We start from the raw sequence: 121896 nt of genomic DNA, 5'->3' as shown, positions 1-121896 counted from the left end.
GTGCAGTCACAAGACAAAAGAGCAAGAAATGCTACTACTGTTTGTTATGGGAGGGGAGCGGGCATAATGCATAGGCTGAAAAGCTGATGGCAGAGGATGTCCCATTCATGTCCTACACATACACACAGAGAGGCAAGCTAGCATCCAGAGGCTTGAACTTAGATTCAGCATTTGTTTCACTCATTGATGAAAAAAAAAAAGAGCTGGATTTAACTTTTCTTAACCATCAGTTTTACCACCAGTATACAGCAAGAAATAATACTGATAAAGCTTTCGGTTCTCATGCGAAATGCGCTGAAGTTATTAATGACAATTGAGTAAAACTAGTTATACTTCAGGTAGAGCTACTGTTGTAAGCCTTTTTTTCATGTGCTTCAATTTTTCAAGCTCATCTTCTTGAAATAAGTATGCCCATTCTTAGCTGTTAATCTGAAGTATTAATTAAAAAAAAAAAAAAAAACCACTGTTCTCCATAATGAAGAAACAAACCTTGAGCAGAAGTGGCTACTTTAATCTGCTTCATATGTCAATTACGCAAATGCTTTTCAGAGGTCATAATGCAAAATATGGCAAAAGAATGGTGGTCAAAAAATAGCAATTCAGTCTTGTCCCACATCTTAAATATTGACGAGATGAAGGAAACAAGACTTCTTCAAGTTGGAGGATATTTGGTTAATGACTTCTACAGTTATGAATGTTAGAGTGTTCACAATGTTGGTCAAGTAGTGCACACAGTGAACAGGAAATCTCTTTCCATTTCCTTTAATCTGTCTTCATTTTTTAGACAGCCTGAGCTTAACAGTGGTCTGTATTCTCAAGTGGTTCCAGATTCTGTGCTCTTCCTCTTCTCAAATGTCCCGAAGAACAGAGCACCTGAATGTTAAAATGGTATTGTTGGCCATTCTGAAATTCTGTTCAATAATGGGTGAGATTTGAATTTTGAAAAGTTGTAATTAGAGGAAAGTTTGAATCACTAACAGTTTTATGACATCTTGAGTGATAGCTTGATGTTCAGTGAAGCTGAGTACCGGAAATCTTGAAGTTTTCCGAACACATTGTTATCACAGCCTGAGAAGGTGTAAATTCAAATGGATTTACCTGTTGTGTTTTTTTCTTTTTTTCTTTAATAACAGTAAACCCAGGAAAAATTTGCCTTAAATGTCCTTCCTAGATCAATTGTTCTAGCAAAGTGCGGGTAATTTTTCTGAAGCTGGCTTATTATGTTACTGGGGAAAATCACAGGTCAGAACTGTTGTGGGAGTCTATTACAGGCCACCAGATCAGGGTGAGGAAGTTGATGAGGCCTTCTACGGGCAGCTGAGCGTGGCCTCACAGTCACAGGCTCTGGTTGTTATGGGGGATTTTAACTACCCTGATGTTTGCTGGAAGGACTACTCAGCCAGCCAGCCTCAGTCTAGGAGGTTCCTCCAGTGCATTGACGATAACTTTCTGATGCAAATGGTGGAGGAGCCAACTAGGAGAGGTGCGCTGCTGGATCTCATCCTCACTAACAAGGAGGGTCTGGTTGAAGCAGTAAAGGTGGGGGGCTGCCTTGGTTGCAGTGACCATGAGATGGTGGAGTTCAGAATCTCCTGTGGTGGGAGCAGAATACCGAGCAGAATTGCAAACCTGGACTTCAGCAGGGCCGACTTTGGCCTGTTCAAACAATTGCTGAAGGAAATCCCGTGGGCAAGGCTGCTTGAAGGTAAAGGGGCCCAAGATAGTTGGTTAACATTCAGGGACTGCTTCTACCAAGCTCAAGATCAGTGCATCCCGACGCGCAGGAAGTCAAGGAGGGGAGCCAGGAGACCTGCGTGGTTAAACAGGGAACTGCTGGGCAAACTCAAGTGGAAGAGGAGGGTTTACAAATCATGGAAGGAGGGGCTGGCCACTTGGGAAGAATATAAGGCTGTTGTCAGAGGATGTAGGGAGGCAACTAGGAAAGCTAAGGCCTCCTTAGAGTTAAACCTGGCAAGAGGGGTCAAGGACAACAGAAAGAGCTTCTTCAAATACATGGCAGATAAAACTAACACCAGAGGCAATGTAGGCCCACTGATGAATGGGGTGGGTGCCCTGGTGGCAGAAGATACAGAGAAGGCAGAGTTACTGAATGCCTTCTTTGTCTCTGTCTACTCTGCCGGAGACTGTCCTGAGGAGCCCCGTACCCCTGAGGCCCCAGAGGAAGGCAGGGCAATGGAGGAGTTTGCCTCAGTTGATGAGGACTGGGTTAGGGACCAGTTAAGCAATCTGGACATCCATAAATCCATGGGTCCAGATGGAATGCACCTGCGGGTGCTGAGGGAGCTGGCTGAAGTCATTGCTGGACCACTCTCCATCATCTTTGCCAAGTCTTGGGAAACGGGAGAGGTGCCTGAGGACTGGAGGAAAGCAAATGTCCCTCCGGTCTTCAAAAAGGGCAAGAAGGAGGACCCGGGCAACTATAGACCGGTCAGCCTCACCTCCATCCCTGGGAAAGTGATGGAACACCTTATCCTTGGTGCCATCTTAAGACATATCAAGGATAAGAGGGTCATCAGGGGCAGTCAACATGGCTTCACCAAGGGGAAGTCGTGTTTGACCAACCTCATAGCCTTTTATGAAGACGTAACAAGGTGGATTGACGATGGCAGAGCAGTGGATGTGGTCTACCTTGACTTCAGCAAAGCATTTGACACCGTCTCCCACAGCACCCTCACGGCAAAACTGAGGAAGTGTGGACTGGATGATCGGGTAGTGAGGTGGACTGCAAACTGGCTGAAGGAGAGAACCAGAAAGTCGTGGTCAATGGGGCGGAGTCTGGTTGGAGGCCTGTATCTAGTGGAGTGCCTCAAGGGTCAGTTCTGGGACCAATACTATTCAATATATTCATCAATGACTTGGATGAGGGAATTGAGTGTACTATCAGCAAGTTTGCTGATGACACCAAGCTGGGAGGAGTGGCTGACACGCCAGAGGGCTGTGCTGCCATCCAGCGGGATCTGGACAGGCTAGAGAGTTGGGCGGGGAAAAATTTAATGAAATATAACAAGGGAAAATGTAGAGTCTGACATCTGGGCAGGAACAACCCCAGGTTCCAGTATAGGTTGGGGAATGACCTATTAGAGAGCAGTGTAGGGGAAAGGGACCTGGGGGTCCTGGTGGACAGCAGGATGACCATGAGCCAGCACTGTGCCCTTGTGGCCAAGAAGGCCAATGGCATCCTGGGGTGTATTAGAAGGGGGGTGGTTAGTAGGTCGAGAGAGGTTCTCCTTCCCCTCTACTCTGCCCTGGTGAGACCTCATCTGGAATATTGTGTCCAGTTCTGGGCCCCTCAGTTCAAGAAGGACAGGGAACTGCTGGAGAGAGTCCAGCGCAGGGCCACAAAGGGAGTGGAGCATCTCCCTTATGAGGAAAGGCTGAGGGAGCTGGGTCTCTTTAGCTTGGAGAAGAGGAGACTGAGGGGTGACCTCATCAATGTTTATAAATATAAAAATAAAGGGTGGGTGTCACGAGGATGGAGCCAGGCTCTTCTCGGTGACAACCAACAGTAAGACAAGGGATAATGGGTTCAAGCTGGAACACAAGAGGTTCCACTTAAATTTGAGAAGAAACTTCTTCTCAGTCGGGGTGACGGAACACTGGAACAGGCTGCCCCGGGAGGTTGTGGATTCTCCTTCTCTGGAGACATTCAAAACCCACCTGGACGCCTTCCTGTGTAACCTCACCTAGGTGTTCCTGCCCTGGCAGGGGGATTGGACTAGATGATTTTTCGAGGTCCCTTCCAATCCCTAACATTCTGTGATTCTGTGATTCTGTGTGAATAGGCACCACAGAGAGGAGAGTTTGAATGCATGTCTGCCTCCGGTTTGCCTCCAGTCTGCCTCCAGTCTGATCTGGGCATGCCATACAAAATGAATCTGAGTATTAGACAGGCTGTGGGGAAAAATCCAGCTGTGAAGGTTCATGTAGGATTGGATAAAAATGTTATTCTGTTAATAAACCAGAACTCCATGAAGTACGACTTCTTCCTGGCCAGATCAGGTATCAGTTTGCAGGGACTTCTCCCGTCTTCACTTTTCAATTTCACGAATTAAAAAACCAAACCAAACCAAACCAAAACCAACCAAAACTACACTTTTTAAACAAGTTCATAAATTCCCAGCACTTCTTTCATCATCAGAACAACCAGGGGAAAAAAATATTATATAAAGAGCATTGAATTACAATTATGATCTGGTCCTAAGACTATGCTTCAAAATTAGGTGGTTCTCAGTTTTTTGACCAACACTGTAGGAATAATTTGAGACATAAAGGGAGTATCATTTTACAACATTCCAAACCAGTATTTCAGCTGGAAGATGAATGGTACCTGTAGATGCTAAAGTAAAGACAGGCGATCCAGCTATGAAAGAGCTCCTCATTTCCTATCCCAGACAGCTGAAATGAAACAGATGTCACACCAAAAAAAAAAAAAAAAAAAAAAAAATTAATCAAAATCTAAAAAATGTCACTGAAAAAACAGTTCAGACAACAACAGTGATGGAAAGTCATAGACTCATACAAATTCCTTGTTAAAGACTCATGTTTTCTCCCTCCTGAAAAAATATGATGGAGGAAAAATAGGTAAATTATAATAGAAGCATGAACATTTTGTTAAATATTATAAACTTTTCATTAAATATCATACTGCCTTAGGCAGTTAACAGTGGTTCCTAACACAAATCTTGTGTTGTTGCTGCTTTCAACTCCTTGACAATGGTGTAATTTCTAGGTACACATTATTTATGCTGTCCTAATCTTATATTAGCATCACTTAGATAAAGAGAAGCACGCAGGTTATTTAAGGAGGGTGCAAAGAATGCTGAAGAGGGGGACGATGCAGAGATGGAGATGGAGCTCAATCTAAGTGTTTGGAAATGTCTGGTTTGCAATATCTTGGTGTTTAGCCTGAAAAATTGGAAAAAAAGAATAGCCTGGGGAGGCAAAAACAACTCTGAAGAGCTTTAAGAAGAAGGTTATGCTATCTCTTGTAGTGTTGAAAAATAAATTGAAAAAACAAAACTATTTCTAATGAAGACACGTTCATCTATAATTTCATCGATAATGGTGCACACTAATTAGCATTAATACTAAAATTAGGACAAAAGGGACTACAGACTACAAACCTTAGGTAATTTGTTTTAAACATTGCATATATAATACCGTTGTGGGTTAACCCCACCTGGCAAATAAGCACCACACAGCCACTCACTCTTCTCCCCCAGTGGGATGGAGAGGAGAATCAGAAGAGTAAAAGTGAGAAAACTTGTGGGTTGAGATAAAGACAGTTTAATAGATAAAGCAAAAGCCACGCATACAAGCAAAGCAAAACAAGGAATTCATTCTCTCCTTCCCATGGACAGGCAGGTTTTCAGCCATCTCCAGGGAAGCAAGGCCCTATCAATTGTAATGGTTATTTGGGAAGACAAACACCATCACTCTGAACATTCCACCCTCCCTTCTTCCTCCCCAGCCTTTATACTGAGGATGATGTCATATGGTATGGAATATCCCTGTGGTCAGTTGGAGTCAGCCATCCCAGCTGTGTCTCCTCCCAACTTTTTTGTGCATCCCCAGCCCACTCACTAGTGGGGTGGTGTGAGAAGCAGAAAGGGCCTTTACTCTGTGTAAGGACTGCTCAGCAATAGCTAAAACATCGCTGCATTACCAACATTCTTCTCCTACTAAATCCAAACCACAGCACTATATCAGCTACTAGGAAGAAAATTAACTCTATCACAGCCAAAACCAGGTCAAATACTAAAAAATCACGGGATCTTCAAAAGGCATAAAGTTCCTGATGGATCTCAGAGACAGAGGATGAGACCCTGCTTCCTATCCATTTCTCAGTAGAAGTAATAAACTCAAAGACCGAGTGTGGATTGTATAGAGTTACCCTGACTGTTCCTGCTCCTCAAAGTAGAACCAAGTACATATGATCAGACCCACCTCATTTTAAAATCTCCATAATTTCACTCTAAGAATCGTATAGACAAAATGATTACCAGCAATAGCTACAGTGGGTTTGTCAAAATAAGCCTAAAATTAGGATTGTTTGAGTGACATCAGAATTTACTCTGCAAAAGAAGATATCTTCTCCTGTGTTCTACCCCCTTCTAATTCATGATGTGCAGAAGGAACCACTGAAGTGAAGAATGTGCTGGAGGACAAAACAAAAGAAAACAACATGTAATGTAAGTATGGCTATTTTCTTAAGTCTTTCCAACTATACTGGCAGTTCCAAGAGTTAAAAATGTGAAAAAACAAGAGACAGGCTCCAAACTTAAAAAATTTACATGTAGTATATATTATGACATATAAGTTTATGTTATAGAGTTTTACACATATTGTGAACATTTTTATTAACTTTGGATTTTTAAACAGCCTTTTAACATTTGTATTCCAAACTTTTCCCGTAAAAAAGCGGGAGTAGAAGAATCAGGAATTTCTCACCATTTTTTCCTTGTTCACTTTTTGCTTTTGAAAAATGCAAGTCTCATGCAATCACATAACACTGGGAAACGGATCTTTGGGGAAGATTTCATATCATTTAGTAAGAAATGTTAGCATTGCCCATATTAGTCCCCATACTTTGACATCAGTATAAAATCTTTAATGTGAATGTTAAAGGGTTTTAATGCATTCATTTTTTTTCTTTAATAACAGCTACTCCGGGTCTAGGTCTGTGAATGATGATGCCATGTTTTGTTAAACTCCTGAGCATGAAAACCTAGATCAAACTGACGTTGAAGCTAACAGCATCCCACAGGAGTTTCCATCAAAGGTGTATTATGCTTTATGAGGGCCACGCAACTGGCTCAAATCTCAAGCAAGAAATTGCCAGTAAGTTAAGAACAGATGTACCTAATTTTGTTCTTAAGGGGGAAAAATCATGGCCATTACATTAAGTAATGAGGCATTGTACATGCACAGGTCATAGCTGTTCATCTTCCAGTTCTTATGTTTCTAACAACAGACCTTTACGTTGGTCTATCATTATGTGTGTGTGTTTATATCTATGCATTATGTATCTCCTAAATTACCCATTTGCCATAGTTATTTCTAAAAATGGTAGCAGGGAAAGGGTACTACTTAATCTTAACACAATTTGACTTTTTATATTATTCTCTGGTGAAAATAGCTAGCTAGCAAGCTATCACCTGAAAAGCTTTGCAACCCTATCATCCTTGGGAACGACAATTTTTAGGGCCCGAAGTTGATTGTGTCCTACTTTATGGATCAGTTACTGTTACTTCAACAACTGTCAGTCTCAGCGCAGGCTACTAGCTGAAGTGAAGAAAAAACCCTCCTTTGGTACATGCAAGCTTGTCCTGCAACCATTGAAAGAGTGAGTTGTTGAGCTCAACTGTGGACTAAGGTTAAGCCAATGAAGTCTTGGAAAAGCCAGTTATAAAGGAGTCTTGGTAATGCTATTTCTGAACATGTTTGATAATTACTTGTCAATATTATATTCTCAGTGTTCCTTTTCTTGCTTGATCTCACTAAAATTCATAATCAAGGATTTAGCTGTCTGTTCTGCACTTGCACTGGAGGAGAACATCTCATCATTTGATTGCGCATAAGGGAAACTTGTCAAAACCACTTATATTTGTCTTTAAATATGAAGCTTAGCATCATTATAATTACATAGGTGAACCCTCTAAAAATTGATGAACAAATCAATTTTAAAAGTAAGGGAACATTTTGACAAGTGGAATTTCTTCTTTGTTCATATATTCAGCTCAGAGCTGTGCTGGTTGCATCATACTGTGGCTACAGGGAACATCTTAATGGTTGTTCCCCACAATAGTAGTAACTAATTCTTAAGGAAATATATTTGGAAATATTTCTTTTAATTATATAAACAGCATTAGAATGAAAGGTAGTGATTATGTATTTCAAAATGCGGTTGCCATAGTTTTGCTTTTAAATGGAAAATGGTTGTGTGTTACCATTCAGTTCATAGGCAAAGGATCAGAATGCTTTTCATTTCCCAATAATTTGCCTGCTGTGTGGTAAGTGCCCCTAATTTGTTATCACTGCCTCATCACTGAGAATAAAATTGACCATTTCAGTTCAGTGCCTAGGAGAAATTTATTTAGTACTACAACTGATATGAGCTGACTGTCTTAACAAAGATTTATAAATATGATCTTCTCTACTTCTAAAGCCAGTTCTTTCACTGAGTAGTCAGGCATGTGGGTATAGTGCCTTGAGAAAATATAGGTGTTAGCAAATCAAGTTCTTCCTGAAAGAAACCAAAAAGGAAATTTGCATTCTATTTGTTCAGTAATTTTCTGCCAAAAGTTTGAAACCAAATAAAAATGTCAATTTTATTTCTTTTGTTTCAATGGAAGAACACTTTGTTTCTGCATTTTGCTTTGATTTTTACACAGAAATACAGAGTGACAAAAAAAACTCTGAAAAAAGAACAAAAATGGTAGCCATTACTCACCCCTTCAAAATAAAATGCCATTTTATTTTGGTTTATACTTCACTTCAAGCTGTAAAACTGGAGTGAAATGAACATCCTTATTTATATAGGAAAAAAGAGTGATAGTGTAGTCAAAGCAGCAATTTTTTTTTACCATAGCTAAGACTTTTTTTTTTAATGCAATAGACTTCAAATATTGGATACGTAAGACTTCCATTCCCAGGACTGCCAGTACAAAAGAAGAAAATAGTGAGAGAAGCCAACATATGAGTGGCAGTCTTTTAAATGCTGGAGATCTGGAAAGGCCTGCTGTGTCGCATTATATTTCTGGATTTCAAACTGCAACATGCAGATGTATGCACATGAATAATATTGAGCACAAGAGCTTTAATCCCCTTGTAGAAAATAGAAGCAGTCAAATGTGTAAAGTTACAACATGTATTCACGGTTTGGTGACTGAAGTCTAAGACCAAGTTCTGGGACACTGGCTTTGTTTTCAGATATCTGAAGTTTTTAGCATATGTGCATGAAAAGATAGCAATTCTGGGTTCACACTCTCTGTTTGCCTTCTTCCACATACATCTGGGAAATCTGATTTTCTACATCCTGGATTACTTTAATAGTAGAGGGTGAGGTATGAATTAATATTTTTGAAGGCCATGGATTTTTCTACTCTAATTATAGGATTTATAGTCTCTGTGATAGTGTGCCTGCCATTGTGCAGACTTGAAAGATGGAGTGAGAAGGTACACAGCTCAGAAGTAGTTGATTTCAATCTTCGATGCATTCACTAAATAATTCAGTATCGCTAATGGAAATCTGATCTTAGTGCAGGAGCACAGGGCACTCAGTTGCCAGGGTTTGGCAGCTCAATAGCCTGGGAACAACAAAGGAGCAAAAGATGAAAAAATCTTTAAACTATTGTCGAGTTCTCCTCATTGCTTTCCTGGAATCACGTTATGTCTTCCTGGAGCTGCTGTTGCTGCTGGCTAGGGAGGGTGAGAGAAAGAAATTTATAGTTACAGCGTATCTGGAAGAAGGTAAGCTCAACCCAAACCAACCTTTTAACTGGTGTGCAAGAGGTGATGTCTGCTTTTTGAAAAGTATGGCCTCATTCTACTCAGCAGTGGGACCAAAAACAGTGAAGCACTTCTTGGGAGCAAACTAGAGAAAGCCTTGTCCTCTGATTTTGTAGTCTGAGCCTTAGAGTAAGAAATTTTCAAGGGCATCTTTGGAAAAAAAAGCAAACTCCTGTTAGAAGCTGATGAGATCCAAGTAACTATCTCCTTCAGGTGGCTTGTGAAATGATTACCTAAAAGCACTGAAAAACCCAGCTTCAAAGGGAAAATTTGGTGTTTGGGTCTTTTCAGAGGAAAAAAAAAATAACACCTCATTGACAGGAAATTTATTATGGGTGGCTTTCTACATTTTGGCATGTACCACATCTAATGCTGGGAGCTTCTTTCCCCAAAATTGCCTTGAAGATGTACTGATTGAATTTGAATTCTAATTGGGATCTAATATTTTTGGATTGTTTAGGAGAGCATTTGAATGTGGTATCTATCAGAAGTCCTTTTGTAAATTCTTATAGCACTAACCCACTTCCTTTTAAAAGAAAATTCAGCCCTGTCTCTCTCTTCCATTAAGTTGCAAATTTTTGGTTTGGGTAGCTAAGAGAGGGTACATGAAAGTAGAAATTGGACTTGTAGAGCTGCCAGTTCATTCCTCACCTCTATTTTTTGATCAGAGTGGAACCAGCAGCTGGAAACAAATGTTGAGGATTTTGAGAGAAGTATCACTGGCAATATGCAAGCATATTCTCCTTTCTAGGTTATCCATGTGTGCAGACTAGAAAAGTAGTAGCCAAAGTATTTTTTTTTTCAGTATGGATTTTTCTATATGACACAAGAAATGTAGATTAGGCTGTAGTTCCAGAGACCATGTAGGAGATAAAGCATTGGCTGGAAAACAAAGTCAGGAGAGACAAAACAGCAGAAAAGTTCTTGAGATGAGCCTCTCCATCTTCACAGTTCTTTTAATAAGGAAAATATCCCTTAGCAAGTAAATAGTCATAGTCTATCTCCCCGCAATCTCTTTTCTCCATGCTGTCCTGTTCTTTCTGCCAGGGAACCAGCAAAATAGGCACCTCTGAGGCTGTGATTAACATATTGTTGGTGACATTTTTGGCAAAACGAGTCATGTTGGTCCTCCCAAGATTGCTGTAATCACCATCTCACCTCCTTCTACGTCTTTACAAGTTCTATCTCAATAGCAAAGGTTCAGTCAAGAAATTAAATTGTTATACTCCATTAATATCAAAGGCATCAAACACAGTGGTCAATCTGGGGCAAAGAAGATCTGTATTTGTACAGTGCTTATTGCAATGGAAACCTCAGCTAAGCCTCAAGGTGCCATTGAGACAGAAATAACATTAACATTAAAACTCATTTACTTTTTGTCAATCAAAAACTGAGTTATTTTCTCTTTCAGACCATAATTTGTCCTCTGAGCAGCTGTGTTAACCTCCTCTGCAGTTTTGGTTTGGACTTTCTGAATCAAAACCCAAGCTGTATTGCACAAAACTAGTTTCCGTGCATGTAAACTCATTTTCAGGAAATTAATTTCTGAGCTATGGAAACTAGGTATGGAGAAAAACTGTGAGCAAATTTGGTCAAAGGTTGTCTATTGACATTGCTTCTAAAATTTAGTGGACAAAGGAGGCTTCTAGTATCATGCACATCTTTGTGAAAAGCAGTTGCTTTCTGCAGAGAGTTTCCATTGCTTTCTGAAAAGCTGAAAAGGTCAAGTTTTCAGTGTTCTAGCTACGACTTAGATTTCTGTAAGGAAAGGAAGAAATCTCTTGACCCACTTTGATGCAACCTGTTTTGGTTTTAATCAAGGCGACCTTACAGATCAGCCTTTGTTCTCTTTCTGACTTTCTCTTTGTTACTTAGACATGATTGACCATCTGAAATGCATTATTGTGGTTGTATGGAGGAATTCTGTGAGCTTAAAGTGTCGATCACTTCCAGGTGGTTTTTGGTGGAAAGTGTCTTGCTCTAGATGTTTGTGGTGTTTAGCACTGTGATGCCAGGATTTCATTGAGAAGCCCTCGGGAAGTTACAAGCTAGCCATTAAAGATCCATTCAACATCGCATAGTCTGAAACGCAAAGATGAAGGGTACTGTTGAGTGCTCATTTCCACTCATCCAGCTGCTAGAAAGAGTATTCTCTCCATCTGAACCCACTATTTTACATTGCAAATCAAAGTTGTTGTTTTAAATTACATCACTGTCACTAAAGCCGCCAGTAGTGCAAATCCTGAACAGCCATGCCAGGACTAAGCACATAACTCTGTGATGAAAAGACGATGCCAAGGTGTGGATGGAAGGGAATAGTTTACTTTACTAGGAAAGACTCCAGGTGGGTGCAATTGCCCACGCTGGGACTAGCTGCACAGTGCTTTTCATTGTCACAGATGGTAGGTGTTAGATGATGCAATGTGTATGGTGCCAGACAAATTACTTTTTTAGCTCATTCCTCTGGAAACAGGAGAAGAATCTGAACTGGATTTCTGTGCAAACCTGGAGCAGGAGCTGCAAGCTGCAAACCCCAGCAGAGACCCAAGCAGTCAATGGGCTCAGTCTTTCAAATCAGGGCAGTCACTTGCTCTGGGGAATCAGGAATTACATAGAAATTGCCTGAAGTTTGGAACAAGTCCATTTAGTTTTAAATTAAGCTGTGGACTGGGGAACACTCTTATTCAATGGATGTAATGAACCTAAAAGCTGGAAAAGCCTGCTTCTAAATGAAAGCCTTGGTATAACTCCAGCAACCACTACAACCAGAAGTGTTGAAACGCTGTGGCAAAAGTTGTTCTCATGGCACTTTCAGCCCAAGCTGAAATTAGAAGTTGTATGTTTAAAGCTGGATGTTTTGTTGTTGTTGTTTTGGTTTGGTTTGTTTGTTTTTATTCTGTGTTCCCACCACCCCTTTCCCCAGCAGTATTTCCAGTCCAACCCTGCCACGGTCTAAATGCCAAGCTGGAAGTCAGAGACGCTGAAGTTAAAGCTCCCCATACCCAAACAGTCAAAGGCTACCTGGGCAAAAGCTGTGCATGTTTGTGCCTGGAAAGGTAGATGAAGCCCTGGCGAGACCCCGCATCGGCCGGGGGGTACCGTGAGGTGCTCCCCCGCCTCAGCAGCCGGGGGTGCCGTGAAGAAGAAGAGGGGGAACTTGCTTGGGCTTATCCCCACCGGGCTCTCCCGCGGCGGCGGGCGCAGTGGGAGCTGCCGCCGATCCCCGCTCGCCGCGGAGCACACCCGTCCCGCCCCCTCCCCACCCTTCCACCGTCCCACCCCCCGCGACGGCGGGGGCGCGGCTGCCCCGCGGCTGACCCGCCCGGCGGGCGCGGCCCCCACCGCATCATACGAGGGGGCAGCGCGACCGCTTTGCTCTGCCCCGGTGCCCGCCTGCTTCCCTCCTCTCGCAACCTCGCCGCAGCCGGGGCTCTGTTGAGTCAAAGCGCGGATCAGGTTCCCTGCCTCCGCTATAAAAATCTCGGCGAGAAATCTCCGGCGGGAGAGTGAGACGGGGCGCGGGAGGAGCGGGGCGGGAGGCGGCAGCCGGCGAGCCCGTTCGTGGAGAAGCGAAGGGACCCGCTGCGGCGGTAGCAGCAGCAGCAGCCGCTGCTCACCGGGGACGCCCGCGGCTCGCCCCTCTCAGCTGCGGGAGAAGAACCTTTCGCCGCCCAAAGTAAGTCCGAGGGGGCGGCGGGGGCTTTTAGGGGTCGCCCGAGGCTTGGTGCCCCCCGCACTCCCTCCCCCAGGGGGAGGGTAGGAAGCGCTTCTCTCCCCTCTATCCCGGCTCCAGGGGACTTGTCCCAGCGGGGCTCCATAGCCCCGGTCCCACCTCGCCTCCTCTCGCCGCCCGGCGGGTGCCGGGGAGAGAGTCCATGGGCTTGGGTGGGAGCCCGGACCCAGCGGGGTGGTGGGGACCACCTGCGGCCCCAGAGACACCTGCTCGAGGGGCAGGCGGGCGCCGAGGATCCGGGGGAGCAGGACCAGGGTGCCTCGGTCCCCGCCGGGCTTTGCCGTGACGGGGAACGCTGCGGCCGCTGTCCGCCTGACGGCCGCTGCGCTCGGGGTGGCGGCGGTGGGCCGGTGTACGGGAGCGTTAAAAAGCCAAGGCAGGGTGAGAAGGAGAGAGGTGGCGGTGGAGGACGTGACCCAGCGGGGAAGGGAGGCGGGAGTCCACGGGCTGGTACGTTTCGAGAGGACAAAAGGGCAGCGGAGTGACCCCAGAGCGGCAAACCCCCTGCAGGTCTCAGTTGCCCTGTGCCAGGAATGTCCCGGCTGAGATTGGGGATAATGAGGTTAAACTGTACCCTCAGACCAAGCACTCTGATATTTTTCCTTGGGACTTTGCCTTTTTATCTCTAGTTTACTTCTGGTGGAACAACTGAATCTAGCAAGTGCTGATAGATCTATTTAAAACAGCCATCGTTAGTTTATGCCTTCCATTTACTTATGAGGGATGGGTTGGGAGAAAAGCTGAGTTAACGGTGAAAACACAGTTTCCTCCTGTTGAGCACACACGTTATTCTGCAAATGTGTTATGGTCTCCAATACCTATGCTTCCAACTCGTTACCCTCTTTCATCCTCTCTTTTGTAAAGGTAGAGCTTCTAATACAGGAGAGGTAGTCTTCATTCTTCGGGAGCTCATCTGCTCCTTTTATATGTCCCAGTTGGCTGTCACACACCTCTCTTCCACACTGCAAGTGCTTGCCTTGGCGGTGAATGTCTACTGTGCATTATCTTAGTGATACATGCTGAAGCTGGTAAACCCTAGAGACTAGTTGGTTCTTGGGAGCATTGTGGAAATATTTGCGACATGCATTAAATCTTTCTCTGCGAGATATACCTGCAGCTATGGATAGTGGTAGGTATTTTAACTAGATCCTTTTTGCTCTAAATGACTTGTATTACAGTGGAAGAGTGCTTTACCCGTAGCTCATCAGCTCTTGAACTCTCTGCCCTTTCCTTGTTTTCCCTTTGCGCCTTGATTTTGTTGAACTTTTAGCAAAGTTCAACTTTTTGGATAAGAAGTAGCCTGAGTGTGTAACTTCTTGCATTCGGGGGAAGGAGGGAAGGGACAGAGAGAAAGAGAGGGAAGGGAAAAATACGGGAAAAGTTCTTGTAAAGAAATAAATGCCTTTTACATTTTCTGGACAGTGTGCATTAGCTGATTTACAAAGCAATTTTTTTCCTGTGTATTTCTGTTTCCTCCCTGCAAATAAATAAGAATTAAAAAAAAATAAAACCAACAAGAACAAAAAAGTCTGACCTTTTAATCAGAAGTGATCCAGAGGGAAAAAGGAATCTTCATATTTGTGACAAAATTTTTTAATTTGCTGTAGTAATGAAAATTTGGAAGTGAATGGAGAGGGCACTTCATTGGAGAGGATAAACAAAGAAACAAAGGCAGCAACAAAAAAAATTTGCTGAATAATTTAGTGACTCTTCCTAAAGAGAAGGAAAGCTGGGGTTTAATATACTACTGTCTCCAGAGTAAGCCAAACTATTTGGTGATTTGCTACTTATGAAGCTTTGGATGAAACTGAAGGAGAGAAACTTACTGACTTCAGTGTGCTCCAGATTAAGCTCTTGGGTAGAAAAAAGAGAATCCAGCAACAAATCTTTCTTTTACAAATAGTAAGTCTTTGTTTACAGCGTAGAAGCTGCCTAGGAAAACCAGACTTTTTGCAATTATCCAGATGTCTATCACCAGTTACTTGATACATGGCCTGTGGCTGATACATCCTTGGAGCACAAGTTTGGTCTTACTATAGTATTACAAAACATAGTGCTGCTATCCCAGTGCCATATGCCTGTATTCCTCTACGCCCGTACTGGTACTGAGGACACTTTGGAGGCTTATCTTATTCCTGACACAGCTGTACTGATGGATGTTTTTTGTAGATTCATCTTTCCATCGCTAATGTGAGTATTATTACTTAGCTGACTTCCAGCACTCGTGACTCCAGCAAGGGTACTTCCCTGACATGTCCCTTGTTTTTCGAGATCATTCTAGGAATGGCTGTTCCTGAGTCCTCAGATAACAGTTAAAAATAATCCTTTACAGGAGCTCAGAAAATGCACTCCTTTAACTCGTACTCTATTTTATTTTAGTGTATTTTTCTGGCAGGAAAGGTATGATTTATCAAGTGTTACAGTGTAACAAATGTTTTAGTGTAACCCTAGGGCAGTGGGGATGGAGCTGGCATTCCTCAAGGAACCTCCTGCTTGGTTCAAGCCCCCTCATTACCTACACTCCCAACCGTGATGTTTTCTGTGGGAACTGGTCTTTAACAATGTACACTTTGCTTTGGTATTTACAGCCTCTTGCTGATCAGTGTATCAAAAGCATTTTCATTTTGAGGATTCATTTCAGGACTTTAATTGAGGAAATCTCTTTGTTTCAAGACTCTATAATAAACCATTCAAAATGCTGTCTTTGAACGAACTAGGTCACTGTAACACGCAGACACACAGAGTAATTCTCATCTGCTTAGGGTAGCCTGCATTCGGTCGACCCATATCCCTAGTGAGCTTGTCCCTGATTTATCCTTCTTGGACTAGCTTGTTCACAGGGAGCTTATGCTGAAAACTCACTGCTGGAGGTCATTCTCCATTCTTGTCATCTCTGGCAGCCTTAAATTGCAGCCTCATTTTCTACCCAATCAATACCACTCTTATGTCGCTGAGTTTCCATGGTGCCCCCAATCTTCTGTCTACATATTGATGTCTGACAGCAGGAATAGCATTCTGCGTTGCTATATATACTTACTAAACCTGTCAAAACTATTTAGAGTCTGTCACACTAATTTATATCCATATCCTGATATTATTTGTATCTGTCGAGCTTTGACTGGTGGAACTTGCTACACTAAGGAATCAACCCCAACAATGCACTCCAGGGATGACTTGAGGGATGGATGTTTTTGAGAAAGGGAGAAAGACTCTCTTCTAGAGTAGCTGGGGTAGTCTAGAATCCTGTGAGCACAATAGAGTCATTTTGAAAACATCCAAGTCTCAATGGCTCCAAGTTAATGCTTTGGAAATCATTCTCCATTGTGCTGCTCTGAATGCATAGAGGGTCCTCTCTGGTGGAGCATGGAGAGGAAAACAGAAAAGTGGCCATTGTCAAGTGTTCAATGTGCATTTGAGGAGAGTTGGGGGAAATTTGAATCAGTTGTCTCACAGCAATTTCTTCAGCAGAAGCACTGTGGAAAAATGAAATTAAAGGAGTGAGCAATGTCTTGTGGATGTTTGTTTTTTGCTATAATAATCCACAAAGCATTGCAGTTGTGTAAGAAGTGGTATGGCTGCATGTCTGTGGATCAGCACAGCAGTAACTAAACAAGATAAGAAAAGGCACATCTGTGTGTCATTACCTTCCAAAGGACTGGTACCTGTTATTTCTGCCAAGAGTAATAGACACTAAATAAAGACCAGTAGATTTTTTTTTAATGATTATTTGAATATGCTTTGCAAACTGTTGATCTTGTGTCAAACAGAGGTGGTCATCAGCTGGAGAAACTCTTTAATCCCACTACATTAGCTTGATCCAGCCCATGGAAATAAGAGTTGGCACTCAGCATGGAATTTGCTGCTTAAAATTCCTACAGTCTTTTCACTAGTGAAAAGTAAGGACCCTTAAGATTTAAAAGGCCCTGCCACTGGTGGTGTTTGACATACTGATATTGAAGTAGTTCAGTTTGTTACGTTTTCAGCAATGTCTTACCCTATCATGGTAGAAAGGGTCAGTGAGACCTACCAAACTAGACACTCTGTTGGCCAATATGCCTCACTTCATTTTATTCCAAGGAATAGAATCACTGAAAAATTTAAAATATCTGGCTCTACCTCCTGCAGTGGCACCATGATGATTTTTGACTTTTTTTTTTTTAAACTTTTCTCTTTTCCTTGCTTGCTTACATATGTGGGAGTGACTTTTTAGAAACTGTAATCATCTTGCAGACTGCTTTTTAATGTCTTTCAGATCGAAGGTTGAGAGAACACAGCTGTAGGCAGTTTCATGGGAGATGAGAAGGGGGAATGTGAGTATAATAAAGACCTAGATGTGTTACTGGTGCAACCAGGTGATTTCCACCCGCTCTGTCCCTTCTCTCAAATAGCCTCTGCCCTTCCTTGCCTTATCAGAATAGCAGATTTTGGTTTCAATGTGGATAACCTCTGGAGGTGAGGAGTAGAGCTGACTGTGTCTGAGGCAAAATCCAGTTCCGTTACATTACAAAAAATGCATTAATATGTTAATTTGGACCCTAGGAGCACATTGCTTGGCAAATGCCATTGATTGCGTGGCAGCTGCAACAGAGGGGTAAAGACTTCTAGAGCAGAAGTACATTACAGGAGTTGGAGTTTTTATGATAAAAATAGTCTCTGAAAATAAATAGTGCTTTGGGGCTCCAGTCCGCTGCCATTTAGTAAACTGCAAAGTTCAATTGTAAACTAGACCTTTCTCCTCTGAGGCCTGCCAGCACTATTTCAGAGCTCATTAAATGTTTCATGAGAGCATTATAAAAATCTTCCTTCCTCATTAGTTTCTGCCGAGTTCCAGTGTGGCTTGGACCTTGTAAACATCCCCTATTTAGTTGTAGATGGTACCATCGTCAAGTGCCTGTGGGGAGGGAAGAGATAGAGGAGAAATAGTTCTCTAATACCTCAGTCCAAATGCTTGTTTTGGTACTAGTCCATAGCCAGCTAACAGTGTAAATGAAATAGACTATTTGCCGTCTTCAAACAATATTTTGGGAGGAACTCACTATCTGTACAAGTTCTCCTCCCAGGAGTAAAACCAGATGGAGACTGGATGGGTTCTTCTTTCCTTCAGCAAACCTCTCTCTAGACACCTGGGCTGATGTTCTGTTGTCTTAGTGGGGCTGGTCCAGCTGGCAGTGGAGACAGGTACAGCACTGGGGATGCTGGCAATGAGGTGGAGGTAGCCTGTTTCTCAGGCTTGAGTGCAAAGCTGGTCTTGATCTTCTGAGCTCATTAAGGTAGACCGCTCTGGTGTTGTTTTCACCCTGTGACTTTGCTACCTGCATCCGCCTGCTGCCTTATACCATACCTAGGGATTAGAAAGGTAAAAAGCGGATAATCGTGCTCTGTGGATATACAAGACAGGAGCAATTCCCTGTGTGTTGACACAAGCAGTAAATATATAGCTATCTGTGGAAGTCAGAATGTCCCTATCTGATTGCAAGCAATGAAAATGACTGAACTGGCTTCTCAAATTCAGTCACTGGATACCAGGCACAAAACCTGTTTTGTTCTTGGGTTTTGCTTCTCAGAGCCATACAAACAACGGCATTAGTTTCATAACCAACTAAAGATGCTCTGACTATTGCGTTTAAGGCTTCCTTGTCTTGATGGATCACTAGTACAACAGATTTATTTATGTATTTATTTTTTTAGCTATGCTTCTCACACATGTATCTCAAAGTGCAAAAGAGCCTTAGTAGTGCAATGCAAATGCATGTGCCCATCTGTAGCCAGCAACAGAAGGCTCACAGTCTGGAGCATCTTTGCCTACGTGACAGGAGCATCCAAAATCTGCTTAATACTTTGTGTAGATAGTTCTTATATCAAAAACTTTGTATTTAAAAATAACTATTATACAGGTGCTTTGTCGTCTTGTTGTTGGTTTTCTTTTTAAACAGGTTTACAGCATGCAAGCAACAATGGGAAGAGTGTCATTGGCTCAATATCCCTATTTTAACATTTCTGTTATTCTCTTCTAGGCACTTTTTTTAGACAGTAATGGATGAATCTCCTAAGAAAGATCTGCTGTCTTTGAAAGTGATATAGGAAGGAACTTAGAAATAACCTTGGTAGAAAGATGGCACTTCTAATACAGTGCTGTCTCTGTAGCATTATGGCACTGCAAGGTCACAGTTTGCTTTTGGACAACTGAACTTCTTCTATTTCCATACTGAGATCTTTTTCAGTTCCCAAAGAATCATATTCTTCCTGTCAAGCAGAGATTAATACTAAACCAGGCACACCTCCTCCAACCATTATTCAGGCAAAGCTGATGCTTCAGCAAGAGCTTCATCAGAATAAGGACTGTAGAATTCAACCTAAGATTCATCCCTTTGTTTTGGTGACAAATTCTTCAAAATAAGACACAAATGAGTTATAATGCTAGTAAATGGTTGTGAGTCTTCCTACACTTCTTGCAGCAGAATCTCATCGCTTTCATTGAAAGTGCCTTTGGAATGAAGCACCTTTTGGTAAATTAAAGATAAAGGAAGAGGCTATTCTGATATTCTGCTTTAATTCTGATAGGAAAACACTTTGTTCCTCTAGTTTGAACTACAAAAATTATGTGTTCAAAAGTAGCCTCCACACCCCCACCATGTTAAACAGAAATAGTGTGAATTTCTTGTTCTATCTACCTAGGGCTGTTTCTCCTGGAAACGTAGTCTTCTATGGTTGTGGCCTAGCTTTCCTTCTGGTGCTGCGGAAAGGCCTCTGAGATGCAGTGATTGCTTCCCAATAGCATGTGCCACCTGACTGCCTTCTTGTTTGTTTGGATTGCTGCCTTCCCAGAGGTCACAAAGATGTTATTGTTTGCACGAGAGTCACTTGCTTTTATTAGAAGCCTGCCTCGGTGCAGCTGATACGCAGTAGGGACAGAGGGATGGAAAAAATTTACTAGCTTTCCCTCTAAGGCCAATAGATAGAATTTTCAGCAATCTTCCAGAAACACTGCAAGCTTTGATTCAGGAACTTCATGTCATTTCGCTTATTAAATCCTCACTTTCCTAAGCTGTCCCCTCAGCCCATGTTTCTTGTCTGATTTGCACGTTGTCAGATGCTTTTGCTAATCTCTGTAGTTGATGTTTGCTTAAGTGATTATTTGGCAGAAGCGTGTGAGCGGGTGCGCGTGTGATTGCCGTTGGCATGGCAGTCAGTATGATATGGCATTAGCATACTTGCTCTGTGCTGCAGGCCTCCTCCTCTTTTCTAGGCTTACTTATGCAGCAGGATAAAAAAGCAAACAGAAAGCCATGGGGAAGCCAGTTACGGTATGGTGATCCTCTGGTCAGTTTGACCAAAGATCTACAGAGTTCAGAAGAGCCTAAAGGCTGCTCTTGTTTTCCTTCTGTTAATAATCATGAATAGATAAGCCACCAGCAGAGGATTTATAAAGAGTTGTAGGGATTGTGGTCTGCCTAAATAGGGTTATTTACATTGAATCTAATTTTCAGGGATTTCCTTACACTTCAAAAATAGCATGGGAACCATGTATATACGGTGATAAAGAAGTGAAGGCAAGCTCTGTTCCCTTCATGTTTGTTATCTCCAGAACCTGTCTTTAAATGGGACATGGAGTTTAGTTTCTGTTTTGGACTCATTAATAGTGAGTGGACGTTGGGATTTTAGGTGGGCGCTTTAACAGGTGTCAGTCTCTTCTCTCCATCACCTGTAATTTGAGGTATAGTCTTTTCATGTCTGTCGCATTGGAACAGTTTTATGGGCTATGAGTTACCTCACTGACAATAGTGGAATTTACTTAGACAATGTAAATGTGAAAGTGCAGGTGACACTTTTGCTTGATCAGTGCCTTGATTTATAAGATTAACACAGTTAGCAGACATAAAAATCTCTGGTAGTACAGTATGTCTTCAGGTGCATGCCATTAGTAAGTGTGGGGGGATGAAATCTCTTGTGATAAGTTTTATAGCAATATATTTACCATGGGGGTCTTTGGCACCTTCACTTGGTATTTTTCTGGATATCTGTTTAAGCATGAGCTGCTCCTGTATTTTTTGGTAAAATAGAAACTATTGGTGAGCTGGTTTTCTCCTCCGCTTTCTGATGTAAACATCTTCTGTTGGTCCATGTTAATAACTGTGCCTTTCCAAGGTACGGGGTGGGCTGGGCATAACCCTTTGCCAAAACCTGTCCCCGTACAACCATCTGGTGCTGTGAAGGTTCTGACTTTATCCTGATGAGAGGTGGAGGCTGCTATCTTCCCTCTGGGATCAGCTCTTGGTTTTACCTCTTAAGGGAGAAAACCTCTGGGCTTAACATCTGAAACGGTTTTGTAAAGCTGCCTGGAATCGGTAACGTAGGAAAGTGGGCAACTCTTTCTCTCACTGTCCCTAACTACCTGCAAAATTGCCAAGTTTTCATGATGAAAAAATCTGAAGTTCAGAAAGGGTTGAGAATAGGAGGAAAAGTGGGTGAACTCTTTGCTCTTAAGCATAACTTTGATCTAGAAAAGTTATTTTGAGGCTGCTTTCAAAAAATATTTATAGAACCTTTCAGTATTTTGCAACTGTGATAAATATTTACAAACACCTCTTCTTATTCAGTAGCATAATGTACTACATGGTCCTGGCTTTCCTTTGGCTGCTTCTCTGTGCCCAAATACAGCTTCTCTGTGCTAATTTTCACAAAGGGTGAGAGCTCTTGAGAATGGCTGGAGATTGAATGCTGCTGTACAAGGAAAGGACTGAAAAACAAAGGTGGAACATTACAGCACGTACTTTGTTCATTTAATTGCTATGTACTATAGTTTAGTTTGAATTATTTATGACTATATCTACAAGGAAGTAGTCCTTTAATTAAGAACCCCTCTTTCTTGTGCTAACCACAACTGTAGGTTGAGTGGATATGGAGACAGTGCATTTTTATATAGAAAAAAAGAGATGTGTGGATACTTTGCCCCAACATTCTACTTTACACACGCGTATCGAAAGTGAGTCTCCATTTGGAGAAACTTTCCAAACTGTAGGGATATGTAGCAAAAATGTGTTATCTAACTTTAAAATTTCCAATTGCACAACACATACTAGAAATGACAAGTTTGCATCTTTCTGTATTGACACTTTCAGCATGTGCAATAAGGCTCTAATTCTACTTGGGATTTTACCAACTGATGTTTCTCAAGTAATTGTAGGTGGGAATTTCTTGTCTTATTTCAATAGAAAATTCTGAAACTGACAAAAAGCCCAAAGCAGAAATCTGTGATGTGCAAATTATGTGTCTAAGTCAAGAAAGATTGAGGCTGAAGTATTTCACATGAGGCTTATTGAAATGGAAATTCTTGAGTTACTGAATCCAAGTTTTCTGTTCCAAGTCAATGAAATGCTAGTGTGCACCTGAACACTTGTAGCACTTAATGAGAACTGAGGGAATGGAAACAAGAGCTTGAACCTCCATATGAGAGATACATTAGCTACAGTAAAATCTTCATGATGCCCTGTGATGCACAGCTGATACTGTTCACTATGGCATTTTTATGATCACAATATCTCACAAAAAGAGTAGTATAGTATAGAGCAATGGGGAATGAGGAACTTTTTCTCAAATTTATCCTTTCCTGACCATTATTTTTTCCAAAGTATATCTTTGAAAATCAGAATATAATTTATATGTACAATTTTAACTGTACATATAATTGTAATAATTGTAAACATTTGTAAACAATTACACATGGTTACAAAAGTATTTGTATTACAAAATAGGTTCTTTACAAAATATTTGTAAACAATTGTAATAATTTATAATTGTTATTTACAGTTATTACTACTATAATTATAAAATTGAATTAAAATGGAATTTCAGTTCCATTTTTTCCAAAGACTTGTGCATGTTCTTTTGAATTGATCCACAGGACATGGTGCTTGGGATTTTTTTTCCGTATATAATCATAGCTTCTGTTGCAAAATACATTTTAGCCTTTGTTCAGTGTTAACTAGACCCTTAGCCTAGAATACGTATAGTTTTCACTGCCTGATGCAGTGTGCGATTTTTGTGAAATGAAAGGGATTTTTTTTTTTTTAAATCTCATTTATATGTCTTCTATTCTTCCAGGTTTAAAAAAGTATTCCAGGCCTAAAAACTTTTTGAAGTAGCAAAACTTCCAAGCTGCAACGGCTGATCCCAAGCGATCTGCCCACTTTGAGCAGCCTCGCCTACTTTTCTAGTTTCCTTGCTCAGATTCCTGTCTGGTCCCAGTTTTTCTGCCTTGCAAAGCTAAACCACTGAAGGTTGCTGCTGCTTCTATAGCAGAAGCTGTATGGGGCTGTGAAATAGCTCTGGATTTTTCTAAGACATGGAACATGCCCTGTGAGTAGCAGTCCAATTGTACAAGATACGAAAGTGGATGGAAGAGCACGGATCAGGGTCTACAAAACCATGGTTATGTGGATGGCTTAAAACTCTTTGCGAGTTGACGCGAGGGTACGGACTTCACGACACGATCAATATGATCATCATGAGCCATTTATTGTTAGTCACACAGAAATATTTATACTTCTTCTACATATTATTTTTAGGTTACAACTTACAAGGTTATATAATACATCTATTTTTCTATTTGAACAAGAAAACACCATTACTTAGTTATTATTATTATCAGTCATGAGAAAGCAGAATCTATCTATTTGGCAAAAGCAAGCAGTAGAGGTCTTATCCATTTGGCAGAAGCAAATGGTTCAGGATGCGACTTGCAGTTACGTAATTGTGATTATAGAGAACTGGGTGCTTTCCTCCCCGCACCTGCGTGAGGGAGTTTCTCTCCACCTGCTGTTTCCCACACGCCTGGCTTACAGTACACAATGACTATTTTTGAAACACTGGATTGTTCACATTCAGATGACCAAGGTCCTGTAAAAACTCAGCAACATCGAGTAGCATTCATCTTCCTTAGCTTTAAATGTGCATGGATCTGAAAGGGATTTTTCCCCAAACAGATAAATGATACCCAAGCTGTTTTGGTTTTGAAGGTATATTTCCATAACTGAATAGCTGATGTGTCCTTAATTCTGAATTCTCGTCTCTAATGTCCTTGTTTTCATAACCCACACTTCTCTTTGTTTTAACCTCTCTTCTATTTAAGTAGCATAGTAGGTCACCCTACATAAATATTACATTCTCTCATGTTTCTCGTTTTCAGTGGCCTTCTACATCCCCACACCTAGTTCTAAATCAGCAAAATGTTTCAGTGTGTTTATTTCTAAGTATGCTCACAATTCATGCCCTTATTTTAGTGAGTACATTTACTTAAAGTTTAATCTGGCATTCTATAACTGCATTCTAATTTCTGTAGTTCAATGTTTTTTCATACTACAGTTTAAATTTTTAGAAGCTCTATTCTAAGTTTTTGTCTAGTCTGGAATGACTTTTCTGCTAAGGACAGAGATATGACATTCTTGTCTCCAGAACTTTTTTGATGTCTAGAAGTTAATTCAGTATATTGGTATTTAGTGGTATGTAAGCATATATATTTTTTTGTTCTATTAGACTTCAATGTGTCTGTGGTGAAATTTATCTGATATTTGTATTGCTCAGTTGCCTGGGTAGTTGTGAAGACAAGGACCTCCATACTGTTGACTAATACAATTTTATATGGGCAGTATATTTGGTTGCCTTGTTTTTTATTCTTTCCAATGATTTGTGAATGCACTTGACAACACTAATGCTAGGCTGAACATTGGGTGCTACAACCGCACCTTTCATATGAAGAACTAATTATTGTTCTTACCCTTGGTTTGTCAGTTCCTTGACTAATAATTAAATACTGAAAGGACCTTACCTTTTATCCCAAGATTACCAAGCTCTCCTGATAGTTTTGTTTGTTTTTTGTTTTTTTGTTTTTCTGCGAAGTCTTTGAAAATCCAAACAATTTACATCTAATGAAAAATAGCCAGGATAAGTTCTTCAATGCTTCTTGTAGATTAGCAAGGCATGATTTATCATTGTGAAAAATATGCTTTTTTAAGCTTTTCTAGTTTGCGGGGCTCCTATTTCAAGCTAGCTGCTTTACACTTGCCTTTAACTGATTTTTCTCAGCTCTGGAAATGCAGTTTACTGCAACTGAAGCTCTCAAGTTGGTTGCGTGTGGTGTTTTTGTGGTGTGGGTTGTTTGTTTGTGGTGGTGGTTGTTGTTATTTTGGTTTTGTTTTATTTCTATTTTTATTTCTCCTAACTCTGTCTAGCAGTTTTGCCTCAAGTTCTTTACTTGTGTAACCCTAGGACATGCATCGCTCTTCCCTACTTTGAAGTGAAAACTGAAGCAGAGGAGCCATTTAACTTCCGTCCAATCTCTTTTCCAGCCCTTGTTGGCTTCTTTGCATTAGAGTAATCTGCAGGACCCACTGGTTCTTCTGGAATTCCACTTTCCTGTGTGCTTAAGGACTGCCTTATTACTTGCCACTATATATATGCCTCCTTGTTCCTCAGCCTTGCTCTTGGACCTCTTAATCTGTATTTTGCATCTCACCTGCTGAAGTTGTTCTCTCCTACTAGCTTCACTTGTGCTGGATTTCTGTTTTGTTTCTCTTAAGGACATTCTGTGAGTCGATAAATTCTTAAACTATGTTTAAGAATCAGGTTTGTGTGTGTTTTATGTGGTGTGGTGTGTGTTTTTTGTGTGGTGGTTTTTTTTTTTTTTTTTTTTTTTTTTCCTTTCTGAGTGGCCAGGAGTATCATCAGTGATTGCACTTTGGCATTCTTTCAGAATGTGCTCATTCCTTGCATGCTTTATTAAAGGAAGGTTCGCAGGGAACAGAAAAAGTGACTCCCAAATACCATGCTTCTTGAAGTCTGGTTATCTTAGGGCTGGTAACAACCTCTGAATCGTAGTATCCACCATAATAATAACTTTGGGGTGAAGTTTTCAAGGATTGTGAGGCATTTCCATAGGATGTAAACATAGAATTCTATCTGAACTGTGCAATTCTTCCTTTGGAAATTAGTCTAGAAACATAGCCTTGTCTAATTCCTAAATCAATTATATTCCATTGTTTGGGACAAATTATTTGTAGCTTTTCCTTTTGCAAGCTCCAAACCAGCTGTCACCATATGAATTGTTTACACTGAAAATAAATAATTTATAAAAATTATCACATTTCTAGAAAATGGTAATATCATCATCATTTGATCACCAAGTATTTTGCATTGATCATCTCTGGTCTGAATTGGAGGGTTGTCTTCTATCATCCTCAGGACTGTAGCTCAGAGTTTGTAGTTGGAAACACTCCCCTAGTATACCTTCCTGCAAGCAAATGCTCATTGAAGGGAGCCTGAAAAGTCAGATTTGTACTTCTGACTTCTTACTCTTTCTTGCTTGGTACGTGTGCAAGTATAGCTCGAGATTGTATGTTTTATCCTTTTAGAAGAATCCCCTCAAGGCATGTTAGCTAAAGGCCTGATCTAAAGTCCACCAATGTATATGTAAAAATAAATGTGTATATGTACATAGGCTTGTGGTTTAGATTGGCTGTGTAATGTGTCATAAACGCTTTTTTTGTTACCGCCTTTTTTTTTTTTCCTGACTAACCCTTGAGCAAACTGCGTTCCAGGAAGGTGTTTGTGATATCAGAAATGGAGGCTGATTGCACTCTCGTACATCTAATTTGACACCCTGATGTTTTCTAGCTGTGGTAAATGGACAGCTATTTGAAAACAAGTATGTCTTTAGAGTTGGAATATCCTTTGAAAACTACTCATTTTCTCTTGAGTTTGCCTATGTTCAATTAATCTGATGCTGACTTAGTTTCCCTGGATGTCACAGAGAACATTTTTAATATTAACTTCTCATAGTAACACTTGTACTTCTAAAATGCCTTTTATTTAACTCCTAGAATTATTCATATTGTGGTCAAAACTGATGCTTCCCCTCTTCCTCCCCAATTTCTATTACAGAAAATCAAGACTTAGCAAATTGAGGTTACAGGTACTTTTAGGTTATTACCTTTTAAGTAATGAATCCCAGTGTAATATTTTGTTGCATCCATCATTTTGGAGCTATCCTGCATGCTTGGTGGTGGTCGGCAGGACAGGAGAGGCATCCACTTATGTGCTTGCTCCTCAGCAGAAGGTCAGGAATGAGCCCTTCCTCAGGTTGCATCTCTGCACAGGTGGAGTGAGGGAGACAGGGACAGTAGTGTGTTATCACCAACTGATGTCACAACAAACAATCCCAAAGCCTCTGTGCATCTTTTTTTTTTTTTCTGTTTTGATGCATCCTGTCATCTCTTTAGCAGAACCAAATCAACTTATGCAAACATATGCCAAGAGCAGGAAGGGAAGGCTAATTGAGCAGGAAGACCGAAATGGGCTTCTGTATTTAACAGGATTTTTTTTTTTATCCTAGTGGAACAAGATTTATAATAATGATTACTAATCACGAAGATCATTCAAGGCCTTCTTAAATTCATAGCTTTAGAGAAAAGCATTTGTAAAATAATATATGGAGAGGAAAGAGGCAGTTATGAACCCAAGCTAGGCAGTGCATACAAGTTCTTCCTTAACTTTTAGCAAACTAGTGCTTGCAAGTTAGGTGCATTGCCATTTGTAAGCCCTGTCTCTCAGCATTTCAAGATAAGCCTGTTAACTGGATTGGGCTGGACTTAAGAAAGAGCTCATTCCTATTCTTGATGAGCTCAAGTGGCTTTTATGTAGGGTGCTGTGAATAGGCATAAGGGCTTAGTGCTCCTTGCCATGATGCAAGCCACTAAATGCATTGCAGCTTTTGCCATGACACACGCAGCATCAGCAGTAGCAGAAGCTGACCAGGGTTTCAGTTCACCTCCTGCTTCTGTTAATGGTGCTTTTAGATCACTTGCCTACGATGCCTCAGAGTGTGGCAAATGAAGGGGTGACGAGTGGCTTTTGTTTAAAGTAAATCATTGTTTAGCTGAAATGAGAAGAGCAACGTGTCTGGTTTTAATGGTACTCCACTGGGCATAGGCTTTGGAAACGACATGACCTTTCTTAACAGCACACCTGCGTTTCACATCCAGCTGCTCTTGCCACTGGACTGAACTGCGCAGTTAGGGGATTTGGTGGGTGAGAGGAGAGGAGAGAAGAGAAGAGAATAACTTAGTGTGCTTGTCAGAGCTCAGTGGAAACATTTTTGTCATATGACAAGTAGAAAGACTGACCACTGGCTTCCTGGGACTGACATGAGCCTTCAGCTTGGTATGGTGGGTCTGTGAGATTTGACAGCTCTGTTAACACAGCAGTGTCATATTAGTACACCAGTAATGCTAGTGTATTCTGCTGCTCTGTTGAATCCTGCGTGAGCCGGCAGAGAACATGACATTGTCTTATGGCGTCTGTTTCCATATGTGCAGTTTGCAGGCTGCCAGCAACTGTGTGGGGTCCTGGTGTAGTCTGCCATTAATCCCATTCTCCTCCTTCCCTGTTTGCATGGTGGAGCAGAAAGCACACATGTAGAACTTGGAAATCACAGCAACAGGAGTCACAAGCACAGTAGAAGTTGAAGTGATCCTGACAGATTGGATGGTTTCTCTGCAACTGAGAGCGCTTTTCCACAGAGAAATGAAACATGCTGCCCTTTGTGGTCAATAAAATGTACGCACATAAAATCTGGGAACATGGTTGTAGGACAGCAGGAGAAAGTCTGACAGAGTTTTCTGTGAGCTGCTGAGGATGCTGGATGTTCATGTGCTAACTTCTTCACTCCAGGACAGCTGAGCTCTAGTTGTGGTTTGTATGGGTCACTAATAACTTTGCACAGGGTCTAATCTACCTACTGGATACTTTCAGTCATTACACATTTTAGCCTCAGAATTTGTATCTCCAGCTGAAAATCAAGTGTAGTGGCTGTGTTTGACCCCATTTGGTACTACTTCAGCGTGTGCTCCTTTGGAGGCTGGGTTTTTCAGGCAGAGATCTCTCACAGTGTTTGGGTTCAACATTTGTGATTCCTGCAACATCTGCCATAACTATTGGCGCAGATGAAGATGTTGTTCAAGGAAGGACGAAAGAGGATCACAAGGTGCTCTAAACCTGAGGGCACAGAACTTCTACGATGAGTTTTGACAAAGCAAGTCAGGACATGCTGAGAAGCTCTTCTGCCTGATGTTCATTGTAAAACCAACTGCACTGTTGGGCTCTTGCACCCTTTTCCCAGGGCTAGGCCTGGAATGACAGGTGGAGTGATGGGGCTGGGATGGAGGACTCTCACCCTGTGGGGAGCAGTGGGTGCTGCAGCTAGCTGTTAAGAATTGCTGGCAGTGTGCTGGTGGGGAGTACAGTGACACAGATGGCAATGCATAATTTTTTTTTTTCTTTCTCTCCGTGGCTTTAACAGGACTGTGAATGCACAGGAGGTGCTGTAGGATAAGACACACAGTTTTGTGGAAGGCCAGGGCAAGAGAAATGAAATGGTGCAGACACAGTGTGAAACGCATTTGCAGAGTTGTGCGTGGGAAGGTTGCATTTCGTTTGCCTGCAGCCAGCTTGGTGTAACTAATTGTATTTAATGCTCTGTTGTTTGTTTGTTTGTGGGTTTTTCCCCCCTTTTAAGCAGTGTATTTACCTCATAAAGAAAAAAAAGAAATCTTATTCATATATGTAGTACCTTCCTGGGAACTAGGAAGAGCACAGGGCAGTTTGCGGTTGACACAAACAGATTTATTCCTGGCTGAATGAGCTGTTCCTGAGATGCTGTGGGCCTGTTCCTAAGCAGGCGTGTGATCGGGCTTCCATGGAAATCTGGCTTTCTGTGTCATACTGTCAATTCAAAAGATTTCGGGAGCTTTTTAAAAGCTGGTCATGATCTGGGCCCATTTCTGGTGGTTCTCTCCCCTTCCCTTGGCCATTCTAATAACTTCTTTTAATTTACAGTGCCTGAGGCTTGAGAACAAATCCCATCACAAATCTACCTGGAGTCTCTGGATTCTTTACTGTTCAGGCTTTCTTCTGCTCTCCATGGAGAAAAAGAAGGAAAAAAAAAACTGTTACTGAGAGCAAATTGGGTTAAAAAGGCAAGAGATGAAATAAATACACCTTATGATCCTTTGGATGTAAGGACAAGTGGGTGGGGTGTCAGACTGCAAGGGAGATCAGAGAGCTCCTTCAAAGGTGATTCTACAGGCAGTTGAGGAGCTGGCTGATCTGACGGCAGAGAGTTTGCAGACTGTTTGAAGAGGTTGGTGTTAGGGTGCTCTTCAGAAGCCTGGGTGTTAAACAGCATCTCTTTCCCATTTTCCTGGTCACAGGACTGCATAAGAGAAAAGATTCATCGAGCTCCTAGACCTTGGACTGGCCTTGCAAAATCCAGCCAGCTATTGTGAGAGGGGGTTAATTCACACCATCACCACAGAAGAGAAAATAGATCTTTGAAACAAATGTGATGGTGGGGGTAAACCCATCAATCATGTGAATACTGCTTTACAGTAATTCACAACTGCAGCTCTTTTCTTAAGCAAGGGCTGGCCGAGTCCGATCAATCCCTTGGCTCCCAAACAGGTCTCAGCAGGCAGTAGCTTACTCCTTGTGGGTTTGTATGTACATGAAAGCCCACTTTATATTAACTCTGTGGAATAGTATTTTTTTTCCTCCCTCTAAACCCCTTAGCGCTAATTCAGTGTAATTATACTCACTGAATACAGTACTGACAGCCTCACTCCTCCCCCTTTCCTGTCAGGATATTGGCCTAAAAATCACTAGATGAAGAAAATCCAAAACAATGTTGGGATTCTTTGTTCTGGCCCTCTACATAGGTTTTTATTATTTTAATGTAACCCATTGGACACACTTCCAAGTATTTTCTTTAAAGCTAAAAACTGAAAATTCATTTTTATTTTCTTTCTTTTAAAAATGAATGAAGAATCAGACTTTAATCTTTAAGGAAAATGCTAAATATTGCAAAACTCATTACAAACTGAGCATTGGCATCATTATTAACAGCCTGAGGCTGCTGAGGACCTCTTTCTACCTTTTTGGAAATGGGGAGAGGTGCCAGAAAAAGGCAGGGAGCCTCTTTCCACCTGTTCCTTCTTGTGTCTATGACTGTGTCTTAGGGATGGGTGATATTTTCCCTGTCGTGTTTTCAGGGCTGAAAATAAAGATACAGGTGTCTTAGCACAGCATGTTTTAGTCTTTTCTAGCTCCATATGTATGAATGAAACTCCTATATTGGGAAATATCTGGAAATCAGTGATTAAAAAGGATTTTAGGGGTCATAGGAGGTAGGCATTGGCAGATGAGTTCTGAATATAGTGCTGTAGAGAAACGTCTAAAACCAGTTCTTAGGCATATACATGAGAGGGCCAGACTAGGGCAATGGTGCTGATGAGAGAGATACCAGGATAAGGCATTGTGTGTTGGTATCAACACTTTCAAAAGGTGCAAAAAAGAAAAAAAGAAAGGAAAAGCTTTCCAACAAACTAATGGCAGGAGAAAGTTTGCTCTGCGGCTTAAAGAGCTTAGTCTGCCTGACAGACTCAAGAAGAACAGATAACCACGTTATAAATATCTTTTAGGGAAGAAAAATAACAAGTACTGAAGGCCTTTGTAACTTAGTGGGGAAAGCCATGATAAGAAAAATTCAATTACAAACTAATTTACTATTTTACAGCGTTGATGGTGGGAGGCAGGATGATAATTTCACAAAAGCTTTCATAGAAGGCAGTGGATCCCTCATCTTATGAAGCATAGATGGCCAATATGGAGTCATGGATTTCAGAAGATTTATACAAGAAGCTAACTTGGGGCTTTTGCACAAGGCCATTCATTTGATCTTGATGGAAGAGTTTTTCTCAGCTGCTCAGAGGTGAAATATGGGAAGGTCAGTGAAGCAGAAATCTGTGTTTTAAAAGATAGCAAATGTGTCCTGCTTTAACAAGTAATGGAGTTCTCTTTTTAACTGTAACACAAATACTGTAATTTAGATGCCAATTTGCTTCCTACAAAGGCTGTAACATGTTGCAAGTCACACCTCTTGTGTTGCCCTTTGTCATATAAAATTGTCACACAGCTGCTGTAAACCTAGTAAAACAAAGCCAAACATCATGTGAAAAACAAGAGTGAACAGGGAAATGTGCATTATAGAAACTAAAGGGGCCATGCTGGGAGGGCATTTATCATCAAAGTATGGAGTTGCTTACTCGTTCCTTTCTAAGTGTGTCGGGTAGAGTGTGGTGTGTGTGCGTGTGATTGGTTTTGTTTTGTTTTATTTTTTCCTGCTTACCTTGTCTTAGTGGAATGGTAGCTAAGTGTGTGCTTTTCTTTCTAATCAAGAATGATTTTCTTGATAGCAGACGGGCAGGCCACAGCCGTTATGCCTGAAACCCTGGTCCTTTATCACAAAATGTCTCCATCCAAGCATTGTCTTACTGTCTTTAGTTCTTGCCCTGTATAAAGACTCTTGGGAAAGTAAATCTGAATGAAGAAAAACATGCATTTGTGAAATAGGTAGATCGTGTCAAATTTTTAATATAAACAAAGCTCTTTAGAATGAAATAAACTAGATCAAACTTAAGTATTGCCAGTTCAGAGAAGAGTATCCATGCCATTGTGTGCTATTTCTTGCCCATTTCTAGCTGGGGAATGCACAAGCTGTGTGGGGGTAACGAGGTCTTCTGGATTTTCAAGACTAGGGAAACAGAGGCATTAGAGAGGAGGAGGGTGTCAGTTTTTTTGTCTTTCTTTGCTTGTGGGATTGAGGGACCATATTTATGGCTATAGTTATAATAAACTGCTGGCTTTACTTAGGAAGATTCTGAAAGATCAAATCCCAAATAGGATTTTCCCAAATGGGAAAAACTTGTTTCTTCCTCTCTCTGAGAATATGGAACTGTTCCACAAAGTACAGTTCCTTAAATTGCATTTTCATGTGTAATGAACTTGGGTGGGGAGGACACGGGGCAATAAGCAGAAGTTGTTATTCTGTGATGTGGAAAGTGGTTATAGCCAACAGCAGTTCCCCAGACCTTAGAGCAGCATCTGTTTGCTCTCCTGTTTTGTTTTATGCAAAGGTCATGCTTCCCCAGTGACCATTAGGACCCATTACCTTTTGTTTTATCTCTGTGATTAATGTTTCCTAATTTAATGATGACGTTTATTTAGGGGAACCATCTGGTGATTTAACTTCAAAAGCCCGAAGTTCTGGGTTGAAAACTTTTGATAGAACTGCTAGCACTGGGCCAACTTGTCTCCTGTGGAGCTAGAGGGAAAGTCGTTCTGGTTTTCTAAAGCTGATGAGATATTTATTCTGTAGCTTTATGCAAGTAGCTCCTCCTATTGCTACAAAAACTGTTTTCAACATGTTTTGTTGTCTAGGTGAAGGCATGCTAATTTTGAACTTTCTTCTGTGAGTAGTGGCCTAGATAACAAACCTTCTAGCACAACAGAGAATTTTGTTTAAACAACACAGACAATAAGTTTTACCAGAGCCAGATAACTGCAGGTAAGCAGGCATCTTGATGAGATTAAAAGCACAGCAGTAGATACAACAAAAGCATATATATATTATGAGCTATTCTGATTAGCTCCTAATCCTTAAGCAGACTTTACTGACCTCTGCCTGGTTGAATTGTTCTCTCTTGAGACACTGTGGTGTGTGGTTTTTTTTTTTTTTTTAATTTGTGTTGCTGACACAGAAGATCCATCTATGCTACCTTTGGGTAATTGTGAGCTGCCAAGGCTGAGAGTTCAAACCCTGGAGCGCACTGAATTGGGGAACAGCAGCCAGGAGCTGGTGCTCCTGCTGAACAGATGGTGACCCAGAAAGCTGTATGCTCAGCATTAAGTACTTAATGACATGCAGGTGTCCTTCATGATCTGGAGCACTGAAGTTTTTAAATTTACTGTAGGAAGCAGGTTACTTTGAAGACCAAATGAAGCTTCCCACCTCTGTGGAGCCATTTATGGCATGATTTACTGCTACCAAAATCTATCTAGTTAACATTAACAGATGTGCAGCACAGGACTGACCTGAACTTCCCTACAGTGAGAATTAAGCAGGGATCAACCAGAGACATCTTCATTGAAGGCAATTTAAAGCCTTAGCCTGTGGGCCACCAGGGAGAAGAACCATTTAGATGGTAATTCCTCACTGAGATAATACTGTTATCTGTTTTTAGCCCTAAAAAAGTTGGTTTAGACCAGAGCTTTGTGGAATAGCATCTTCCTGTTAACTATTGCCACGCCCTGAATAGATAGTTGGTTTTGATAACTACCAAAACCTTTCCTAAGTGATCCCTTTCCTTCTGTTTGCAAGCTAGCTTTTGAAGAGGCAAAGCTAGAGGTCCATGAAGGTGGGGAGAGAGGAAGAGGTCTGCAGGCCAGAGCAGTGGGAAGGATGAGGCAGGGTGTGAGGAGCAGTACTACGAGGTTTCTTAGGCTATTTCCACTCCCTCTCTGCCGTGTTGCAGTGCTCTCCCTTCTGTCCTCAGTCTATAAGCCTGCAGCATTACCCCTGGCTCTCCTACAGCTGCAGAATGGGTTCTCATGAAGGATGAGGCAGAAAGTGGTAGCAGTGATTCTGCATTGTGCCTCCAGTGCTGACATCCTTCTGCAGTGAAATACGCTTCACAAGCTTTAACAGGTGATACCTGTGGCCTTAGCGAGCCTTTGGATATTTGGAGGGAATGATTCCCCAATAATAGGAAATGAGCAAGAGGTAAAACTTCAACAGCAGGCATTCAGCAAGTGAAAAGGAGTGTTATCAGTGTCTGCTTCCATTTCTGATAGGCACATTCTGATAGCTGTGCAAGAGAGACTTGGGAGCAATGGAGAATGCCAGCTTTAGTTTCAGTTCATTTGTATACAAGTTGTCACTTCTATTTTTCTTTTTTTCAAAAGGCTTTATGAATATACCGGGTCCCTCTTACTGTGACTCACAGGTTGGGTATACTATATATACTGAAGCGAATGTTTCTCCTTTTGTGCCTGAACTCCCCTCCCTTGGGAATCCACGGCATGGCTCAGGCTAGACTATGAGCCACCATGGAGGGTAATACAGGTTATCAAAAAGCTGAAGCTTAAGTATGAGCTCTAGGTCTGAGCTCACTGGCTGGTGGAGGTGCTAGTGCCACTCCCAGGAAGCTTGGCTTGGCAACTTGTTCACTGAATTAACAATGAATGAAGTTTAATGATTCCTGCTTCTCGAGTGATATCTTTTCACTAGGCCACTAAAAAAGGAATTAAATTGTGGCAAAGGGATTGGGGGAATGAAAGGGAATCATGCCTGATTAGCTTTCCGAAGGAGGAAAAAAAATCTCGTGGTTCAGAATGGTAATTGCTCTGCAAGGGGCAACTATCTCCTGGAGTTATCACTTAATCTCTGGGTAGGCTCTCTTCTGAGTTGTACTTAATGGGTAAGCTTTGGACTGGCCTTCAGTGAAAAGGAGAACTGCATTACCATTTCTCTGTCAGGATAAGGCAGGAAGGCATTCTTCGGTAACAATTTTGCCTCTTGCTGAGATCTGCCCTTTACAGCTTTTCTCCCATAAGCATCCCAGAATGCCCTGCTGGCCTCTGCCTAATTTTTGCTGTGTTTGAGATGAGTTTTGACTGGTTATTCTGGGAAGTAATCAGTGATATAAATATCCCAGTATAATCTATGACACTCTTATCTAATACCTTCACAAAAGTTTCAGGGTTTAGGGAGTCACTTGCCACTGCTTCTTGCCTTCTTTCTGTCCTGCTTATCTCTTTTTCAAGTGCTGTAGGTAAGTAAGCTCTTTGGATCTGCTTCATCTCAGACTTTCCTTTCTCTCCCTCTCTATCACTAGCATCAGCAAGCTCCCTCAGCTCTGTAGGATGGCATGCAGTAGCACATTTTCCTTCATCTGACATTGGGATACATGGTGTCATTTAACTTTTTTCTTTTACTGGGCATCTCTTTCAGATGCCCTGAAAGAAGGAGCTGTTTGCCAATGCAGTTGTAGTGAGGTTGTGAGAAATGGGGATATTAGAGGAACACACTAGAAAACTGGTGCTATGTCTGAGTGAATAAGCTATTGCCTCTTATGTGCCTTTGCTCCCTAGTGCTAAAAATTGCCTTGATATTTGATTAATATCACATAGCAAGACAAATCAAACTATGTGATGCAGAGATGACATGGAGGAAAGGCAAGTATATGCATTAGGGGCAAAATAACTCTAAAGTGGGAGATTCAATGAAGGGAATTTCAACACTACTCACACAGCTTTGTTTCTAGTTATATTTTTGCCTTGCAATGAGTTGCCTGTGCTTTAGGCACTCACTGCAATTTCTTTTCAGGCATTTCTCCCTTCTCCCCTTCAATTTCCATCCTTTCCTGGTAATCAGACAAGAAAATCTATCTGGGGAAGAGGCTGAGGAAATAACGCCTCCTTCCCAAATAACAGCATCTTTCTTGGCGGAATCTGCAGTTTTTGCAAGTGGACTATGTTCCCTCACACCTCCTGTGCTTTTCTTTTTCAAATCACATAACTTCCTGCATGAGGTAACCTTTTCTATCTCAGTCTGTCTCTCTCCCTTGCTTGCTCTCCCTCTGGCTTGCTTTTCAGTCAGCGTTGCTCTCTAGGTCCCTTGCTCAGTGATGAATGAGTTTCATTCATCTTTCTTTTGGGGGCTCTGTGAAAAGCTTTAGACTTTGCCTGCTCCCATTTTTTCGCTTGGCTATTCATTTCCATGGTGATGGAGAAAGGAGGGGGGTGGCAGAGTGGGTGGCAGTGGGGCCAGAGGTCAAGAGTGGCCACTTTCTGAATTAAAGCTTTGAATTCCATTAAAGGTGACACGTTGTAACCTGGAGTAACTCTCCAAGAACTTGGCTGTCAAAGTCATCAAAGCAAAGGGAGAGGGAGGCAGGAGAAAGAGAGAGATCAGAGGAGGAGGAACCCAAGTGCTTGGAGTTGCTGTCAGGATTACATCTGGTGACTTAATATAGGGGTAGTTCATTTGTGTTGCCATACACTGGGCTTCAGTGAGGCCATGCTCCAAAATCTGCATGCAGATAGGGTGTGAAAAGTAGAGAGGATTCCCCTCATCCTTTGATCAACAAATGTAATCTTCTGTTTAAGTAAACAACCCTTCGTCTCCAAGAAATGGGAGGGGGGAATTGAGTATACATAAGTATCCTGGCCAGTTTGGGATTTCATTATTTTATTTTTTCATTTCTTTCACAGAGATGCCAGGAAGACTCGGCCAACAAAGATGAGAGATGTTTTCTTAGCATTGTACAAATAGTCATTGAGAGAAAGTTTATGTCCCAGAAGACAGCATGTGAAGTAGAGCAAAGTGTATCAAGCTATTTCCAAACATCTAAAATTTAGGGGTGTTGAAACCACTAAATTTGGAAACATGCCAATCCCTGTATTAAAAAAAAAAGGTCTAAACTAAAAGAAAATCTGTTGGACTTCGTCATTTGCAGAAGTTACTTCTCTGAAGGTCGATTACATGGGGGAGGAATTGGAAGGAGGCACCAGGACTTCGTGCCCCATGTGCATCATATATTCTGAATTAACATCTACTCTTTGAATTGTCTCATCATGGTGGTAATCAGGGTCTGTGTTAAAACTCTCCTTTCTCACTCGTGCCATCTGATGAGTCAGTAGTTCAAAGCAGAACTTGCTGTTACTTCCTAAGTGCGTGATCTTTCTTGTGACGCTATTGAGTTGTAGTACTTGTTATCCTTCTCTCCTGAAGGTGATCCAGTTCTTCTTTTATGATGTCTTGATCCTAATATATATGAGCAGGAAAACCTGCTAATTTTGTAGTATATAAAGCTTTTTACCATCGGTTTCATCTGTTTTCTGTTTTAAAAGAAAATGCACAAGTCTGGTACCAAACTCCTCATGGATCTCGCTTTGAAACCTCACCCAGACATAATATTTCTTAAATAGCTAAATCTGTTCAGATTTTGCTGGACAATACTCTTCCTGCCAATCCTGAGGATGTCGCTGTCAAAAACTGTGCTGTGCGCTCAGCAGCCAAGGTTTATAAAAGTCTCTCTGTACTCTGAATCACATTTGATACAAAGCCTTCATCATCCAGTTCAAGTTGGCATGTCTGGAAAGACTCGTTTTCTCCTCTCTCAGGGTACTTGACACCTCTTAGCTATGTCTTTTTCATCATTATGATGCCTCTGCCTGTCCTACCATTCACTAGCATCCTTGAGCTTCCTTGTGGCCCTGTACCAAATGGGTTAAGATGTTTGAGATGGAGGAGGATTCTGGGTTTTTACTATGGCTAGAAAATTGCGGCTTTTATTACTGGAGGCCATTTGGGTTCTTTGCTGAAAGTAAACTGTGACAGACTCTTGCCTGTGTTTTGCTATTGTGTTTTTCATTACTATTTAATTAATATCAAAAATTATTTCCAGAATATTTTAAAATAACAATCTTAAACCCATATTTTTGTGGGTATTTCCTCCCTCTGTGTGGTATGTAAGACAGTAGTAGCCAGTAATTGGTCTAGTAAGATATTTTTTTCTCTTTGGCATTTCTTCACTTTCTTAACTAGCGATAAACAGGGACTCAAACCATAAGGAACACTGGATTTTTCAGACTAAATTGCACAAATCCTGCATCTTTGTGATGCAGTAAAAATAAGAACTGAGACTGTGAATAGTGACCATAGGAGATGAAAATGATGAATTACGAAAGTTATTAGAAAAGTTTGACATCCATATGCCTTTTTTTTTTTTTTTCGGGGGGAGCATGATTGGAGAAGATAGGGAAGGAATAGTTTGATGTGCCAGAAAAACTGAGAAGCAAAGGAGGAATAGATGCTTATATTACTGAATTAATGAGAACTCTGTCAGTCATATGTAACTCTAAAGATGTTAAAAGTCCTCTAATTAGGGAGAGCATCAGCCGTAATGTGTATTAGTCAATGCTAAAAGAGAGACTGCTGAGAGAAACAGCTCTAACTTTGGAGACGTGCTGCAGCTAATAATGGCAACTAAACCAGCCAGGGAAAGGATCAAAACTGTAACAGCAGCCACTGGTTCAGAGGTATGCAAACTCAGGCCGAAGGGACCTCAGAAATAGGGCAGAGACAAAGTGAATGGAGAATAAAAGCATCGTAGGTCTTTTTACATGAGAGGTAGAAGGAAGCAGTGCAGGAGCTAAGGCAGGGGAGTTTCTTTCTTAATGAAGATACTGGCCTGTTTTAGTAGACTCAGACTCTCTGTCTGCCAGCACCAGAATAAGAGGGAGCTGTTGTCATTTCAGCTCTCTTATTTGTTATTATAGCATTTGATTGGCAGTTTCTCTGTATCTGCATGATGGTGATGCTCAATGCAGCATGTTCTCAATGCAAGGGCACTGTGAACTGCTCCAATAGCAGCTCTTGTACCAAGTGTACTGGCCCATGAACCAGGGCCATTGTCTTTTCCCCCTTGAGAGATTTGGCTCCTTTTTTTAATCTGCTTTTGCTGGTGAGATGCTTGTTTGATATAAATCTGCTCCAACAGGACTTTCAGTTCTGTTAGTCCTCTAGTCCTTTCACCTGAAACAGAATAAACAAGAAATGAAGACAATGGGGAGGAAGCACAGAGATTTGATTTAGTTCAGAGACTTGATTTACCTGTTCTGCTGTGCTCAATCCTGCTTTTCCACATATACTTTCTTTCCTTCATGAGACAGTCCTGTAGTTTCACCCACTGGGATGTTGCCTTGCTTACTCTTCCTACATTTCTATTTATTTTCATACCTGGTTGTAATACCTTCTTCCTCTCTCTGTAGCAAACCCACCTGTTAATGTTGATTCTGCTTAAAAAAGCCAGTACCAGGAGTAATCACAAAGCTGACCTCATTGCTAATCTGTGTGTTATCTGAGGAGTGGGAGTACTCTGCCTTGCAGAGGCTGTAATAGGATCAACTGGGTAAAGCACAAGTAGTTTTCCTTCCTCTGTCAAGCCATTCTGAGAATTAAAATGCAGAAATACAGCATTACGTAAGCTATAATAATTATGCCTTCTATTTAGAGATGTATCTTGCTGAAAAGCAGACATGACAAAACATTAAATCACAGGACTTGTGCCTCCCTAGCTGGTTTGGTCTATAGTGTAAAACTGGCACATGCTAGCGTGATGCCACACAGTGATGTGGATGCTCCAGGGTTGGGAGAAGCAAAACCCAACATCACACCAAGGGAGTTTGACCAGGTCTGTGAGTGTCCAGCATTGTACAAAACCAGGCCTGCTTGTGGTGTCAGGCATAAGGGAGATGGTGGGGCTCTTCCTGGCTGAGAACAGCACTGACAGAGCACTGAACAGAACTCACAGACTGAGCACTGACACAGGTTGCCCAGAGAGGTGTTGGAGTCTACACCCTTGGAGATATTTGAATGGCATTTGGACATGTTCCTGGGTAACTGGCTCTAGGTGGCCCTGCTTAAGCAGGGGGGTGGATAAGATGACCCCCAGAAGTTCCTTCCAACCTCAACCATTCTGTGATTCTTATACAGACTAATTCTGTGACTCTCGAGCAATTGTCTTGTTCAGGCTTGCACCCCACCTCTCCCCTTCTGCTGGTCGATTTCTATGTTACAGAATAGCAGTGTATGCTAGTAGAGCTGAAATGAAGGGCATGCTCCTGTGTATTATGTTAAAAGAGAAGGTGACAGATTATACTAAATTAACTTTTTACTTGGAGGAACTAAGATAAGAAATGTTGCCATTTTAACTACTGTTCTAGTCATGTGCACAGACTGACATCCTGATAAAGTTTTGTGTTTGAAGGGACAATGTTCTTATTCATTCAAAGAGACTTAATTGTGGTGTATGACAGCCTGGAGCTGCAGGGAAATTAGTCTTATGTTGTGGTTTACACTGATGCACTTAAGACTGCAATACTTTCTAGGCATCCTCTGTGTTGTCTTTCACTGTGGAGCAGGGAAGCCAACATAGCCAGGAGCTAGGTTTGGTGGGAAGCCATCTAAATCAGAATTGTCTTTACTTTGGAGGAAAGGCCAAACCTCCAGTATATACAGAAGAACAATTGGATGTTTTGTGCAGTCTGGGTGGTGTGTAGAAGTCCCGATTGCATGAAGCGTTTAAATATGGCTTTCCTGAAACACATGAGGATAAATTGCTGATAGAAAAAACTGATAAGAGTGAGGATGGGTTACTGTCAGCTGGGCACTGGGATGGCTTCAACTCCTCGCTCCTTCCTGTCCCCAGTCTCCTTTGTTACTAAGAGCTCTGCTTTTTCTAGCCAAAGTTATTTCTGGATCATTAAGGAGGACAATAAAATCCGTGAGCCTCGTGAGTTAGTTAGCTTAATCATCCAACCTTCTTCTGGCAGAAAGCTTCTTACAACCAGCCTCTCCTCTGGCAGTGGCAGCAGGGGGTGGGGAGGAAATGGGGTGGGGTAGCCTAGATCACAGCTCTGGAAATAGGTACTGGAACTCCCATCCTTAAATCCCTCACCGCCTTTGATTTACGTAAATGTTTATACAAGGGGGAGTCAAATTACTCTGACCTTCTAGCAGTTGGAAACCTGACATCTACCTGTAACTGTTTTCAGTTAAATTCTGTAGGGTTTAATCGTAATATCTATTAAATTCTATGTTTCCATCATTTGAAATCTTACAGGGTGCTTTTCTTTAAAGTCTAGCCCTTAATAAGTTCCAGCGTAATTAAGTTATCGTCATCTTGGATTGAGAAGAGAATCTTCTGAAGTATTTATTTTCCTCCTTTTTCTTCACCCAGTTTCTAAAAATGTCAGAACACAGAAACTAGTTGCGTCCTCTTAGGATGTTTGAGCAACTGCCTCAGCACCTGTGTCCTCAGCACAGCTGGGCTGAGCTTCATATGCAGGTACTTTCTGTATCAGCCTTCCTCTGTAATGCATAGCCCACTTGTTGCTGTGTCTCCTGGCCCATTCCATTCCTGATCATCATCTTCCAAGTCCATTTAATCTCATCTGTTTTAGGTCGTTGCCGCCTGTAATACAGTCCTCTACCCTGAGACTCTTTTCCTTCAGTGACAGAGTTGGGACTGATTGTTTCTTTGTTCAGTGTATTTAACATACAGACAGCTTTTGTCCCATCCCTGGCAGCTTTTGGAGACTGTTTCACATGTCTGCATAACATATATATGCAACATCTGTAAAAGTGGAGCCTGATTTTTTTTTTTTTTTTTTTTTTTTTCTTTCCCCCTCTTGGGAACCTCTGAGCTGTAGTAGAGAGACATCATTGTGTATTCCCTGCACCATTTGAGCTCGGCTCACTCCTTTGGGGTGGCTGTAGCATAGACCCTGCGTGTCACTGAAGCAAGGGCCCTGTTGCTCTCCCTCTGTTGCAGATGTCTGCAGTAATGCAAGTATGGGGCATAAGATGAAGAAAGGGACATGGCACAAGGCTGCCTCTTGGAATTGTATCCCTGGGAGAGAAGGACCAGTCCGATGCCCAGCTGAACTGAGCCTGTCTTTGCACCCAGGTGCAGTCAGTCAGCAAGGTGGCATTCACTGGGAAATGGGTGCAGGTCTAGGGGCTCAAGGGATGGGAATAAGGTTATAAAGCATTGCAGCTGACCTGTGTGAGATCCAGCCCTGGCTCTGGGAGGACTTTTGGAGGAAATCAACTCTTGAATCTCATGCTTCATATATGACACTTAGGAGAAATCTGTAAAAATAGGCTGTGGGGCTTCTTGCATGGTCACTTTGTTCAGGTTCCAGGTGTAGACCTTGTAGGTGTAAACTGTGCAGTACTTTCTACATGCTTGCTTTTTTTCCCATTTATGTAACTTTTGAATGAAGTGCCTTTTTTTTGCAGGTGAGGTGTGTGTGCTGAGACTTTACCTTGTAATAACATCTTCAGCAATGAATAAGACCTCAAGTGACAGGTCACGTAGAAAAAGTGTTATATTATATTTGCCTTTTTTTTTTTTTTTTTAAAGGATTAGTAGACAAGGGATACAGACAAATTTGAATCCACGTTCCTGTCCTCTTCTCACTGTGTTTGTTGTGACTGGATCATGACTTTTCTCTTTTTCTGGAAAACTGCAAACCAGGCAAATGTTGACTCTGAAAAGATCAAGCGAATAATTTCTCCTCTTCTTTGGTTTGTACTGTTGCAGCATGGGGGCAGATCAATGAAGTGAATTAGAAGTCGAATATCTGCCCCGATCTGTAAGGAAACATGGTCCTTTGGGTGGAGCGAGATGCTGATAGGAGACACACTGTCTTTATTCCCATCCATTCCAAGGGCAGACTGTTGTGAAGGCCAGTCCTGGTATGGTAGTAAGAATGTATTGCATGTCCCTGTGCATTAGAGCATCACAGTAACTAGCAGTGCTGCTCTAGGGATCCAGGAAGAGCATAAGACTAGTTACTCTACTGAAGCTCTAATTTGCTCATCACTTTTGGCTGATGTGATTAGCAGTCACGGCTAATTACTTGCAGGAATGGTCCCTCTTGCCACCCTGAATCCACACATGAGAAAGCTGGTGTTATGATCCTTGGCAATATAAGCTGTTCTTCCTTCTTTGTGTCATAGAAGAAGATACAAATATGAATGAAATGGAGACAGGGGAATGCTTCAGGATCAAATATCCTCTTTCCTCAGCTCTTCTTTCTGTGTTCTGCTTTATGTGGTTTTGTTTCTCCTATTGCTAGAACAAAGAATGGCAGAAATAGTCTCAGAAGCAATTTCATACATGTACACCCATTATGCAAACAGATATAGGTATGCTCTGCGCCAGCACTTATTTCTGTTGGTGAAGAAAAGAGTGAAAGTAACTGGTAAACAGATATACAGTATGTTTAATTCCTTGTAAGTAAATGTAATGCAGTGGCCCAAGGAGGGGGTGGTAGAGAAGGAAGTTAATTGAAATGGTCTGGAGTTTCAAGCAAGTCTGGATTTAACCCTGCCTTCCTGCATGCATGTGTGCCAACTGCTCTTTATTAGAGAGGGAGACAGTCTTACCCAAGAGCTGAACTTCTCTTTTCTTAGCAAAAAGTAAAAATAGAAAAGAGCCAACAGGCTTCAGTCTACCCTGTGCATCACAAAATATCCAGAAAGGAAAAAAAAACCAACCTTATCTGGTTAAGCTAGATTTGAGGTTTGATTCCCGTGTGGGCATACATCATAGAAGGTGTATTCAGCCTTGTTGAGTTAATTGTTTAGGGGTGGAATCAAGAGTTATTAAGATTGATGTACAGGGAGAATTTAGAGTGTATGACTGGAATCCATAAAGGCCCGAGTGGTAGCTTGGGTGCTGAAGATTGTGTGACTATGGTATACAAAAAGATAATGAGGTAAGTTAGCTTATAATGAACCATACGAAGCAGGAGATTTCCAGTATTCTAGCTATTCAGGATAAAGCTGAGCTACAGTTATATTTAGCTATATTTAAACTGCACTGCCATCTGAGACATTATCAGCACTAGCTGAGCACTGAGCAGAGGTACAAAAGATCCACATTTTGTGAATCTTAGATATCTCACATGCCAGTAAGGTCCTGACTCCCTTGGAACTGAATATCCAAGCACTTGCCTGGTTAATCCGATCAGCACAGCAAGCTACCAGAAAAAAATCATGAAAAAATCACAGTTTTGGAGTTCTCCACCCTCATTCATTAAAAGCAGCAAGTTGACTTAATGTAGGTTTTTACTTTCTAAAGCATGCAGCCTTATGGAAATGAATATGTGAACCCATGGTTTTGTATGGAAGAGAAGATCCAATGCTTGGGTCCATTGATTGTTTGGGGGTTTGTTTTGTTCTGGGTTGGGGGTTTCTAATTATTATTTTTCTTTTTGCAGAAGTTGAGGTGGAAAGGAAATATGTTTGCATGAAATTGGCCAGTACTTTAGGTTTTGTTTGTAAGCAAAGCACCTTTCGGCTCTGCTTTCTCTTGGCATGTAATGAGCAATAACAAACAGCATAATTTTCAGAAAGTTTCCACAGTGAGAGGTTGTTCCTTGCCCTTCTATCAGCATTGCTCTTCTGTCTTTCAGATTTAAGAGTCATGGTGCCAAGAGATCTGAGGGCATGTAAGTCAGTCAAAGGGTTTTACTGTTTGAGCTTGGACTCATGCCTTATTGCAAGGTGAAACTTGAACTCAAACCTCATAGGTATTTTCTCTGACGGGGACTAAAAGATGGTCTCAGAAAAGCTTAAATACCACTGTTTCTTTCAGGCAAATTCACATGAGACTTTTTCTACCTGCTTGCTGGCAATCATTTCCAAATTCAGTTTTATGGTATAGCTATAAAGAGAACAAACTATTTTCCCCCACCTTCCCTATTGGCAACATTTAACTCAAAAGGGGGCTGCACGTTGCCAGAGTCCTCCCACTCCAGTCCTGGCCTCCAGGGACTCTGCAAACCGCTTTGGAATGTGCCGAGGCCTTTGAGACACCCACACCCTGGGAGAGAAAAGACAGTTTGATAGCTTTCTTGTATTGGCTTTCTGGCATTGCTATTAAAGAGGTATCAGGGATATATTGTTACTCTTCTGTTTGTGGCCACCTATGGCCTTGCAAAGTCTTTTTTTTTTTTTTTCCTCTGTGGTTGTTTACCTGCAGATAGGTTCAAGACAGGACAGTGTCACATGGAGATTTTTCACATTCTGATATGTCATCATCACGAAGCATTTTCCAATTTAAAAAATGGATAGCTAACGTTGTAGAAAATATGGGCTATAATATAATCAGTCATGATGTATGGTGTATCCAGTGTTCAAGAATATAGTCTTAAATAAAGTTTGTCTTTGCAACTTACATTTTAATTTTTTTTTTCGTTTGAATAGTTGTGCTTTAAAATGTAAAGTTAGGGAATGCACTTGAGTGTGACATGTCGAGAATTTTATATAATCCCTTGTATCTCTGACTGCTTTGCTGAACCATTTGCATTAGGACTTATTCCCTCAGTCTCAATCTGGAGAGATCACCTGTATCACTGGCCATAGTGACTGCTGATAATTCCCACGCAATTGATAATTGGTACTATTTTGGAATTACTGCATGTTTAGGTTTCTGACACCATTACAAGATCCATTTTATGGCTTTCCATTTTGTTCAGTCATTGGTTCAAGGGCAGTATAAAATGTTAATGGATCATTTTGCCCACCCATTTGCACAAGTATGTGTAACTAGATAAAGCACAAGGCAGTGAAAAATTGGGCTGATGCTGTAAATTGTGTTCTTTAATGCCTGCCTACTCCATAAAACTCTCTTTCGGCATCTACGTAAACTTTGTACTTAAGAGTTGGGTTCTGGATAATATGAACCTTATCACCATTCTTTTTTTTTCTTCCGAAGTGTATAATTCTTATCTTTTATCTGTCAGCAATTCAGTACATTCTTCATATTTTCATGTCTGAGTGCTTTCATATGTAGTGACACAGACCTTTTATTACATTTAAATTTCCTACTTTCCACAGTTTGTAAGCTGAAGTTGCTAGATTATCAAATCTTCTTGACTTCTCCTGCTAACTTCTTTCAACAGATCAAACAATGTGGGATTTGTGTTTTATTTTCGTTGCACGTGACTGGGGTTGATAATTTTCATATTAGACTCCAGCCATTGGTCTCAGCTTGACAGTACAGGGGAAAAGAAAAAACAAGCAGGAAAAGGGCGAAGTGCTGTTTGGTACTTTGGAAATACAGCTAATGAAATGGTGAAATGTTATGGTGGCAAAATTTAATTAGCTGTAACATAAGAGAAAACAAATCATCACACTTATTTTTAGGAAGAAGCCTCCCCCAGAGAGCTGCAGAATACCTTGCAGGGAGGAGCAGACCAGAGGGAGCTTTTTAGAGTACAGATATTCTCATCAAGCAACAAAGCAAAAAAGTATCTTTAGAAACTGAGTTGTTTATTATTATTATTGTTGTTGTTGTAATTACTATTAACAACACCACCCACCAAGAAGAGTGAGTTGCTCACACAGCAACTGGTACAGAACAGGTACAGAACAGAGTTGGAATCCTAAGAAAAGCAGGGTTATAAGCAGCTACTTTTGCGGATTAGCTATTTTTGGTGGAAGAGGGAAAATGAGTAAAACATTAAAATGAGATTAGAATGGGAGAATAACGTAGAGACTGAAAGAGAGAAAGAATGGTAGGAAAAGCAAAATTGAAAGAAACCCAATAAAGGACGATTTAAGAAGTGCAAGGGTAGACCGTGGGTTGGAAATTAGTATAAATAGAAAAGGGCTTTCTTTTAGTACTTTTTTCTGAAGTAGTATTTTGCTAACTCTCACTTTCCCATATATTAGTCTGAATTAGCATATGTCCCGATTCACTGGATGTGGTCCCATTTTGCACAGCATCAAGCTACAGGATACAAAATGCCCTGCTGCTTTTTTTTACATGATCAGCAAGAATAATAGCTGAAGAAGTACAGAAATGGAATTTGTTGCCTTAATCTAGATCATATGGTATAATTAACCCATCACAGGCAGCTGTGTTCAAATGTATTTACACATATAGGCATACGTATACACCTGTATCTGTGTGTGCATTTGGTTAGTTATAGCAAATGTCAACGAGCCAGGGAAGAGTCAGCAAATGATAGGTGCTGAACAACAAGAACAGACAAAAAGATTTGCCTTACATTTCAGTGCTGCATCCAGTTCGCCCGTCCTCGTTCTTGGCGTACTCATCATCCATTAGTCTACACTGAGGTAGTCTTCATATTTGTACCTATGATGAGATTGGAAATAGCGCTTGACTTTTCATAAGGAGGTACCCAGAAAGGTGTTGGTGGCAACAGGCTTCTGCCTGTTGGTAATGCTGTGTGCTGGGAAACAGCCAATTGGATGTGACAGTCATGCAAGATGGACCATTCTTGTACGTACCAGAACTGTGGCATGGATTTAGGCAGAGTTCACCTAAAATTCAGCCTCTGCCTATTTAGATGTTGTGTATCTGATTGTGCACTGATTCTGTTCAGTGTTTGGATTCTGGGAATGCATAATAGTTTGTGACTGTTGCTGGACCAGGCAAGGGCTGAATGAGACAACACTGTCCCTGTCTGAAGCAATGCTAGTCCTGTGGAAAAAGAAAAGCATAGGAATAAGCATTAATTCACTGTTTCATTCCTTATTTGGTGGCGGGATATTCTCTTATGTTAATTAGCACAGTGCTTGTTTAAAAAAAAAATCATCCTTTATAGCTCAGCCAGAGGCAACTTCTGCATGAGTAGGCAGCTTAAAATCCAGCAGAGGGCAATGCTGTATTGCACCTATACAGATATTACAACTGAGTCTACCTTCAGGGCCTTTGAATTGTCTTCCCTGATGAGTAATCATGCCTTTAATTCATGACAGATTATACTAACTTTGTGGCTGGGGTTTTGCAATAAAGTCCTGGTGTGTTTCTGAGGAAATCGCTCCTATTGGTGGTAGGTGTGTTGCAGATACAAGAATGGACTGATTGCATTATGTGTTTGAGCTGCACAGAAATAAAACAATCATGACTTGTCCTAACTTTCCGCCAAAACTATAAAGAGTTAACATCCCCTACTTTTTCTTTTTTCTCAACCCCACCTCTCCCCAGTACTTGCCTGGTAACTTCAGTTATTGCACTTTTATTAAAGCCTTTTTCACCCATCGTTTCTTGCATATTCACAAAAATGAGAAATGACAAAACTAAGTAGTTAAAATCAACAATGTTCTTGGAAGACTCTTTGAAACTGAGTTCCTGTTTTACAGAAATTGTAACAGCCATGCATACCATGGTACTTTTCTGTCCATTAGACATCTGGGAAGAAATTTGCAACAAATGACCAAGGGGAAGTACCATTTAGAGTTACAAATATATTCAGCTCTCTACTCCCTCATGAAGAGTATAAAAAGCAGTGGAGATCTTATAAGGTCTGGTGTGCTGGTATGATTTTTAGACAGCTGCAATCTCATAGGTTTATGTGTCTCTGATTTCATTTGAGGTTGTTTGCACTCTTGTCTCAGGATTCACCTGTGTGTAATTCTGGTATAACTGAAGAATCCAGAGCGTTCAGGAGCTCTATGCTCTGACAAGGACCCCTGGGCCCAGAGAGGAGCTTGTGAAACTGGTCTTTCAGCCACACCAGCTCCCCTTTGTTACCATCGTGGCTGCTCACAGTAGTCGTGAAGTCCCTGGAAAGCTGCTTTTACCTTAGTGTTCTCCAAATTGTTCAACCAGCAATAACAGTAAAGGGTTTCAGCTGGGTTTATGGGAACAGAAACAAAAAGTTTTCCCAAGGGATTCTGTCTGGAGTAGAAGGACCTCTTTGAGGAACCTTCTGTACTTTCTCTGTCCTCCCAGGGTGGACTTCACTAGCAGTAGCAAATGGAGGACTTCACTATGGAAGTCCGAAATACAGACCTGTTTTAATCACGATTTTTTTTTGTTTTCTCCTATTTCTGCTTCCAAAACATGTCAGCAGTGACTTCCACATCTTGCCAGCCATTTCATTCTAGAGGACATGCCATCCTTATTAGGATGCATGGCAGAGATTCCATTTTCTGTGGTTTACGTGTCTGATTATAATTGCAGAGAGCAAAGGAGAGGAAAGGGTAGAGTGGATGAGAATGTGTTTCACTGATGCTTGTCTCTAGAACAGTAAGGATGGTATGACGTTGATGGATGGTATTTTGGAAGGGAAGGAGCACAAATGTAGGGTAAAGCCTTACTAATTTGATCCATGGGTGATAGACCTTTTTGAATTTAAATGTTGGTTTCTAGAGGCTGCTACTGTAACTACAGTAGAATCCAACTTGTCCAAAGTGAACTTGCTGCAGAAGAGCAGACAGATGCAATTCTTGCTGTGTCAGAGGTATACATGCCACTACTCCTGCCCTGCACAGGCACTGCTTAAAGACATCCAACCTGGGGCCAGTAAATTTCTATGATTAATGCCTTTTACACCTTTATTGTAAAGAACAGAAAACCAAGAACAAGTTAAACATTAAGGGGTTTATGACAGTGGAGTACATGAGTGAGGTGGCTGTGAGCTTTTTCAGTGGCAAACCAAACAGTCCAGGATTTAGAACTAATCTCTGGGCAAACTGTTCTTCTTAATTGATCTGTGCAGCAACGACACTGAGTTTTAAGCAACCACAGTCAAAGTCTGGATCTGGTCACCTTGCTAATTCATTGTGTGTGCGTGCGGTGCCCTTAATTATACAGACTACCTGCTGCTTTCTAGGAGAACTGAGGGCCCTGGATCCAAGCTGTAAAGCCCATGATGTACAGATGAGCGGCTTGAGCTGCCTCCTCAGTAGGCACCAAGACAGGGGAGCTACAGGGACTTGTGCCAAGGGACAAGGAGCTGACAAAGGTGCTGTAACTGCTCGGTACCTGCCCTCATGGAAGCTTCAAGGTGCTTTTGGGTTTTTTCCCCCTCAAAATCTAGCCTCAAAAGTAAATGATATAAAATGGATGAGAAAATGAAAACTATTTGTGCTGTAAACAGCAGGCGTATACATGCAAGGAAGGATGAAGGCAAAAGACTGCTGTCACATTTCCCTTCTTGTGGGAACCAAACCCTCCAAGTGTTGTTTATAAAACAAGCCTCAAAATCCAGCTTTTCTTAAGTCTTTAAGAGTGCAAATATAACTTGCAGCCAATGAAATTCCATTGTCTCTTCTCTGTGGCAAAGTGTTTTAATTCTATATGTTTTTTTAAGGACATTTGGGCTGGGCCCCTGAATACCAAGTCCCAGCTGAGCATGAATTCAAATGACTGAGGCCTAAGCCCCTGATAATAAGGGTTTATTAAGGAAGCACTAATGGAGCTCAACTGGAGTGGACTGAATGGCCAAAGTGAAATAATGGAATGCTTGTGGCAACTAGAAAATGATTGTTTATTGGCATAATTCCAGGATAAACTTCTGCGAAGAGCACTCAGTCTTTTCTTGCCAATTTCTTCACATGGAGAAATACAGTACTGAATTTCTGCACGTAATAGCAATGCAGAAGAATGGGAGGAGGAGAAGTGATGGTTTGCATGAGGAAGGGAATAAAAATGTACATCCCAAATGGTGTAATCAATGCAATCCCTAGAGTTCCACTCATCAGCACGTTCTAAAGAGACCACCTGGGTTTCAACTTGAGGAATATAGTCTGAAAAAGATGAGTTCGGCTATGGAGTCCTCTCACTTGAATCTCTAAGTATCCCTGAGTGCAGCATGCAGGGAACAGAAAAATTTGGAACTTTGTTCTAAAATCCTCCTTTATGATGGTTGAAGTGCTTATGAGCAGTTTCTTTCACACATAAGAGGACTGTCTTGCAACTCTGCTGAGAGACACGTTCTCAAGGAAATTCTGTTGAATCATACTTGATAAATATTGTATTCACTGAGAAATTCAGTCACGAGATGTAGCTATACATAACTACAGGTTCAGTTAAAAAGTTTATGGAGTAACTGCTGCTTGTGCAAGAGAGCAGAGAGCAGTAAGGCTACTCTATATCATAATCTTTTGGATAGGATATTTAGTGAGGAAGTCCTGATTCACGTCGCCTCTCTGGACCAGAGAAGTTTTTCTTTTCAGCCAAAAACTTGCATATCTGAATGCTGTAAATACTGTCCCACAAAGCTTTTTATAGTAGTAGTTTCTCTACATCTCCTGTGGAAGCTAATCATAAAATACTTAAACACTCACTAGGGTATAATAATCCCACCTTCCAGGAAAATGCCTTTGAGGCCATTAGAAATATCTCCAGTATGAGACAAATTCTCTATAGGGGCAATTGAGATGCCTGCCTGAGAAATCTCTGAGCTATAGCTAGAGCTCTCTTGAGGAGTAGGAAACAGTAATCAAAACCTCAGCTATCAATCACAGATAGGATCTGAAGACAGATCTTCTAAGCTTTAAATTTTTGTTTTGAAATTAATACAAAATTATACAAAACAAGCAAAACCATAAGTGATCTTCTCTTTTAATTTCTGCTGGTGAATGAGCACGAAGTTTGTGTGACTGATTGTTCGAAGTCCCAAAGAGATGGTTCTCAAAGAGCTTCAGCAAGAGCCTGGTCGCTGTGATACAAGATCCAAAGCGGAAAAACAGTCTGGTCTGGAGAGAAGTGGGAAAAGATATTGTCTGGAAACAATCAACCAGTAGATCAACAACAAATCTGAGCTGCTGTCAACCTGCATTTTTTTTTTCTTTTTATTTCTAGTTATTATTAGATTTGGTTATGTGGCATAGATACAGCTTTTAAAAATTACCTTATTTGTATGTTAATAAGAACTCAATTTGAATAAAACCTGCCTTCCAGCAGTAGTTCAGCCTCCTCCAGGGCCGTAGCCTCCCTTTGGAGGTTAAAAATGTCAATTTATTATTCCTAAATGCAGTCTTATCTTTCTGGCATCTGCTGGCTTATTCTGTGATACTGTGATGATGCAATATGTCATAAGTATAACTCTTGTCACACAGGTCTGTGCATAATCTGGACTTTATTTAAAAAAAAAAAAGAAAAAGAAGACAAAAAAAGCTCTGTAGCAATTGTGGTATGGAAAAAAATCTCTGAGGAAAGCTTTTCAGTGTGACCTGTTTTATTTTTATTTATCTGAATTTTGAGTAAACTGAAAAAGTTGTCCTTGGATTTTTTTTTTTTTTTTAATTCTCAGCAGGCTATTAACTCTGTACACCAAATATGATAGTCTTAAATTTCAACATGTTTAATACTTTTTTTTTTTTTGAGTATCCAGTTATCCCTCAGCTGCCAAAATCTCCAATTGCCTCCCCAAGAATTTTTGTCTCGCACTCGCACAGTGAATACAGCAATCTCTGGCAGTTGCAAAATGAAGATTACGGGAATAATGTGAAATATGTGTTTGTCTGCCCACATTTTAAGAAGAGTTTCAATTTTGCATTTGAAATTTTATATTACTATTAATGAATTTTCAGTTCTCTGATTATTGATGTGGATGATCTTTCTATCCAATGAGGCTGTTAGATATTTAATAGTATAAATAACTCCTCCTTTTATTATTTTTTTTCCCTTGTGCTCTTCCTTAATGTTCTCCCCATACTAGAAGTTATTCCTTATTACAGAAACATACATGGAATAGGATATATATCTAATTTTGGAAGGACATTTTCCCTTAGGAGCTCCCACCTTCCAATGGTTTGTTTACTTTTTGTTTAAAAAGAGTTGTTTTGGTGGTCTTAAGAGAACTTTGTGACCTGAAGTGGCCATAGGTACAGAATGAGTCATAAAGAGATTCTCTGTAAAAGTGTATGTATAAGGATAAAGGAGTGAAGAGGAGGGGAGACGTCATCTGGGATTAGAGAAAATGAGACTTGGAAGGATAATTAAAAGAACAAGGTGAAATGGTGACCATCAAATTACAGCTGGGATGTCAGATAACAAGAATTTTTAATTTGAATGGAGTTTCTTAATTTTTTCCAATACCTTCCAGCGTATGAGGATGAGAGCAGAGAAGGTTAATCAATCATGAATACACATTCCTGCCTTCCCTGGGTAGATGAAAACAGATATTTAAAAGATTGAATGTATTTTGACCCGTTTCATGGCTGAAAGGTACCTGCAGCACAGTGTCCTTTGAATAGTACTCCTACAGCAGCATGCAGGCTTATTCTGTAGCTACCAAAATTTTGCTGCACATATGCAGCTCTATATTGAGTTACAAAATTGAAAGATTTTATGGAATGTAGCAGAATTGCTCAACAGTCTAAAAATCAAAAAGACTGCTCTGAAGTCTTGCCTCTTACATACTGCACACTGTACAACTTCATCCTCTGCCATCTGCATTGAATGGTATAGCTACAATATCATTTGACTTTTTTTTTTACCTCGGATAGAAATACGAAACTTACTGCAGACAAGGTAACTGCAGCAGGGCAACTTGGTCTTCCTGGCCAAATTTGAAAGTGGGGTTTTTTGTCTAGGATGTTTTTCTGCTTAAGATGCAAGACTAAAATTTTCTGAAAAAACTTCTCTGTCACACACTTTTTGGATAATTACACTCAAGTAGATAGATTTATGTCCCTAAACCGCAGTTTCGGTTCAGCCAAGAGAAGGTGATTGCACTTTCTTTTCTTCCTCTGGCCTCATGTTTCTATGACAATCTCCTACGGATGGAGGCTCGATTTGAGATGCTGTCACGGAATGCAGTTGTTCAGCATCAGTGCCTGACAGTGCTTCACCTCAGCCATCATAAAGCTGTTGCCCATTACTAGCGGCAATATCGTCATGGTAAACATTGGCCAGGCTCCCATACCTGAAAAGGCAGTGGCACTGCATCTTAGCTCATTTTTTGCTACCCTTAAATGCCACGGTGAATGTCCTTGTGAATTCAAGGTAGGGTCCATGCTGAGTGGTTCTTAAATTGCACTTGGAATAACAGAGGCAGTTCTTAAAGCTCTAGCCAAGTAGGAAGGGCTGTGCCGTACCTGAAAGGAGGTTGTAGCGAAGGAGGTGTCAGTCTCTTTTCCCAAGTAATAAGCAATAGGATGAGAGGAAAGGGCCTCAGGTTGTGCCAGGAGAGGTTTAGACTGGATATTAGGAAAAACTTCTTCAGTGAAAAGGGGTTATCAAGCACTGGAACAGGCTGCCCAGGGAAGTGGTTGAGTCACTATCCTTGGTGGTCTTTAAAAGGCACGTGGATGCGGTGCTTAGGGACATGGTGTAGTGGTGGACTTGTCAGTGTTATGTTATCTGTCGGACTTGACCTTAAAGTCTTTTCCAACCTAAATGATTCTATGATTCTATGAATATCAATTGCAGAAGGTGAGGTCTGGACTCTATCTTTGCTGACTGGTATCATCCTGGAGGATGTATGTGCCTCAGAGATGCTATTTGCTTTTTGAGTAACAAAGAGGAGATAACATGCTACACAACAGCTGCCCTCTGCTCACTAACTGCTTTTGGAGGAAAATGATTTAAAACCACATTCTAGTCCTGTGCTATAACATAGCCAAAACATAAATTTCATTTGCACATCACATTTGTTTTAGTTGAATTATTTTTTTCCGTATTCACGTTTGCATAGATGTCCCAGTGCCCTGAAATTTGTCACTTGAATCAAGGAGATAATTTATCTGAAAAAAAAAAATATATGTAATCCTTCAAAAAGTTTAATAGAGGGCATAGGTGAGAGGCCATGTGCGTTCAGCTTAAACAGGTTTATGACTTCATTGCATATTTTGGAGTGCCGTCTGAATAGACAGACATCAAAGGAGACAGGGAGTCATAATGAGTAAAGGAAATAAAATGGGCCATTTTCTTTAGCAGTATAGAGTATTTCCCAGAGTCTGATTGGAGGTTAAAAAAAAAATCTTCAACCTGACAGTCAGCTCAGTCAAATCAAAACTGAAGTATTTGACAAAACTTGATCGCTTTCAAGGAAAGGTGTTTATAAAAGAGAAAGAGGTTCTACTGTGTCTTGGAGTTTTCCCTCAACAATGTGCTGAGCCATTGGGAGCTGCACAGTGTTGCTGCTGCTCTCCTCTGTTTGGAGGAGTCTGGCCACCCTGCTCAAGGCTTAGAACAACAGAGGTGAGAGATCTAGGAAAGCAAAGCAAGCTTCAGCTGATGCTGGATAATAACATTATCCTCCTTTCACATAATCATTTTTATTATGGGTTTCTCAGTGGTTTTTTTTTTGAAGGAGGCAAGTGCTATTATCCCTCTTTCATAGATGGAGAAGTGAGGACAATGACAGATGTTGTGATTTGCCTGTTGCCACTGAGCTGAAAATGTCCTCATTGGGGCAGAGGGAGAAAAAGAGAATGAGAATACAGTGGAGTAATCCGCCTGGCTTGTACAGTACAGCTGTTCATTATGAAAATCATGTCACTGCTTAAACAGCTCTCAAATCATGATGCATTCACAATAATGGTGTGACCACTGAGGCTGTGGTGACATTGGTGTATATCTGCATACAGTTTTTTCTTCATAGTTGTAGTAATAATAACCTTTGGCTGTGGATCTAATTACAAAAACAATTATAATCATTGATTGCTCCTGTTTTTTTCCTGACTTGATACCCATAGGACATTGTTACAACTGCTGCAGTCAAGAAAATGAGACTTCATAAATTTATTCTGTTGTGAAGAAAACTTTTTGTTGGCCAGACAGCGACAGTGAGAGACTCTTCTAGCCTCCGTTTAGCAAGTAAATGTGAATATGGCACGTCTTACCTTAACATTATCAGAAGGTACCCAAAATAATCCTTGGTAGATGAAAACAGATTAGCTAGCTAAACAGACATCATCTGTAAGTCCTTATACCAGAAGACTCTGTATTACAGTGTTTATTTGACCTTTTCTGGCCCAATAGCGTCATGGTATCTGAGTAGTAGAGATCTGGACACTTCTTAGAGTCATTACAAAACCATGAAAAAATACTTTGTGTTTTGATAATCTCAGGCAACCAGAAGAACTTTAGGTAGAGCAAAGACACTATCCAGTTTGGGGTGGGAAAGGAGGCAGAAAGTGTAACTGTGATAAGAGCTTGTTTTTCCTCCCTGCCCCCCTGCCCCATCATTCTCAGGTGATTGTATCTTTCGCACATGGGGGGAGTGGTGAAGATAAAGTCAAAAGAGAATAGACAGAGCAGATTTATTAGTAGTTGTGGCTGGGGAAACTCATGACCATGACATGTGGATTCTCCGTGAGAGACGCATGAGAGACACATTGATGCAAGAGATGCTTAGGAGAGTAGAATCAGCAGCTTGGCCTCGCTGTCACTGAAAGGAAAGTATTGGAGAGAATAGAGGTGAGCCTCCAGCAATATTCCTGGTTGACTGTTGGCTAGTTAAATCCAGCACTCTTTAAGCTGATCTTTGGTCTTGGAGACATGAAAGTGTAAAGAACCTCGGTGTGACTTCGTAGGTGCTGACACAGCAGCTGTGATTGTAGTGGGAAGAGCAGGGAGGGGAAAAAAATCGCAGTAACAGAAGTGGCTGAAAATGTCTTTTTTTAGTTAGGAAATACAGCAGAACGAACTGAAGTATCAGCCCTGGTTTGGGTTTTTCTGTTTTATTTTTTTCAGCCTCTCAGCTAGAGCAATGGGAGGGGAAGGTTAATAGAAGAGGCAGGTGCAGAAGTCAGTATTAGTTATCGCTCAAGAGCCCTGACTTGCTCAGAACCACCATGAGCAAAAGAGAGGAGGAAAATGTGTACATTGTGGACGAGACCAAAATAAGAGCTCGGGGAAGGAGGAGAGAAAACTGATTCCAACAGTGATGTTAATTTCAATGATGTAGTTTCGAAGTGAAATTTTGAAGGCCAGGGCTAAGAAAATTACCGCTGTACACTGACTGGGGACTAAGAGAGAAAATATCAACATCTTTTTTATATTTAATAAATGTAATGCTTCTCTGAAAGGGACAACATGGTTTTTCACCCTTTTATTGACATGGTTAATTTCTTAACATCAGCTTATGATACTAAATAGGTGTTTTTTGCAATTATAACATTTAAAAAATATTAGGTGTGTTCCCTAGGCTTTCTGAAAATAAAATCACTTTTGTAAAAGCTCGTGTTGGAAAGAGAGAATAATAAAATTTTTAATCCCCTTTGGAGGATTTTGGTCACCTCTATTAGATTTTTGATTCCCTGGCATTTTAACCATCTGTACTGCCTGTTGTGTTTGTTCGGCACTGTGTTTCCACTTACTACACTTCTCCTCTGAGGAAGAAACTATTTGTTACCATTATATTTTTGTTCACTACACTACTGCATGAATGCTAAACTTTCACCCCTCAAAAATGACACATTTTATAATTGATTCCTTCTTCTGTGATCAGATAAATGTCTATGGTGTCCTGGGTTGGAAAAATGTTGCTTAAAACTTGCAATGAAGGAATTGCACAGCTCTTGGTGCTCCCTGGGAAATGGAGCTGGCTAATGAGAAGTCCAAATGGAGGTTCAGATTTCTAGATCTGATGTTATGTTGTAGAAGTATCCAGAGAGCCTGCCTCTGAGAAGCAGTAGGATTCTTTGTATAGCTTGTGTAAAACTATATTTTTAGTGGGAGAGAACACAGTTTGATCTTAGTGAGGTTGTAAGAACAACAACAAAATTATTTTAGTTCATAAAAATGCTCTCAAAAATGTGCCGTCTTGTTGAAAGTGATGTTCTCCCATGAAACATTTTAATTTTGGCATAATATTTTTATTTTGGCAAAACATTTTAATTTTGGTAAACATTTTTGAAAAACGAAAGAACTGTTCTGTCTGTATTTGTTTGGATGGGCTGTTTTCCTGAGTCAGTCTAAATTATGCTTAGCACTAAAAGGCAGAATTCATGTACCCAGGCTATTAATTTATGCCTGGGGAGCAAGAAATATAAAATATCTACAGTGTGTGTTTGCCTTAGCCTGATGTGAGAGACAAACATGCAATCAACTATGCAAATATCAAAGGCTAGGGGAACCGTTATCCACAACTTAACTAATTACTTTAGCTTATTTACTTGAACAAAGCTAGATGGGGCATGCTAATTGGTCATTACTTTTGATTTTTGATTATTTATATTTTAATAGTTTTCTTCAGTCATGCAACTTGTGGTTCTCTGCTTATTTTTATGGCGTTGGCATAACTTGCTGGCCTCTGCTCCTTTTTCTGGCTCTTAATGATGTCCATGTTGAAAAGAGAATATGAAGTTGATTACATATTCCAAAATGTAGTCCCCGAGCTGCACACTGCAATTTTTTAAGCAAAGTATCTGACTTGGGCTTATCAGAAGGGTCATGCTGTGATTTTTTTCCTTTTTAGATAACTGTTTGATTCTGGCTTGTTATTACGGGTACCCTGTGCTGTAGCTGAGCATAAATGCTGTTAGGAAAAGAAAAAAAAAAGTTTGCCAAATAATATAATTTCAGCCTTCTAGAGTTTTCTCACTTGTCTCTGGCTGTTCTGCAGCAAGAAACAGATAGTTATACTCAATTTTTCTTTTTTTTTTTTTTTACCTTGCCACTATACTGCTGAATAAATTGCTGGTTACCCAACTCCTTGCAGTACCAGCTCACCTGGGAAGTAATTGCCTCTTCCCTACCAGGTGCTGCTTGCCAGTTTCCTGTCTCCTGCATGAAAGGAGAGCATCGCTGGAGCTGCTTCCGTGTGGGGTGGCTCCTCTCTCCCTGCAACATGGAAGCAAAGGAGAGGATAGCAAAAAGAAAAGTTGAGAAGCACCTGCTAGTTGAAACTCCCTGGTTCTCTGTTATTTTGCCAGACAGAGCAACCTGCCAGCTGCAGCGTGTCATGCGTCTTGGAACGGGGACCTGGAGGCTGGTGCTGAGGTGCTGACCCTGCTACACAGCCATCCTCCTATGGCTGAAACACAAGAAGCTTTTTTCAGTAGGGTTTGGAGTTTCCTACACAATGTTGAACTAACTTGTTAGCACACAGACTCAGAACACTGGTGTCCATGGTTTGGCTCCCAAAATTTCGTTATTACATCACAAGAGAATACTGATCCCTCACAGAAAAGTCAAAGGAGTAAGGGCAATGAGCACACAGATTTTATTTTGGCCAGGATTGCAGTAGCTGCTGGTATCTGAATTAATATGGGTGTTTTTTTTGGTACACTGACCAATTCACCAACCCCCTACCCTCCAAGAGTAAAATATCATTCCCTTGCTTGTTAGACCAAAGAAGAAAACTTGATGTTTCATCATTATTCTAGTAGATTTTCTTTAATAAAATCATTCTGAAACATAACCGTTGTTAGAAAAGAGATTAAGGCATGTTTTTTCAATCAGAGATAGTATCGTTTAGTTGAGCAATCAGTTGTTATGATTAAAGGTTCGTTCTTTCCTTAATCCTTGGCTTACTTTTAGGCTTAGACTGCTATGGCTATAGTAATAGTTCTGTTTGAAATGAACACAGCATTTCTTTGGTCCATGGAGGTGCAACTAAATGATGAATATCAGCAAGCTGGCTCAAGGCTTTGTGCTGTGACGAAAGTTTGGAGATCTTCACATATAAGGAGGCATACAGAGAAACACATGTGATGTCTGAGTCTACTTTTAGTACTCAGGAAGGAAAAATAAGGTGAATAAAGATTTAGCATAAGATAAAGAAACACCATGACAGTAGCAGGGTAGCCAAGACAAAGAAATAAATTACTGCTCTTGAAAACTGCAATCGTCCGGGTGGAAAACACTTAATGAAGAGGTGGTACCCGGAAGACATTTGGGTGAGATCAAATGTCAGGTGCAGCTGTCCTGGGCAATGCATTGGAGAAGCTGGAAAGAGTTGTAGTACCTGCAAATGGATATTATTGAGATAGCCCACACACACCCTGTAATGGTAATCATGACTGCTAGACAGGACTTCAAGGTTCAGAAAAGGTCCAGTAAAGACAGAAACTACAGTAAAAGTCATGGAGCTGTAATGGAAATTAATGATACACTGTAAATAAATAAGAGCTACTGGTATGCATAAGGTAGGATTCATATAACTCAAAACTACTTTGGAGGAATGTGGAAAAATATCTACTGGTTTTGTGTTGACCCAAAGTTGGATGTGAATTTAGTTAGAAGTCCTTGTGGTGTTATGCATGAGGAAAATATAATATGGAGATCTCTCATTATGCAAGGGTTTATCTTTCCAAATTTCGATTAGAAGGTAAATGCTGCTGCTAATAATAGAGACTAATTATTTGTGGATGTGATTTCTTCACTACCTACCATAGGACTATAAAAAAGTTGATGCTATTTTAGAATTTAATTCAGTACGACCTTACAACTTATCCTTAAAGCTCATCCTTAAAAATAACTACTTGTATCAAGTTTTAACAGGCTGATTCAGTTTATATTACATAGGATCATGAACATAAATCTAATTCAGTTTCTCAATTTTAAAAGTTGATTTTTAAGAAATTAAGTAAATTGGTGATGTGTATTGGACCAATGCAAGATTTTTAATAAAGGATTTCTTCAAATCTCTTTGTATCAAAGTAAAAAAAAAATTACTTCCTCAAGAAAAAAGAGAGGAAAAGAAGCCTGTAGAGAGGAGTACCAAATCTAACTGGGGATCAACCCACTAAATTGCTATCAGGAGCTTGCAGGAATTTAAGAAAATGGTAGAAAGTAGTGTCTTGGAAGTCCAGAAATGACAGATTGCTGAGATTCACCAAAAAACTAAGCTGACTGTAGTCATGCAAAGAAATAAGAAGTAAACCTACATTTATTATTTTTCTTAGTCCTACAAATAAAGACAAGAAAGGAAATGTTTATGTGTGCCAGGGAAGAGGGAGCATTTTAGGGTTGGAAGATTACAGGCCACTAAGTTATGGCTCCAAAAGAGCAGGAGCATTTGCCTTGGTTTTCAATATGGGAGCTCAGGTAGGACATAGGGACATGCACCAGATGGTGAATCAGAAAGAGACCTGGGGAAGCAGAAGTTCCTGCAACTGTTTTGGAGGTGAGTCTCCTAAAAGCCAAATGCTCTTAACTTATCCTTTACAGAGAAAACTGTGTGTTTCCATTTTGCAGAACTGCAAAAGTGTCACTTGATATGTTAAAACATGCATCAAATACCTCCTGCTGTTGTACCACTGGAGCACAGCAAGTATAATATTTATACTTAAGAAGGGGGAAAGAAACAGATCTGGGTAACTGTAGAGATGTTGGTCTGCCCTTGATGAACCACAGAATAGAACAAATTTTGAATAAAAGAATAATTTAAGAAGTGGAAGTAAATGTTAAGTTTCATTAAACACAGCATGTGTTTACTGAAAGGAGACTGATCTCCCAAACTAGCTCATTTAAAAACTGATTTTGTAGATATGAGTAATCTGGGACTAATCAAACTGTAATTTATTAAAGTGTTTGTTGTGGGACTTGATGAGAAATTATTCATTCAAGCAGGAAAAAAAGAAGGATTAATGCGAAAGGTAGTTCTAACATGGGTAAGGAGCTGAAAGAGGACTCAAAATGTGTTTGTGAAGAGAAATAATGGGTTTTAGGAATTTAAGTCTGCTTTTGGGATGCATTTTATTTATTCATGATCATGGGATGAAAATGATAGTGCACTAAAAGGCAAAGATGGGATCCATAGTTATGTCCAAAATGTTGTTTGTGGGCAAAAAGAGACCATACCTTTTAAATATTTTAATATAAATTAAAAAATATTGTTAGTATAAATGAAATCTTAACAGTAATCCAAGAATAATTATTAGTGTAGGTGTAATTATTACAGAAAAAGAATATGTCTATGCAGATGTTATAATCATAGTAACAACAATACTACCACCACAGTTAAAATTGTTATATGTACACTTAGATTCAACTTCTTTTCCTGATGTTATGCTGACCCTTCCCCAGCTCCTCTTGGCGCTAAGATTGGTGGTTTCATTATGATGGTGGTGGTGGGGATGGTTATGGTGACCATTACTCAGTTTAGGATCAACCTGGGGTTGTTTTTTGTGTTTGCTAATGTGCTTTTATGCCTTTATCTATCTTCCTCGGTCTGAAGCTCCACGTTGCACCCAAACTAACTATATATGGTGCCTTTTAGGTGTGTTGGAAACTATTTTTGTGTTCTCTTACTCGCATATCCAGTTTTGTCCAGCGCTACATTTCTTTATTGGACCATGAGTGAGGTTTTTTTTATAGCTGGGGCTCTCCATTGTCAAGTCTGTGCCCCATCTCATATCTCCCATACCTGTACTCGTCTTACACTGCATTCCATGTCTCCACTTCCCAAGGCCTTTTTCAAGATACCAGTCCTGTATTTCTCCATAGTATTATACTTTATTCTAAAAGCATCGTAAAACCTGGTGGCTCCATATGATGGCAAAGAAAAAGAAATCAAATTAGCCATAGCTAGCTGGTCAATTAGAAAAATTGCTGTTGCAGCTAAACCGTATGTGACAAAGCTGCAGACAGGCCAAGGAAAGCTCAGACAGAGCAAGATTTCACAATCCTCAGTCCTGGGGCTTTGCAAACTCACTAGAAAGTGTGTGGCCTGTCATTAGCAATGACAATACATGCAGTATTGCAACACATGCAGGGTAACAGCATTATTGGTATGGTTGATTTTTGGCATATTATACTGGAAGAGCTGGAGGACGTGGATGGGTTAAACCATGTGAGAGAACCTGATAGTTCAGAGTGGGAGATACACTCATAGGGACTAATAATAAAATACTTGCTTCTATAATCTGGGACCTTGCCAGTTGCTGTGGAAGGAACAGATGAAGGGAAGGGCTTGTGAGTAATAGTTATTAACAGCAAAAAAGCCACCTGCAAAAGGCATATGTGATCCTAGGATGTGCTGCATATGCTGGCTTCAGTGAGGCTAGGAAAAATAAACACTTGCTTACCGATAGAGCTTGACATGAAATTGTCTGGTTTGTTTGAATGCTTGTGTTCAGGAAAGACTTGTTCACATGTGAGAAATGGAGAACCTGCATATGAATTAATTGCATAAGTGCAGACAGAATCGCTCCATTGAGCTTGACTTGCAGTAACTGAGATACAAAGATCTAAGCAGCACAGCATGAAAACACCTGGGCTGCCAACTTGGGTATGAAGGAAGCAAGCTGCATTTGCAGGGTCTTGGGTTGGAAGGAGTAGACTTTCTCTTGAGCTGTTAGACAAAGCCTGGCACTGCGTGAAGGTGTTTGCAGCATTTCTGGACCCAAATGGAAGTGTCTGCATGCCAGTGTGCTACACTATGTAGATGTTGGTTTGGGTCTCTGGTAGAGCTGGGATTTGTGCATTGCAGTCCATAAGGATAGGTGTTTTCTGAAGGAGTTGGTATGCTTAGTCATGTGGACTGTCCTACTCACAACAAACGAATGATTTAATGAATCAGATTCAAGAGAGATGAGTGTGATTGTAAAATCAGGTCGGGAGCAATGAGGGATTTGGAGTGGGAGGTTTAAGCTCCACTCAGAAGGTCCTTTAAATTGCAGCTGTAATGCGACTTCTGCCCGAATCTCTTTCTGGTGCTCAACATGCAATTGAACCCATAGATGGATGGTTGATGAATTCATTAATTTTTTGTGTCTTGTTTTTTATTTTTCCTTTCACTCTTTACTCCCAAGCAGAGCTTGGCTGTGAAATCCACTGTAAGACTGAAGTAATTCCTTGTTGGGAGAAGCCATTTGCTAGGGCGCATCTCAGCTGGGCTTCATTTCTCGCCTTGTAACACACTTCATGTTTTCCTAACACTTTCCGTTGTAGTGTTTAACCATCATTAGCTATTTCTCTCTTCTCTCATTCTTGTTTGGGGGCACTTTTCTTGATTACTCACTCTCTTCTTCTGATCTTGTTCCAGCTTACCATTTAAACCATTATAAACTTTTCTCTCTTCTGAAGTTTCCTGGAGCTCCCCTCACCCCAAATGTCTCTTTTCATTCTTTCACTTTTATTTTCACCTCTTCCTGTTGGTTGTAAATACTACTGCCATTTGTTTAAATGCTGTTGTCTTACTCTGCTTAGAGGCTGTCATACAGGATTTTAGAAATACTTTCCCTTCATGGCACATGATTTACTTGTTACCATTGGTGTAGATAGAAGGCTCATTACAAACATCAAAATGTCAAGGAGGAGTCTGTTCTGCTTATAGTGAAACACTTGTTTTTTCATTGCTATTAGTGGTTTTGGCAGCTTTTTAATTCCAAGGTTGAACTGAAAATGTTATCAAAGAACGTAATGAGAAATTGTCACCTTTGACTTTTGAAAAAATAAACCAAAAAAGACAAAGTTATTTTCAGTGGAATATGTTGTTTTCAAAAACAAGTCCAGTCTGGCAAGTTTTTCTCTTCAACCATCTTTTTAATGGCCAGATGAAATATTTGGAAGGAAAACTGAAGACTGAACTCAAATGATTACTGACAGGTGGGATTTTCTGACCTTCTGGAACAATATCTAATATTTAATGGGTACTTTTTGTAGGCCATTTGTAATTTTGCGGGAGCACCTGCCCTTGCTGATCTGCCGTGTGCAACAAAATTATACAATTTTTTGTGGTCATACTGTTTACATCAAGTTTGAGGTGTTGGTGTGGTGTCAGGCAAGGCCTCCATCTGTACAATGTGGCTTTTCATTCGTTGGTAATTAATAGTGAAGGCACTGCAGGAAGCATCCTGGCTCTGTGTACCAGTGGGAGATATATATATATATATATATATTTATATATTTATATATAATGCAGATTTAGTGTTTGCCTTAGACAACTTGGCAAGTGTTTTGGCTGTAGGGAGACTTGGAGTCTTAGAAAAACATACTATATTAAGGTTCTGTGGGCCTTTGTTTATAGGGCTTCTGGAACATTTCAGATTCCAAAACCCAACTATATTCCTTGCCTATTTTGGTGAAAAGGATGTCAATCAGATTTGAATTTGAGTGTCTGTCAACTTAATATAAGGCAGCTTCGCTACGGGCAGTTATCCACAGCTGCCAGCAGCCCGTGGGGTATACGAGACCACATCCCAGGTCCCTGGGGTGGGCAGCAGGGGTGTAGGAGGGAGCCACAAGCCCACTGTGGGCATCTCTTGCATGTGGTGACATCCTGTGCAGCAAACCCAGTGGTGCTGCCTTGCTTCAAGTTCTGCCACCCCCAGGCAGCATGCTGGAATGGTGTTTTAACGTTATAGAAGCATTTGTCTCTCTTTCCATATATTTTTCCACACAATCACTTAACTCCCTCCTTCAACAAGGGATTCTGGTGATTCGTTTGAAAGAGCAGAAGTGAGAAGATAAATTGTAGTGAAAATGGGATGTGAGGTGAGGTGCCGTGCTACTGGTGGTGAAGTTTCTCCAAGGGAAAGGGGCTGAGGGGGGAAGTTTGGTGTCTGAACAATATTGCAACTGTGGTTGATTATAAAGAAACAGTTTGAAGTAAGCTGAATAAAAAGGCAGGTTGCATATTTATTTTTTGTTATTGCTTATTTTATTTTTCTTTATTTATTTCGTGTTCTGTAAAATATGAGAGGCTCTAAGTGGAAATATGTAGTAGAAGAAAGGAAAAAACAACCCCAAGCTCATGTAGGACTCATGTAGGACTCATGTACGCTCTAGCTCCAGGCTCTATTTGAGTTCACTGGAAACACTGGTAGTACGTTCTTCATGGTGGGAAATGGTACTTCCAAGCCAAACTGGTACTAATGACAGCTCTTTCAGATGTTTGAATGCCAGGTCTCTTGCACTCCTCACATGAACTTTATTTCAACAAAATTATTAAGTTTTATCATGTGTCTTTTAGCATGATATTAAAGCTGGATACTTAAAAGTCTCTGTGTTTGGGATTCCTTTACTGTTTTCCATGTCAATTACAATTATGTTGCTTTTGAGCAAGAGGTTGCCAGCAGGGAATACTGAGGAGTGCCAAATTAAATTTCAAATACATTTTGTTCTTTGCTCATTATTTCTCCCCTAAGATTGCTGTGCTCAGCAAAATGGTATCAGGTTGGTTCTAAACTCTCTGTAACATCAGTCTAGTTGAGGTTTTAAGGCCATCTCAGTGGCTAGCACTGTTCACACCTCTTCAGAGAGCTGGTGTAGCATGAATGTCATGGGCCCTAGTTTGGAAAACAAACAAACAAACAACAAAAAACCAAACCCCAAAAAATCAAACCAAACCAAAATCGAAAAAAAAAAAAAAACCAACAAAAAACCCCAACCAACCAAACAAAAACCCCAAACAACCTGGAGAATCCTTCTATACAAGCAATCTCTATTCTACCATATACGTGTTTGTTATGGCCTTGCTTTCTGATAAACAGTACCAAAATGAGAATGCAAATTATAGGAATGTGAAAGAGAAATATCTGTCTAAGCCATTGAAGTCAGCCAGCTGATTGGCTAATACCTGCTGCTTCACCACCAAGCAAATGTTTTAAATATATTTTTACATTTGAATATTTGCTTCCCAAATCCAGATTTTGGGTTCATTAGCATTCTATGGATAGCCTTTAGCTGTGTGTGCAAGTCTTATCTCTGTTCCCAACTGGCAATTAGCTTAATTTATATCAGGAAGAGACACCAAGTGGAGAAGGAAGGAGAAGGTAGGTAGCAACATGCCAATGCCAACTGAGATAAAACATCACATATTACCTATATAAGTTTTCATGAAAGATCTTTCCAGATGTCAAGTAAGCCTAATAAGAACTTGAACCCTTGCAAGATTGCCAGTGTAGCATGCCCTACTTACATGAATGGGTAAGCTGAAACACAAAGTATATGTTATGTTTAGTTTTACACAATAAATCCCAGACAGGAGTCAGGAAAGAAGAGAGAAGTTCCAGGCCCATCAGGAACCTTGATTCTCTGATAGGTTTCTAGAAAGTGAGCAATAATTACCAAGCTTCCCAAAAATGCTATAGCAACACTGTAGATGGGGTCCCACGTTTTACAGTCTAACCAACCTTTTTTTCCTCTCTTTTATTAATCCCCAGAATGCAACAGCAACAACAGCAACGTCAAATTTTCACAGCTGCCCTCCTGGCACTTGTTTTCATTCTGGCAGCTGTGAGTACCGCTGAGGCCGGCAAAAAAGAGAAACCAGGTAAGGTCCAGCATAATTCAGAGGAGTTAATCCCCAAGAGAGATTGCATGTGTGGGAGAATGTCAAATGCTTCTGGTTTTGTTATGAGATTCAGGTCATTCGTTAACCTTTTGACATATAGCATAGGGATTTGTGGCTGTGACATGTTGTTCTGTGTTAAATATGAAAACAGAAAGTAATTTCCATGCAAGCTGGCAGCTTGACAGCCCTGGAGAATGGAGTCCCTAGCTTATCACAGAGTGATCATTGCAAGGCAGCTTAAAATTTGCTCTAGGGATAGGTTCATGCTTGACTTAGGGAGAACCAAACAGGAGTGATGAAAGAGCAGTTATCGTGTCACTCATTCAGTGTTGTATATGACAATGCTACGCCAACACTGTGTGATGTGGAAATCCTCCAACAAAGAATTGAACTAACTCATTGCTGCCTATAGACAGCTGGACATCCAGCAGTAATTGCTTTCTGTCAGTGGTGAACTCAGACCTCATTATAGGAGAGAGGCCTAGAGTGGAAAATTCATCTCTATCAAACTCAGTTTTGACATTTTTTTTAGGAACATATCTTTTGGTGTTTTGCTTAAGGTCTTATTATTTACAGGCTACTTACACACCAGTTAATAAGACCTGTGAGTCTATCAGGATTAGCATTCTCATTAAAAAAAAAAAATGTTTCTAACCATTGTGGCTGTATGGAAATATTAGAAAATGTTGACTTAAATATACAAGGGCTAAAAGGAAATAATTTTATGTAAGGTTCTTTAAAGTTACTTGTGATGTTTTGGTGGCCTAACAAATTATTTTTGTAAAACTTTGCGTTTGATAACAGTGCTGTCTTTTCTCATCAGACTTGGGTTTAAGGATTCAAATGAAGTCATGATTCTTACTTTTGTCCCTGAGCAACAAACCCACCTGTATTAACAGCACTTCAAGTACACTTCTCCATACAGTTTTTTCTTCACCTTCGAACTTTTGGTCATATTCTGACATGAAATGTGACATGGTATACCAAGTGCAAAGTTTGTATCCCACAGCTATTCTCTGGAGGTGCTCAAATCCCCTGATACACAACATCAACACATCCATTTCTAATCTGTATAGTGTGTAGTGCTTCAGTTGGAACTGCAAATACTCGCATGCCATCAGCTACTAGAGGCAGAGTGTCCTTCCTGGGTACACCCTCCTGTGTGTGTTGGTCAGTGATCCCTCAGTGTTTCTAGATGAGTTCCCACTCTGAAGATGAGAATCCACTTGAGAATATCTAAGTGGACTAGTAGACATGGTAGTGGGACTGAATTTAAATAATCCACCTGCTTTGGAGTCCAAGAGGCTGACCTGTCTCTGCAGAACTGTGGATTCCAGACCTTTTGCTTTTGAAGCAATTGTTTTACAAATGTCTGTCTTATTCACCCTTTCAGGTGCTGTGACTGTTTAGTGAAATTCAGGGAACTTCTCCATAGGGACTGAGTACTGACCACTTCTCTTGCTTGGGTTTGGTTCCTTGTCTTCATCCAGAGAAAAAGGCGAAGAAGTCTGACTGTGGGGAATGGCAGTGGAGCGTCTGCGTGCCCACCAGTGGTGACTGTGGCCTGGGGACACGTGAGGGCACTCGCACTGGAGCTGAGTGCAAACAAACCACCAAGACTCAGAAGTGTAAGATTCCCTGCAACTGGAAAAAGCAATTTGGAGGTAAGGGGTACACATATTTCAAGTTCATCGGAGCTAGAACACGTAAGGCATCAGAAGCCAACTTCTTTGGAGAGAAGCAGCTCCTTTGCAGAAAGTCCATATAGCCTTCTCATTGTAAACTCAGTCTTCCAGCAGCTTTCTGAAATCTGCTCTCCTGTGGTGAACAACCCTATTTAAGGCAGCAATGTTAAGTGTCGTGTGTTCACTCACAGCTGTGAATCTCTGTGATGCTTACCACAGGCTTTATGTGACCTTGCAATGTGTGATTTGCAGCATGGAGCATGGGTGGCTACAAGTGTGTGCAGTGAAACAAGTGAATGAAGACCAGTGTATTTCACTTATATTATTCCATTCAGAAGGTTCACATATGTAATAACAGTTCAAAAAGATATGTCAGCTCTGTCCTGGGCAAGATGTCTGTCCAGGACTCAGATCTGGTTACTCTTGCAAATTTGGCTTTTTTCAAGTAAACAGCCTGTCTGGCTTTGACATCATTGTGACCTTACCAAGGCAATCAGTGCTCCAGTTTCGGACTTGACAAGTTCATACTTGCACATATGTTCTTGAAACCATTCAAGCCTTATTTGGTAACCTTTGACATCACACCAATGCAGGCACAGTCATATAGAATGTGAATGACATTTCCCACTGCCGTTGTTTCTTTTCTTTTTTTTTTTTTTTTTTTAATTCTGTATCTTCATAGTTGAATATTTTGTCCTTTATATGACAATAATGCAATATCCCTGCAAAGGCAAGAGGATTAAATTTTAAAATATTCGGGGCAGGGGTGGAGACTTCAGTTATCATTGCAAATCATTAAATTTTTCTTAGGATTCCTTTCTTCAGTTGCATGATCCTTTTGTCTACAAGCATTGACTGTCTATGTTATCCTATTAGGCTCATAACATCTTTGTTTTCACACTCAGTCATTCTGTTTTAAAAAATGCTATTTATTTACTCCTTGCAGCGGAGTGCAAATACCAGTTCCAGGCCTGGGGAGAATGTGACTTGAATACTGCCTTGAAGACTCGAACCGGGAACCTAAAGAGAGCCCTTCATAATGCTGACTGCCAGAAGACTGTCACAATCTCAAAGCCCTGTGGGAAGCTTACCAAAACCAAACCTCAAGGTAAATTCCATTTGCTGAAAGCTGCACACTAGTTCATTTCAATCACTTGATTTGTGATGTCCTGCGTGCTTCAGTGGGAACTCAGTAATACAGGAGATTGTACTTTCATGGCCTTCCCTCAGTTCTGCACTGCTCCTATCTCTCAGCCATCAGGCTGACAATATTCCCAGGTTGTATAGTCAGGTCAATCTCACACATAAGAGGTAAACTGAAGATTAGAACTCCAATTTTAACCTTAGACCACCTTTACTGCTACCAGTTTGCTGATGAGACTAGACTTCCAGAGCACAGATGCTTTCCATAACTCACCTGGTGATGGGAACAGACCAATAACAGCATGCAAAAATATCTCTTGATAAAGACACCTTTTATATAGGTTTCGTTTGGTATCAAATAGTGGCTAGTGGAATAAAGGACTCCTTTCCTTCTGGACAGGTAGCATTGATGTTCTGCTCACTGCATGCTGAAAAATGTGGATGCTCTGCACCCTTGGGGTTGTATATTCTTTATTCAAAGATAGCAGGAAGGAGAGTACAGAATGTACATACCTTATTTAAATGCGAGTGACAGTGTAATTCCTAGGACACAGAAAGAAAGGCATGTGCCATGCATTTGTGTTTCCAGGTGTCCCTTAGACAAAGTTATTTTCTTTCTAATTGTTAAAGCCTTTTAATGTATTCTTTTGCTGGAGTAGCAGGTGTTATGTGTGTAGGATGATTTACAGTGGGAGCTAAAACTGTGAGATCTTGTTTGAGATAGAGCAGTAATGTGTTTTAAGTGGATTATACAAGCTATGCTACCCTGGCACTCGTTTGCTTAAAACCACCTAGGTTTAACACAATCCAGGCTCTGAATACTTGGATAATTATAAAAATAAATGTGATTAGGAGTGACAGGTGCAACTGGGACGAGCAATTTTCGCATTGTACATGGTGGTGCACCATTGATCTGAGGAGTACCTGCAGGTGGTCTGCTCTGCTTGTGCAACCAGAGACATGCCTGATGAGGCTGCAGACGCTTTCTGCGTGTGAGCATGCATCCATCTGCTTTGCAGGCGGTACAGCTGTAACTGGTCTTCCTCATACACCATCCACGGAGTTATCAGATAAGTGCTGAGTCTAGAACCTGCACAGATAATGACAAGCTGTGAAGCAGAAAGGATACAACTAGATTTTTCAAAGACCAGCTGACTTGGTTAAGTTGGCAACAATAAACATCTTCATCTGGGGATGGAAGTGACTGGGTGAGAATGCAGGAAGGGCCTTGAACTGTGTGATTTTATTGTTTCTTATTTTGAGGGGAAGAACTTTGGTGTGTGTGTGTTTGGGTTTTTGTGTTTATGTGGGGTTTTTGTTTGGTTGGTTGGGTTTTTGTTTGGTTTTTCTGGTGGGGTTTTTTTGGGGATTGGTTGGTTTTTTTGTTTTGTTTGGGGTTTTTTTGTTTTGTTTGGGGTTTTGTTTTGGTTTGGTTTGGCTTTTGGTGGGTTTTTTTGAGTAAGTTTCCATTGGCATTTGGGACTTTACTGAATGAAGCTTCCTCTTGTGTTGCCACTAGTAGCCCTCTGCCTTGTTCTGATGCCGCTGAGCCAGTATATTCTATCAATGGCTGTCAGAAGAGGGGAGAGGAAGACAAAGCAGAGCATTGATGCAGCATAGTTTTGTAAGAACAATGCTCTTGGGTGGTACAGGGTCATTTTCAAGTTATAGTTTGAAAGGCAGAGCTTGTGAAACTGTTGGATTCAAGTTAACTTTAACAGATTGTAGATAGGAGTGAGTTATAGCTGAAAGTGTAAGTCAGATTGGGACTGACTGCAGCAAATGTGGTTTGACTTAATTAGAAATCTTGACTTCGTTTGATTTGAAGGAATACAAAAGGAGAAACAGGTACAAATGTAGGTTTGTGATCGTAATAACTGTGGGCAGAAATTCTGCTCTCCTGAATTGCGTTAGAAATCTCACAGTATCTTCCTGAATGCCACCTGCTCGTTCATCTGCTGTTGGCATTAGCAGGAGCAGCACGCGTTCAAGTCACACACTCGCAGCCTGCCTGGGCCCTAAGCTAAAGAAAAGAAATCCATATTGCAGATCTGTGTGTGCAACTACATGGGAGCTACACTGCTATGTTGGCAGCAGTCAGAGGAACTAGAGTAAGAAATGAGGTCAAGCAGATTAGTACTGTGTGAAATATTGTGCCCTACTGAACTTTATTTCTGAGTTAAAAATCTGAGTGCTTACATGTTGGCTGGAAGGAGAGTATTTGTTTTCTTCCTGAGTTGAAGGAAATTACGGGTTGGAGGTAAGTCTACATCTAGATAAAGTAAAAATTAAACTGTATTCAATCTGTAGTTAGAATAGGACCCAATTTAATTCTTCAGACACAAGAAGTAAGATCTAGATTATTATCTGAGCGCTTGGAATGGACTCTAGTTATGTGTTAGCCTCCTTTTTCACCGATAGCTTCACATCAGTGCCTCAAGACTTCAAGAGAAAAAGCGTATGATACATTATTTGGAAGGAGCAATTTTTTTTTTCTAAGTGTTTCATAAGGTCTGCATTGATATGCAGCCAGACCTGCGAACGCTGATCAGGTGCTATATGTTCCTACTGTGATTGCCTGGAGTAGCAAGGCAGTGGCGCTCTGGCATTTGGGAGCTCTGGCAGCAGAATAGCAAGTGAGGAGCTTATTGATTACAGGAATCTGTTCTACCGCTAAATGGTTACCTCTCTGACTGGTGTGCGCTTCAAGAGCTTCATCACTGAATACATCCCTGAAAGCAATAGGCAGGGAGTACCAAAAGCAGATGTGAACTGACTGAGAATATTGCACTGAAAAATACCAGTATATTCAGAAAAAAGTTTGTTTCATGATCTTCCTAAGCCCCTTTCGTGTGTCCTGAAAATTTCCTTCTATTAGGTTGTGTTTGTAATCTCTCCATTACATCACTTTTCCTTTTGACTTCATATTGAAAATTGGGTGAGTAAAAGCCCCTCTTTAGCTTCTCTAATCAATTGTAGGTTTAGAAATCTTCTGTTTCTTCTTGTCATTTGCCATCTTTCAAAGCTAAATCCTCTGACTTAAGTGTTTCATTGTATAACTATCCATGATAAGAATATTCTCTATTGGACTTCTCTAAATGCCTTCTATTATTGCAAAATCAGTTTTGAGATGAAGACACTGGACTGTACACAGTATTCCAAACATGTCCTCTACAGATTTTTGTAGAAGAAGAGAATATCATTATAATACTTCCTTTTCTGTTCATTACACTCACAAAATAACCCAAATATTTTTTTTCTATTAATCACTACTTGCATGTGGAGCAGGTATATTCATCTGAGACTTTCACAATTCTCCCTGACTCTTAAATTTTTTAAAAAAGTTAATTAATGCAGTTAGTTAAGAACACAAGAAGGTGTGTAGGTAAAGCAGATTATTTCATCTAGGCTTGCCCAATGAAGTGTTGTGTATTAGATTTCACCTGGCATATTTCTTAAGTGTGGCTTGATGTCTGAAGTTCCTTCTTGCTTTCTCTGTTGTTTGAGAAAAAGTCAAATAAATTGATATTATCTGTAATTGCTGCTCTCCCATTGCTCCTCTGCCTTTCCAGCTCATGAACATGCAGCAACTTTGCTGGTAGGATGAATCTTGTGTCTCTCTCCTCTCACCTAACTATTTCAAAGATGACTGCTGTTTCATAGGAGTTTATCCTTAACAGAAAGGAAAATTATACCTGCAGAAAAATCCCAAGGGTTACCATTTTACATATTTGCTGATAAAAGTGTATTTTGGTTTTCCAGGAGCTTCTATGAGCTGTGGCAAAACTTATGCTAAATTAAACTAGGAGATACTCATTAACCTTGGGAATCAATGCCTGCCTCATAAACTGGTGATTTAAGTGTTCTTATGGATTTGTTTTATCATTAGTCAGCACTCTTGGAAAAGCCTTAAAATTTTTTGAAGCACTCTCATTATTTTTGAAACTTAAAAAAAAAAAAAAAAAGAAAAGGATTTTTTCCTTATCAGCAATTCCTCTGCCTCAGTGCTGCTTCTTCTGAACAGCTGATTTTTAAGTAGGAATTGTAGTCTGTGACACTTGGACATTTTGGAGCTCACTGCTTGCAGAGAAACTCTGCTGTATATTGGATGTAAGGAGGAGAGCAGATGATGAGTCAGGAATTTGAATTTTAACTGAAATTCTGACGAGCTCTTTCCTCCGTAGCTTTGCTGAGGTGTTCTCAGATTGGAAGACAATATGTTGGTCCTGGGCTGCTGTGCTAAAGTGTAGTTAACACAGGATGAAAACTGTCATTCGTTCTTGAATATTGTGCATTTGGACAGAGAGGCTGTCACCATGGTTTGTGTATTTAGTACACAAATGAGGTCATGAGAAAGCCTGTCACAAAGGCTAGAAAGGGTGAAAGGATAATTTTTATCACAAAATCCCAGCAGAGACAGCCACTTCTCCTCTGGCGCATATAATTGCATATTCTAATCAGTGTCTGCAAGGCCTGGGATGTTCAAGGTCTCCCTAAACTATCTTGACAGATGTGAAGACTCGGGCACTTCTGTCGAGTGGCTGCTCTAATGGCCAGCTTGCACTGAAGAGCAGAAAACACTTCCGACATTCTCCATCTGGCCTACTTCACAGCCCCCCAAACTTGATTGATGGTTGTTCGGGTTCCAGCCAGCCAGAAAGTAAAAGAATGGAGTATTGTCAGGATTCAGGAAATAATTTGCTTTAACCGCCAAGAGAGGAGGAATTTATTTTTATTGAGCTGGGTTGCCTGATAGGCTTTATTTCTTTTTCCACTTTTTCAGTAACTCTCATTCTTCCTCTCTTTCTCCCAGTATCTCTTGTACTTTTAGCTATTTATTCTCCTGATTAAGATAAAATTAAATAGAATAAGCTGTTTGCCTGCTCTTTCTGCAATGTACTCTTCATTTTTTGAATTATGCTCCTTTTTTATCTGATAAAGTTTTCACCCAGCTGTATTTAGTTCCTTTTAATAAATCTCCCTTCCCAACTTTTTATCAATTTACAGTGCATCTGATCTATGAGTTACTTTATCCTGGCTTGGCTGAGTCTTTGCTACATAAGAAAACAGCTCCAACTAGAGCTGGCAAACAACACTGCTTACACCACTGTTGTCTTTTGTAATTGTAGTGTCATGCAAAGATCACATCCTCCAACACGCAGTTTTTGGAAAGGTTGCTCACATTAAGGCAAGACCTACTCAAGTTGTTAATGGCTCTAATCCCTTTCCTGTAATGCAGATCAGGTGTAGCATTTGAGCGTCTAGCAAGATGTCAGTGCAGTTCCCTGTGTTTGGCACAGAGTGCGTGCTACTGCAGCAAAGGAAAGACTGTGCTCCACGTGTTTTTATTGATTTTATACTGTTTGAAGAACTTCACTTAAGAGTGCAATATAAATAATCTGCACTACCTTGTTTATTTTATTTAGCAATCTTTACAGGTAGCAATTAGCTAATCCTTCTGTCACTCCTTGGAGTTGAAGAAGTACAATTGAAAGAAAAGTAATATTTGAAAGTCAGAAAGGCTGAGTTTCCAGGTTTGCACAGTATCAGTGGCAGGTCCAGGCACTCAGCTAGGAGCTGATGACTCTTGGCTCCATGCTCTGGCTAGTATCTGCTGCTCCCTTTTATCCTAATCTGCAGTCATAATTGTCAGAATGTGACGATTTACTTCAAGGTGAGTGTCTGAACAACAGACTTTAACTAGGGTCTTTGATTTTGACATTATTAATCTCAGTGGATTTAAGACAGTATAGGACACTGATTTACCTTGTGGCCTCTTAGAGAGGTGGTTGTCAAAACACAGAGCTGAACTTCTGTTAATGAGCAGGTATATCCCCATCCTTACTTTGGTGCCAGGAGCAGAAAACAACATGTGGTTTTTGAGCACTACAGTGACAGTCTTGATTTCTGCCTTCAGAGATGACATCTTACTCACCGTGCACTACTGCCAGGACAGACTGACTGCGCTTTGACAGGGTGACTTGGCTTCTGGCTGTTGCAAGGAGCTGACAGTGATGTCTGGATGAATCACTCATCTGATAAGCAGATATTCACTGCTCAGACACTATTCACTGCTGCACTGAGGAAAATTATCACCTGTGGCCCACTCCATTGTGCATGTTGGGCAATCTGCTTTTTCTGAGGTGCCCTCCTTCAACCTTGCCGTTGTGCAGCAACGAGATGTCTGCCTCTAAAGAATAACTGGAGGAGACACAGGAGGAGAAGAAATGACTTGTTAGGACTGTGATTTTCTTTTGTTTGAAGTATGCTGGTGTCTCCTGTTTTGGCATCACACTTGTGCTGTATCTCCCTCTGTAGGTTTCAGAATTCCCCATCTTTAATGTAACTCATTAGTCGTGCAGGCATGCAGCTAGCGTAATAATTAGTTTTACAGGAGGCAGAATAATGGGATCTGCTCAAACTAATTAAATATAAAAATGAGGGATTTTCTCATATTAGGAAACAGCTGTGATAGTTAAACAAAAACCTGAAAGGCAAAACCGGGAGGTTTTTCTCTTGCTTTAAAGGACGAGGCAGGTTTATTGAAGAATGGCCTCTGGCAGTGAGTAGGAGCCTGCAGTGAAATGCAGTGATCTGAGGTCTGTAGGGCAGACACTGGCAGTGGATGCCCGGTGGGAACAGCAGAGCTGGCTCTTACTATTGTTGCTATCATCATGATTATTTGTATTGCATGAGTGCCCAGAGGCCCCAGCTGAAAAAGTGCCATTGTGCTAAGCGCTGCATAAACATTGTGAGAGGCAGTTTTGCCATGAATAATTTATGCCTTATGGAGTTGAGAAATGTGAAAACCAAGAGCAGAACCATGGTCTGGAGGGATAAGGCTGGGTACTAAATGTTTGGTTGTGTTTCCCTGTGCCACTGGCTAATCTGAGGACAACGCTTGTTATTTCAAGATGAAGTAAAACTCACTGGAAACTTTAGGCTCTGAGACACTGTTCTGTGATTTGTCTCCTGCTGCCATAACATGAGGAAAAAAGATTTTTCTCAATTTAAGCGGGGAAAAGAGTAAGCCATATAAGAAAAATATACACAATGATTGCTACAGTGTGGACCAGCCTCCAGCTGTTCGTAAGCTGCCAGTGCAGCCCATAACTAATAAAGTTTGGTTGTCTTTTAATGATGTTTTTCCTGCTGCCATTTCCATATGTTTCTTGGAGACTTTGCACTGTAGTCCCCCTTGAGACTGCTTCTATACCTTTGAAAAATTAAACTGTTTGGATCAATAATTTGAATGCATTGTCAGATGATAACGTAGTGTCAGTCTGATTGACATAGTCCTGATTCCAGGGAGCAGGAAATGCCTGTAGAAGAGGGAGAAAGGGATTTTTTTTTTTTCTTAAAGAAGTATTTTTCATTTTTTAGTTGTTCTGCAGCTCTTACAGCTGTTTTTGAAAAGGTTGGAACTTTTCATGTGAAACCCAGACCTTCAGGTTTTCTCACCCCCTGGTTTGTATTTCAAATATTTTTTTTTTTTCTGTGCTACCCCGAAAGATGAAAAACTGGGATGTGGCAAGTGCTCTTGTTTAACCGTCTTGTGCCTGCAGGAGTTTCTTTCAGAGTTTAATACAGACCTTTGTGGGTGAAAGTTTAAACAGCCTCATGTGTGCCAATTCTGTTACATGCTCACTGTCTCACTTTCCTGGCTTGCAAGAGCAACCCAGCCTTCTTGGTGTTAGTCAGTGCCCTTGAGCTGTGAAAATGTCTGAAGCCGTGGGACTTGCCATGATAAAAGATATACCATCAGCAAATGTTTACACTCCTTAACTGTTCCCAGCAGTGAAACAGAGAGAAGGTTCTTCTCCTTTCCTTTTTCCTTTCCTTTTTCCTTTCCTTTTTCCTTTCCTTTTTCCTTTCCTTTTTCCTTCCCTTTTTCCTTCCCTTTTTCCTTCCCTTTTTCCTTCCCTTTTTATATGATATAGATCTCAGTTTGACACATACACTGCCTCAAATTGTGATCTTTTCGCTATATAGGTATATACCAAACTCTAAATGAATTCTTAATACTTTTGTTTCCAGCAGTCTCCTGCAGACATACAAATGCAGAGAGTAAACTCTGAATGTATCAGTCTGTGCCTGCATCTGTCTCACTGGCATTAAGAGGGATCTTGTGTACAGCATAGAAAGAGGGCTGAAAAGCCAGCTGAGACTGGGTCCCTCTTGTGCTGGGCACAGAACATGACAAAGAACAGTAAGAAAGTCCATACCCTACAGAGGCAGCTGTACAAATGTGTCACAGGCAGATGAGAAGCAGCAGCAAACAGAAGAGCAAAGTAAGTTACTTCTGGAAATCACCTTCCAGTTAGCTAGACCTCTGCCGCAATCTCCAGTTGCAAAACAAGCTTCACTTGAAAATTTTATCCATTGAAATCTTCCAGGCTGTAATGTCTTAGATACATGTAACTCAAAGAAAATGAGATCAGACTTTTCTGATCTTTGTCTTTGGGCAAGTAGGCCATCTAGCAAAATGAGAAAATGCGTGTGTCTCTGTGTAGACAGTTTTGAAGCTTCTTCTCCTAAATTTTTGAATGAAGGAAATCACCAAAATCAAACTTTTCTGATGAAAATCCTTGGCTTCAACAAATTACCTCTTATTTAAAACTTCCTATAATTCCTGATGAGTTTTACATAAGGATGTTAAAAGTGAAATTTTTTTAGGTCTTACATCCAAATGTCAGGTTCAAGCAATGGCTTCTGTCTGTCTAAGATAATTTCAGAGATTTGTGGATGGTTTTAGAATAGACTGGATTAATTTTTCCTTGAATTTATTTCTTCCTGCAATTCCAATGAGAAAAGAAATGAGTGAAACATTTTCCAAGAGTGGCTCTTTGGCCCGTTTCTTTGTCAGATATATTTGTGTTTGTGACAGGCATAAATCTAGCTGTTCCCTCATTCTTAACACACATGGCAGCGTGCCTTCCTGGCTCATGTGGTGCAGCTCCACCCTTTAGGTTTGAATTGGGTCCATCATATATTCAACTGGGAGCAAATACAAGTCTGTTCAAAATGGAAATCTAGCGAAGTGAGAAACAGAACACAACTTGCTGGAGAGGAGTGACTGGAAGAGTGGAGAAATCAAGAAACACAGGCGAATACAGAGAGTCATTAAACAGCACAAAGCTAAAGTATAGGGATATAATCAATTGTAGTATATTAATGAAGTAAAAGTCACATCAAGGTCATTGATTCATTGGAAAGTTGCCTTCTACTGCTGTTTAGCTAGTGGAGCATTGCCTTTTTTCCATCCAGTAGAATTGCGTGTTGCTTAAATAGGCTTTTCAGAATAATTCATTATGGAACAGAATTGCTATCATAATGTAGTTTTTCTTTCTTAAACTCATTTGGAATACATAAATGCTTTATATAAGGCAGGGAAATGAGAGGAAAAGGAATTAGCCATGAAAGATTCTCTTTCCCTGTAAGCAGAAGAAATGCTGTATTTAAAGTGTATTTCAGAAATCAAGGGATTTATTTCTACAGTCACAGAAATCACAAGATGGTACAATTTCCGTTCCTTGGAGCAGGGTGAAGGGCTTTAGAGTGAGATTTTTTTTTTTTGATCAAGGGGTAAAATCCATGCCTTTGTCAAAGTCAAGACTACCCCCTTCCATGTGGGTTGACATTTCAACCCCAAAATTCAAAATTGTCCTGCACCAAATGGTACCATTGCCCTGCACCACCGTAGCAACCACATGCTTTGGAAAATTTGCCACAATGAGAGGTAGAGAGCCCTTGAGAAAACTTGCCTTCCTCTGCACTCAGTGGGACTGAGTGCTAGTTCCTGGAAAAACTGTGTCCTGAACACCTGCTGAGGAAATTCTTTGCTTTAGCCTGCCAGCAGCACAGCTTTTGGTATTTTGGATAATTTCTGTTGCTTTTGGGGACACTGCTTGGCATTTATATATAGGAGTTCAGCAGTGCCATGAGTGAATTGTTACCTTCTTCCCAACGAATTAAAATAAATACCTGCAAATCTTGGCTTACAAAGCTTGGCTTCCCTTAAAATGTAATTACCTCCCTTTTGTGCCTTATACATTGAGTGGCTTCAAATGGTATGTGGCTCCTGTTCAACATAATTACTTTCTTTTGCTGCCTGTACAGTAAGAATGAGGCTCCAGAATAAAGATTGCTATTTAAAGATGGCTGCTGCCATTCCAAATTGCACAGAAAAATTCTGCTTACCAAATTAATTTGTTTACTCAGTAAGATGCTTACTGAAATTTTTGTTACTGGTCATCACGGACCCACAGAAGTGGGTCCGCTGCTAGTCCATGACCACACACCTTTTAATCCTGCAAATAACTCTTAGGCATACAACATTCATAGAGTCATTCAGGTGATGAATGATTAGATAATCTGGTGTGTGTGCATTGACACAGTTTGCTCTTGCAGGGCTATTTGTACAATGCTGTGTGGGTGTTCTTATCTCACTGGAGATGCTCTGGGTTCTGGGGGGAGTGGGATGGCTGTGCAGTACTTGGTTGCTGCGCCCTGCAGGAGCTCCCAGGTATTCACACAGAATCACAGAATGTTAGGGATTGGTATTCTGAATTTGCTGTTTGCATGTGCCCTGGTCTAGGATCCTGGCCTCTGTCCGAGCAAGAGCATGGCTAGGCAGCCTCTCACTGTGGGACAAGAGAGAAGGAGGAAAGTGTATGCTGTAAAACAGACACAAAAAATGAGGACTGTTTTGTCACCCTCATTAATATTCTGGAGCATACATAGCTCTTCAGGTACTTTTGGTTTACTGCAAGGGTGCACAAGGATGGTAAAGCTAAGTTTCTCCTTGAGATGAAGGAAGCCTGGTCCAGAGCGGAGAAGGCATAGAATCATAGAATCATTTTGGCTGGAAAACACCTTTAAGATCATTGAGTCCAACTGTTAACCTGACACTGTCAAGTCCCCCTCTAAACCATGTCACTCAGAACCTCACCTACACATCTTTTAAACACCTCCAGGGATGGTGACTCCACCACTTCCCTGGGCAGCCTGTTCCAATGCCTGGCAACCCTTTCCGTGAAGAAATTTTTCTTATTATCCGATCTAAACCTCACCTGAAAGCTTCTGCTTTCCTCTGTGTGGCCATGTGCTGAGCCACGCTGGAGAGGGAAGGACAGTTTGGTGGGGGTGATAACACACATGGTGCACTTGGAGCAGTAGGCAGACAGCTGCCTTCCTGCCTTCTCTCTGCTGCACAGCCTGCTCACCTCAGGCATTGACCCACAGCAAGAGGTAGCACCCACTTCCATGGCAGTGCTGACCCTGCTATTGGTACCTGTAGGAGAAATACCTTTGATAGGCATTTAAGGTATTGAAATTAATGTGTTTAACTGTAAATATCAAATGTATTTACATACTTTTCATAACGTTTTATATTAAGAAGTTCCAGTTTGTGGCCCACGAGGCAGATGTGGCCTGTATGATACTTCTGTTGCAGTTGGGCACTTAGCTCTGCTGAGTAGGTGCCTGAACTGGCTGAAGTCTGATCTCCTGAAATCCAAGGTTCTCATCCTGCTTTTTGCTTTGGTCCTTCCTCTCTGGATCCTGAACTCCATTTTAGGTAGCTCATAAAGATACCTCCAACTGGTGTCTGGCTCAGCACTGAAAAGACTGGACCACTTAGCTTTAAAACAAATAGTGCAGTCAGTAGATTCAGATTAAAATTCTGTGTGGGCTGGTGTGAACCTGGATTTCATCTGGTCAGTTCAGCTCATCATAGTGGCTCTTGATATTATTGGTAGCACTTGTCTGCGGGAAATGCATTCCCTGTAGCCAATGCAGAGGTGATGCACAGATCCATGGTTCTGTCTGCAAATATTGTGTTAATCAGGTAGGTGAAGCAAAGGAGGCTGCTGTTGATCAAAGGTGCTTGCAGATGACAATGTTCTTCTCAGAGCAGTCCCTGTTCACTATGTTGCTTTCTTTGCTTTCTTCTGGTTCAACCGTGAGCATTGCCAAGATCAAGCTGCCAGTGAGATGTAGAGAGCAGAATAGTGGCTTCCCCATCGTAAATGATGTTTTAGTGGGCACTGCTTAATGGGTTATGATAATTTCTGATGGCAGGCTGGGACCACATGAAGAGACCCGGTAGGAAATGGCTAAAACAAAGGTCCTGAATCCAATCTGTGCTAAGCTGAATTGAATTTTGATAATGTTCATGTATGGAATAGGAATCTGGATGGGATTATTGTTGAAAGTGTATCTATGGGATCTTTCCCTCACTTAACTGGTAGATGCCTACAGCTGATGCTGGGGCATGGGACTGTTGAGCTTTCAGGTAACTTGCCTTGTACTCTCAACTAGTCAGGGATTTTTGAGCATGGTGTCAGTGCTGGCACTGCTGGCATGCTGACCCTTTCAGTCCAGCCTGGCTACCCTGGAAAGGGAAGTGTTGGCAGAGCAAGTCATCAGGGTGACATGAATCCCCTATGTGACTGTGTGAGCGGACTAGATAACATGTCATAAATGTTTAATAGTAGTATAGGGTGAACAGAGACAAGGAGCATGAAAGGCTGAATGACTAGAGGCAAAACATAGGTCTGAGCAATGAGAAAATATGAACAGAGTACATCTTATAGCAACTTTATACTTTGTTAGACATGAATATACCATAGTCTATAGCCTGACCATAGTCAAAACAGCTAGATGGTAGCTGTGAAAGGACTTGTACATGAGAGTATGAACGGTAACATTTTCATGGATCAGTACCTGAGTATTGGTGTCTGTGGCAGTATTTTTAAAAGAGCCTGAGGACTGAGACATATTTGAGCATTTTCCTTTTAATATTATTTGTTTGTTTGTTTGTTTTTCGGTTGGTTGGTTTTGGTTTTTTTTTTCTATTGCACAGCTCTGGAGGTGCATGTCATTTCATGGTATAAATGTGCTTTGCACCAATACAGCTTACCTGTCTGAAAGATTAAGCTGTGGTGGTGTGAAAACCTTTAATGTGAAAAGAATTATGTCCCACACACGTCGGTTTTACTCTGCTGAGGCACGAAGCAGAATCACTTGTCTTTGTAGGTAGATGGGTTTGGCACTTTGCATGATATGCAGATTATCACAAGGTAGACAACAGGGAGGATTGAGCTTTTGCTAACAGGAGCTGATATAGACTCACAGGGGCCAAGTGCAAATAAATAAACAATAAGTTGTCTGGTACCTCAAGTCAAGTGAAGAAGGAGACTTGATGTGATCACACGACTCCAGACCAAAACCGTATCTTGGTGGTGACTTCACCCCTACCATAAACTGCGCATACTCTTTGGCAGAGTCCTGTTGGTGGTCTGCCCATGTTCATGTGTCTCTTTGGCTTTTAGTGAATTTAGTTGAAGTGCAAAGTCTGCAGAACGCCTTTCTGCTTGTGCTGGGTCTAAATAGATTTCACAGATTCCAGTGCTGGTCTTATTGAGAAAATGCTGCCGTTTCTTTCACAGAAAGTAGTGTTGGAGGTGGGGCAGAGACTGCAAGCAAGAGCACAATCAATGCAGAATCCAGGAGGGTCAGTGTTACAGAGTGAAAATTAGAGGAAGAGGGGGATGTGGGTAAAAGAGGATAGGAGGGGAGACAGTAAATTCGTAGTGGGGAGAAGCTTTAGCTGAAAGCAGATTTGCTATTAACTTAATGAAAAAGGACAGTTTGGAATGACAGTTTGTAAATAGTGCCAGATTTTGTGAATGGTGCCAGACTACAGTCATGCATAGATACATGCATGCAAATACAGACACACGTACAAAGGTGGGTAAATAAAATATAATAATTATAATAATAATAATGTTCACATTTTCAGACATACAAATTACTTCTTGTGTTAAATTATTATCCCTTTAAATGTTAAGCAACATTTTTAAGGTTTTAGAGCAGATTATGTGACTAAACACGAAACAGGTATTTTATTTTGCTTTGACTAAAGAACTACTGGAAAAGATTTTTATCTTGTTGAAAAAGATGGAGAAAAAAATGTTGGTTTGAAACACTAAAAAACAGGAAAAACAACCATAAAAGAAATGTGATGACCTAAGTGTCCCTTCTTCTGGAGGTACACTGACCCTATCCATAGCTGAAAGATGTCAGTGTAGCTCCCTTGGCTTTAATGCAAGTAAGCTGGTTTTAACAGAACTGATGATTGCTTGACTGTCTATGGTCAGATAAAAAAGAATAATACTCAGAAAAAAATAATACCACTTTAAGGACCAAGTGCTTGTCTTCTCATTTATGGTGATATTTGTTATTTAACCTGAGAGATTTTTTTTTCTTGGTTTGTTAGGTTTTTTGTTTGATTGGTTTTTGTTTGTTTTGGTTGTGGTTTTTTGGGTTTTTTTGGGGGAGTTTTTTTTGGACGGTGGAGACAGGCATGGGAGGGGATGTTTTTTGAGAAGGAGGAAACAAAGACAGAGTTTAAAGGAAGAAAGTTACTGCAGATGGTAGTTTAATTTATAAACTTTCGCTTGTACCTGCACATCATTCCCTTATTTACCCCAAATTAATCGGAGAAGCAGATGCTCCCCAGTCCCTTCCCTGTCCTATTGGCACCAGCTGGCTGGACAGACTATGCTCTCATGACTTCACTTGCATCTCAAGATGTATGTAGGTGTTTGTCACAGTCAAAGAGGGAAGGTTTGGCGATGTAGCAGCTGAAGAAACGAGTGAGCTTTCTCACCATGCTCTGGAGTTGCTCTTGTATTCAGAGAAAGCCAAAGACTAACAATTAAATAGAAAGGAAGCAAAGGGAAGGGTATGTGTGTGGGGAGGGTGTGCAGAGATTTCTTCCAGCTCTCCACTGAGCCATGACCCGGTTTCTCCAGGAGCTGCCTGCTGTTTTCTTATTTTCAAAGCAAGTTCCTGAGACAATGCTTTGCATGCTAAACAGGGTCAGCTGCTCAGATAGGAAGGGTTCCGAACTGGACGTGCACCCCGCTTTCCATCTTCTCTAGCAACTCGATGTCCTTTTTTTTTTTTAAAAAAAAAAAAATATTTTCCTCTCGTTTTCCCTTTCCTTGTTAGAACGAGGAATCAAAATTAGTTCTTATATGTATAGAATAAACCAGTGGAACTTTCAGGGGCATTGAATGAAATTTGTTGCAGTGACTGTTAGATGCTAATTTTTTATGGTTATTATTATCTTGACAGAATCCAAGAAGAAGAAAAAGGAAGGCAAGAAACAAGAGAAGATGCTGGATTAAAGGAGTCAACTTGGGCAGTGTGAGAAAGGGACATCAGCAAACACGATCAGTTAACAGTTTCATTTATACCTAGGCATTTTATCCTAAAATTATTTATAGCTTAATGGTACCATAGAAAGAAACAAGCAAACACAGAAAAAAAAAATCCTTTTTTAATTACTGTAGTATTTTTAATGTATAACCCTAACAACAATTTTTAGAGGCCTATAATAAAGGACTCCAAACTCATTTAGAAAATTATGTCTATTGTATATTGAACAATGTAGAGGTTTTTAAAATATTTTTTTTCTCTAGTCTTGCCGTAGGTCTCAATCTGGTAATTACTCCATGCAAGCAAAACCTGAACCTGTGTGGAGCTCTGCTGAAGCCAGTGGTGCCCTGTGTGAACACAGGAGTCTGGCTGGATGCAATTGTATTTAAGATTGGGACCTTACATCTGAAAAAAAACAGGCTTGTTTCTTAAGTTCTTATTGCATCTGGATAACTGTACGAAATTATTTGTTTAAGGAAAGGATGGGGGCATTTTGTTGAGTATTTAGAGGCATAGAATTTTTTTTTTTTTTTTTTTTATGGGCGGTGAATGTTCATTCCAAAATGCCACCATCTCTGGGTAAAAAACAGTAGCACTCCTATCCTTGGCCATATTTTGGATGTTGACAGTAAAAATTGTGAACTGTTTCAACAGCTGGATATAGAAGAGTCTTACTTTTTCACTGTTTTCTAGCAATGATTTTTCCAGGTAGAATAATAGCACAACTTTCCGATTTTTAGCATAGCTTTGCTGGTGGATGGTAGTTTCCTCTGCTTTACCTGTAAAAGCTGAAAAATACTTTCTTTTATTTGTTTAGTTTCCCAGAAGGGAGAATATCCCTTTCACAAAAATCTAGTTGGAATTGTTGTGATTCTACCTGACCCAACTCCCTTTTATATCAGTGGGAATCTTCCTGTTGATGGTTGAAAAACAGTATGTCTGGTGGGAAGTAACAGAAGAAATGTGTTTGGAAACTGCCTGAGATAGTTCCTATTTTTGACCACAAAAGGGACAATTTGTGGGACTTGAAACCAACAGGAATTAAATTATTTTTTTTTCTCTGTTAGTAAAGGAGAAGGGAAATATAAAACCAGTACCTGTTGCTTTCTTTCATTTTTATGTAAGTAAGAGGACCTTGGAAAAGTTCAGTCAACATAAAAATAGTTCTGTGGTTTTATTTTTTTTTAAATTGTCTGCAGGAAAAAAAAAGAGAAAAATTATAACAAACTGATTTTCAGTTTGTTTGATTTAACTTATTTTAAATGATAATAAGTTCTGAGAAAAATCACAAAGTAGAAAAAAGATCTGACAAAGGGCTGGTCTGTCCACAGGTAAAGGGTTGTTTAACAAACTAAACCACCATCAGACCAGGCTTTTTAGAGGAAACATAAGGGACTTCAGTGCCCAAATTAGTTTCAAAATCATTGCTTTTAAATTCTAAATCTTACAGTTCACCAGCTGGAAATAAGCTTTATTGTTTGTGTAGGCTGCAGGCTTGCCTGCTGGTCAGGAGGAATAGTCTCCCTTGTACTCTTGTGGGTACCCACTGACTTCAGCCAAGCTGCAGCGGGCTGTGTTCATCTGAGTAAATCACATCGCTCTTTTGGAATTAGCTTGTAGACAAGCAGAGAGTCTTTTTCCAAACTAACTTATCACTCTCCTTTTCTATGCAAAAAAAAAAAAAAAAAAAAAATTATAACCACTGCAGAGCTCGCCCTCTTTTTTCTCACATGGAGGGTATGGCTAATCTGAACTCACAGTGAGGCAAGTCCTTCTGTAGACATTCCCAAACCCTTTTGAAGCCAGCTAGCCAAGGCTGCACATAGCTCAAGATAGATTAGCCATACAAGTATTTCCCATACTCTTTGGGTGTGTTTTGCAGTCTGTGTTGATGTTCTTGTTATTTTGACGACACTGTTAGACATACCTAAACCAGTGGTATAGTTAAAAATGTCCCCAACATGTGGTGGACGTGCAATGACCAAATCCAAAATATAATATAAAGGCTCATATTTGGGTGGTTCTGGGTGCTATTTGGTTTGTTCATGGTCTAACCAGGTCTGCCAGTGCTTGTGCCTCGGACTTAAACTAATGGATTGGTAGGTCTGATTGAAAGCAAGGGGAGAAAGAAGGTTTTTCACTCACCAAAGGTTCGTCTGTCTAAATGCTGCATCAGTTCGCTTAAAGTGGTTCAGCTTTGAGTGCAAACACTGTTGCACCATGGTCTTACACTGAGTAATCTAGTCCATATTACATAGGGAGCTGGCAGGAGTTGGGAATGATGCTGAGACCAACAGTTTGACTATCCTTTAGCAAACCTTAGATGTGACTTCCAATATCCACCTCTGTGAGTAAGAAGAAAATGCAAATTCCCCTGTGTTTCCTCTGACACCTTATGGCCCTCATGATTAATTGCCCATCTGTCTTGTTAAAGGAACATTCCTAATAGTTTTTGAAGGAGGCCCGATCAAGTTTCCATTCTTGCGATGGTGGTGTAGGGCCTCCATGGAGAGAGTTTACAGAAAACAATGAAACAAACAAAAAAATGCCATGTTAGGACCAGAAGAAAGTGCAGCAGTCCTGGTAGCAAAGGGTGTGAAATAGGAGAACCCTTCCTCTGTACTACTCAGCCACATATATTTGGATCTGTCCTGACATCTTATTGTTGACAGTATTTGGAGTTGTGTATGTTATAGTTTGTAAACAATGAAGAAAATTTCAAAGAAACCAGCAGAAAACATTCTGTGGAAACTGGCTATGAAGGAGATGATAAAAGTAATTCATGGCAGAACACAGAGGAAGGTTGAATGGAATAGGTCAGTCAGGTCAGCTCTGAAATGAGGTACCTGGTACCTAATGGAGGCAGTTGCTTCACTAGTGACATTATCAAGAAAGCAAGAGGCAAGATTCTGAACAAACCTTCTTCTCAGCCCATCTTGCTCAGTTTCCACCTGAGTAATTCTGAAATTTCTCCCTACTTGCTTTCTAATCCTTTACTCTCCCTCCTTTGGGAGGCAAGCTTGTCTGACAGTGCTGTGGGGGCAGCTACTTCAGATGAAATATGTGTTTTTCCCTCTTGGTGCTATCCGCTTACAATGGAAAATGACTTAGTGTAGAAGTGTTGCTTAGCTAGTTTAACTGACCGAAGCTTGTTTCATTTATGTCCCTCTCAAGAAGCAGTTTCTATCTTCATTTGCTACAGTTGTAATATGGTATGGGGAGATGACAGAAATCCCTAAATGACAGCCTTTTTTCTGAAGACTCAGATCTCTTAGAAAAGAGAGGGGTGAGTTGCTGAACAGCAGCTAAGGATGAACCTGCATCCAGACTCTGGGCTCCAGCAACTTTAAACTTAGAGGAATTTGGGTATAGCTCTTTTCCTTTCCTCTGGGTAGGCTGAGCCATGTTTCTAAGCAACTAGACCTGTCTATATCTTTATTCAAAACAATATTTGAGAACTGGGGCATTTTCTGACTTTGGCATGTCTCCTGACAGAAGGGCCCATATTGAAAAAGAATCATTGCTGGTCAGCCTGGCCTATTTAACAGTCTATTAAGTACAGCAAAACCACAGGGCAAGGCTCCAGGAAGGGAAAACATTTCTTGTACATGCAGGTAGACAGTAAGTTGTAACTTACTGATTCTCATCTTCTAATTCCATAATCGCATTCTGGGCTGTCCTGTTTTTCAAAGGAGAAAAATAATGAGAAATGAAAGAAGAATAATAATTATAAAACATATCAACAGACTGTGTTGGAGACTTTGTGAAGAAGAGACAGATATGAAGTCAGGAGCATTTTATACAGACTTGTTTTGCATGCTTCTTGAGTAGGGAAGGCAGGATTACTGGCTGGCACATTTGTTTTCAGTCTTTCCTTGATTCGTGCCTTAATGAAAACTAATCAGATATAGAATGTTACTAAAAATACAGAGAAGTAAAATTCCACTCCGACCTCAAAAGGATGTGTCCAACAGGATGCAATGTCAAAAGGAGACAATAGCATGTCTGTCTTTTCTGATTTAGGAGTACAAGTTATAATGATGTTGATAGGAGAAAACATAACTTTTCTGTAACTTTGGTGTATATCCTTCACCACTTGGCATGTGACAATGGAGAATTCAAGTAAAACAACAGAGCATTAGGATGAACTAAGGGGAAGTGAATGGAGACTGTTTATGGAAACAAGCCTATGAAACCCCTGAAACTAACCATGCTGTTAGCAGGTAGCACCTGAAGATAAGCATTGTATGGCATTCCCATTTGTTTAATGGACTCCATTAACATATGACCTTTATTTGAGTTTCTTTAGTCTAATGTCAATGATGAGGGTGGGACAAAAGCCAACCTGACTTTCCCTCAGTCTAAGAAGTTCAACAACATTAATAATGTAAAACTGCCACTTTTCTAAAGCAAAATATTAATGAGGTACACTATTTTGACATTAGACAATAGTCTTTCACATCTCCAGGTTCTTATAGGAAGGGGAAGCAGGATGTCAATGGGTGTAGGTATCTTGCATTCAATCTTTTTAAATTCTCTAGGACAGCATCTTCTGTGAACTTCTGACTGCGTTCTCCCTTTTGCAGGGATAGTTTATACCTGTTGTCTGCCTTTCCTCACTCATCTCTAATTTTTATAGTATTTGTAGGTTTTCTGTCAATTCTGCGAAGGCACTCTACCTCTCAGCCAAACTTCTGTGGATATTGTTGATCCTTCTTCATGCTTGAGACTGTGTTATCCATTTCTTACTGGATTGTTGCAAAACAGCCCCAGCAAGCCCCAACATCAGGTGCCTCTCATTGTGTCCTTCTAAGATTAAAAGACACAGCAGCAACTTATTAATCAGAAGATGACAATGAACAAGGAAATAAGAGATTTCCTGCAGTCATTGGGAGGGTGACCTGCAGGTAAAACCTTTGTCGTAGCTTAACTTGGGTGAAACTTCCTAGGGAACAGAAATGCATCACATTTGATCAAAAATTAGAGACTACGATGAAAGAGTGTCTACCCTTAATTAGAAAAAACACCTTATCTAGATAAACAGTGGCAAGAAGCTGCATTCTTTCCTGTTGTGTCCTCTTTTACCATCACATTAAAGGGAAAAGACATGGCACATAGAGCTTCAGGGATAGTGGAAGACTTGCCTGAGCAAAGAAGAATGCAGAGAGAGCCACTTCTACCCTATGGGTGTTTGCATTTGGAGAAGGTCTACGTAGTCTTGTTCATAGCAGCAGAAAACTTTGTGTGCTTTTGGACCAAAACTAAACAATGCTGAAGTCTAATAATTTTCCTAATGTTCCCTTTCTGCTTCTATTAAAAAATGGCTGTCTGCCTTGTGCCTCATCACTCTGACCTGAGCGGAAATTAGATATTTCATGGAAAACATGAGAATTCAACTATATCACCAATCACCATCTCATTGATGGGGCTGTGCAATCCTTTTGCCCTTTCTGCAGTTTGCCATTTAAATGTGTAGTGTCTTGGTGTACTAGATGGCTAGAAACTCAGTAGGTATTTCTTAACTTTTAAATCGCTTGGCTTTGAGTGAGTTGCCTGTGAAAAAAACTGTACTTACAGTTTTTATTCCTTTCTTTAAACAAAAAAATCCCACAATGACAAAACTCAAAGCAAAACTGAGAGCATGTGTCCGATGTATGAATTCACTGATGAGATAAAACAGGGGCTCCCAAGTATTCCCATTTCAGAAGGTCATTCAAAGTTAAGGACTGTACAAAAGCTTTATCCCTGAATTCTGTAATATAGAGGTAGGCAAATGAGTAGCATCTACAGGGCTGTCTTACCCGTACCCGATTTCATTCAGTTAATTACAGTGTTTTAATTCCCTCACCCTAATCTACCTGGCAATAAGGCAATATTTAACTTTTCTCATTAGGACATTCATTACACTTCCCATATTATAATTATATAGTTGATCTAGATTTTTACACCTGAAGGAAATGGCTCTGATAATCCAGTGTGTGCTGTGATTGCTGAGGGAACCTGGAGCAGATGCAGGCTAGTGCTGCTGCCGCTTGGAGCTAGAAACCACCTAATGAGTATGTTGACATCAGACACAGCAGCTCTCTAAATATACATGCATACATACTGCACATATATGCATATATCCGTATACAGGGAAGCGAAACTCTATAAAAAAGTGCATCCGTGACTCAAAATGTGTCTCATAACTAGTGCTGCCATGTTTTCAAGCTAAAGTAGTGAGTTTTTTGTCCTATGTTGTTACTTACACGAGGATACAACTGTAGTATATAGTATGAACAGCTAGGTTTCTTTCCATTCCTCAGCATATCAGTTTAGGGATAGCTGTGTCCAAGGAAAATGCAAAACACATGCCAATGAAATGGCCAATAAGACTTAGTGTCAGAGTGATGTTCTCTTCTGTCACACCAAGTACGTGGAAGGGCTTTGTTCAAAGCTTCAAAGTGGATGAACTGCTTCAATTAGGTGTGAACATAGAAATCCTGGCAGGAAAAAAGCTTCTTTGCTGCCAATAAAAAATAAGGAAAATGGGAAAAAAGATTAAAAAAAAAAAAAAAGTAAAACAGAAATCATCTTGATATTTGTAGTTTGGGTGTTAAACAGGAAGAAGAAATTAAAGTCAAAATAACAAATTAAAGCCTGAATATTGTGTTCAATGGATTTCTAATTCTGTATATATCTATTAAACCAGTGCTATATGATATCTTCTCATGGGTTACTCTCTTTTTGCTGTTCTTTTTTTTTTTTCAGTTTGTATATTGATTTTGTAAGCTAGCAGTGTGTTACCTTTTTGATTTTTTTTTAAACTTGTATGAAAGCCATATATCCATATTGTAGAATGAAAGCATTAATCCTGTAACATCCCTTAATGTTTCCCTTAGTTCTGTGGAATCGTGGGAGACTCTAGCGAATGTATATGTTTACCAATTGTATCAACATAATTTACTTGCTCTTAGTGGCGATAAAGAATTAAATAAACTAATACACGGAAGTGTGGTGTTCTCATTTGGTTGTGAAAACTGTAGGGAACTTCTGAAGTTTCTGAAATTAATTCCAAGTATACTTAGTGCTTTTTCTTTATTGTACTAATTTCCTGTCAGCTATGGGTGTTGCTTGTCACCTGTAGTGACAGTGCCAGTCTGTAGAAAGAAATCTGCCAGAAGATGATTCTAGCAGGCAACAGCTCTTTGGTTTGTGCATACTGAAGTCTGTCTGCCCCAAATTCCTGACATTTAGCAGTTCTGTAAAGCAGCTTGTTTCAGTACACAGTTATTTCAACCTGTATAATATTGACACAGAAGATGGGTTACAGATGAGGAGTTTGATTTTTTGGTTTAAATTACTCTGTCAGCTAAACAGTGGGAAAACTTTATCCCCAGCCCTGTCATGCTCAGCTGTTTTACTTTAACAGTGACTTTAATGAGTGTGTGCATTCCATGAGAGATGATTAAGTCTCAAGAGTAGAGCAAAGAAGCTAAATTACATTAATGGAGTAAATAGAATTATGCAGAAATTCAGGTAATGCTCATTGTATGTTAATTTCTTCTCTTTTTTTTTTTGTTCTTTTGCTATCCTTTTCTCCTAAATCTACTTTCTTTTCCAAATACTTTTTCTGGTTTTGTTTCTATGTCCAACTGTTAGTTAAAATGTCAGAATAATTAATTACTCCATACAAGCCATTCCATCACTCACTGCCAAAAGAGGGAGATGCTTCACACTGTTTACAAGACTGGGAGATTTATACAGGCTTCTGAAACCGTTTGGAAGAAAGTGAGGTATTATAAGATACGAAAAGTGACAGTGTATTCTTCAAACCACTAATGAACTCAGCAACCTAAATACTATCATTGGAATGGAGACTGAGTACTCACTATTCCTTAATTACAAAATAAAAATTTTAATTCATTTTTAAGATGCGACTTGGCAGTTAGTTACATTTTTAGGTTACTGAGTAACGAGTTTTAAGATGCTCTTGTTCTTCTATGGGAGCTCTCTGATCTCATCAGTAAGCCCGAGGTGCTTGAGAATTGTCTCAAGTCATGCTTAGCTTCCCAAAGCTCCATCATGCAGGGAACACAGGTCTCTATTTTCTCCTGTCCATCCCATCTCTGTCCCCAAATGCTGACTAAGCTATAGACAGGCCTGGCAAAGAGCTTTTAGATCGGCTCTTTTCTGGTGGGTTACCTTCATGGAATAGGGTCTTAGAAGGCCATCTCTGTCTTGATGTAGCCTCTTTTTGTTATACGTGGAGTATATGAATGGAGAGGACTTTGTGCAGAAGAGACCCACGTTCTCCTACCATTCCGTGCTCCAAACTTCTGGGAGTAGTGGTTCCTTAAGTGGGTCTATGGATGCAAGGAGGACCACCAGTGGTGAGTGAGATGAGATGTTCTCTCAAAACTAACCACTAGCAGTGTGAAGGCCACTTTGAGAATTATAAGACCCTGGAGCTCAACCTATGCATTACTACAGCTGAAGTTAAAAACCTGTTTGTGCTTCATCATCCCTCTGGCCTTGCACAGGGTAGAATTGTAATTAATACTCAAATGCATGATAGTCACACATGCACACACAGAGAGATACACTCACCTTTGCCTTATAGATGACAGAGCAACACCCAGTTTTCTCTGAGAAGAGAGAATTTGCACAATCAACTGTTCTTGTTCAAGATGAAGCATTCCCACAAAGTACTAATACAACTCTTTGTCCATTGTCATATTTTATGGTGATATGGGAAGTCACCTACACAGAGATCCTCTCTCTGTTTATCCCACTTAGCCTGTGCTGATTGTCTCTAGAGTAACCCAAATGGAAGAAAAAAAACTTGTATTCTTATAGTAAAGCTCAAGTCTGTTATAAAATCTTCACTGTTTATTGAGAGCATTTCTTAGGTCATTACACTTGTGAGATTTGACACTAAATATAAGCACACATGCACACACCCAAATGTATGTACACACACACAGACTGTCTTTTACAGAAAGTATTTACATCCCTTCCAGGTACCCGGTGTTACAGAAGGATCCACTGCTACACGATCACTTTGAAATTATTGTCTCCGTTGGCAAAGAATATGTTTTATTTGTATTTATTCCATCTCTGTTTTCTTAGTTACACTGTAGTCCTTTTAATTTGCTGCTTCCCTCTATTTCTACCCCAGGAGCAAAAGATAACAGCTTGGATCTGAAAAGGTCAGTAACTCTTTTTTGTCCTGTTCAGTAGATAAAACCTGCTAAGACCAGAATGCAAGAAAACATCCTTGTTAAATATATATATAGATGTAAAATGATAAATGTTTTCAGTTAATTGACTGATATTTAGCAGTGGCTAAGTGTTTGTTACTGGAGGTTCTGGAGGAAGAGTAAAAGAAAAATGTAGTATGCTGAGGATGAAGGGAAGGAAAAGAGCTTTCCATAACAATGATAATTAAGTTGCATACTATTGCATCTTGAAATGTGGGCTGTTGTTTTGTTTAGTTTTGGGTTTTTACCCTGATATACCTCTTGAAAAATCCTACTGTTCATAATAAAAGTGTTCTGCACCCAAGTAATTATATATATATGTGTGTGTGTGTTTTTTCTGTATTAAAAGTTTTAGCTTTTTTATTACACTAATTCTTGTATTTCTATTATTCGTTATAGATGATCATGGAACCTAGCTACTCAGCCTCAGTTGAGTACAGTTGGTGTCACTCCAGGGTGCACAGTGGGCCTCAGTCTGACGAAGGTGCTGCCTGGGGATGTGCTTGATGCAAAGAGAATCTCCAGCTGCAGGAATGGACTGACTTCCACTTTCTCCTCAAAGCATTTATGGCGGAGGTAGTGGCCAAACAGATGTCACAGAGGGCATTATTATCCCTATTGACCTTTCTCCTTCTCTTTTCATTTCTTCCTTGCTTGCTTTCTTCCTTCCACTCTTTGTTTGGGCTTAGGTCATATACTGCTGACCCAGAACTTGGGGAGTGAGTGATTACCTGGGAAAGGACATGTCCGTGATGTCTGCGAATGCATGGAGTCACTGTTGTAAATAGTCTCCAAACTTCAGTGGGGCTGGAAGTTTTGTAAAGAAATGTTGAGGAAGAGAGGTGATTTTGCAAGGTCAGAATAGAATCCCTGATGTAAAGATCAACATAACCAAAAACTAGGTACATGTGTCAGAGAAAGAGACAAAAATGGGTCCAGACTGAAGTGCTGAGAGTCCTGTCCCAAAAATAGGATTACCTGGGCTGTTGATGGAACTGTCTGCAAAGAAAGCCAGAGATTTCTCCTCTTGTCTTCTGACGAGGTATACTAAAAAATATTTAGGTTGAATTCAGGACCTGATTTTGGATATATTCTGAATGTGAAGTGGCCCATTTTCAGCCTAGAGAAATGTCTTGAGACTCATGATATAATGTATAACGATCCTAAAATATGTAATATCTCAGTCCTGTAACAATTTACACAAGTGCTGTGCTTTATGTGCTGCAGAGAGTCCTACTGATTCGACAGGACACTTCCTAGTGCAAAAACCCAAGGAGGAGCAGGATCAGGTCTCCATTTATCCTTAGCTGGGAGTGAAGTACCACATTTGGTCTCTTTGCTCTTGTCCTTTGATGACAGGAGTCCATCAAGTCACCTGCACAACTGAGTGTCTCAAAGACAAAACATATGCTCCCTCTGATAAAGACTGTTTTGTAAGTAGTTGAATTTGAACTGGGCCTGTGTATCATCACTGCTACTTGCTGTCTTATCAGGAAAGCTCCCTAAATAAGCCACTGCTCTATCTACCGTCATGGGAAGAAAAAGACCAGTAAATTTTCTTTCAGTGCAGCATGTACCCAAAAGAGTAAGTGCTCTGCAACCTTAACATTAGGGTCACAATAAAGTGATACAATAAAGGCAGAATGGCAAGCCTTTAGAGGAAGAAAAAATAGTGGAAAAAGCAGCCGCCTTCCTACTTTGTGGCATTTATGCTATGAGTCCCTGGAGTTGATGGATTTCACCAAGGGAGATAAAAAACACTCTAGAAATATACTTTATTTGCTGTTGTTATTATTAGCAATGCCAACAACAATTTAACAGCCATTATTGTGCTTTGTGCTGTAGCTTAGTAATACACTCTCTGTTAACACCTTTGATACAAAAACTTTTATGCAGTTTGTCAATGCTAAGTACCCCCCATTCCTGGGGGGAGAGGAGGAAGGTTTCTCAGAGGTTTTCCTTAGGCTCCCTCTGTAGTCAATGGAGCATGACAAGTCTATTCAGAAGGCGATTCAGAGTAGAGGGCTAATTTACCAAATCTGAAAGATGTCATGAAGGACCTCTCCCCTCACTAGCTGTGGAGGGAGTTTAGGGAAATGAAATGTATTAGGCTGACCTTAGTTTCACTTGGTAGTTTGCGCTCCCATTAAGATATCCAGCAGCAACACTGAAAATGTGTTTAGGAATTTTAAAAGTAAGGGTTCTTAACAGCTTCGATGACAGGGGCCGAAAAAATTCAAAGGCAAGTGGGCTAAGGCCACGGATTGCAGCAGCGAGTGATTGGATCTGAAGTCCTAGTGCAAATCTTTATTTTCAGAGGGATGGGAGGACTGCCCACATTGTACAGCTCTGAGTGGTACTGGAGAGCAGGAGAGAGGTGAAAGAGGAGAGCTCGCTGCCTCCTGCTTGGACCCTGACATCCGTATTGAGGCAGAGGGGAGAGAAAATCCCCACTTTTGTTCCCTTGTTTGCCTCAGTCGAGGGAGGGAGGGAGGCCGGGCGAGGGGCCGTGCACCCCGCCAGGCTCTGGGTCCTTTGTGCCACGCAGCAGGTGTGAGGGGAAGCTCCTCTCCCCAGATGAATGCGCATGTGGATGCGGATGCCCCCACTTCTTTCATGGCCATGCTGGGAACCAGAGCAAAGCCGCATTTCTCAACAGCAGGCCAGTAATTCCTGGAAACAAGCGAGCGCAGGAAGGGGCCGTGGAGCACGAATAGGGATGGTTTGGGAATAGCTCTGCAGGACCACTCCTTATCTAGCATTGCCTGTTGACAGATTTAGGGCTTTGTCCCACAACGCATTCAGCATCTCCTGAGAGACCTAAAACTGGTATCTTAACTACTTTTCTCTGCAAAAAGCTGATCTGGCAAAAAAAATCTCTCTAAATTCCTCAGTTGAAAGGGGCTACATAAACTTGAAAAAAATTATCACAGTACCCACAGGCCCCTCTTATTCACACCCCAGTTCCTCGCTTGCTCTCTGTTTGGCACAGATGAGCTCTTGCCAGCCCAACGCTCTTCCCCCTGCATCCATATCAGCAGCTCTAACAGAGCTCTAAGAGCTCTAAGCCAAATGCCTGGCATGCAAGAGCCTCTGCCAGGACAAAACCACATATTTAGATCTGTGCTTTCAGTGCCAGGTGGGAGGTGTGAACGTCAAAGAAAGGAGGCCTGGGGCTGCGGCTGGCAGGCTGTGCTGTTCATCCAAAGGTCAGCCACTGTCAGGGACCTTCAGAAAAACAGAATTAAACATGAGTTAGAGCTGATGGGTTGGGGTGCTGAACTTGCCATATGCTTCCTGACATGTTTTAGGTTGGTGCTCTTTTTGCCTCAAAGCCAAATCATGTCGTCTCTGAAAAGAAAGGCTAAACTCGCTTTTAAATTTAAGTTTTTGAGTACAGTTTTAGCAATCTAGGCAAATAAAAAACTATCTTCTTTTCTGTAGCAGATAGAGTAGGCTGGGCTGTGAAAATTAGTGCCTCTAGCAACTGAACATCCAGTTGTCAGAACTGAAAGATGTGCTGAACTAAGGGTTCCATCCGCCAGGTGTGTTGAAGCACTGAGGACGATGTCCAGATGGCCTTAACTCTCCTTGTGTCCCTGAGAACAGCATTGCCTGCTGGCTGGGTTCTTCTGGAGATGTAGAGCAAACCAACAGGAAATATGCAGTCTGAGACCTTAAGAAGGAACTAGTCCATGTGAGCTGGACCCTTAGTACAAAGTCCTGAGCAGCCAGAAGCTTCAGAGTGGGTAGGAGCTCAGATAAACTTCTAGATTTACTGTTTCCTAGATTTAACAACTGATGATGATGTGAGGATTGTAGTCACCATATTTTGTTTCCGAATCACATATTGAAACACTGCAAGACTTAATCAGGTGCCTAACAATACCTTTGAGGATCTAAGCCAAAACCTGGAAATCAGAACAGACTTGTGTGTTTTGTGGATAAGATGCAACTGAAGATACCAAACTCTACCTTCCATCACAAACTTCTCCCACCTGTTGCTTTGCAGGTATATGAGAACTGAGCTAGAGAGAATCAGACATTTTGGCTGCCAGGATCCTTGTCAACTAGTTCCAAAAGTGCTTGAAATTTCTTATATGTGGTGGCCAAGACACTGAACAGAGATAACCTTTCCTATAGTGTGAATTTAAAACTCCGTAGCCAGTTGATTGAGCATGATATGGAGATCAGGGCTCACTGGGACAAGATCAGGCCACCTCAAGCAGTAGTTTCCAAAGGATGTGACCTGTTGGGAGAAGCAGGGAAGTCTGTTCATTTGGCAAACCTTCTGATGGCATGTTCTTCATTTTTTCTCCCTCATGCGTTTAACAGCAGCTCACTTTGAAATGGTTTATGATAAAAAGGTTTCAGTTCTCTGATATGAATTACTAGTCCTGCTATCACTAATTCTCATGCACTCCTATAATCTCTGCTGGTGCAGCTTTTTCTTCTCTGATACAGCACTTTCACCTGTGGAGAGATTTTCCAATTGAAATCAGATGGGAACTTTCAGGAACTCTGAAATGGAGATTCTGCAAGCAAATGCCTCCTTGAAATATAAAACATGAGAGGTGAGATGGAGAGGTTAAGCCAAAAGGAAATGAGAAATCATAAAGCAAACACATCTTCCATCATAGTAATGTGTTTTGGAAAAAGCACTTGATTTTCAGCATATGTAAGTTGATCTGGCTCAATCAGTGATGGAATAAGTTTGTTAGTGAGCATAGCTGAAGTCTGTGATGGGAGAGAACTGAGGAAAACAAGAACATGCCACATTCTTAAAGGCAGTAGCAGGAGTGGTAGGCATAGAGATCACTGTGTGTTCTTGAGCAGGGAAGTGGAAACCAAATTACATACACAGATTTATTAAATCAATTTTGTCATCACAATCTGAATTGTAGTGAAGGTACCTGGAGCACCATAGTAACATGGTCACTGGCTTTCAGAGCTGCTTTCCTTAGAGGTTACATGGTTGACGACTAGAACACCAAATAAAGGTACCTCTATAAGCTGACTGTTCACTCAGTGAGGGACTTCCATCTGCAAAGCAGCAACAACAACAAATCAAGGCTGTTAATGGACTTCCTATACTTTATAGGCTATATACCATTCCTGCAATTTCTTGTATTCCTACCACACTAGTCTTTATGCTAATATTTTTTGACACAGTGTAAGAAAAAACATAATCCATTTTGGCTTTGGCTTACATTCCTCTCAAATATCTGAATTTGAGCCTTCTTCCAAGCTGTGCAAAACTGGCCTTGTCTCTGACCTGTGAAATCAACAGGTCCTAGAGATCTCCTAGCAGGACTAGACAGGTCAGATTTCCGGGGAGATGGGAGATGGAAAAAAAGGATAGGAAAAAGACAACACACACAAATTCCCACCAGAAATGGGTACAGGAGAAGATAAAGCTGCCTTTAGACCTGAAAAGTCACTTTATACATTTACATGGAAAAAGAAAAATTGTGTGTGCAAGAATCTGAATTTTTATATTGCCAACCATCACGTAATTTTGGAAATACTAAAGTGACATTCCTAAAAGTCACAGCTTTCTATTTGCAAAAAAGGTGGTAACAGAGTTGGACAATTTGTAGATGCGGTTGATTGTTTGCAGTCATTCCACCCCAGTGACAAAAAGGTGTAACTGTTATCTACACCAGAAAGTCAACTTGAATCATGTGAGGAAAGGACAAAATGAGAAAATCTGAATAAACACTGGTTTAAAAAAGTGTCATATTCACAGTGAAGTGCACAAAGAAAATGAGCCAAAAGAAAATGAAACTTTCAAGCTTGGTCTACAGTTTCGAAGGAAGTTTTGCCTGGCAAGTTGCAGAGATGACAGGATACCTTTTCTTCCTACACGTATCTAGCACTTGCAGTGCACGCCCTGGCCTCCTGCCAGAGAAAGCATCTTTTCCTGAGAAGTTTGTTTTCATAATCTGCCAGGTAGGCTTGCAAAACAGCACTCGTAAAATTAGACAGACTGCTGCTCACAAGTTAATAGCTCTGCATCAAGAGATTTTAATGAGAAAGAGAATGGATTACAGGTACCTTTTGACTTGGAACAAAAAGCTGAAATAAACTCAGCTTCCTTAGCATCATTATCCCTGTAAACATCCAGCAAACTTGAACATGCCAGGCTTATACCATACTAAGAGCTTAGGGAGTTTAACTTGCTGTTCTTTGGTGTGATACGTCTGCTGAGATACTCTGCTCTCTGTCATAGCTCATTATGCCTCTTCAAGCTACCTACTTCCTAGTCATCACCTTGTCAGAAGAGACTGCTCCGTGAAACATATTCAACAGTCATGGGATGGAGGTAAAGGCATTTCTCTTCTCACTGGCTTTCTCTGTGTGACTTCTTTAAATTAAAACATTTCAAACTCCTTTTTAGCTGCTTGCATGTTGAAAAATATTAAAAGGAAATCTGGATTCTTTCTATGCAACTGAAAGAAAACATGGCCATTGAATAAGAGCTAACGCTAATTGCTTTTCAGAAAAGCTGATTTGGAAGAGCCTTGAGCCCTGCTTCACATAGCTTCCCCCATAATGACTTTTGGCCCTCTGGGGGATGCCTGGGTTTGACCTAATCCTGGATATTTCTTTATCGAACTGCAGCATCCCAGGAGCAGGATGCTCTGCAAGAGGCGTTGTGTTTACAAGCACCATTTGGCACAGCTTTTCTCTCCATTTCTCTGCAAGAGTGGGCTGTAAAGAAAAGAAGTGGCATGGTGAAGAGGAATATAGCTGATGTTTTCAGCCTGCTTTATTTCTTTATCAACTGTTTATGTTAACGGTGTTCTGCAGAGTCCGTTTGCTATCTGGCACAAGTGGAGAATACGTTGGAGATCACTGTTTTACGTAATGTTTATGCAGGTCATATTTTTTTTCATAACATACAAAATGTAGAATGCTGCTATTAGTTTCCAATAAATGCCCAGTACATGCAGCTGCCACCTAGACCTGGAGGCCAGCTGGAAACATGCCCCACCAGCTCCATCCAGGGAAGCTGTCAGGTACATGTAGGGGGAAAACATTAAACACAGTGGAGGAATGGAACATGAGTCATCGGCACCGCTTTCGTGTACATAGAAGGGGGAGACAAAAGTCTAGGTAAGACAGGGAAGAGTAAGAAGTGGGTTTACGCAGGACAGGGGTTAATGTTTGAGTATTAAGAGAGTGATAGGACAGCTGGCTCTTCTGTCCTACAAGCTGGCCAACATGCTAAGACTTGCATGGTATGTGACATACTGAAATGATCTAAGACCAACTTTGCTAAGTACGTATATATATAAACACATGACTATGTATATTTAGAGGCATATATACACATATAGATTTTGATATATAACCTATATCTAAATATATTTTTACATAGTCTATCTGTACATTTTGTGGGTTCTCTTTCAAAAACTAATGGTGTGCTTTAAGTTGTGGAACTATTTCTGGCAGGCTGTTACATTAGCTATAAATTTAAACAGGTTCAAAGAGTGATTGGGCAAATTAATAGGAAAAAAATCCATTCAGGATTGCTATACACAAAGTTACCACCTGTAATTTAGGTATTGTCTAAGATGCAGCTGTTGAGTTGGCAGTAGACATGAATTAGGAGTTGAGAGATTGTTTTACTTGCCCTGACCTTATTCTTTCTCTTGGTGCCACCAGTCACTGTCTGTATTGACAATTCTTAGGGCTGGGCTGATGCTTGACCTCTAAAACTACTTCACAGTACCATCCCCACCAGGCAAAAAAAGGCAAAAAATAGGAGATAAACCAGAGGTGTTGAGGGGCAATAACCAAAAAAAAAAAAAAAAAGGGAAGAGACCACAAATTTTGACCATGTGGAGGCAGCACACAAAGCTTGCTGAACTTCAACTCTTACCTGGTTGTCTCTCCTTATGTTTTCTGTAATGTTTCCAATGTTTAACTGTAAGCCATTGAGTCCCTTACTGCAACCGTTATTAAACAAGCTTTCCTTCTGTTTCCCATCAACAGCAATCTGGTGTCAGCACATGCAGTGAAACAGAGCTCGAGGAGGGCAAAGGGAGCAGACAGCCCAGAGGCGCCAGTGCCCAGAGACATGGCCAGGGAGCCTGGCAGGGTGTCCTGCTGCTGCAGAGCATGAAGGTGAGGGCTGCTGCCACCCTTTCACATCTTCTGCCCTCCTCTCCTCTGGGCATGAAGGAGAGCCTTGCCACAGGCTTGAGTACAGCATAAGATGTCATATATCAGCCCTGTGTCAGTGTTTTTTAAGCTGTCATATTTATCCTACATTCACTAACATTTTTCTAAATGAGCAAATAATTCTCACTTTTCTTCTTTTGGTCTCACTCTTCTATAGCTCTGTTGCTCTTGAACAGCTCCTACATGCTGTTCTACATGGGAGGTATTAATTATTGGAAGTTAATTACAAGCATCTTCCTGCAGGGATTTGCTATGTGAAAGCTTGTGCTGCATTGGTTGTTTTTTAGCTGGACACACACAGTATGGCATGGGCTGTGTCTCTGTCCATAAGTGAGTCTGCAAAACTATTAGAGTTGCCTCACTGGCAGGAACGATAACATTTTCTGATTCAAAAATTGACATAAATGAGCTATTTATTCTGACATTTTTGCCAGCAAACCACACAGCTGGATTCTTTCCAGAAAGCAAAGAGAAAAGGGGCATCTGTGGATTCAGAGTGAACCCATTTATAATCTGAATTAGTATTAGTGGAAGACCTTTTACACTTGATTTATTGAGAGTTTTTGGTTTTATCTGGGGCTCCCTGACTTTTTGCTTTTGGCCAAATTTCCACTGAGCTACGTGGGAGCCTGACGATCAGAAGAATTGAACCATCATGCCCTCATTTTCATCAGTTAGGAAATGCTTTATTTCAGTTCTAGTAAGCTGGAAAGCTTTAGTAACAGGTGAACACCCCTGTATAGTTAATTATTTTGCCTACTCTGAAATATGAACTGGAAGGTAATTTTTCTGCCAGGGAATGCACTTTTCTGCCTTTTTTTTTCTTTTCCCTGTAGTGTAGTTACAATTTGAACTTTTGCTGATTTTATAAAGTGGTGGCATATACTTTGAATGCAAACCAGCTATTGCTGACAAGGGCTGGCATGTACTGTGACTCTGCGAGCAAACAGTAAAATTTTACTACTGTGTCTGTGTTTTGCTGAAAAAAACACGAGCTTTCGAGGGAAGTGGAAAAATCCGGGTGGTTCAGTGGGACTAGTAATAACTTGAAGCATTTCTCCTCAGTCAATGCAAAAAAAATAGGCTTGACCTGTCATCCAAATGAATTTGATCAAAAGACACATCATTAGCTTAGAGTGAAATGATTTAGTCTCCACCTGTTTCTGCCCTGAATACGTCATTATCGACTTTTTTCGTAACTTCTGTTCTTTATGTTGTCATGAAATTTTCGAGGACAGAGTGCACCCCATGAACTTATCCCCTCTCACTATCACAGCTGTGAAAACACATTTTCAGCATTTAGCCATCTCTGCCTTTTGAGATGGCCTCCTGCTGCAAACACGCTGACAATAAGTCAATCCGCTGTGATTTTGCAGACTTCCAGCAGGCAGCCCAAGAGCTGACCAGCTCTCCCAGCAAAACCATCATCTCCTCCCCACAAGGAATAGACTAGAAAAGCATCATTTGGTAGGCAGACTAAAGAAGATGTTTTGGTGCCAGCCAGGCTGTGCCTGTTGTGCAGGCACAAGACCTTTATTGTTATTTTCCAAAGGGGCCCTGGCACACAGTGCAGTGCTTTGCAGGATCACTGCTCAGGGCGGTCTCTGGCTGGGACACCTTCATGCTTGCTTTTGTCCCTTCTGGTGCTCCCTGATCCAGCAGCACTTGTGGCTGAGCTCTTGCCACTTGGCCACCTCCAGGAATTCCCCATTGCACTTGCCATGAGATAATGTGGTCCCTTCCATCCCATTTTTGCATTTGGCACAGTTTTACCCCTTGCCGTCTTTACTGGAAAATCAAGTGAGGATTGAGACTATGTTGGGGGAAAAACAAGACTGCAAGTCATAGTATTGTGCTTGTAAAACCTTAGGTAAATGAGAGCAAATCTACTTTATAAGTAAAAAAAGCACACTGCCATCCTAGACATTTCATTTTATTCAATGTCCTTTTCCCATCGCAAAGTAATTTGATTCTGACATTTATACCAGGGTAATAATCAAAAAGCTTCCTCTGTATATGTTCTTCCATAAGCTAACATCCTCTCTGGGCAGTTAGGTAGGAGACCAGACAGATTGCCCTGGAACGCTAATGCAGAGCATTTACTGACATTACATCACATTAAAACCAATTGCACTTCCATTACACTTGTCTACTTTACCCCTTCCTGTTGACCCCAGTCCATATTTAATTTGAGAGTGGATTGGTTAATGAGGTGGTAGAATCAGTTACTAGCCTGCCAGCAAGGCAGTGAAAGCCATCTGATTTGGAAGTTTTCTCTGAAGGATAACAAGAAAAAAATAAACTGCAGCAGGCAGTCTTCATTAATCCAGCTTCCCTTAGGAATGGTCTGACCACAATTCCCTCCTGCTGTGAATTTCTTCTCTTTCTTCTTTCTCATGGTAGTGTGGGGCAATTGAAAGAATAGCTATTGAGCAAAAAGCATTTGTGCAATAACTGTTCCAGAATTGAGGAGAGGTTTATGTCTGCACAAACTGACTCCCCCCCAAAAAATCTGCTTGGGTTAAACAATAAATATTCTGGGATCAAGATGATGCTCCAGAAATACTCGGTCAGTGGAATTGTTCTAGAATAATTCTAATGCTGTATCTCTGTTTCCAGCTCTGTTCATGTGATTTTTACACAGGGGCAGAAAAAGAGCTTGAAGCATTCATAGCCAAGCAAACATGAGGAGCAACAAGAAGATCTGTGTCCCACTTGCTGGAAAAGAGCACCCAGTAGCAATTCAAAGTGAAGCTTAGAGGTCCCAGCAGGGAGAGGAACTGGGAGTCTTTCAGGCAAAAAAGGATATTCGGTGCTACCAGGTAGACAACAAAAATGAGTTTGTCTCCAGCTGGGACAAGCGCAGCAGGAGGCGTGGTGGCCCCCATCACAGCAGATGAGCTCTGAAGGCTGCATGGTGGCTTAGGTACGTGGATGAATGTGGTTAGAAGAGGAGCTCTGCGTCCAGGACCAGCAGAGTGTGCAGCTCCTGAACTGTCAGAGCTTGCTCGCTGAGCCGTGTTACGGGCAAGGAGGACAGCAGAGCTGTGGAAAGTTGCAGCATGGGCCAGTTTTGTGGTGGTTTCTCCTGGCATCACTTCATGAGAGTCAAGAGAACTGAGCAGGCTTGCAGGAGCTGAGCATATTTGGGTCAGCAAGTACTGTAGGACTTTTCTATTATAAAGCTGTGTGTCATTAAGAACTGAATTTTGAAAATACTTTAAAATAACACAAGTAGGAAGTCTGGACTGAGGGGAGGGAAGAAAGAGCGTAGTGTGGGCGCTGTTACCTCAGCAATATTTCATTTGCTGCTTAGTGTTACTCTTCTACACTTCTTTTGCTAGGCTGATGTTGGTGTCTGGCTTTTTGAACACTGACAACTGTTAGGTACAGCTGTATCTAAAATGCACAGTCAAGAGACCAGTTGATACTCTGCCTTTTTAAAAATGACAGCTGATGTTAATAACTTGTAGCTTTCAATCATGAAGGGAAGAGCAAACATAATCTTTTCTGCTAATAACATTTACATGTGTCCTAAGGCAGGCTATTTTGTCCTTTCCTACCGTCAAGATAAAATAAACCAAACCAGGCTGTCCAAAGAAGGGAAGAATAAAAGATTTTTTTATCCAGAATCTTCCCTTCTGTTCTCCACCCTCTATTCTCTACAATAAAAAACTGATTGAATAGTGAAAGATGTGAAATCCAGCATCACAGATTACAAGGAATTGCAGCACGTCTGCTTTCTTTATCAGGAGACAGAACTGCCTTCTAGTCACAGCTCCAGTGAGCCCTTTCAGAGCCCTGCTAATAGCAGCCTGGCTGAGCATGGCAGATTGACAGGGCCAGGCTGAGCCTTATTGTTTTGCTATTGCTTTTCATTCCAGCTGCCATCATTCTGCTGTTTGGCTGCTTTGAGTGGCAGCATGCACGGGCTGTGTTTTTGACTTCAGAAGCTTTTCGTGGTGAAATAACATGCAGCTTCACAGATGAGGATTTCAATGAGTGGAAGTCACAAAATTAAGACATTAAAATTACAATCCCTACACTAGTGTGAAGTCAGCTGCAAAGTCAAAACATGGCAGGACGAGGTGGGAAGAGGAAAATGAGAGTCACTTCAGTGCAGGGTTTAGTCCCATATATTTTTCAGGACACAAAATCTATATTTTACTTTATAGATGAACACAACTTGCTGAGGGATGAGTATCTTCTGTTTCTGACTTAATGCTTTTGCTGTTAGGTTTTAATCTCTAACATTGTACTGAATTTTTGTTTTATTTCAACATAAGGTGCATTGGAAGGAGTGGATATGTGTGTCTGTGGTGCTCCTCAGAAAACTATGGTTATATTCACTTTGTACTTTGCAAGTATGTGGATATTTGAGGCATTTTTAATCATGGTATCTCATGGACTGGCCACAGAATCATGCAGTTTTTCAGCTGCACTCCTGCATGGATTAGTTTACTGTGTGTCTCAGTTTATAATAACTAGGCTGCTACCAGTGCCCAGGCTAGATGGTTTAGAGGTCATCTGAGATATGTTATAGTCCATAGCGGCGTAGGTATGTACTAAATGGTAGATGACTGAATCACAGTGCACTGTCAGCCAACAAAAGCAGTAATAAAGGGGTTTGGCAGTAAGAATAGAAAGGCCAATGTGAGTTTTGGATACTGCAAAGATTTCTAAGATGCTGGAGAAACAGCAGCCACAGCTATTAGCAACAATCTAAATAAAAGACTGTAGGAGTGAGAAAAGGGAAGACAACACAGAAGCTTGTTCTATTATTAATCATCATAGCGATGTAGCAGGAAAGACAGGGAATTCAGGATCTGGCTTGTTAGATTTGAGCACATGGAGGAACCTGGAGCTGTTACAGTCTAGGAGGGCACCCTGCCACAGCGTGCCTTACACTTTGCCTTTCCAAGGTCATATTCAAAACTCTAGTGGATGCATGCACTTGCTAGGAAACCAATGAGATTTAAAGGCGATCTAAAAACATTCAAGCTGCCCTTAGCTGTGCCTCAGAATGGCCAGTGTGCCCAGCATATCACCCAGCAACTCGAGGGGGTACACATGGCTTTTTAATGCAAGATATTTTAGCACAGTCCAGAGATGCTGTCATGACACATGCCAGCAGTGATTCACTGCCTCTCAGCTATCATGTGATTAACCCCCCTCTCATTCATTCTCTCTAATTATTACTTCTCTTTTTTCTTTTTTTTTTTTTTTTAATCATCGTATTCTCATTTTTTTCCCATATAAAACCGTCAACTTGTCAAAAACAAGAGCAGCTGGAAAAAATTCCTCTCCTTTTCACCTAGTCTGGCTTCTTTCAAGCTGAGCTACGTAAAGCTCTAGTGTAGCTTGACAAGTCCAAACTGCTGAGATTTCACAGACGCTGGTGGAATGGTGGTGGGAGGGAACGGGGGAATTGTTCCTGCAAGGGTTTTGCTGCAAGCTACTGCTTTCTGCAGGGGCTCTCATGGACAGCTTGGGATTGAAGGAGGGCAACTAAAATGGAAAAGAGGGAGTCACATTCAACAGGAAAGCAATGGATGTTAGAATGGAAAAATATGATGGTAAACCTTCTGTTTCAACATAACAAAAACTGCTGATTTAAACAGTCGGGAAAAGTGGAAACTTATCTCTGTAATGGGATTTGCCCCTGGAAAGGAAGCAGGGGTCCTGAGTCATTATTTAGTATGTTTTATTTTGTTACGGAGGCTTTATTTTACAGACTGAAACTGGAATGAAGGATTTACTGCGCTATAAGCAGGCCATCTGTCCATAACTATGTTAGACGTGATAATGTTCTTTTCTTCACAGCTATTAATACCAAGGCTCCAGTTGGCCTGCTCCTCTGCATTGTCTGCTTGGATCTGCCTGGTAAACAGGCAGTGGAAGAGACTGCTATATTCCTCAGACAAAAATATTGTCTTGATTCCAAAAAATGGCACCACAGATTTAGTGAAGGGAGCTTTTCTGTTATGCCATGCAATACGCAAACCCCTGGTAGCTGGGAAGTTTCATACGTCAGTGTTCAGTGGCAGATCTGGACCTCTTTATACCAGTAGCATCATTCTGACATTCACTGCATGAAGATGGCTCCAGATCAGGACATCACCTCCTTCTCACTATACCCTTTCATATAATTTAGACAATTCTTAGTGGAGAGTTTTGAGGAGGCATTCCTCATTTGTTACTTTCTCATGCAGGTCACTTGTTCCCTGCCAGGTGCAACTAGCATATTTAGGAAGAAAGACAATATTTTATGGGTTATATGAGCAGGGTGGGGAACAGAGACATGAAGTGAGATCTTCAGAAAGAAACCTGCTTGGGTAAGAGAATAGTTTCAGCTTATTTGCCTCTTTGATTGTGACACCATTTGTTTTTGCAGAAGGAAGCAAGTTGTAACTAGCATTTAATCTCCAGAATACACAGAGATGCAAATACTGCGTGATTATATTGTGACTTTCTTCTGCCACCATCTGGAACAGCAATTGAGTTTACAGCTGGAAAAATCTCTCTTTCCTAGCCTTTCTTCTCAGTTGTTACCTTTCCAGACAGCAGATATCAGCCAAGTTTCCCTTCAGTATCCAGTCAAGCCCTGTTTTTTAATCAGAAGGCACTGTAGGAGCTCCTCTTTCTCCTAAGTTATACCAGACTCACTGTCTTCCAGGAGATAGAAGTTCACTCAGAAACCATCTTCGTCCAGAGATGCTTTGCAGTTTTGTGACAAACATGTACCCAACCTTTATGCCACTGGACGAGCAGCCATTGGGTGCATTGGTTATGACATCATCAGCTACAGTTCCTTCTTCTCCAGGTCTCACCTCCCACATGGACACCACCTTCCCTTTCTTTTACATTCAATATGCTTGTCCCCAGGTCCTGAGCTCAGGTTTTTGTGTGCCAGGAGCTCAGAGCTGCTAGAGCTGCTGGTGACAGGGCAGGACTCGTGGAAGAAACGCTTCTTCTATCAGCTTTCCAGAGCAAAGGACAATTCTCTTGGAAGCCATCCAGTTCCTGCAAGCTGAATATGCCGGAAAGGTCACAGTTTCAGGCTCTTCAGAAAGCCTTTCTTTTCTTTTCATTTGAACCATTCACCTTTGAATAACAGAGCTCTGAGCTAAAAGAACAACTTGTCATATAGTGTTCAGCAGCATCACCCTGGGCCCCTTTTGCAGACTGTGAGGAGCAGTGGGAAGCTTTGAGTACACTGTACCTTATCCAAAAGGAGGCACTGAAAAGGTCGAGAGGATTGTTACTCTGGAAATGCCTGTGTTTTCTCTATTTGCTGCAGAGTGAGCCTGACATACCTAGCTCTTCTCCAGATGTCCGTGTTGTAGACAGTTGCAATTAGATGAGAGAAAGTCAGTCTCTCTTCTCATCTAGACATTGGTTTGTCTTTCAAGGGAGTGAACATATTATATCTGCTGTATATTCTCCAGTGCCACCCCTGCATTTCATACTGTCCTCATTAATCTTTATTCAAGATCATAATCATAACTTCCTGTGTTAACCTCACAGGTCTGCAGAAATGTAAGCCTCTCTTCAGGGAAGATTACCCAAACCTCTGCCTCATGCTGAGCTGCAGCGAAGTGGCTCCCTGTTCCTGGTGCCTCCCTGGGGGAGCACTGAGTGGAGGCAGAGGGAGCTGAGCCTGGCTGGCAAGGGCTGTGTCTCTACAGGGAAAAGACTGGGGCTTGGTGGGAAACAGTTTGCTGAGAGCAACTGCTGGAGCAGGGAGAACAGCTGGCACTTTGATGAGGCATTTGAGGCCAGCCGTATAGTACCATGAGGATGGGAACACCAAGGAAGAGCACACTAGAGCAAATAGCTCTAGGTAATCTACATCTTCTTGCTCCCTTATGCCTGGCCATTGCCTTTGATTGAGACACTCTCATCACTTTAGTTCTTAAATTGTGAGATATCCCACAGTGCAGGTTATCTCAATCCAGAGGAAGTGCAGTTACACAGTAACAGTGGGTGCAGTGTCATTATAAAAAATTTGAAAGAACGTTCTGTGAGCATAATGGCATCATTTTGCCAATATTCTGTAACTCAATAAACAAGAAGTAGAGCACTGATTCATAGCCAGTGGAAAAAAGAATCACAATTCACAATAATAACATTTCTCTTTTCTGATTTGACAATAGCTGATGGCAGCTTTTATGGACCGACCTCTGCTGAGCACATACCTGCAAGGAAATGAACCTGTGAGTTAATGTATTGTATAGACTTAGCTCAGGAATAACTTGTACTAATAGATGATAAAAGCCAAAGCAAATGACAGAAGCCTGATATGACAACAGCTAGCAAGAGACAGGCCCAGAAGAGGTAGGTGACTTCCCTAGACACTCCAGTCAGAGTCCATAAGGTGTCCTGCCCTTCCAGCTGAGCCCAGATCCAAACCAAATGTAAGCCAACCCATTGCAATGGCTGCTTTTGGTAGTGAGTTCTCCCTTGCATCTGTAGTTCTCAACCGAGTAAATGTTCTTCACTGCGAGGAAGGATTGAACAGTTTAGCACCAGATTGAAAAGAGGGAGGAATTAAAATGGGTGAAGATACCATATATGGGGGAAAGCAAATGGCAATGTATTCCTGGGGCCAATGGAGAGTTTCTCAGATTCTCCTTGACTCACCATTTCAGGGCAAATCATCACCTTGAGGAGAGCTGCTTCTTGCTGGGGCTGCTCTTTGTGGTGAAATGCTTTTGCAGTTGTGTTTCTGATGGAGCATGTGTGAGGCTCTAGGCTAGTCAATGCTTTGTATTGAAGGCCAAAGTTTACTGTAAAAGGCTAAGTTACTGTCATGTCTGTATTAAGTTTCAAATTAAAAACAATCTTGGTCACTTCATGCTTCTTGTCTCTCCAGGCGCTCCCTGGGTCTTTTAGCATAGTCTGGGTGGAGATGCTTCACAAAATGTGTCTCAAGTTCATCTCCAGTAGTCAACAAAAACAGTTTGAAGGAAAAGTAGTGCTTTGCTCTGCAAATCACTGTCAGCTGATTTATGACACTAGTTTGAGTGAGCTTGATTGAGAGCAGGGATTGAACTGTTTTTTGCATGCATCAAATCATTTGAATAGAGAAATAGTCTCAAGAAAACTGACTGTAGTTTTTCCACTTTTGTGGATTAAATATTTATTAGTGCAAGGAGGACTATGCCACTGCTTTGAGTGTGCCAATACAATGTGGATGGCCTACATTGATGGCCCCATGCAAACAGTAAAACATGCGAAAAGGTACAGTGTTGTGTCACCAGAGGGACAGTCCTTCATCAGCGGTCCTTCAGACATACAGGCTAATGTGTAGTGTGATGCAATCTGATTTTCAAGTTGTAGGAGCTGACATGGGAGCCTCTTGGTGGTAAAATCAGGTAAGTGTATATTCTGATGGAGTTAGCCTGGCACAGAATAGGCTTGCTGTGTCTGAAATGGAGTTGGGATCAACATGTTCCCTGAAAAAAATGATCACTTACCTAGTCCTGATGCAGGCTTGAGGGACCTGTTTCATAGGTTTTTCTTCCCTCTTTCAAGAGAAAAACTTTATGAATATTGTTTTTGGAGACATAGAAGTCCTCAATTCCATCAAAAGAAGCTGCTTTCATGTGGGTCTCAAATACTCCTTTCCCTTGCCATGAGCAACCTGCAATAAAGATATGATGTGATTACTAAACACTGAAGCTTTCTTGTCCTGAAGGAAGTTGATATATGAAAGGTAGGGTCAGGAAAAGTAGAGATCTGTTCTAACCTACTGAAATGCAGTTCCTTGAGCTAAGTGAGAGTAACGTGACTTATACCTTTTCTGAAGAAGAAGACTGAATCAGGGAAGTTGCTTTAAGAAATCATTAGTCAGTGCACAGGACAAAAGCTGGTTTGCTTTTTGTTTCTTCTGCATGCAGATTGAGCCTGACTCCTAGAAAATTACACTTCATCCTTCGTGATATCATCAGCCCTCACTCACCTGGGAAAATATTCTCCTGGTAGAGAAAAAACGATTCCTTACATATATGGAGGAGCCTATGGCTAAACCACTACAGACTGGAAAGTTTTGTTTTCAGTTTCTACTTCTGAAGTACCTCAAAGATATGTTGTTCATTGCGAAGGGTAAATTCACAGTGAAGAACTCAGCTAGAATAAAAATGCTACAGACAAAATAAAAATGGCAAATATTGTCCACACTGACAGTTCTCATTCACATTTTATTAACAAGTTTATCTATTCTGCTCTCATTAATTCTTTATGAGCACGTCTTTTTCTCTCTTCACTTTGCACTCATCCTGAGTACACTGTGCTACAACAAGCAAGAACTATTCAGCAGATGTTTCTGCTTTGCGGACTCTGGCATTCCATACTTGGTTGTTTCTTGACAACTAGAAATCCTGACTGGGATGTTTCATTTTTCTTACATGAGCTTTGGGAGCACCACAGAATAACATCTAATCAGTAGTAATTCCTGTAGCTTGTATTAACATTAATTACTCAACTTTGGGGACAGAACGTACCCTTAGCAAATTTGCAGATGATGATAAAATGGAGGAATGCTTAACATGCTGAACAACAGAGTTACAATCCAAAGAAACTTGAGAATTGGGCCAACAGGAGCTTCATGAAGTGCAGGAAGGGGAGTGCAAAGATCTGCACCTGGGTAGGAATAACATCAGGCATCAGCACGGACTGGGAACAGACTGGCTGAAAAGGACCTGGGAGCTACCGTGGCCAAGCTGTGAGTTAGAAGTGCACTCCCATTGCAAGCAACACAAATGGCATAGCAGCCAATGCCAGGGGCAGCACGTCAGCAATCCAAGGAAAGATGATAATTTCACACTGGCGAAGCTGCGCTTGAAATGGTTTTGAGTTTGTAGACTCTGCTGCCCAAGAGGGAATGAGAGAGACTAGAGAGGGTCAAGTAGAGGACTAACAGAATGAACAGGGGCCTGGAGCACAGACCAACAAGGAGGAGTTGGAGAGCTGGCTAGTCTAGCCTGGTGAAGAGACTATAGGTCAAATTAACAGCATCATACAACTACTTGGTCAGGAGCTACAGAAATGCCTGAGACAAACTCTTCTCACCAGTGGGAGATTGTATAACAAGGAGCAACAGTCACATGTTGCAGCATCGGAGGTGCAGGTTAGACATTAGGAAAAACTTCTTCACTAAGAGGGTGGTGCAGCACTGGAAAAGGTTACGCAGAGAGGTCAGGGACTCTCTGTCCTTGGAGGTTCTCAGGGCTCAGCTAGACAAAGCAACGGCTGATCTGATCTAGTGTTGGCAACAGCCTTGCTTCTTATGGAAGGTGGGACCCGAGGCACCTGGACATCCCTTCCAGTCAGCACTCCAATGATTGTATGAATTTGAGGGATACAGTAAGCCAATCTGAAAGAATTCTGTCACACTCAAACTTTAATTGAACAGCCTATAGTTATGAAGTGTTACTGAGAAGTGAACTGCATCTTCATGTACAATGAGGAAACTACTCTCCCAAATCATGCTTCACGTGTTATAAAGCTGCAACAGAGTACATGACTCCCAGATGAGATTAACATAGGGCAACTTTTCTTACTGGCTTGTGCCCCAGTTCTGGAAGACTTGCAGTACATGCCAACATTTAAGTATGGACTTTGTTTTAAACCTTTCCATCTATCTATCGTTTGGTTAAAGTCCAAAACTATGTGCATAATTCTTTGATGAATCAAAGAATTTGCGAGTCTTTAGCTAGCTCCTGGTAGTTGTTCTATTCCTGAGGTATCTCCACTGTGGCTAACTCTGAAGAATTAAGTCAGACAAACTGAATGTACATTTTACATTGTGCACATCTGTGTCCCATATTCAGATTACTGGTTCACAAAACAGCATATCTGTCTTCCAAGTGAAACTTCCATGAGAACACAAGCTACTCCCAGGTCCTCATGAGTGCAGTCCTTCCCTGAAGGAAACCCTCTCAACATCTGCAGAAACAATAACTATTTCAGCAAGAATGTTTGCTGTCCCTTGCAAAATCCACCCAAAACAGCTAAGAAGCATTTTTAAAAGTAAAGTAGAACTTGCAAGAAGTCCATAGCATTCTTTAGTGCTCCATCAGATTCTTGCCTTGTCACACTAAAGACAAGAATGTTATCACTCCGGTCGACTCATTATTCATATACTAATTAATTTGCTGTCACACAGCCAAAAATATTTTTTCACAACATCTCACGTCAGTATGAGTGAAAACTGTAAAGCCTGAATTCAAAGTGTGTTTCAGGCCTGTGGAAATCTTTGCTAAGGCTCTTTTTTTGAGTAATCCTCTACAAAGTTCAGGAGGAGGGCATAATGTTGAGACATTCTCATTTGACTGCAGCATTTGGATGATCTGTATATCTGTAAGAGTGTACGGCTAAGATTAAACCTCTTAAAACTCTGAATGTCCACTGAAAAATTCAATGTACTTTTTCAGAATTGTTTTGTTTCTTTTCTTGTTTCCATCATTCTTTTTTTTGCGTACTTTTCTGATACTCTTATGCCATGGAGACAGTGGTTCTATTTAGTGTAGAACAACCCTTTGCTACATTTAAGACCCATTATGTGACCAATGCTTTCTTTATCTTATAGGCTTGAAAGGGTTGCCAGGTGTCATTTGCAGCTAAGAACAGGTATGTTAGTGAATCTCCCATTTCATAAAGGCTTCTTATCAGTAGAGAGATAAGAACTATAATAAACATTACATGCATGTAACATGAAGGGAAGTTACAGGGTCCTGCTAACATGTCTTGTCTTTTGTTTCCTTTCAAAAATATAGCACTTTGAGGTTAAAAGGCTTCCTGGTTTGAACTTTGGCTTCAGAAATATGTAAAGGTATAAGTTTTATTAACCCAAAAATCTTTTGAAAATCCTTCAGCCGGCATCTTGCTGTTCAGTATTGTGTCTTTGGTTTCAGACATTGATATTTGCTCAGTGTAACTGAGTTTGCATTACTGTAATACAAATTACTTCATCCAGGAAAGGAAGAATAACACAGTTCAAGTACTGTGACTTTTTGTTTGATCTTCACTTATGCTTTAATTTCCATATCAATTATATATTATAGGAAGCCAGAGATAGAATTAGTGTCAAAAAAAAAACAGAAAGGAAAAATTGCTGGAACATGCACGATTCTCCAGAGTCAGCTCATTCAGCCACTATACTAAATACATTTGTACAAGGTTCTTTTTGTCCCATCATTTTATATCCTGAAGCTGTGATTTAGTCAAATGAAAGAACGGAAAAATACCACATGCTATAATGGATGTGTGTACAAAACACTCATCTGCGCCTTTTCTGAAGCAGTTACATTGTCCTGTTCTCAGCCCACTGGACAATGTATAGGGCTCAGAGACTGTTTTGTACCTCTGCCAGCTGCCCTCTGTGTAGTGATAGCACTCGTTCCCGCCTCCTTTACTGTTATAACACAAGTGGCCCATCTGCAACAGAAGTAGTGTGAAAAGAAATAACATCTACAACAGTTGTGTGTCTCAGTAGCTACCTCTTAAAAGGACTCGTGGCTGGACCCTTCAGAATGGTTCAGATCAACATTTAAAGTAGATGCAGTAACCCACTTCTTTAAGAGAGGCACAACATGTATTTTGAAAAGGAATAATTAATGAAATATTAAGTAAGTGTCTTAGAAAAGATATTTGGACCTAGGCTTCTGTTGACTATTGCTGTTAATCTCTGTGGATCTGCTGGTCTTTTTAAAAGGGTATCATTGAATTAATATATAGCCATATGCATATATAATTAGGAGACTGCTGTGTGAAATATAGCTTTTTTTTAAAACAATCACTTATTACTGGCATCAATACCTGATGCTAGAGATACCATTTGCTGTGTGGCTAAGCATAAAGACCCATAAGCAAGTAATATTGGTTTAGGAAGAGAGGCTAGAAGTGAGGATGAGATCCAGCTCCAGATTGTAGACACCTATATTAGGAATCTGAAAGAGATATCTCCATGCAAGCTGGGTGCTTAAGTACCCATTCTAATAAGAGGAGAATCAGAGGAGAATCAGTGTTTTATTATGCTGTCTTTTTGTAAATATCTAACCAACAGAAATTCCTTTAAGGTATACAAAGTATCATCTTTGCATTGGCACAAGGGAATCCTGTGCTCTTCTGCACATAAATGAAAGTCAAGAAAGATATCACAGCATAATTGAAACAGCACTATGGGCCTATATGTAGACAAATGAAGGAGCGCAAGATCTCCAATGACTGTATTAGGTGTTCAGACATCCAGATCACAGGTACATACTACAAACACAGGTAGTCCTCCAGATTTCTGAATTTGAGTGGAATGAATAAGTGAATAGTCTTTACTGAAGTTGAGGGGGGGTTACAAAGCCATTTTAAATATATGCCTAAAGATCTGTAAAAAATTGTTCCTGAATTGTTGGACTTGTTATAGGCAAGATTTTAATTAATAGTATAGTGATCCAAAATCTGAGCTCACCATCTGGGCTAACAGTTGTGCAAGAGTGATCCCTCTGGGCAATGACAGAGCTCAGAGGGTCCATTCATGAAAGTCCTCAGCTTGCGTTCAGCAACTCCTTAATGGGCCTCTCATATTAGGTGACTTACTAGGCTGTTCTGGCTTGTATAGCAATAAGCCTAAGTACTTATGAGGTTTCTTTGTCCTGGGTAAAATACAGTGTTCTCTTCTTTGCCATCTCTTGTAAATGCCCTGACTGTAGATACCCTCCAGAGAAGCAAGCTCCTGGGATGCAATTATGTCCTGTGTGGTTCGCCTGTTGGTTGTTGTTTCCCAGAGCACAAGCCCTGTAGGCAGTCTGTTTAAAAGTTGGTTTTCCCAGAAACTGAGTATTAGAAGATTCTTACATACTGACAAAGTTTTCACTCCCAACTGTGCAAGAGACTCATGGACCTAGACAAAACAATGAAACATCTGAGTTTCTACCCGCGCACTGTGTTCTTTGGATTTAGGCCAGGTGCTTCAAGATCTCTATAATTCCTCTTATGCATGTCTTCTGTACAGTCCGTTCTTCTCCTTCCTGATTACTCCCCAGTGTATAAAACCAAATTCCCTGTCAGCTGGAACTGGTGAATTGACTTCTGTGAGGTTTTGTTCACATACCCCTAGCACTTCTACAGTGGCATCTGAAAAGACTTATTTGTTGGATCCCAAAGTAAATCAATCTGCAATTAGGGGCAGTTACCCTAGTCATATTCCTATACAGTTTTTCAGAGGTTTAAAACTCATTGTCTTTACCTCCTGAACCGTTTAATCCCTTTCTCACTTGGTGTGACCGTGACATTCTGACATTTGCATTGCTTATTCAAATGGAAGTTGTATGCAAGAAGGTAGCCAAGAAAACAGACTAACACTAAGAAAGCATACATGAGGCAACACGTACAATTCAGCTGGTCCTTTATTCCTAATCTATGAATATATATCTGCCCATTGAAGAATACTGTGTCAAATCTCCAGTTTAGAGAATCTTTCAGTATTACACTGATTTCATCAATGCAGTGGTAATTTATGCTAGCTGAAGGCCTAGTTATGTTTGGATTTTTAAAAATAGCTCAACAGACAAGTGTAGTGAATGTAAAGGATTCTCAAATAAGCCCTATTTGTGGTTCATCCTATTACATATCTCACTGGTGTCCAAAATGCTTGTGTGGTTCTCTTTGAGGGAATAACTCTTCCATTTCAATTTTAGTTTCTTCATCCTACCTGCTGTATTATGAGCTTTTTCCAGAAAATTACCTTGCAGCAGAAGACCATAGTATCCTGGGTGAAACAGTCAATGGGCAGAAACTGCAATCTGGACATTTTCAAAGGGAGATCAAATTACGCAGCTTGCTGTAGAGAGTGCAAACAAATTTTAGTCTGGTTGGCGCTTATCTATTTTTGCAAGTACATCACTTTGGAAAGCGACTTGCTCAGCTAATCCATAGCTGTCATGGAAATGTAATTTTTTTCTTCCTCCAAACCAATAACGGGCACCTGGCAAGCTTGCTTGTGCACCCATGCATTCAAGTCTAGCTGTTTCCATGGAAACCCATCAAACTGTCGCACCAGTTTTGTAACATGCTGCCACTTCACAAACACAGGACAAGCTGTTTTGCACAAAATTCCTGTATAATGTTATTTTATTTTCTCTCTGAAGAGAATTCAGTTAGACTATATGTTTGCAGACTGCAAGAATTGCTTCTTATTCTGACTAAACAGCTCATCTGTATGAGAACATGAAGTCTGAGGCTTTTACAAACTCACTGAAAAATACATTTTAAGCAATTGAACTCCCCATCATTACATGAGAAAAATGAAAATGTTCCTTTTAAAATATAAGTACGTTTATATCATGATTTCATTAATACACTACCTATGTCTTTGATTCTATCCTGGGAAGATATTTCAATTCCAAACTCAAGATGCCAGACATAGTTGCCTCTTTTGAGGGACTCCCATGATAACTTTTAACTTAGTTTGATAAATTTGTTCAAGGAGATTAAGAACATGATCTCTGTGAGAACAGGAGATGGGACTCAGACATCCAAGAGGTCTTGTCCACTCTATGGCTTAAGGCCCATCTGGTGTCTGAAAAACACGAGGCTTTGATTATGCATAATTCAGATTTCAAGCTGTATCTTAACATATCCAACAAACAAGGTTTCAGAGAAGCTTCAGAATCTCAGACATACAAAGGAGTCTGGTACTCTCTCCTCAAGACTAGCCAAACATGGAGGTTTCAGATATGGTCCAACACATTTTTTTCTCAGTAAAGCACATGGGATGTACCCTTTCCCCCATGCAACTCAACATCTTTTTTGCATTCAGCCAGTAGCAAGGTTTTCCAGTGAACAAATATCTTGATATGACCATTTTTTGATTCACACAGTGCTCATTTTTAAAAAGGATTCCTGAATCTTGGAAGCTGTCAGTTCCTATAAGTGAGGAGTATGTTATGGGACTGGTTGTCTTTCTAACAATATCAAGCCTTTTTCTGAATTTGTTTCTTCCCTATGCAGTATTGTTTTATTTATGTCAGCAGTTAGCCTTCATTTAAATTGGAGAAGTATTAAACACTATGAATTCATCCCTTGGAGCAGCAAAGACTAGTTAATGATACGTGTGAGATAAAGCTCAAAGAAAAGGTTCAAAGAAAAGGACAATTAGTTGGCAGGAGTCATAGAATTAATGTACAGCAAAATTTACAAGAACGTCTTATCTAGTGAATATTTATAATGGAGATCAGATGGAATTGGTAGCTAAAAGGGCATAAATGGGATCAATGCCCATTTATCAAGAGGCATCTTTTAGCTGAGGAAACCTGAGACTGATCAGTGCATACTGTAAAAGACTGAATATGCTTAATATTGGCTTGCCTAATGGAAAAGTTTGTCTATGCTATTTAGCATTAATTTAATGCTAATGTGCCCATTTAATAACAATTGATATTAAACAGTTTCCTATTTAATGTTAATTGAAAATCACTGCTTTCCAGTTCCAGATGGTATTTAATGTCACTTGAATTTCAACTAGTAACAAAAAATGCATTTGTATTTTGACCCAAAAACTTTACAGGAAACCTAAAATACAAGAAGAACAGATCAGTCACTAGAACTGTAAAATTTAATTTTATTGTATTATTGTTGAAAAAATGACCATCAAAACCCTAGAAGTATAATTAAATGCCACAAGCCACAAAGGATATACTGAGATGATTCTGCAGTGGCTGTAAAATGAGTCATACACTTTTTTTGTTGTTGGTTTGGTTTGGGGTTTTTTTGTTTGTTTGTTCTTGGTTTTGCTTTTTGTTTTTTTCTTTCTGGCCGAGCATGAGCAAAAAGTGGTTGTAGTAAGGAAAGGGATTGTAGTTTGACCACCACCTTTTCCAGATTAAAACCTTTACTGCTTTTCTGATTTTCACTGGCCTGCCAACAAAAACTGATGGCATAACACCTTAATTTCTTAATTTGCCCATTTTCCCATTTAATTTGCCCATTCAAATTTTCCCCATTTGTCTAATTCTATGAATATACACTCAAAATATGCCTTGTGGGTTCCAGACTGTCTACAGACTGTACGAAGATCCTCAGAACCCAATAGCCTCTCCCAATAGGTATCTATGATGCTCAACGCTCAGTGGTCTAGGACCTAAACTTTTTAGATCCAGCATCTAACTCTTTTTGGAAATGATATTCTGTCTCTACTGCAGGTGTGTTCCTTGTATCACATGGACTGTGTGTTCAGCCTGTTCATAAATTATCTTTGTCCCCTTGTGCATGTACATGCACAAAAAATAAAGAATACATAACACTTGAGGGTAGGTTCCTAAAGTGAAATATTTTCATATGCTATGTTAAGTACAGTTGCCTCATTATTTACAAGTGGGCTGCCAGCCTAGGTATCTAATCCGCTACTGATGCCAGGGTCTTCTTACTGCCCTCACTCTGGCTGTATTTCTTCTCTACCATTTTGTTCCGGAGGTTTTGTGACTCTGGTTTGACACAAGGTATCATGGTTTTGTTTCCTGTGCATTGCCTGACTGGTTTATTTCAAAAAGTACAAGGAGTCAATTATACTATTGCCTATTTTCTAAGTGCTGGAGAGAAGCTCTAATTGCTTTCTGTCAGTTGACTCAAGCATAGCTATTTCCTAAGTCATTTCTCCTCACCAGCAGAATAGTCTCCCACTGAGAATACTCCCTCCTTATTGTGGAAACTTGTATTTTGGTGGCTCATA

The 121896-nt window shown here is 40.7% G+C and overlaps 1 protein-coding gene across 2 annotated transcripts; it reads left to right on the top strand.

The window, feature by feature from the left end:
- The first annotated feature begins 13003 nt into the window (after positions 1-13003).
- PTN (pleiotrophin) lies at positions 13004-87465 on the top strand. 2 transcript variants are annotated; one of them, XM_065641738.1, is made up of 6 exons: positions 13004-13207; positions 17517-17574; positions 67554-67663; positions 69175-69348; positions 70316-70477; positions 85657-87465. In XM_065641738.1, exons 3-6 carry the CDS (start codon positions 67555-67557, stop codon positions 85707-85709), a joined length of 498 nt encoding a protein of 165 aa, XP_065497810.1. In that variant the 5' UTR covers positions 13004-13207; positions 17517-17574; position 67554; the 3' UTR covers positions 85710-87465. The 2 variants fall into 2 exon arrangements, with proteins under 2 accessions (XP_065497810.1, XP_065497799.1); XM_065641727.1 differs by lacking the exon at positions 17517-17574 and having other exon boundaries at positions 13005-13207.
- Positions 87466-121896: the final 34431 nt, after the last annotated feature.

This window comes from Caloenas nicobarica, chromosome 1, assembly GCF_036013445.1.
Source record: "Caloenas nicobarica isolate bCalNic1 chromosome 1, bCalNic1.hap1, whole genome shotgun sequence".
In the NCBI taxonomy this organism is placed as follows: Eukaryota; Metazoa; Chordata; class Aves; order Columbiformes; family Columbidae; genus Caloenas; species Caloenas nicobarica.
This window is presented reverse-complemented; position numbering and strand designations above follow the sequence as displayed.

Coding starts and splice junctions, on each gene's coding strand:
- PTN (XM_065641738.1), top strand. CDS start 67,555: ATGCAACAGCAACAACAGCAACGTCAAATTTTCACAGCTGCCCTCCTG. Junction 67,664..69,174: donor CGGCAAAAAAGAGAAACCAG/GTAAGGTCCAGC, acceptor GTCTTCATCCAG/AGAAAAAGGCGAAGAAGTCT. Junction 70,478..85,656: donor TACCAAAACCAAACCTCAAG/GTAAATTCCATT, acceptor TTATCTTGACAG/AATCCAAGAAGAAGAAAAAG.